At 39.6% G+C, this 137,103-nt stretch overlaps 4 protein-coding genes across 22 annotated transcripts in view; 1 reads left to right on the top strand and 3 right to left on the bottom strand.

Annotated features, from left to right (window-relative positions):
• The window catches only part of LOC113946917 (ADP-ribosyl cyclase/cyclic ADP-ribose hydrolase 1-like), a 26,514-nt gene extending 21,201 nt beyond the window's left edge, over positions 1 to 5,313 (top strand). Inside the window, exons 7-8 of the mRNA XM_027642950.1 lie at positions 250 to 336; positions 3,568 to 5,313. Coding sequence (XP_027498751.1) covers positions 250 to 336; positions 3,568 to 3,649 — 169 coding nt within the window. The 3' untranslated portion in view covers positions 3,650 to 5,313. The remainder of the gene's footprint in view (positions 1 to 249; positions 337 to 3,567) is intronic.
• A 15,392-nt stretch (positions 5,314 to 20,705) lies between these two features.
• Positions 20,706 to 23,181, bottom strand: FGFBP1 (fibroblast growth factor binding protein 1). 2 transcript variants are annotated; one of them, XM_027642914.1, is made up of 2 exons: positions 23,058 to 23,181; positions 20,706 to 21,789 (listed from the first exon to the last, which is right to left on the bottom strand). In XM_027642914.1, the coding sequence occupies exon 2, from the start codon at positions 21,763 to 21,765 to the stop codon at positions 21,049 to 21,051; it is 717 nt and encodes a 238-aa protein (XP_027498715.1). In that variant the 5' UTR covers positions 21,766 to 21,789; positions 23,058 to 23,181; the 3' UTR covers positions 20,706 to 21,048. The 2 variants fall into 2 exon arrangements, with proteins under 2 accessions (XP_027498715.1, XP_027498716.1); XM_027642915.1 differs by having other exon boundaries at positions 20,706 to 21,785; positions 23,058 to 23,100.
• A 16,266-nt stretch (positions 23,182 to 39,447) lies between these two features.
• Positions 39,448 to 44,784, bottom strand: FGFBP2 (fibroblast growth factor binding protein 2). Of its 2 annotated transcripts, XM_027642767.1 has the most exons (3): positions 44,109 to 44,784; positions 40,642 to 42,255; positions 39,448 to 39,784 (listed from the first exon to the last, which is right to left on the bottom strand). In XM_027642767.1, the coding sequence occupies exon 2, from the start codon at positions 41,216 to 41,218 to the stop codon at positions 40,655 to 40,657; it is 564 nt and encodes a 187-aa protein (XP_027498568.1). In that variant the 5' UTR covers positions 41,219 to 42,255; positions 44,109 to 44,784; the 3' UTR covers positions 39,448 to 39,784; positions 40,642 to 40,654. The 2 variants fall into 2 exon arrangements, with proteins under 2 accessions (XP_027498568.1, XP_027498567.1); XM_027642766.1 differs by having other exon boundaries at positions 39,448 to 42,255.
• A 98-nt stretch (positions 44,785 to 44,882) lies between these two features.
• Positions 44,883 to 106,401, bottom strand: PROM1 (prominin 1). 17 transcript variants are annotated; one of them, XM_027642747.1, is made up of 31 exons: positions 106,276 to 106,401; positions 100,641 to 101,054; positions 84,815 to 84,873; positions 81,726 to 81,752; positions 80,010 to 80,215; positions 73,509 to 73,629; positions 70,699 to 70,762; positions 68,327 to 68,416; positions 67,639 to 67,662; positions 66,787 to 67,004; positions 66,294 to 66,368; positions 65,078 to 65,141; positions 64,516 to 64,524; positions 63,209 to 63,368; positions 61,070 to 61,222; positions 60,106 to 60,229; positions 59,587 to 59,690; positions 59,062 to 59,146; positions 57,919 to 58,065; positions 57,576 to 57,647; positions 54,804 to 54,896; positions 54,060 to 54,077; positions 53,679 to 53,732; positions 52,160 to 52,240; positions 52,005 to 52,073; positions 51,385 to 51,477; positions 49,842 to 49,957; positions 49,138 to 49,161; positions 48,689 to 48,757; positions 46,580 to 46,620; positions 44,883 to 46,339 (listed from the first exon to the last, which is right to left on the bottom strand). In XM_027642747.1, exons 2-30 carry the CDS (start codon positions 100,858 to 100,860, stop codon positions 46,602 to 46,604), a joined length of 2,658 nt encoding a protein of 885 aa, XP_027498548.1. In that variant the 5' UTR covers positions 100,861 to 101,054; positions 106,276 to 106,401; the 3' UTR covers positions 44,883 to 46,339; positions 46,580 to 46,601. The 17 variants fall into 17 exon arrangements, with proteins under 17 accessions (XP_027498548.1, XP_027498549.1, XP_027498555.1 ...); XM_027642748.1 differs by lacking the exon at positions 106,276 to 106,401 and adding an exon at positions 106,077 to 106,194; XM_027642754.1 differs by lacking the exon at positions 81,726 to 81,752.
• Positions 106,402 to 137,103: the final 30,702 nt, after the last annotated feature.

Genomic DNA, 137,103 nt, shown 5'->3' on the forward strand with positions numbered 1-137,103 from the left:
GAGTTATTTCCCACAGATGTCTTCCTGCCCAAAGTTCTCATGTAAGATTCACAGCTGAACATCACATAGTTCCTACTAGCAAAGGCCCAATGGTAGCCAAAGCTCCATGAACCCAACGGACTTTACAGCACATTAACAAAGAAGCCTTTAAAGAACCTTACCTGTAATAAAGCAGTGACATAGTGTGGAATTTAGCTGATTTTTTTGTACAGACAAGGAACACAAGTAATGAAAGTCTTCTTTTTGCAGTGAATCCTGCTCAGGTCATTCCATTCAGAGGTTGAAAAACATCTTGGAAGAGCGAAACTTTAAGATCATCTGTGAAGATAATTACAGGTAATTACCTGCTCTTATCTGTGACAACTTTCTGATATAAAATTAATATTGCATCTACCTCTTGACTTAATATAGGTTTACAAGAAATGAAAGCAGACTTCCCCCTTACTGTCATGACATCTCTCCAATGTAGCTGTCTCCTTCTCAGGGGCTTTCAGCTGGGCTCAGCCCTGGTGTTGGCTGGGTCTGGGTCTTGCTCTTTGTCCTACACTTCCCAATAAGCATGTTGCTTTCAGGAAAGGACCAGTCCAGCCTCCAGATTTTCATCTGACCAGGTTTCTACCTAAAACAATCCAAACCAAACGGGCAGCTTTCCTCCCTGCTGCATACAGCTAGTGCAGGATGCCAAGGATGACCCTTACTTCCTTCTCTTTGGTTTGAGCTTGTTTCTGTCCATTTGCTTTGTCAGAGAATGAGGCATGAGACATGATAAGCATTAGTAATTACTATAATACTGTCAGGAGAAAAAAACCAGGAGTCTGGGAAACAGCAGCCCAAAACACCCTGAAATCTTCATCTGCCTGCTGAGGAAATACAAAAGTCTGAGATCCTTTATCCCTCAGTGTAGGTTCAGAGACCTTCACAGAGATTGAAATTGTTCTTTAGAAAAGCAGAAAAGATTCAATATTACTTATATCTTATCTGTCAGGAACAGCTTTTCAGTGTCAAGGACTCATACTTGGATAAGAACATTTCCAAAGTAAACACATTTCTATAAATGACTGAGTTTGTGGCAAAAGTTTTAAGGAAGGAAAAATTGGTCTGCAAAGGAGACAAATGATAGGACTTTAATTTTGAGGGCAGAGCAATATATTCCTGTTTGGGCATTACAGAATGACAGAATGACAGAATATGCTGAGTTGGAAGTGACCTACAAGGATTATTGAGTCCAACTCCTGGCCCTGCACAAGACCATCCCGAAGAGTCACACCATGTGCCTGAGACTATTGTCCAAACACTTCTTGAACTCTGTCAGGCTTGGTGCTGTGACCACTTCCCTGGGGATCCTGTTCCAGTGCCCAGCCACCCTCTGGGTGAAGAACACTTTTCTAATATCCAACCTAAACCTCCCCTGGCACAACTTCAGGTCATTCCCTCAGATCCTGTCACTGGCCACCACAGAGAAGAGATCAGTGCCTGGCCCTCCTCTTCCCTTCACAAGGAAGTTGTAACTGCAATGAGGTCTCTCCTCAGTCTCCTCTTCTCCAGGCTGAACAGACCAAGTGACCTCAGCCCCTCCTCATATGGTTTCCCCTCAAGGCCCTTCACCATCTTTGTTGCCCTCCTTTGGACACTCTCTGAGAGCTTAATACCTTTCTTATATTGTGGCACCCAAAACTGCACACAATATTGAAGGTGAGGCCACACCAGTGCTGAGCAGAGAGGGACAATCCCCTTCCTTGACCTGCTGGCAATGCTTTGCCTGATGCCCCCCAGGACATGGTTGGCCCTCCTGGCTGCCAGGGCACTGCTGACTCATATTCAGCTTGCCTTGACCAGGACCCCCAGGTCCCTTTCTGCAGCACTGCTTCCCAGCATCTCATTCCTCAATCTGTACATATGTTCAGGGTTGCCCATTCCAGGCACTGAATCCGGCACTTGCCCTTGTTGAACTTCCTATGGTTTGTGATTGCCCAGTCCTCTAATTTATTGAGGTCCCTCTGCAGGGCCTCCCTGCCTTCAAGGGAGTCAACAGCTCCTCCCAGTTTTATGTCATGTGCAAACTTTCTTAGTATCCCTTCCAGTCTTGTGTTCAAGTTATTTATGAAGATGTTGAAGAGCACACGGCCCAAGATGGAGCCCTGTGGAACCCCACTAGTGACAGGTGGCCGGTGTGATGTTACCCTATTCGCTATTACCCTCTGTGCTCAACCTATGAGCCAATTGCTCACCCACCACATGATGTGTTTATCCAGCTGTGTGCTGGACATTTTGTCCAGAACTATCCTGTGAGAGACTATCAAAAGCTTTACTGAAATCCAAAAAGATTCCATCAGCTGGCTTCCTTTGATCAACTAGGTGAGTTACCTTGTTATAACAAGTCCTAAGGTGACCGACTTAGAAAGTTGTCTTTGATCTGCAACAGAGTGGATCTCATGAGTGAAGTGGAGATTGGTGACCGTCTTGGCCACAGTGACCACGAAGCAATCGAGTTTAAAATTTCTGCTGACAGGAGGAAAAGTGCCAGCAAAACCTCAGCTCTGAATATTGCTGAACCTGATTAGTGGGTGCTCTGCACATAGTGAAGAAATTATCACTGGTGTGGTGCATAAATCTACCAAATCATGTGCTCGTTTTCTCTTCGGGTAAATGTAGCCTTTAACAAATACTCCCAGGACCTTTAAGTAGGTACAGATTATTTTAGCCTATTATGAAATAAGCTAAGGGGCCAGGGAGGAAGAGGAAATATATAGTAGCTTATATCCCTCATGGCTTAGCACAAGTTGAAGCCTGACACACTCGTTTCTGTGTCTCACAACTCGCTTCTTAAGGTACAGTAACAAGTAGGGCTTTTTGTCAGAACTCAAGTAACACATATATAAACAACTGTGTAAGAGTAACACAGATAATTAATTTTACTATTTTATATTCATGGCAATAATAAAATAAGAAATTTACAAGTACAGTAAAACTTCAGGATAGACAATGTAAGTTAGCTTCACTCCCCTGGAGTCATGGCAAACAGAACTCTGTGGGTCTGTATCAGCATCTGGCTTTCCATGCCACGTAGCAACTGATGCTGATCATTTTCTCTTGCCTTTGTCCATGTCTACAGTGCCTTCCAGAAGTAACCCCAAAAAATAGATTTAATGGATGTATTAGCAAAAAAATCTAATCATATCTGACATTGATAGCAAGAGTTTTATGTTGTAGCAGTAGGGGTTACCAGTGAGTAAGAGAGGTGGTGAACTTGCAGCATGGCAGCAGCTCTGCAGTCTGTGCAAGAGATCTTACTTCTTTTTCATAATTATTTTTGATATTGCAGCATAGCTGACATGCTGTGAGGTCAGATCCTACTTTGTTTTGTACCAATTTGCTCCTGTCCCTATACACACCAAAGTTACATTTTTGCAGCAAGATCAAAGAGAATTACCCTAAGAATGATATCTGCTTGATAAACACAGGTGTAACCTGCACTTTGACTTTCCTATTGCATTTAACTGTGAAGTTATTCTGTTGTACTTGCAAAGTGATTACTAAATATTTATTTGTTTTTGTGTTTTATCTCAGGCCAGTTCAGCTCCTTCAGTGTGTGCATAACCCTGACCACACAGACTGCAGACTTTGCACCAACAGCACGGCAGTTCCATGAAAGGGTGGCCTCCACGATACTGAAGATTTTCATCATTTGTGTGTAAAGCTGGAGAAGATGTGGCTACATAGCTTAGAGTGATAAATAGTAGCGTGGTGTGTACCCAGTCCATAACCAGAAATCCTTGCTGTGATACTAACAGGCAGTTATAGCAGGAGATGATACTTAAGGTGTGATACTGTACACACACGCATTCAAATATACTATTTCAGAAGGGCTAGGGCCATGTTCAGCAACTTAGCTGAACATATCTAGCTTTACCCTAGTTTGCTCGCTCCTGTACAACTCTCCAGAGGCAGAGAACAGGAATTCTCTAGGGCATCCATAGAGAAGAAAGAGGCTTTCCAGCAGAGGCAGAATTTGCCCAGATCACACTCAGCTTCCTCCCTGCTGGAAGACTGGGTGGGAAATGATCAGGGCATGCTATGCATGCCTTGGTGCAACATTCCCCAAAGGGGAACATTGCCCAGTGGCACAGGGTATTGATCATGTTTCTCCCAGGGACTGTGACACCCCTGAGCAGGTAAAGCAAGCAATGGAAGAGGCAAAGTGGTTCTTACCTTTTAATGGGTTTCACAGTAAGCAGCCAGTGGGGAGACAGCTGGGCTGAGCTGAACCAAGAAAAGACCAGAAGCCACTCAAAGGGTTGCCAGCATCTGTAAGAACTGCTGAGTGTGTAATTGGGAGAGAAACAGTGAGACTGACTCAGAGAGCCCCATTAAATCCTACTGGAAACACCATTGCAGTTCAGATTACATTTTGCTCTTAATATAGCAGTAAGTGCAAGCCTTCCAACTTTCATAAAAGGTCCCTCAGGCCACAGCTTGGGCATCCACTGGAATAGAAACAAATATCAAACAGTTGCCACAATAAGGAGTCTCTCTTGACCTCAGTTTCTGAGGTGAAAGGTGATGCCTTGTGGTGTATAATTCACAAGCACAGACTCACTGTAGTGCACTGAAACAGCAGGTTTCATTGATTTCCTTTGATTTCTATTTTACTGGTCTCATATACATAGTTAAATGCAGTGTTTATAACAAATGTCTGAGGCCAATTTCTGGCTGTGGTTGTAGTGCCTTTGTGCAGTGCCAATGATGCTCAGAGAACAGAGCAGGCTTTGCTACAGAGATGCTCCTAGTGCTGAGGTGCCAATGTCACCAGCAGTTGCCAATCTGTTAGGCAGACTGAGGTTTCCATGATCCCACAGGCAAAAGGTTATAACACCATATGTTTTAGTGACTACCCAGAGTGCAAAGCATGTTTACGGAGCTACACAAGCTGGTGTAATTTCTAACATCTCTACATAAACCTCTTCTCTGCAAGAGCAATAGAGGGCCTGCGCTGAGTATGGCTGGACACACCCAAGACCTCACCCATAATTTTTACATTAAGCAAAATGTATTTTTATTTGCACTCTGTTATGTAACTACTTAGAGGGATCAATGCAGACACATACCAATACTTCCAAATAGGTTACTTCTGACTATCAGTCAAGAGTTTGTCTTCATTCTCACTTTTGTACCTCTTCTCTTGTAATATAAAATGTCGACTGTAAAATCAAGATCTGTAATAAAATTGTTGATAGTAAATGTTAGTTCAGTTTCACATACTACTTAAACTCTGGAAGTCAAGAAAGAAGGAAATAAACCACTTTCTAAAAATAACTCAGAAATTCATTAACTGTATGAAACACTACATACACTTGCCCAGGAAAGCAGAGAAAGGTCACACAGCACATCCTTCCCAGATTATGCTCTCCATCTGTCATTGTCTTTGTAGGTGGCTGGAAAGGAAACATCCTGAGTCTTTATCTTGATTACAGACATCCATATATATATATATATATGTATATATATATGTTGTTCTTGGTCATAATAATTAAGAAAGATTATTGTTCTTGTCAGTGGTTAAGTAGTAAGATACTAGGAAGCATATTGTGTTTTTGGAAGCTGAGGTGCACACTTAATATGGGCAACTGTGCTGGGGTAAGTGATGGCTTTGTAACACAGGTGGCTGGCAAGTCTGTGCTGCTCAGATTATATACATGGCAGAACACAAGCGAGCTCTTTTCCAGCAAACATTTTTATTATGCATGATCATGCGTTGGAAATGCTGTGCAGACATGCCCTACCAGCCAAGTATACTTTCAAGTCCTATTGCTCTGCTTAAAATTTTTAAACCAAAAAACCTCCCAAACCAATACAAACTGTCCCAAGTTCACAGAGAACTAAATAAAAGGAAAAATAATCTATACATTTTTCCCCCTGCAGGGAAGAAATGTTTCCGAATATAGTTTGATAAAGGTTGGGTTTTGAAAATGTGCTTCCAGTCTGAGAAAGCTACCTCTGTCATAATTTGCTCAAGGTAAATGGACTGGCTTGTGCCCCAGGCCCACAGCAAACACTACCAAAGGGTACTGCCCAGAAACACGAGAGGAATCTGAGCTATTGTGTGATAAGGTGATATCAACATTATGCACTCCCAGAACCACGCACCACTGGGAAAGCTATGACCCTATTGCGACAGCATTGTTGCTCTCCCAGTCTTTGATGCACTTAACCTGACAAGAGCCTGCAGTTATTAAACTTACGAGGTAACAAATAACATACAGAAATATTTGTTCTCCCTGATAGCCATCTCTTGGCCTTATGTTTGATTTCATTTAATTATAGAATGGTTTGGGTTGAAAAGGGCCTTGAAGGTCACATAGTTCCAAACCCCTTGCCATGGGCAGGAACACCTTCCACTAAACTGGGATGCTCAAAGCCCCATCTAACCTGTCCTTGAACACTGTAATATAATCTATGAGGAAAAGTCTTTGGAAAAGGAGTTATATGGATAATAGCTCATTCCTTATCCTAAAAATATTACTAAAAATAGGAAGCAGGAAGACAATTGCAGTTTCCACAAATTTTTATGCATCAGACATGCATAACTTTTAAGAGTAATGGGACTGTTTCACACGAAGAAGTAAAATAATAACGTATGGCTTGGTAAGTTTAAGCAGGTCCTGGGATGCTTGAGTCTTTTTTTCATTGGTCAAGTACATGTTTTCTTTGAGTTGTAGCTGTGTTGAATGCACTATGTGGACAGGGATTAATTTCTAGGGCTACTAGGACTTGCTACGTGACATTGGGTGAATGCTGCCTGAATGGGTGGAGTAGTAAACTGATATTTTACAATTTTAAGATCATAACGGTTATCACGATATCTAATCTGATTTTATGAATGCTACAGATTTTTATTTTCATTCTATACCTTGCCTCTACTATGTCCTCAACTTGTGCTTTAGGCTGACACAACCTTTGCTGACAGGCAGTAGCCTCATGCTCTCTGATAACATGAGGCAATGAAGCACCCACTCTTTCCATCACAGTTGCTCCAGTAATTGCCTCACACCATTAATGGAAATTAATTTATAATTTGCCTATATTGGCCAAGTTGGATGGAGCTCTGAGCAACTTTGTCTAGTGAAAGGTGTCCCTGCCTATGGCATGGGAGTTGAAACAAGATGATCTTTAAGGTCTCTTCCATACCAGGCCATTCTGTGTGGCAATGGATTTGCCATATGCAGGATGGAAGAAGTCCTGTCAGAGATGGATTAGTGAAGAAAATGAGAGCAGTTCAAATATTACAGAAACTGAAGTTTTTAAGGTGGTTTAAACAGGTTTTAAAATGGCTTTTACCTTTTTGCAGAGTCACTGATCTTCTTCCCAACATCCCCTGTGCTCCCACACAAGGTGTCCTGGGAAGGTGTCCTGAGATGTTTCCCATTGGCCTTTGTTAACCCCTTTCTATTGGCTGTTGACCCTTCACCTGATGGTTTTTTCTATGTGACCCTGAACTTGTGATTGGTCCCCTTTTGACCCTCCTGAAAGCCTTATAAACCCCTACCCCACAATAAACTTCCTCTTTCGTCCGTCCCTCCCTGGTGGTCTGTGTGCTCCTTGCGGGGTCGCAGGGCCACGTGCTGGGGCGGGGGGAAGGGCATTCACCTCGCAGGTAATGGGCTAGCAGCCTAAAGCCTGGAGGTCTCCCCCATTCCCACTAATCCGTCGATTCTGTGATTCATTCTATGATTCTGCGGTTCTATGATTCTTCTTGTATCCTGTGTAAAATAGAACTTCTCTTGTGGGGAGGGGCAGCTTCTCCCAATGAAAGGAATTCTTAATCTCGACACTTCTCATTCTCTTTTTTTTGAGAATTAAAGAGATCAAGATTTGTAAACATTTCAGGATGATACATTTGCTAGAATCTGTGACTTTTTACTTCACCCTCTCCCATCCTTTATTATTCTTGTAGTGCAAAGAGACATCTTCTGTTCCCTGTGGCATGTTGACTGTTGGATTAGACTGACACAGTTAGACTGAAATCCAGTCCCTGCTTTTATTGTCTTTATAACTAATGAGTTATAATAAAATGATTGCAGAAAATATTAACAAGTTTGATGGGGCAAAGTTGAGAGATGGATTCTCTACTACTTAAAACCAACTCAGTTGTTACTCTAACCAGCATAAGTGGGTGGATATTGTGGTCAAAATACTCAGCTGCAGGGGAGTTTCAAGGAACCTCTCTTTCAAGTTTCACTTTCATTTAATCTATTTCACACATTACTTTTCATAATGCAACATCATGGCATCAATTAACACATTACAGTGGGCAGGATTTTTTTTCAAACTTACACCAGAATACTTTCTTATTATTTAGCCATGGTTAATTGATTACAAAATAATCTTTTCCTTTAATTATTAGCCCAAATATTCTGGCTTAGCAGAACTGTAACAAGTTGATCTTTTTTTTTCTCATCCAGACATTTTGTCACTCCAGCCATCTTGAGAAAAAGAATTTCTACACAGTAATATACCTATGAGTACAAATTATGTGTATTAAGCTTTACTTATTAGCTTTCCTGAAAGCCAAAAATCTCTCACTGGCATCAACATATCTCTATCTCAACTTACCAAGAGAAAAACAACAATCCTGGCAAGTTAAAGACCTCTTTACCAACATCTGAGTTATTTCCTAATCGGAATACTAAATTTAGGCACAGAAATCATGGAAACATAACTGTAGATTTGATAATGCTTTAGAGGTCACTTTAACTCCCCAACTGTGCTCAAGTGCCACATGTATTCCATCTGGCCATAATTCCACTAATTTTTACTATTTATGCCTAGTTTCTAATCATCAGAATCAGAAATGCCCATAAATAAACAAAATGAAAGGCACAAGCACATGGGCTGTGGGATATAACTGAACACTGAAGCCACAGAGAAATGTTCAATATTTCAAAGAAAAGGAGCAAAATCAGGAAATATTCCATGTTCTTTTGTCTTGGACTGCTTATGCTCACAGTCTCACAATATTATCTTGAAGTGGCAGAGATAATTTATTGGGAGATAACTGATTTTGATCTGGGGATGTACAGCATGACAAATTGTGTCAGTGCAAATGTAATTGCTTTTTAATTACAATGTCAAAAATTATGCAGTCCCACGAAGAAATACACCAGTCTGCCTTTCTAAAAATGCCACTCTTTTCACTGACATAACCTTCAATTAGCTCAGGAAAGGTTACTGTGGTCATGACTTGACACGACAAAGCTTGATGTAGTAAATTAAAAATGGATAGGAAATTATTTGTATATCTCCCCCTGTACTACTTTCAGCAGTGGGTGAGTTGTACCAAACATTAACGGCAGCAAAAGTAGAAAGTGCCTGGGCTGTCCTGTGAGCTGATAGGCACGTCCTGGTCAGTCAACCCACGGAAGAATCTGTTGAAAAACATTCCTAGCCAGAGATAAGGATGTTGTTATTACTTGAATTCAATTAAAACTCTGGTTAGTATCAATAGGGATGTTCTAGTTAATCATTACTGAGACAGAACCCAGCCTTTTGTTCTGCTTTGTCCCCAGTTCTGAGTCTAACCAGGAAACAGCCCAGCCTCCACACTCATGGATGGAGCAGCACCCTGAACGTGCTGACTGTGCTGCAGCAGCCTGGTCCATGGAATACCAGAATTCCTGATGGACACCATTGCAAAAAGCAGTGCTGGCAGTGGAAGGCTACCCAGAGAAGAAGAGTGTCAGCCATTGGGCCTGCTCAAGCATTTCAAACCTGAGGAAGGGGAAATGGGAACCACACTAGGAAAAAAAATCCCCCAGTGGCTGAATTGGAGCCCTGTCAGCAGAAACTCAGCATTTCCCAGAAATAAAAGCTGTAGGAGGAGGGAAGAAATATGATGCATCATTGGCAGTAACGATTTTTTTTTTCTGGTGTAATTGCCAGGATTTTTGCTTGCCTTAGAAAAGGTCAGTGCTTGGTATAAAATATGTAATTTCTAAAATCTCTGAAAGGTTTTCCCACACATGCTGCAGCCGAAACTGCAGTCCGAGAGTGGGATTAGCCAGCTTTTCTGACTGCTTTCCCATTTAGCAGCCAGCAAAGCCCTCCAAACACCCAAAATTTTTCCATGCTCAGCAGGTGAAGTGAATTCAAATAAAAATTCAGTGCTTGAATAAAATAATACACATGTAATACACATGTAATAATAATTATGATGATGAACTAACATAATAAAGAACTTTTAATTTTATAATTCTCAATTTCCCTGTCATGGATATAGTATTTTAACACAGGTCTCAACAAAACTACAGGTCTTGTTACCAACTGAAACAGAACAAACTATTCCCTATAGAAACATTGTTTCATGGGATGTTCCTGCTTGTAAAATTGACATGTTAGCCTCAGGTAAAATCTCTTTTCCTGGCAATAGTACTAAGCAAGTAGAGGCTGATTAATGCTGGATTTTGACCTGTCAGCTTCAGTTTTAATTTTTTAATTTTCTGCAATCAGCAGGTTCTGTGGACAATATGTTGCTTGTAAGCCATGGGGTTATTTTTGGTAAGTATTTCAGTGAAATAGCACAGCAATAACAGAAACTCGATCTGTGACCTATAGGACCTTGAACAATAGCACACATCAAAGGCACGTGTCTGCGCTGCAAGTAGCACAGATAAGGTTAGCACTGGTATCACACACTCCTAAAGCTGCTGCAAACTTGTCACCGCTCTCTCTGTTTCCTCTAAGAAAAATACCATCCTTTGCTGTGGTTGAGATGGTAGGTGAAATGTCACCAGCATATCCAAAATCTATTAACATGCTATGCATGTGCTGTTTTCCCTCAGCTATGTTTAAACTACTAGGTGTCCAGAATCCTAAGTGCATGCCTGTAGTCCTCAGAGAGATCCAGGACTACACTTCTTGATGGAAAAAGAGATGAAGTTCAGGCAAGGCCATGCACATTGGTCTTACAGTTTATTTCCCCAAAGCAAAATCCAGCTGCAACACACTTCTCTTTCCCGTTATCTCCATAGTTTTTATTGTAACAGGTTTGTGTTCTGTTACTAGCAAACAAGGTACTCATCATCCTCATATAGCCCTTGTGGTTGAGAATGCCTGTGCAGAGTTGCTGGTGAACTAAGCCCATGCAACATGCCCCATTGCTTTCTGCAACAGTGCTCAGCATGATCACTGCTGTTGCTCTGATGCTGCTCATTATTTCCCATCTCATTCCTGTCCGAAGTCTTGCCACTGCTGATCCAAAACACCAACAGCTTTCCCCATCAGGGTGTTCTGTACTGCTGCTGGTAACCAAGCACTGCAAATGTTTGGTTACATGCAGTTAAATGTCCCTTTTATATCCTAAGGCGCTTCATCTTTCTTCATTGCCAGGTAATATATAATGAATGAGTAGGCTTTTGATTAAACTAAAATCTTAGGCATGACTGTTTGAATATTCCATTCCACATTTTATTCACCTCTTCATATGGATGGCCATTAAATATATGTCTAGCAGCAGGTACCATTATTTGACTCTATTGTTATATTATTCTGCTCTTAGATTTTTCCAAAAATTTGTCCAAAGGCTGATTTTTTTTTTTTATATGTACAGCTTGGTGATAACTGCAGGGTATTCCAACAGCATTTGACCTGAATTCATGTCTTCCCTGCAGTGGAAGCACAACTAAAGTTCAGCTATAAGGCATATGAAAGGGACTCACCTTCATCTGTGGGATCTTTATTGGAGGGTTGTGTTTTGCCTCCAAGGCAGGATGAATGTTGCAGACCTGAGCAGCTCTCAGCGTAGTCTAGAAATCTAAAGAAACAGTGAGGCCAAGGAGGTTATTTCTTGCAACATACAGAGTTCAGTGATTTAAATGTGGATGTGGAAGATATGAAATTTTTTGAATTGTGCAGAAAATTGAAGTCGTTGCGTGAGCATTTTAAAAGGCTGCGCACAGCAGTGGCTGGGATTGCTGGCTTGTTTCATTTTCTGCATCCATTGCTCATGGATTTTGAGATGCTGACTACAAAAGAGTCACATGAATTTCCCTGTGGGTGACAATGGATGTTTTCAAACTCTTTTTTCAAGCTGAATCTTACCTGGCAGCTCATCAGGAATGATATCTTCATCAGACAGACTTCACTGCCTGTTAGCATCTGAGTGAGAAGTCTCCTCAAATCTCAGTGAAACAAGCTGGATTCTGGAAAGAGCAAAGAAAACATTGCTCATATGTCCTGCTTGTTGCCAGACATATGCATATCCAATGTGCAAAAAATCACCTTGACACAAAAGGAGCACTGGTAATTGTTTTTCTATAATGATTTTCATAGGAGATTTCTTTTATACGTCCAGTCTGGAGCCCCTGAGGCTTCTGAATGGTCTGCAATGCAATGCACTGCTCAGATTGTGCCCGTTATTTGTTGTTTTCTGTGCACCAGCAGTATGTCAGTTTTGTGATTTAGTACCATATGACTAAACAGTAGGAAAGGAACTACACATCTTCCATCAGAGCTGAGAAGAATAATTCAGTTTCCTCTAACTCATCAGCTGACAGCTCAAATCCAAAGACTGCCAGATTCCATGAAAATATGTTTTCTTATGACATTTGGAGTTCATGGGTCAAGTTTAAGAGCATGTTGATTGACTTCTGAGGACCAGAGGCATTTGGAAACATCACCCCAAATATAGGAGAGAAAATAGGACCATAAAACTTTCTAGTCTCAAAGACGTTTCTAACAAACATCAGATATGTTGTAGTCTCTTGCACATCTGCAATTGGTAGATGAAATCTGAGGTGAGTGTGATGAGCAGAAACTCATCATAGTCGGTTGCAGTAATGAGGACATTTAAACTAGTGAGAACATGCCTAGAGAAAACAAACATTTCAGGTGTTGCTACAAACAGTGAAGTCTGTTTCTTTCTGTACTTAAATTAGGAAGGATATTGTGGCATAATAGCAGCCACTGGATGAGACTATTACTACCAACAATCAGTGTGAACTCTGGGCTCAAAGGGAATGGCACCCTTAAGAACATCCCATCTTCAACAAAAGCCGGGAGCAACCAGCCCAAGAGTGCAAATAACACTCCATGATACCCCAGTCACGGTACCAACCAGAAAGAACATGCTTATATCTTCTTAGGCACACAATTTCATATCCATCAGGTCGGATACATTACCTCTAGGTATCAGTGGAGTCACATTGACTGCAGTGTTTGCTGAACTCGTGCAGCAGTTGTGTCTTAGAAGCCTAGAAGACGCAGCCTGAATGACATGACATAAAAGAGTGTGAAAAGAGAGAGCTGTTGAGGGACAGACATTGTTTTTGTCTTTGCTACTTTCTCCTTTTATCCTGTTTTCAGTTGTTCAATTAATGCTATTTGCAAGCATTTAATCATTTTACCACCTCTGACTTATTAGTCAATAGTAAATTACAGTTGCCATTTCAAGGGACAAAATTAATCCTAGTGATAGGCTATTAGCCAGATTTACTTATGAGTAGTACTTATGCAAGTCCAGAGGAGCTTCATTAGTATTGAATAGGCATATGCCTTTGAAAACAGTGTTCTTATAAAAATGGGTTGAGTTCATGAGGAGAACACAAGGCCACTCAAGGAATACAAATGCAAAAGACAAGCCAAATTCAACATTCAAGAGACAGGAAGGGTGATATGAAGACTGGTGCTCTGCGGGAAAATAAGTTAGTTTTAATCTCTAAATATCTTTCCCTACTTCCAAAGACTGAAGCCAATATACTAATTGAAATGATATCTGTGCTCTTGCCAGACCTGTCTACAGGAAAAGTATGGAGCAAATTCAGATGAGCCATGCAGGCATGATCTGGTATCATCAGCTCCTGACAAAAACCTAAATTCCAACCTTAAGGTGAACTTAGTGCTGCAACACTGGGTACAAAACAAGAAAAAAAAAAGAAGAAAAAGGAATACCCGCAGTTTTAAGTGGAAGGGTACAAAAAGTCAGGAGTTTGTAATGGCTTACCAAACCTACTCTGTAACAATTTGGGGGGTCGGGGGGGGAAGGGGAGCAGGAGGGGTTTGCTGTGGTTTTTTGGGGGTTTTTTGTTTGTCTGTTTTTTCATATATCCCCAACTCATACTTCATCTGTATGGAAAGGAAGGAGAAATAAATTTGTGTGATGTGCTTCTGGAGGGACCCTGATTTATGTACTTCTTCTCTTCTTTCATTTCCACAAAGGCCTGTGAAGCATGTTGGTACCTGAATATCTGCTTGAAGATAAGGGAGAGGCTCATAATGTCAAGAAAGGAGTATGTAAGATAGCAGAGGCATACAGCTAAACATTGCCAGCTTTTGAAAAGGGAAGCTCCACTGGAACTTTGCTGTACATTAAAACAGGTCTTTCGTCTTTTTTCTTCTGCATAATACAGTAACACACACTATTCTTCAGAGCCTTTTAATTATGAGGAGTCTGCTCTATACTCTGAATAAAATACGCTGAAATCAAAGTAGACATACATTACCAGTCTCTGAATTATATTTTTATCCATCACTAAGCATCGCTTCTACAGAATCTCACATGTTCAATTTTTAACATTTCTTTCGCAGGTACATTTTTGCTCCTTTTTGTTTGAAAAAGTCAACTTTACAAATGTAATTTCTATTAATATTGCTTGCATTTGATTGCCTGGAATCTCTCCCATCTCAATTTAAAGCACTCAAAAGTCGTGGACCACACTTATGAGATTAAGTTAGAATGCAATTTTTAAAGTAGTAATTAATAGGGGGCTCTTTGTGTTTGGCATTTGGCTTTTGAACAGCGGATGTGGACTTGTTTATGTTTTTAAGCCTTACTCATACTGGAAGGGCAAATATACATTTTCTTAGGATTGTGTGGATTGTAGTATAAAAGAAACATCAAGAACAAGGACATTCAAGATAAAACCATTGGATACAAAGACTATGTTTCTAATTGTTAATATTAACTCTGCCTCTGTGCAAACAATGATTTTCTGGGTTCTGTTTTTACACCATATAAATAACAGTCAGAAATTACCTTAACAACTGACCCTCCTTCAGACTGGGGGACTCCAGTAAATACTCTCCCAGGCCCTTGCCTACACAAAATCAGCCACACCAGGGTATTAGTAGTCAGAGCACAAAGCTGTTCAAGATGGTGAAAAAAAGTTGCATCTGATTGAAATTCTGAGAAGAGCTTGGGCTGTAGAGTGTAATTACCTCACTGGACATTGGCCAGGACATCGTCAGCTAACATCCTCACTCCTGCAATGACAGTGACCTGGGAGTTCTAATGATCCTGCACAACCAGCAACCTGATCACTAACCCAAATGGAGTGTTGTGCACCCAAGCACCCATCTGCAGCATCACCTGCAATCCCTAATACTTTGTGCTAGGGTTTTTTTGGAGATAATATTTCCTCTGGAGTCACACAAAAAACAGCACCCCTAGTGTTCTGACTTTTCTCCATCTTCAAACTTACCTCTTTAGCTCATTCCTGTGCCTTGCACATATAAGTGAGGAATACAGAGTCTCTGAGTTGAAAATCCCTGTGTCACTAAGAACTGTAGGCTACCATACAGAGAAAAGACCATGTTCATAGCTACAGGCACAAGGGACAATACAGAAAATTGCCTAGAACCTTGCACTGCAGGGAAGAACTGCAGCCATCCTTTGGAGACCCCTTTGGAACAAGGAATAGGAACTGAGCTGCCATGGCAAGTACATCTGTAGAGACTGAGCTGCTATGGAGTAGCCCAAAAGCAGTGCAAGATTTTTCAAGGGAATACACCATTTCTAGAGTGACTCTAGAAACCACATAACCTTCAGGCAACAGATGTGAAGGGAATTCTTATTATTTAAATAATATTCTATTATCTAAGCACATTCATTACATATAATTAGTGCACGTATTATGGATGTATAGAATACATTCCTGTTACAGATAATATTGCAATTTCTGCATTTTAAGATTCATTTTAACCTCAAATGTTCTGGCTGACTGGAACAGCTCTCCTCTTCCTTGGCATACACAAAGCACCACAGAGTACTTATACATGCACACTTGTGGACAGTTTTGAACATGCTGCAGGCTCTCATTATATAACAAAGTCCCTTTGATGTATCTGTTTATTGCCTGGAAAACAGTGTGAGACTTACAAGGTCCACAGGGAACTTTGGGTTAATTAAGTCTATCACTTTCCCATGGATCCTGGTATGATCAGTGACTGAGGCAACCAGGTAACATTGACTTGATGGGAACTCTTCACTGTTCTTCCAGCTACTCATTATTACTTCTTTAAAAAGCTCTTGTTTCTAGCAGGATCAATAAGCAAGTTTGGAAGAATTTCTAGCAGCTAAATAAAACACATACTTTACACGGGTGGCAGCATATTTCCAGATATATCTGTTATGTATCATTCCTTGTTAAAGAGATAAGCTGGGCCTTAATGAATCCTTTCCTGCTACAAAACTCTACAAACAGGTAAAAAGCTTTGTGACATGGCCAGTCCTGTCTCTTTATCTGTGGCTCTCGATTGTCTCACTGCGATAATGGCAAAGGAGCAAGCGAGACACACGCATATCCTTTAGAGCCCTCCAGGTGTTCAGCGCCTGATAACACTAACTTTACTAGGATTCTTGCACCCTGCCTTCTTGTCTCTGTCTCTTTGAAGAGAGGTGATGACTGCACCCAGGGTTCCAAGTTCCCCTGCTCATTCAAGGAGAGAACAGAAAGAGGTTCAAGGATCTTCCAACACAGAAATGCCCTAGGGTTTGCACCATTGATGGTGACAACAGGTAAAAGCCATGAATGCTCCTATTAGGAGCACCATCCGAGTGACAAGATATCAAGGAACCTCTGCAGGTTGGAACTTGCTGAATTTCCCATCTTTTAAGCTGGATTTTCCCATTTGATCGATTCGCAGTGTGGTATCACTCTTGGAATGGCCTGGAGGAACAAAAAATATAATATATTGGACTGGAATGCAAACCCAGCAAAGGCATGGGTGAGGTGCAGCAACAACCAACAAGTATTGAGCTGCATTGCTCAGGGCAGCATCAGAAAAAAATAAGGTAGAAGTGGAAAAGGGAGTGGAATTTATTGTCTGTGTTCAGCTATGTCTACACAGAGTGAGCATGGCAGTGTAAAATGTGTCTTGTCTGAACACAGCCTCCGCTATGGTTGGTCAAATTCAGGTGAGGTGATATCAGGTGGTAGGTACCCATTGGCCCCCTCGGGGGAAGAGGAGGGTGGGGAACTCCTGGAAGCAGGAAGGCTGAGTCACTCAGCTCTATTCTCCTTCAAGCAGTCAAGCAACATATGAGATTAGATATGTAATCTGTACTTTTGCCAAAGTGGTAAATGAATAAAGGAGGTTGCAAAAGGAACGGAAACCCATTCAAATGAAATTGTGTGAAAGTGAGCACAAAATACACCACAGAAAATAGTAAAGAATAAAAACTTGAAAGATAAAGGAGCTGAAATTTTACAGATTCTTAAGTTCTGCATTGCCAAAGCTATTATGTGGGAATTAACGTCTTCCCTTTTCTCAGTGAATACAAAGAAACATCTAACATTTTTTAGATAACATCATCATATGTTAAGAGATAACTTTTGCAACACTCTTAAATTCCAAATTTATCTCTTCCCTTTTTAAAACAAACTTTTGACTCTCCTAAGTTTGATGAGGGTTTAAGAATTTGTGAGAGTATGTAAGGGTTGGGTCCACCTAAGAAAGATCATCCATCATCTAAAACATTTTTCAAATGCAGAAGTATTCCATATTGCAAGAGAAGGAAAACTCCCTGAAGTTTCACCTCTGAAGACAGAATGAGTTTCCTATCTTCAAAAGCCCTTTCCTTCTTTCCAAGTAAGTATTCATTTTATAACACCCAGAGTTGTCTGCAGAAATAAACTATATTGCCAAGAAAATAAGATAATTTTCCCCAAAGATACTCTGTGTAATTTTAAAATACCTAGAAGTTAGCAGGGTGTTTTCAAGAACAAATGCATGCAGTTCTTATTCAGAATGGTCTGATCATGAAGCACAGGAGAAGGGAACCACTGGAACTCTGAAGACCTCTTTTTGGTTGCTAATTCAGCCACTGATTTTCTTCCCAAGACTATCAAGGTCATCCAGCCTTTCCATACCTTGTTTCCCCAGGTGCAAAACGGAGACAATTTTTCCATAACTCAGATTAAAACTAAGAAAGCTGAGATTTTTATGTTTTCAATATGGTAGGACAGAGGACTTGGGCTACACAGACAGAATTTAAACCCATTTGTTTTCCTTCACTGCCCTGCTATAGAAGGTGTTAGAAAAGTCACTACCACCAAGTTCTTCAAACATGAAGCTCTGATGCGATGACAACTGGTGCACCTGGAACAAAGAGTCAAAGAATAGAGCTCAACTGTGAACTTTTTCATAATGAGCACAAGTCCTAAGATGAACAATGCCAGGAAATATTTTATTGATGCTAAGCAGCTTGACTCCAGAAGCACCAATATTATACTGGCTTTAGTGACACTGTAAATGCTCCAAATAAAGTGACTTATATGTGACTGGTATCAAGGGGTTGCTTTGTGGATGTTGGCTGAAACACAAGGCTTGGTAAGTGCAATGAGACCTTAGATGCACTTAGGCATAGACTTGTGGTCAGTGCAATTATGGAAGAGGCTGTTAATGAAGTTAGACTCCAGACATATTTGCCTCAGACCCTGCTATCCTGAAATGCACTCTTCTGAAGAACAGTCAAAACTACATACTCCTGGAAGCTAAAAATCCCATGCTTTGGCTGAGACAGTTTTGAGATCTTCGCTCTCACATTAGCCCACCTTCCAAGAAAAAAGGCTGCAGAGATCTCTTTTTTCTCCTGATGCTCTACACTGTCCTTGCACAACTGCTTGCATCACAGGTGAAATGCACATGTGAACTGCTGAGAATGAGCATGTTTACCTCCTGTAAAGAGCCACACATGGAGATAAAAGTCTGCCCTGAAAGGAAACAGGAAGATGAGGCAGAAGAAATATAATGCATCCTTGGAGAGGAACGTGTGGCTCCAACATGTGGGTCCAGGTGCTGACAGTCCTGCACGCAGAGATGTAACTCTCAGCTCTGGAATACTGGGCTGGAATTTGCTCTGGGATGTGTGCCTGACTGGCTGCCAATCACAAGGGAGAGCAGTGCCTTCTGGCAACTCAGAGTAAGACATATCCAGAGTCCTCACCATAGTACTCCTGAGGGTAACAGCAGCTGAGTGTAGATAGGATTAGACATTTTCCAAAGCATCTGGAGCAAGTGAGCCTCTTAAGCCAGGCCTGCCCAGTGCTCTCATTGTGATCTGGAACTATTAGAGAGGTGTCTGTATACTGGAATAGATATTAATTGATAGATATGATTGCTTGGGCCAAACAAGGCTCCTAATCCTTTCTTTGCATTTTTGACTTTCTTATCTCAACCATCTCCTAATGTGAAGTAGTGTAGGCCGACACACAAGGTGTCCAGCAGCTGGAACTCACCCGCCCTTTCAGTATTCATGTATCTACCTTAATAATAAGGAGCCAGTAGTTGGTTTTCCACCCTGCTGGAATGACTGTCTTCCAGCCTCCACAGAAGTTAGCACTGATGCCCTTTTTACTGGAATTTTGCTTTGCTATGAGCACCAGCCCAACAGAATTTATCCTGCCCAGCCTGGTAATAACCAGTGTTTCCACAGGGCATGCAGGGGCTGGAACTTCAGTAAGAGGAACCTGCTTCTTTTTTGCCATTTGTACTTGGTAAAATATGTCTGAATCCCTCTCAGTTTGCCTGACTAATAGCAGCATCCCACATCCCATCTTAAAAATATTCTAGCAATGAGATAATTACAGAAGGAAATAGGCTATATTTTCTCAAGAAATCGAAATGCTAGTTTAATTTGCTAGAAGTACTCAAGGAAATTGTTTCTCATGAAAGTTCAAGTTTCTCCACATGGACCACTGCAGCAGAAGACCATCCTTCTGTGCTCAGATCCTCAGGAAAACTGTAAGTTGCATTTTACATTTCTTCCAGCTGGAGTTTCAAAAATTAGCAAAGATCAGTTGTCATCATTTAGCTTTACATTTTCTAAAATCTCTATTCTTGTGGAGTTTTGGGTGGCTTTTTTTGCTGTGTTTCTGTTTGTTTGTTTTAATACAGATGAAGTTTAATGAATAGTGTTGTCCATACATAAAGATAACAGAATATGGAATTTCGAGACAACACAGGCAATATTGAGCACAAGAGTTTTAGCTGTTTGGATAAAGGGTTCAGTCCTGGGCCTAGGTACAGACTTGTGTAAGTCATTATATCCCTATGTCTCTCTTTACCTGATAAAAATTTAGTACATTGTGCTTCAGACTATAGGAAAAAACAGAGAACTGATGTTTTCAAAATTTTCTGACGTCCTTTGATGAGATTGGAAAACTGAAGCTTTGCACACTTATGGAAAAATCTGAAAACCTTGTTGCCCTTCACTATTTTAATGATGAAAATGTAATGATAATGTAGCTCCCAATCAAAAGCTGAAGTCTGCAAAGCTGCAAAAGTATTTTTAAAACTGCTTTATAAGCAACACTTCACTAGATAGGTACTGTGAAAGATCATTCTTTAAGAAAAGCTTAGCACTTTCAACACTTTCAGCACTTAAACACAGAGAGATATCATATTTTTAATGTATTTTGAAGTTTATTTTTCTTAATAATTTTTAGGTCAAAAGCGTTGTATGTAACCAAGAAGTGCATAGCACTGAATGCATCACTTTGACTAGCACAGCTCAAAGAGAACCAAGGAGACAACTCACACACTTGTGTATAAAGTATGTAACATCCATTGGTGATACCTGTGTAGCAATCTATGGGCAAATGAAATTTGTAACATCTTCATTTATTTTAAGTGTAATCTGTTGTGTATATACAAAATCAGAAAAATATATTCCTTTTTTCTTATATACACTGTATGACATGAGAATAAAATCTGGAATAGTTTGCAGTAACTTAGATGAGACTGGACTTTCAGATACAGAGCTTTAGAAACACCTCCTCAGCATCGTTTGTCTTGGACCATTGTGATAAAAAAGTTGCAGAAAGAAAGCAAACTTTCTGGACAGTATTCCTCAGCCACCTTTCTCTGGTCAATGTAATCTACATCTTCAACACAGTCTTGAGGACTCTGTTCTAGTGTTTTTTCAGACACAGAGGCAGCTGCTGGAGTCAGAACAACATCTTGCACGTGATGCTTTGTGTTCCCTTTGTCAGCACCCACTGCTGTTAGTAGGCTTGAGTGGGTCAGCCTGAGGTGAGCACTTTGTGGGCCTTTCCTGCATACTTTAGATTTTAGTACACTTTTGGGGTCTTTACAGATATGCTTCTGCTTCTTTAGGGATCGGGAGACTTGTTTCCAGTAGGTTTTCTGGTTTGCTGCATACTGTGCACAGCTGGAAGGGTCTCCAGAGAATTCACACCAGAACTTGTTGTCACCCTGCTTGCACTCCACGTGCACAGTAGCAGCATTCATGTCTGCCACTGCCCAGGTGCACTCAGCATTCTCTTTGGTTTCAAACCTGCCTCTAGGAGATGATTTTCCTCCTTTTGACTTCTGCACTTTTTCGTTTCCTTGGGTAGATTCAGTTGGGGTTTTCCCACCATCTTTTATGCCTTGTCTTCCCTTTTTTCTTTCCCTCTGTCTTTCACAATTGGCTAGCAGCATCTGGGAGACCAGCATCAACACACAAAGGAGTCCAAAGCTCTTGATCCTCATGGTCTCTGTTTTGCTGTTATCTGCCTTCAGAAAAAACAAACAAAAACATAAAAACATTTTCAGTTAAGGCTGGACTCCATTTGACAGTTGAAGTTTTTCAGACATGGCATTGCACTACTCTTTGATACCTATTAAAGTGATGTTATTGGCAAAATGATCTCTCCTTTGTGTAAATAATATCTGGTTTCTAGAAGCACTATGAATTATCCTCGTAAATGGCTGCAGAGTAAATTCCAGTAATTTAACTATTTATACAATGGGGAACAGAAGATTCACTGTCAGGACACAATACTGCCCAGTAACTGAGGTACCTTAATTAAAATCTCTATTGTAGTCAGCAAAGGTATATGAACCTGGGATTTGTCAATCTCAGATATCTTAAGTTACAACAATAAATTTGTTTCCACAATCTCCCACTTTGTAAAATGTCCCGTAAGTGATTTTGACCTTTGACTATTCTTCAAAGATATGCCAGACAGAAAGGAAACCATGTGGTTCAAATTGAGAAAAACTATTTTGTAGGCATCCTGAAAATCATTGTAATTCACTGGTTATGACGGTATTTCAGTTTTCTGTTGAAATAAATTATGGTAGTCTTTCCAGACATCAAAAAGTAACTATTGATGCATTCTTTGCCCCTTTGACTGTTAAACTAACAGAACTACCTTTTTGCTTTTGAAGATACCTGCAGGGTACTGGACTGTGTCTAAAGCTACCAAATTCAAGGGATAAATATGCAGCTTCAGTTTTGAAATGTAGCTAGTGAGCAACTTATTATCAAGATGTTTTCTGCATCTGCACAGGACACATTTATTTCCATAGGTTTTTCTTTTTATGAAGCAGCTTTCAGGATCAGAGCAGGGTTTAAATCAGATATTTAGATGATTAAATCCCTAAATGTATTTTTCAGATGTTTCCATCATAGTAATTTCTTCAGCCAAGTTTTCATATTGGAAAGCAGAAATTCGTGTGCAGCCACATTAATAAGGAATCTGTTTCAACATTCAGTTATCTGCAAATATCTTTGGTAGCATAAATCTAGAATGTAGAACACACAGGTTTCAGCATATGTGAGCAGGTCCTACTTTCAAATATTTTTTACTTGACTTGCTTCAAGCCTTATGCTACACACAAATTTTCACTCCAGAAAGCTCTCTTTAGAGAATCTCATGTAACATTAACAGCTCTGTTGCAAATACAGCAACTAATAACATTAAAATGAATGAAGATTTGACAGTAATATTCTATTGCAAGTGGAACAGTGCAAAGAGTAAGATAACTGAAAGACATACCTTGCACGGGGCTTGAGGATTCCCAAACACAATCCTGAGGCAACTCACCCCTTTCAAAAGAGCTGGAGCTCCTTGTAAAAGCAGCGTGGTTTTTATAAAGGCAGAGACACACCTTCAAGTCTCCAGTCAGACCATTACAACACAATAGGATACTTCAGTACCATGTTCACTTACCTCTGACACACCTCCTTGGAAAAGGGCCAGTTCTCATTCTTAGCACAAGAAAAAAAAAGGCCTGGCTATGATGAGGGACAAGGTGTGCTTGCGTAATTTAGGTGTTACTTTAGCCAAGTCCTTCCTTCCTCATGAACAACAATAAGAACTCTATCAGGTCATGATCTTCTCTGAAAGAGCTGTTACCAGCTATTGAGGGATGTTTCCTTCACACCCTCAACAAGTTGCACTACCATTTCATTTAGCAGAATTTGATAATGATAGTGAGAACCACTCCACAAAGCACTTCAAAGTTATCTTTCAAAATGTAATGAAGTACTTAAAAAAACCAAAGTAACTATTCGAATAGTAAGTAATATGAGTCCAGAGCAGGCCACTAAGTCAAGGGCTGGAGTACTTCTCCAGGCTGGTGCAGGCCATTCAGCCTGGAGAAGAGAAGGCTCCAGTGAGATTTTACAGCAACATTTCAGTACCTAAATGGGGATTACAAGAGAGCCAGAGAGGGACTTTTTATGAGGACGTGTAATGGTATGACATGGGGTGATGGCTTTAAACTGAAAGAGTGTAAGGCTAGATGAGATGTAAGGAAGAAATTTCTTTTTATGATGAGGTTGGTGAGACACTGAGAGAGGCTGCCCTGAGAGGTCGTGGACTTCCCATCCACAGAAGTGTTCAAGAGTAGGCTAGACAGGGCTCTGAGCAACTTGGTATAGTGGAAGGCTCTCTGTCCATGGCAGGGGGATTGGAGCTAGATGATATTTAAGGTCCCTTCCAACCCAAACCATTTCAGGATTCTATCATTCTGCATTTAGGATGGTGAGATGGTCATTTATGGTGAAATGGTCAAAAGCATGAAACTCAGAAACAAATTCAAACTCCTGCAGAATTAGTGACTGAGAGGTCTAAGGGCTGAGTTCAGCTGCACAGCACTGATCTACACTCCTCTCTCTGCCAGCTTTTGTGTGTGTAAAGAAGTGTGTTACATCATGAGATTTCATTATGGGACCACATCTAATGCATATTAACCTGAAAAAGAAGATGAGAGTGAAACAACAAGCATTAGACAAATATAGAAACACATTCAGAGCTGGGAATAGGCATCCCTCAAAGAATGGATAGAGCAGCTGGTAGCTTTGTAGCTTGGTTGCTTCAGGTGGTTTTGCTAAAGAAATGTGAGGCATTTGTTATATAAGCTTTGGAAATACAAGAATTAAAAAGGGATGCAAGAACAGAGAAAAGTAGAAATTGGTGTAAGATATAGGCAGGTATTCCTCTTTGGGTCTTTCCTAACTGATATAAATGGAATTAGACGAAGGGGAAAACTATAGACACAGCATTGTCTGGACTGGTTTGGTGACAAGGAGACTGTTAACTTTCTGTTAAAAAAAACCAAAACAACAAAAACAACAGAAGCAAGAAAAGGAAGAACAGTACAATTCTTCGATGACTGTAGGACAGAAATGTGCATTTATTTGAAGTATGAATGGTCTGATCTGTGTATCAGGACTATATCTCCTAATCTATATCTTTGATGCTTTTTGATGGAGTTCAGGCACCAGATCTGCCTTGTGCATCTTTAGTTGGCAGTAGTTACTATGAAACTGTTTGCAAAAGTCTGCTAAATGTGACAGATTTGTGGTTAACACTGGCAAGGGCTGATGATGGGGGCAAGGACGACTTGATCAGAAAATGTTTAACAATATGTCAGGTTGGAAGGGAATCAGAGTACGAGAGCAACGTAAGAGAGAAGTAAGCAAGGTACTATCTTGCTCAGGAATACTAAACTGATGTTACATAGTATACACAGTACCATCTAGAGTATTCAGTATTTAGCAGGGATCCTCAAAACTGTGCAGCTGTATTAGTGTGGCTCTGTGCTGTAGTTAATGAGCCTCTCAGCAGGGCTAATTACTCTGAGGACACCATAAGGCCAAAGGGCAATGCTAACCTCACATTCTGGTACTAATTTAGATACGGTTTTATCGTGCCTGATTGCTTGTGTAAACATACTATAAATTGATTTTTGTGTGACAGATTAGGGTATTGGTTCAGCTATAGGAGCCTGAGCAATCTGGTTTCAGGGCCAAAGCCAAAAACCTAACCAAACCACAACACACACCTTCCTACTACAGCTGAACAATGTCTCCAAATAGGTAAGAGAGGAAGGTTAAAAGTAAATAAGGAATCATGGGAAATGGGACCAAGTACAGAATTTACAGGAAGGAAATATGTGTTCCCTCCCAGCTCTGTCATAGACTTTGTCAGAGATATTTACTAGGAGATGACACTGGTTCTTCACCTGGAAAAGGAATTCTCTTGTAGGTGATGCTGCAATGATTTATTGTTGGTGTTTACAAAATGCCATTTAGTGGTGAAACCAATCACAACGTATTGAAAATATTTAAGCCCTCCACCATTCATTGCTTCCAAAACTGCCTATTTTGACAGCTTTGATGAGCAAAATAAGTTTTAATGTTAATCTCAGTTCAGCTGCCCCGTTATTGACAGTATGTATCCTAGTCTTCTTACTTCATAAAAATGGGGGAGAACAGGGAGAGAAAAGGCTGCACAAGTGAAGATCTGCTTTCTGCTGCTTTGGTGCTTCCTCCCCCAGGTTGTGGCAAACTGGACACATGTTGGCTCTTCCTGTCTTTAGCATGCAGAAACTCCTGTAGAGAATTCTGCAGTCAAGAGTTTGTTGACATGGGCACTTACATCTTTGAGATGATCTTGAGCCAACTGGAAGTCTTGCCTAACCTGCTTAAATGATTTCAAAACCTCAGCAAACTAAGATGTACGTATTTAGGTGCATAAAATACAGTCTCAGTCTATGGAGGTTGGTCTGGACATCAGGAAGTTTTACTGCTATGCCCCTAAAATATATTTTTGGGGTTTTTTTTGTTTTCATTAGACATGAACTGATGTTTTGTGGATGCCTTTCACCTACCTGGGCATATAGTGCATTTTGTACCCCAAAAATCCTGCTGTGAGTTGTCCTATCAGTTGATCAGAACAGTCACCTTCTTCAAATGTCATCCTGGAAAGAAAGTACACAAAATTAAAGTAGGAGTTTAATTTCTTAGGTACTTAATTAGCACCTATTTGCCAACAAAAAATTGCTGCAAAAGCCTGTTTGCAATATGATTTCCAAGAACGTATTTTTTTCTTTCTGCCATGCACATTTTAAAATTCACCCTAGTTGTGTACTTTGCTGGGCTGAAATGCTGTTTGCCTGTAAACTGCAGACATGGTTTTGCCACAAAACAAACAGTGCAGATAATTCATCAAAAGACAATTTGATCTACACAGTGAATGGCAAATGTGGATGGCTAATTTGGCGAAGTCAAATCTATGGAGAGCTGTTTAGTTATTAAAGTAGAAAGGCACTACATTTCCATTCTTAAGTAAACAAGCTTCAGTCAAAGAACTCACAACTTGATTTCCTTTTTGATTCTATAAGTCTAGGATTTACAGAACAGTAAGCCAACAGCCCTAAGTGCTGAAACCCTTTTATATAGCAACGAAATAGTTACCACACAGGCAGTGGCTCCACTGCCAGCTCTTCAGTATCTCACTGCCTATGCTCAACACTTCAGAAGAATGTTCCATATCCTACTGTCACTTCTCTGAAAGTGTACAGTTAATTTAAAATGTGGTGATGGTTTCAGTGCACTGAGATCTGCTTATTAACTATTCTACATGGAGGCACGATTATTTGAAAGAAGCTGAAGAAAACTCATCAGTTAACAACTTTCAGTTACTTCGGGCCTGGGGTTAAATTCATATTAGTTAAATAAATATGAAAGAAAAATTAAAAGGCACCAGATTCTCTCCTCATTGAGTCTTTAACAGTATCCAATTATTTCACAACAGACACCATATGACTGCTGTATATTACTTTTAAACTAATAAAAAAGAGAATTTTTTTACTATTTACTAAATAGTAAGGAAATTACATTACAGCAATTAAATTCTAGTCTGTGCAGAGGTTTGCATTTACATTTAAGAACTAAATTCCTGAAACACTAATGGATTGAACACTGCTGCTTCATACAGTGGTTATCTATGAGTGAAGCCGACAGCTTAATAATTTTATCCATCACTTGCAGGTGTAGTATTACTGATTCCCTTCCTCATCTATGAAGTCAGTAGTTTTTGCTTGCAATGTTTCTTCATTTACTTGCTGCATTATGTTGGCAACATTTTGATTAAAATATCTTGAAATTCATTACTGCCAGGGTGTAGTTTCTGTTCAGCAGAGGTCTAACCCTCTTGACTCCGAGCTCATGTGTGGCAGTCAGCAGTTGTTAATCTATTCCCTTGCTGACTACTAAACACACTGTCACATGGAGTTGGAAAAGGGAGAGTTTGTTTTCAAACCTGCAGAGCTTTATCTCTGTAGGCAAGGACAGAGGTGTTTTCAGAAAAATATAAGTGGTTTTAATTAACCCAAGGAGATCCAAGCCATTGATGGAATATGACCATCAGAAAAAGGAAATCCCTCTTGTTTAATGAGGTAATACAGAGGAAAAAGAAACGCATATATACAGGAGACAGAAAATTTTGATGCCAAATGGAGTTTACAGAGTGTTTCACCTTGGCAGGAGGAGGCCTTCTGAATTCAGTAAGGGTAGGAAATTTGCAATGTGTTCTCTCCCTTAATTTTACTTTGAAAGTATATTAGGCCAACGCTAAAGAAAATTTGCCTTGACTCTGAAGCAATTCAAAGAAGTATAAATAATTGCCATTACTAATTAAACATGATTACCCTCTTCTATACAGGATGTTAAATGCTGATGTCATAATAAAAGTGATTGCTATGATACAAGAGTTGGTGGTAAACATATCAAAATCTAAACAGATCCTAAGATTTTGATCACTTTATATTTGCATCTGATAATGCTCCAGGATTACCAAATAAGATGAGATTTCATAGATTTAAAAAAAAAACCCACACCTGTTTTTTCTTCTTCTGTAGGATTTATCTTTCATAGAATAGAAAGGCTATATTTTATATATATAAAGAAAAAATTCTTACAAGAAAAATAACATGAAATTGAGGGACACTAGACTGAAATGTGTTTCATACTGATTTTTCCAATATCAGGAAGAACTTATCCTCAAAATCTGATTTTATATATTTTCATTTACTTTTAGCTCTAATGGAAGTTAATCACTTCTCTACCTCAAGCACAGCTAAAGATTTCCCAAGAACAGTCATTTAATTGTCCTGTGATTTTATTCGAGCAGGCTGGCTGCTGGATTTATTACCATAGATTCAGTATATTCAGGGCATGCTCAAGTTGATTTGGTAGCCAAGGGAAACAACCACTGACTAATTGCCATCTTAGTCTGCTAAGATTTTCATAGCTTAGAGCAATGCAAGAGCCTGTCTGTCTGACCAGAAAATCAGAAATACAATCAGACAAAGGATTGCCCTCTTATAGAGAAATAAAGTGAGTAAAATAACAAAAAGATGCCATTGTAAATTACTGGCTGCCATTAGTCTACACAGGGTAATGGCAAGTCATGCATAACTATGAGAAGGCAGAACTGGACACATTACACAAATCATCAGACAGCATTGCTGGAACACAAGGGACTGTCTTACAGCTCAGTGCAGTCTACCATAAGCACTGAGCCCAATGCTCCAATCAAAAACTTCTTTCATCTGCTGTGAATCCCTGATCTCTCATTGAAGTATTGCAGTGAAAAACTCCCGTATGCTTTTTCAGATGAATAGCAGAAAAATGTCTTTGTATTAAGGCATTACTTGTAGAGTCACTTCAGGAGGATGAAGGTAAGAAATGAGGTTCAGCCCTCTTCTAGTTCTAATCCACCTTCTCATAAAAGTAAGATGCTTCTTTTTTTCTTAGTGGGAATTTAAAATTACTTAGGTGCTTGTTTCAGGGGTTTTTTTCTGATGTGTACACTGTGGACTCTACTTAATTACTTCTTGTGAAGGCAGCAGAAATACTAATTGATCCTGCATAAATGAAGGGAACCAAGACCAGAGAATGGTTATGGTGCGGAATATTTCAAATATTCACTAGATCAGTGATGAAATTCTTTCACACCCTAATGTGGTTGCAGAGTGATACAGAATCATAGTGAATGGAGTTGAAGACAGAACATGTACAGGGCAAGATGTGGTAGATTAGGAAGACATTCTTTCTGAGCTGCCAACCACTTTGAAGTTGTGTCTGTGCTTCTGTGAACCACATGTGATCTGAACCTTTTACTTCCAGAAATCAAAGCAACTTAGATTTCCTTTCTAGATTTTCTCTAATGCAGTCCTGGTCAGGATACACGGGTTTTCAAAAGTCTGGTTTACATATCAGTGATAGCTCTGGTCTTTGTCTATTCTCAGGATCCTTTCCATAAAGCTTAGGGCTGTTCTGTAAATAAATTAAGCTGTAGCAATAAATATACATGTGCATACATATACAGATTATAATATAATAGAAGCATTGAATAGTTTTCTGCTTTCTATTATAGTCATTAATATTAGTGGGTTTACTTGTGTATTTGTTGAAATAAGTGGTGCATATGTGTGTGTGGAGAGAGAATAGGTGGATCCACCCTAACTAAGAAAATACATTGCATAAACTCTTGTGAGTTTATCAGTGCCTGGTAATTTTGTGGGGTTTAGCACTGGTTCTATCCACAGCAAGATGTTTCTAGCACTTGCTATGGAATAAATATTCATTTCATTTACACTTTTTAAATACAATGGGAAAATGGAAACAGAAACCAAGAAATTGTTCCAGGAAGAGGAAACCAGGAATGAGGAATGGAAAACCAGGAGCTTTATGATGTAGGAGACTGTGTTGAGTCTGGTTGGGATGGATTTAAGTTTTTATAGCAGTCGATATGGTGCTGTGTTTTAAATTTGTGACTAGAACAGTGCTAATAACATACCCATGTTTTAGCTGTCACTAAACAGCATGAAGGCTGCCTCTGTTTCTCACGGTGCCCCCTCTCCAAAAAGTAAGCTGGGGGTGGGCCAGAGGTTGGGAGGGAACACAGCCAGGACAGCTGACCCCAGCTGACCACAGGGACCACAGAGATATTCCATACTGTATGATGTTACACACAGCAATAAAACTGGGGGTTGTCTTTCTAGAATAATCACAGCTTGGAGACTGACTGGGCATCAGCCTGTTTGGTAGAGGTGTAGAGTGAATGCCTTTGCATCACTTGGTGTTGTTTTCCCCCTTTTCCTTTCACTTATTAAGATGTATTTATCTCTACCCACATTCTTTCCTCTCCATTTCTCTTCCAGTTCTCTCCTCCATTCCATTGGAGAGAGGGAGCGAGTGGCTGGAAGGGGGCTTCACTGATGTCTGGGGTCACCCACCACAGAGACTTCAATCCTGCAAATAACTAACAGGATTTTTTATTTCAGTGGATTTCAGATGAAAAGAAACCAACAGAGAGTTCAGTCCCTGTTCAGAACTATCCTGTCACTAAAAATACTTATTGCCAAGCTACACCGACATCGCCCTGGCTCCATCCTCTAAACCACGGCAGGTGCCTCAGCAAAGACAACAAGAAGGCGCAGTCACAGTTGGGACAACTATTTAGCCGAGATAGATTACTACTTTTGAAGAAACTGTTTCAGCTACTGGAAAAAGTGTTCTTGGACTAACAGAGGCTGTGCCTCCACAAGTCACATCAGCCACCATAGCCTGACCTATCCATTGACCAAACTAGCCACAAAGTTTGTCCTCCATGACCTTTGGGTTATCCTTGAAACATAGTATAGGCTGTAGGGCTCCAGAGCTCACATCTGGAAGGGGCCATGAAAACTCCTGTTGAAAGCTCAGCAGTTTAGAAGAATGACTGTAAAGGTCTGCATTTCACAGCTGCTGTGTGGGCTGGCAGCTCCCAGCTTTTCTACATCTGACACAAGTCTCTGAAAGGAAAGAGAAAGGACAAAAGGAATGGACAAATCTTATTTGCCATTTTCGTTTTACTGAACTCAGCAGGTTTACTTATATAGCGAATAGAAGTTATTAACAAAGTAAAAAAGTTTCCTGATCTATCTTTCCAGTGCAACTTGTTATGGTTAGCAAAAGCTGAAAGGATGCACATACCTCAGCATTTATGATAAATTTGGGGGTTGCTTAGTTAACAAAGAGAAGATACTATATCTCTGAAGTGTTTTTACTTGGATCATTTCTAACTCTACAGCTCCTCCATGTGGAGATAATTAACAAACAAGAAATTAATAATCCTAAACACTAGGTACTAATATTTTTTAATGGGTTTGCAGAGAACTAGCAATTTTAAGTATTTCAGACTATTTTAGAAGTATTCAAGCTTGTTGAAGCAGAACTCCATTTTCTGAAAACAGGTGCAAAGCAGTGCATCAGAATGTCACTGTTGATGGTGCAGATTTCCAACTCCAATTCTAGTTTAAATTACTGCTTTTCCCTTTGCTATCACATCAATCACACAAAGTAACCTTTTATCCATTTTTAATTCTATTTGTTACTCTGTGCCTGTAGAGGAGTCTCACATCTATGTCCTACTTCTTGCCATCAGGGAATGTAGGGATTTTTCTCCCATACATGGGTTAAGAGGACCTAAATCTTGGTTAACTAACCTGCTGTTTTGGAACAGGGATGAAGGCTGTATCTAGTAAAGAACAGCCTTCCCATAACGACTTCCTGCATTGTTTGTCCACAGCCTACAGAAACTGAGTCCTCGATTATCTAATGCAGTATTTCAAACAATTATTTACTAGATAGTGAATATTATCTGTGTGTCATTGATGACACAGTCCAAGTTACTTCAGGCTCTACAGAGGGATCTGTACAAGCTGGATTGATGATCCAAGGCCAATGGTATGAGGTTTAACAAGGCCAGGTGCTGGCTCCTGCACTCGGGCCACAGCATCTCCAGGCAGTGCCACAGGCTGGGAGCAGAGTAGCTGGAAAGTGGCCCAGTGGAAAAGTACCTGGGGGTGCTGGTCAGCAGTGCCTGAACATGAGCCAGCAGTGTGCCCAGGTGATCAAGAAGGCCAATGGCATCCTGGCCCATTTCAGAAATAATGTGGCCAGCAGGATCGTGGCAGTGATTGTTCCTCTATACTGGGCACTGGTGAGGCTGCACCTCGAATCCTGTGTCCAGTTCTGGGCCCCTCATTGTAAGAAAGACATTGAGGTGCTGGAGTGAGTCCAGAGAAGGGCAATGGAGCTGGTGAAGGGGCTGGAGTACAAATTTGATGAGTACTGGCTGAGGGAGCTGGAGGTGTTTAGCTTGGAGAAAAGAAGGCTCAGGGGGCACCTTCTCACACTCTACTACTCTTTGAAAAGAAGTTGTAGCCAGATGAGGTCTTATCCCAGGTAAAAAGTGACAGGACAAAAGAAAATGGCCTCAAGTTGTGCCAGAGGAGATGTAGATTGGATATTAGGTTGGTCAGGCATTGGAACAGACTGTCCAGGGAAGTGGTAGAATCACCATCCCTGTAAGTGTTCTAAAGGTATGTGGATGTGGCACTTGGGGATATGGTTTAGTGGTGAACACAGTGGTGCTAGGTCAGGATTTGACTTCAGATCTTAAAATAAATGGAGCTAGCCGATGCCTTTTGACACCAGTATTTTATAGTACAGTTGAGCTCAGCAAAGAAACCTTAGACCTGCCTCATTTCAGCACCACTAAAAGCCCAAAACTGCTCTAAACTAGGACAAGCTGCTAACCAAAGTGCTCTGAGTAATTACACTCTACACCAGAAAAGGGCTTGATGGATAACCCATTGCTGTGGTAGAGGGTGAGATAGGATGCACCAGTCAGGCCTCTTTCACTCCAGCATTAGGTTGAAATCAAGAATAAAAATGATAACACTTGGACAGCTTCTGAAAGAACAAAAAGAGATTTTTGAAGGTGAACAAAACTTATAAAATGATCTCACAAAATTATTTCAAACCATAATTTATCTAAAGACAGCATAAAATAGAGTAATTATGGAGGGCAAAAGCCACCTTTTTCATTGCTGTCTTCTTGCCATATTGTAAATTCTTGCCACATTGTAAATTCTTGCCACTTGTAAATTTTAGTTTTGGAATAATCAGTGAAATCTTGGTATTCTCAAGGGCCCTTTCCTGTTAACCCATCAATATGTTCTCTGTTACTCCAGCTACCCCAGACCAGCTGCTTACTATTTGCACAAAGCTTTTTTTAAATATAAAAACACAGACTAGGTTTTAAATATTATTTTTGTTCCTTTCCTTATCAGCTCTTTCTCCCTTCTCTGAATCATTTTATTTAAGGTAATGAACAGAAAGAAGCCAAGAGTAATGGTTTTAATTAAGTAAAAACATAACTAGACCAGAGAAACACCGCTACATTCAGTTGGGAGACTTACATTAAACTACATGCTGGCAGGTAGGTATTCACTGGGGACACCATATATATTAATGGTACACTATATATATTAATTTCCATTTTGCAGCACAACAGATTTATGGTTGGAAGAACTAATGAGATGTGGGCAGATAGGCAGGCAGATACAATTGTAAGCAGAGAGAACAGAGGAAGTGCTGGAGTTTGCAGGGCATTATTGTATCTGTGTGCATCACCCACAGTAAACCCATGTGATGGGCTGGCTCTGTTTGGGAGTCCTCACTACACGTTCAAGGGCCAAAGTTGAGGCAAGTGGGGCATGAGACTTTATTCCCATATGTTTACTAATCTAGTAGAATTACAAAACTGTGTGTTAAATTTTTATTTCTGCTTAAATAAAAATGTAGCACTGTTTAACATACTGGCTTCTGTTGACACATCTGCTGCCAGAGGCTCCCTTACATGTTTCTCTTTCCTGACCTTTTAAAGGTAGATAATGATACGTCTGTGTGGGACTGATGCAAGAAAGTTACCTTTACTATTCTTTTTTTCAAACATCCTGAAATGCACTAGTAGAGGGCAATGTGGAAATAAAATGTGTTACAATTTTAAATGATTGCTGCAACCAAGAAACTGACTTCTGGCTGAGACCAGTATTCTGTTGGTCAGTTTTCTTTTCCGGGTCTGTGGACTGACAAGTGATGCACTTACACAAAGCTCTTGTAAAAGCACATTAGCAATTAAATTGTTACATGTCTCTTTACATAGCAAGAATTATTTTTTTTTAATAACTTTTATATAATTCAGGAGAAGCATAAACATGAGGATGACATAAAAAATTAATTACCTGAGGATGTCCTTTTCAGGTGGATTTCTTCCTGTCTCTCAGATATTTACAATGTGCCTTTCCTCTCACAGATGCTGAAGGCAGTCAGTTTTCTGTAGTGCTTTCTAGTCCAAGACAACTGACTTTTCACTGCCCATGTAAATTATGCTGTAGCTGCAGGGTAGTCTTATACTAATCTTTGCTATTTGAGTTAAACTAATATGTAGATGTTTAAAAAGGGCCATGATATACCCAGAAGAATAATTTGGCTGCTGGTAAAGATTCAAAATAATCTTTAATTTCAGATCCTGTGTTCTTTCCAAGTCAGAAACCCTCATGACACAATCCACCACACACACACACACACACACACACAAAAAATTTAATAATAAGGAAATTGTTTGTTCCTTCAAATCATTATGATAGTTTCTATTTTGCTTTAAAGAGCTTCAAATGAATTATGTTTCTGCCAAAGAACACTGCTGCTACTGAGGTGAAATATGTAGAGTTCTAAAAAAAGTTTTATAGTTCTCTAAGGCAAAAGAAAATGGTATTTCTGATTTCGTTCAGTTGTTGCCCCACCTGAGTCAAGATTTCCAGTATGATCAAAGACTATTGAATTGATTCTATGGAAAAGATTTCAGGCCCAAGAAGGCAGGGGAGAGAGATGACTACAGGTGATGTTCTGTATTGCTGCCATTTAATGGTTCTTATGTCTTCTTGTCTGGTACATTGGGAAAAATATCTCCTGTCATGCTGGAGTAGCCCATCTTCCTGGCAGACACAGTGTGGACTTCTACAGAAGGGTTTTAAAAACAGGTCTTGGAAAATCTCTCAGATGAGAGAAAAGGGCATGGAATGGGTCATGAGAGACAACAGTATTTGAGGCAGGTCTTGGGGACAGAAAGACATCTTGTCCTAAAAAACCACATCTCCACAGCCTGCTCTGGCATCCACCTTTGGGGCAAACCCACCTGCCCATGGCCCAAGTTCACCAAGATGACTCAAAGACAACAGTGTCTCTTCTGCTGTGGCCCCACCCCCTGGCAGGGTCCTGCCAGTCATCCCTCCCCTGAGCACTGATGCTCCCAGTTGGTCCCTGCAGAAGAGCCAAGATGGCAACACCTGCCTTGAAGGGGGGATGAGGGAAGGACGGGGGGCAACACTCCTGTCCACCTGCTGGGCTGTTTGGCAGAGGAAATGGGGAGGGCCCTCTGCCAGACTTCAGAGCCTGAATTTGGCTACCCATTTCTTTTGCTGGGAAGCTTCTAGACCTCTTCAGTTCCTAAGCAAATTCTTCATTTTATTACAGCTGCATTTGTGGGGAGGGCCCCCATGTTACACCAGTAAGATAAATAAAGGGGCAACCAATGTCACCATTGGCACATTAATTTTTACAGGCCACAGCAGTAGTGACAAAGTAATGCAGGGGTTTTTTACATCTGCAGCCAGCAGACCTAAAAGAACACCACTGTTTCCCCTCCTAACTAGAATCACTGTGAGCCTGGAGGCAGCAGGAGTTACCATGGGAGGGATGCCTACGGCGAGCAGCAGGTTATGCAAACAGTTTTATAACCTGCTGAGGAGAGGGCGGCAGGGAGGGGAACTCGAACTTCCGCTCCAAATCAGACGTCAGCTTCATTTTTTTTTTGCTCTGTACATACAGTTCTGTGCTTCCAGGACACACAGCTACTCCGGAAATTCAGGACCTGGCCTCCTGCCTGACATCAAGCAGTTAACTTTGTATGCAAGATGAGAGAGTGAACATGTCCATGAGATAACACCAATGTCTTGTCGTTGTACCCACTGCATCTCCCCCGCTTTGTCTTCTTACTCCTGTTCTTGTGCATGTATCACATACTTTTTGTCACTGTAAAATGATCTCTGAAGTCTGATTAGAACAATTCTTCAGTTTGTAAGGGGAAAAGCAGAGAGAGGCAAAAAAAATCTCCTGTGCTGTGCCTGACTCCTCTTCAGAGAAGAAGAGAAACAGAAAAAAAGAAATTGACAACCACAAAGTTTCTACAGAAGAAGAAACGGCAACAGGCAGCTTTGGGAAATTTTAGTTTTTACTTTGTCCCTGTATTTTTGTGGAAGATCTCTGTCCCTAAAATCCATGCCATATTAACTATGAAATCTACTGAAAAATCAAGAATGCAAAATGTGAAGCTGCAAGAACAACCAAGCACACCTAAACAATTCTCTTGGAAAACACCAGAGTGCACTACTGCATAGTTGAGATGATTTACAAGCAGACTAAGCGATATTATGGGGATGTGAATTTGGCCTACTTCAAGAGAAAAAACCTCCATGCTGCAAACAGCGATTTTCTTAGGTTTAGGTATTTGATTTTAAGGCATTTCGTGCTCCCTAACACCTGACTTCTTTAATGATTTTCTCTGCTGTCAAAACCAGGCTTAATTAAAATATGTATCAAAGGTCAGAGGCATTGAACACAAAGTTACCCAAGATGATGCATTTGACTTAATGATGAGATCTGCCATCAGAAAGTACTTAACAAAATAATGTCTATGGTTCAATTTGGTAGAACGGCTGATCTAAGAGCATTTTTTCACTTTCAGGAGATAGAGATGCTAAGAGAGGTGTTCATTATTGAATAACCAGAACTTTTAAGCTTTATTCTGTGTTTCCATTGTAAATCATAGAATCATTCAGGCCAGAAGACACCTTAGGAGGTTTGTAGTACAACCTCCTCAAAGCAGTTCACAGTGAATTCTGACTATGTCGCTTAAACTTTGTCCAGTTGGTCTTGGAAAGCTCCACAGATGGAAATTCCAGAGCAGCTCTGGGGAACCCACTGCTGTGTCTATCCTCCTTAAAGAGAATGTTTTCCCTTACACCTAGTCAGAACCTCGCTTGTATCGATTTGTGACCACAACCTCTTTTTCTCCTATCACACAAGTCAGTGAAGAGCACGGCTCTGTATTCTCCACAGGCTCTTCACATGTATTGAGGGGCAGCTACACACCTCCCCAAGTCTTCTCCAGGCTGAACACGACCCATTCCCTTGCTCTTTCCTCACAGGAGCATGCTCCAGTTCTGACCATCTCAACGGCTTCCCATTACACTCACTCCAGTCTTTCTTAGATCATAACCATGCGTGTTAAATACACATCCTTTCATACACAGGCTCTCCAAATGCTTCATATTGCTTTTCTTGAAGGCTTCCCTTGTCAAAGTAACAAATACTTGTGTTGCTTCAACGGGAACCTAACCGTGAGGATCCCGAGGCAGGTGGACACCTCACATTGCACTGAATTAACAGCAGAAGTAGCAGGTCTGGGTATCAGTGGTCTCCCAGCCTGCAGGAATCCAGACAAACATTTTTGCCTGCTGTTCCTCTGTCAGAAAAATAAAGACAAATTCAAAGACCTCCACTTGAACGGATTTCCTGAGGTACTTACACATACAGGGATTAACTGGTTTACCTAAAATGAATGAAACAGTAGTTTTCATTCACAAGGTACCCAAAGACTGCATTAAACTCACCACAAACACTTCTCAATCCATCCTTTAATAAATAGCACTTTCATACCCAGAAGGTAACTGAAATGTCATAACTGGTTTCTGGTGCTAAACACAATTAAATGGTAATGTGGCTGATACAATCACAGTGCTGTTACACTGAGGTGGGGTACTTCAGTTAATATCCAATTTTTAAACATTTTGAAAGCAAGATCATTATAGTTGCTGACTTGCTGATGGCATAAAGGAGAAAATTTTCTTTTGGTGAACTGATGAAACCTCCTCTTTTCTCCTGCTACCAGTATGGGGGCAACAGATTCTCTCAGACTTCTCTCAATGCAAGTCATTATCTCATTTTTGAGGTCATTAGTGTTGTAGTGGAAAACATTCACTGTACTGCAAAACATTCCCTCTGCACAGTGGATTTCATATCAGATAAAAAAGTTTTAAAATATTTAAAAGCACACCTCAAGAAAACATGCAACCTTTCCTTAACAATGCAAAAAGTCCCCTAATACCACTCATGAATTTTGCATGTCTGCAAATCTAACAATTATATTCATGTCTATGACAAAAATAAGGCAACAGGTGTACTATTACATTTTTTTACTCACAACGCAGGAGCCTGGCAATGGTAACTGAAATTACCAATGAACATTATCCACACTGGATTCATGGCAGACAAAATTACAGCTTACATTTTATCAGCATTCAAGCTGCATTTCTGCCTTGTACATACAATCTTCTGCACTGATCCTGTGTCCATGGCTTGCTGTTCTTTCCACATATTTCAAGAGGTTTGGAGACAGAAAACTATTGCAAGTTTTTTAGTACAAGGCTCCAAGTTTAATGATTGGACAGTCACAATCTGGAACTGTGTAGTGAGAACTACAAATCTGTGAGTAAAGCTAGAGAAGTACTTCACCAAACACTACCTTGCACAAACTTTCTAATGGCAAACATAGAGAACTATTAATTTCTACAGTATGAAGTTTTTCCAGTTATAGCCCTGATGCAAAGCTTACTTGGGAACAAAAGGGGATCACTGTTAAATAATAATCTGAATATAAACACGTCATAGTCTGACAACAGGCCATTAGGTCTTGTTTTGTGTTTTGATGAAATTTATGCAACTGCCCAAGTTGCCAAGTGAGTTACTTTTCAGAAAATCTACTGAACCCAAACGTTAATATTACCACTAAGAGGTCCTGATAACACTGAACTCTGCAGATGCATCACTGATGATCATTTGTTTAGAAACGTAAATGTATTCTTACACTACTCTCTTATTTCTACAATCTTTTTTTCCCCCTCTGGCTGAAACTCATCACTGCAATATAAACCTCATAATATTGAAAATATTAATATTAATGGAAATGTGTTCACAGTGTGAAAGTAATGACTCAGACCTGTAACTTCTCTAACACATTCTACCAACAATCTCTTAGGAAACAAGTGTCAAATACTGTGACTTTATACAAGTAGCATTAGTTAAAATTTTATGAAAGCACACAAGTATGTTGTCAAAAATTTTATTTTTATTGTTTGCACTAACTGCATCATCATTAACAGCTTTCATCTCTAACAAACTAAAGCAAATCAGCACACACAAAAACCTATGCAAGGTCAGCATTCCTAAAGCAGAACCTCTGTTATTTAAATGCACACCTGGGTGTGTAACAAGTCTAGTGACAGTTCATCCTAACACTTTAAACACAATCATTCCAGTTTCATGCACTTTTCAGGGCTGTTAAAAAGTTTCATTTTAGGGGAAAAAAAAAAAAAAACAGCTACAAGATTTATGGAGATAACTCGTTTTTAAACCAAAATTCTTATGGTCTAAATTATTAAACTACAGCAAGCACTTTTCTTCAGCTGTAATAATTTTGCCCTGCAAAACAAAAAAGAAAAAAAATTAGTCACTTTGCTGTTTTAGGTATAAATTATCATTAGCAACCTAAACACTTGCCAGCTCATGCTGCATATACTCCCATTTCTGTCAAGTGTTTGCCAGTTTCATTCACCAGCTCCTGGCTTTCCTTCTGAGCCGAAATGGAAGTTCGTATAAAACTAATCAGTTCTGCAATGAAGGGCTTTGCCTTTTAAAATCCTGGCTGAAAATCTGAGACTTACCAGGCAAGCACCTGCATGTGATCTCTTGTCAACCCTACAGTAACAGACCCACAAACCAAGACAGTCCATTTGGTTTTAACTCATTTCTGCAAGTTGTTTCTGAACTAATTGTTGAAATTAAAATAGTTCATTATTAACTAGCAGTTTTGATGAATAAACTTTATCCTCTCAGTTTCTGAATGTAGTTTTAATTTGTTCTAGCTGGTGCATTTGTTTTTGGATCTGATGCATTTGTTATTTATCTTACTTCTCTGGCATAAATCCAGAAGGCAGCACAAGAGGGAATGAGTGACAGAAGGAGAAAAATTAGCCCAATTCAAACAGTTAGAATGGAAATACTGTAAGATTAACAACAATAGATAGGGTAAACATCTGAGTACGTACTAAAGACCTCATGTGAGGCTGTAAGGGAATCCTGAACTAATAGGCATCACTGGAAGTTTAGCCCAGCCTCTCAGAAGCCACAAAACAGGATTTGCAATGTCAGTTTTTAGCAAGTGAGACTAGAACCTCCCTGTCCACATCCCTGAGAGATCCCCAAAGTAAATTTAAAACAGAAGTACAATAGAATTACTGTCGGGTATATTCTACTGTGCTTCCAGATGCTAATTTTACCTGAAGTGAGTCCTTAACCCCTAAAGATGCCAATAATGTAGGAGCAGAAACCATGCAGGGATTCCCAGCAATGTTCCCGTGCCAGTTTCATTGCTTCTGTTTCATTTTCAGACCCTTGCCCTGCTCCTCTCATAGAAGTGGACATTTTCTGCACTGATTCTTCCTGGTTTGCTAGCTCTTCTGGCTCCACACCAGTAGCTATTTGCTTCATGAGAGCCTCTGGAGGAGCCTTTTGGCACATGGAGGTCTTCAACACTTCCGTGGATTCACAAGCATGAGGGATCTTTCTAAGTTCCGCGGCGATCTGATTCCAGTAAATCTTTGGATTATTTCTGAAAGCACGACAGACTGATGGCTTGCCAGTGAATTCACACCAGTAGGACATGTCTTGGCTTTTGCATTCAATTCTAAGTTTCATCTCCTCATCATCCCCACTAATGCTCATTGTGCAAATGTCTTTGGTTTTAGTTCGAAATTTGATTTCTTCACCATTGCTTCTTTTCTTTGGCTTCAGCTTCTGTCCCAGTCCTCCCATGCCACAGATAACAACTAGGAAAAGAAGAGTAAAACCCTTCATGGTGTGAGGAGTTGACCGAGATCCCTGAGCAACACGATCCAAAAAAGTGAAATCAGTAAGTAAATGCTTGCTCACAATTTAAAGGCTTGGTGCACAAAGAAGCCTCTTTCCAGCAAAACATTGGATGTAAGGGTTGGGCTTTTTTATAAAAATAATAAATCACACTTCAGTAGGCACATGCCCATAATTTATAGCCTGAGGGAGTGTCAAATAACCTTGGGAGTGTGAACTCCCAAGAAGGTAACAAGACATGTCTTGTAAATGCAGTTAAATACAGAACGATAGTTGTATAACTGAGAAGCACATTCCTATTCAGGATGAACATGTCATATTTGATTTTTAACAGATATTTGCCATTCTCCAGCTGCTTTATAGCTATCTTCATGCCAGAGCTTGTAAGACCATATCAAAGAAAAAAAAGATAAAAGTGCCAAAACAATCTCTGCAGCTACATCTGGATGATTATAAATGTGTCCTAGTAAAAAAGGCTGATTTGTACAACAGGTTTTCTTTGGATTTGCACAGTCAGGATGCACCTTTAGCACTTCATTTTGTCAGCACATGATATGCAGTGAGGATGCATGAAAGATAAACCATACATTCTTTGAGCCATGAAAGATTTTACACTTGCAATGCTTAAGCAAGATAAGGAATAAAGCTTGAGCAAAATAAGGTATTACTGGCCTAAACATACACCAAACATTTGGAAGTTTTATCATCACTGTCACACCATGAGTTACTTTCAGCCAACAGAGTAAGACACCAGAACTAATTTATCATGGGTCAAAGCAGCAGGAAACAGACCACAAAGCATATCAGACAGATATTTGTGCTTCATCACTTTTTAGTTGTTTTTTTTTTTAAAAAAAAAGGTATTTTCCTGTTCATAAAAAGTGAGTTGTAAAAATGACATAAAATAAAGGCAAGAGAATAGAAATATTTTAGTGCAGTTTCTGCTGCAGTAACTAAAAGCAGAGCTAAGGAAAAATCACTGTAACTCCCTTGGCATTCAGAAGGTCATGAGGAAAAGCCCTTCCCTTGCTGTGGTAAGACAGTACTTTTCTGGCTGATAAGACCCCCACCAGGCACTTCTTCCTAAGACATATATGCTACACTCAGCTTTACCTCACCAGCTGCTGGAAGGGGGTATTAGGTATGCAACTGTGAGGTGCTAGAAACCCTGGGGTTAAGACTGGCCATACATAACAGAACAGAACACCATTTTCTGTATCTAGTTGCTCACCAGGCAGCATTAAAGAAAACAGTACGGCAAAAACATTCATTTAACACATTGGGCAAAGCAGAACAACAACAACAAAAGTTTCTTGGGGCAGTTGACAAGAGTCCCAGCTGCTGTGGGGAGTCCCCAGCTAATCTGGAAGTTGCCCACTTGAAGGTGGAGCCATCTGGAACATCCATTCTGGGTATCACGAACCTTGTTCTTCCAATGTGTCATCAAGTTCCACAAGACTGAATACCATTTAACAGAGAGAACAACCTTGTTTTCTTTTCATCCCCTCTCTAAGGCTATTTTAGTAACATTTCTGGTAGAGGTCTCATCTCTATTCTTCCCATTAGTTTCTCCTGTCTGTCTCTTTCAAGGTAGGGTGTGACTCTCCAGCCAAATCCAGGGACAACAATGGTACAAACCTACTTAAGACTTACAATTCACTCTTAGTTATTTTCTAGGGAGTCTTCTTACCCTTCAGCCAGCTGGAGAGAAGAATCCCCTAGCCCACTGTCATGGTTTGAGATAGCCCCAAAATCCAATTCCCTAGCTCCATCCCCCCTCCCACATTTCAACCTAATGTGAGATGCTTTTTTTCCAGACAAAACACAACCAGACTCAGAATGGGGGAAAGGGAATATATTACAATGACTGTACAAATAAATACTATAACACATTATACACACGATCACAACTATCTCTACCATGACATATAGTATTTACAATAGATCAGATCTCCTCTCCCCTCCAAATAAAAGTCCAGGAGGGAAAGAAGGACAGATCCTTTCCAGTCTCTCAGGGCAGCAGCTTCTTCTAAGGCAGCAGGTTCTCCTCATCTCATGCATGCAGCAGTAACTGGATTGTTGTAGCTGGATCTCTGTTCAATACACACAAGGGGGTCTCCAAGCCCCTCGGCCCGTCGTCTCCAAAACGAGGGTCTTTCTCTTCCGTGGACTGCGTAGCAGGGACAAGCTCGCGTCACCACGTCATACCACGAAGCTCAGGGGTCTTCGTGGCAGTCCCTTTCCTCAGGGGATTCAAATTCCCCTTTGCAGAGCTCTGTGCTCTGTCTCAAGGCTGCTAGCTTAGCAGCAGCAGCGAGGGGGGCCAAGGTCAACCCCCCCGCATTCCTTCTCCGTCCCGGTCCAGCTTCCCAGGACGCCTTTGAGCTTCTCAGCTCCTCTCTGCAAGTGCTGTAGCACTCCAAGGCTCTTTCAAGCAAGAGTCCATCATCTTCCTCCTTCCAGGAGGTTTCAAGGAGTTTGGGGGTTTGGTACAGTTCCTACCCCCAGAACTCTGAAGTTCTGCTGCAGGCTCTCTCTTCTGCTGCTTCCTTCGGTTCAGTTCTTATCTGTCCTGGCTCTTATCCAGAGTCTCTGGACACTGCCGCTGCTTCTGCTCTGTCTCTGCAGCCCCCAGCTGGGGCTGGGGAGGGCCAGAGGCCCCGAGGGGCTCCGGGCCCCTTTCCTCGTGGTCTCACAACATGGCTACTTCTTCTACCAACCCAAACTACAACCCCTTCTCTTCCGGTGCTTGTGATATGTTTACATTTCTGCAGGAGCGCTAATTGGGCAGAACTTCAAAACTTCCAGGGGTCTCCACCCCTGGGGGTTACCACTTTTTTTCAGCCTCTGGGGGAAAACAAGGTTCAAACCACTACACCCACCTCAAACTTAATTTCAAGGATTTCAAATCCCTATTGCAAGCACTCAAATGCCTCATAATATTTGACAAGCAACTGTATTGTTTGCACTTTGTTATACACAACAGAACTGACAGTTTTTAGATAAGAAACTAAAGACATCTGTCTCATTCTAATAACTGCTAAAGAGTTTAAAACAACTTAAAAGTTACTTTATACCACTTTCAGATCTCTTGTTCTCAAAGTTTTCAAGTTTAATCATGAAAACAAATAAATTACAAGGATAAGGATAAATAAATACCAAAGCTTGGATTCCAGTATATTTACATATTACAGCTACTAGGTTACTGCCAAGTGTTTGTCTCACTCCCATCTGACTTTGTGTCCTCTGTCTGCTTGTGCTTCAGACGAAAGAGCTCATGGTCTCTTGTATCTGTAGAAAACAAATGCCCTTTTACAAGGTAAGCTAGAATGCCAGCAGTGAACTATGGGAGCTGAAGAACTAGCAAATGTTTAATTCTCCTGTCAGGGCTACAGAAACAGGTTATATGGATATACTCCACAACTCATTAGCTTGAATCCTACCATCTTTGCATAATTCAGATCCTTTGTGGAAGTTGGAAGCTCCCTCACCCAGAGTCAATGTTCTTTCAGTCCATCCTGCTCCAAAAATAAAAGTCAAATACAGAAGAAATTTTTATTCAAGGTAAAAAAATTAATTTTCCTAAGATTTCAACTCAGTGCAACTCTTCTGAGACAGGTCTACACAACAAAACAAGTGAGAATCAAACATCAGGTAGTTAAACAATTTCTTTTTTATTTAAATGAACTGGGAACATTTTCTCAAATTAAAAATAGAAACTTTTAAAAATCTGAAGTTCTGAACATTACATATACACATATGCTACATACTGTCAATTAGAAATGTTTCCATTTATGATGTAAAAATTAAAAATTTAAGGTTATTCTGGATTAAAGACTTGTATCACTTTTCAAGCATTTCTTTGAAATTATAATAATGACTTACAGAATTGTCCCTACTTCAACATAATGAACCTTGCTGGAAACAAAGTTGACAACACTGATATATGAAGAGATTATTTTAGATCAATAATTCTAACTACTTCACCTGCCAAAATGTTTTAGACTGGTAACATACATACTTTTGGCCTTTTGATGAATTCTGTTGTTAACTAACTCAGCAATGCAACTGTTTGCCTAAATTCAAGGCAGTAACTCTTAGTAACACAAATGTTAACTCCATTGCTAAACATATTTGAATTTTAACAGTGGAAATCACAGTTTAAAATTATTTAGCAAGAATATTATCACTGCCCCCAAAAGTCACAGTGTTACCATTAAGGACGTTACAGAAGTGGGTGTCAAAGAGGAAAAGAAAGACAGAGAATGTAAAGCATTCTAAAAATTGCCAACATAGGACATCCCTCATGCTCTTTTTGAGTACTACTGAACTCTAGAAAGCTTAGTTTTTTCACTATATTATGTAACCCGCACACTCCCCACCCCCCCCCCCCCCCAAAGTTTAAAAACAAACTTCTCCAAAAAGTTTTTTTTAGGTCTATACTGCAAAACCCACTAAATATTAAATAATTTTAAAAAAAAAAAAAGAGGAAGAAAACAAAACTACAACTGAACTTTTCAGATGCACAAAGAGACACAGTGGAACCCATTAAAATTCAAATTTAGTCCAATGTGGTCATTCAAGAGCACCAAATAGCAACACTGATCATGCTGGTAAATTCATTTGTGTAGAGTATTATACAATATTAAAATCTTAACTAAACACTTAGAAGTTTTAAGAAAAATGTATATACAAAAGTCTCTGTATACAAAATGTATTTTTATGTAAACGTGTATGTACTGTATTTAACACAAATCAACAATTTAAGATAAGAACTTGAACAACTGTCAGAGAATTCCTAGGCAAAGGCTGTTATCTAATTAATTTATATACTGTGATGTAAGGTACAAAGCCCAGTGTAAAAAAAGTAAAAAACAGAAAACATTTTTATTCAAGCCTTGAACAGTGGTATTTGAGAGGCAGTGCCCTGATCTCAAAATATTCTGTACAGTAGTTTATGGCATAACATTCAATAGTATATTTGGGATTTACAGTACAGCTGACATAAAACAAATGGCTCAGGATTTGTCAGATGAATGGAAATGCCAATACACTTGGAAGAATAGTGATATGCTCCCGTAGAAGAATCTTGAGCCTCATTTACATAGCCTGGAAATAATAACAAAAACAATTCAGGAAAATCTGATAAAAAATTGATAAAGATAGAATTTTAATGTCATTTAAACAGAATGAAGGCACAGATTTTCATATCAATCTGAATATGGTTGAAAAAGTTTTTTATTTTTAAACCTTAGAGCACCTTAGAGAGTTACAGAAATCAGAGCAGCTTTCTTAAAATTAGTAAAGTAGCAATAGACCTCGAATTGACTTAAAAAGCTTATTACTTACCCCTTAACGTTTCCAGTATGTGTTACCACTGTTCCACAGAGCTGTACAAGGAAAAAAAACCAGAAACCAAACCCATCATTTTCTTTTGGCCACAAATGGAACAGAAATACTCTGTCTAACTAAGGTGAGACCAGCTCAGTTGGCACAGACTCTTCTCAGTCTTTTACCCATTCAGTCAAGCATTCTTCAAACAAGAGGAAATAGATTCATGGTTCTCTCCATCAACCTTTCTGGTTATCTTTGTTTCATGATAGAAAGAAATGCCTGGATCGCCTGTTCAACACCATTCCTTTGCAAACTTAATCCTCCTTAAACTTAAGCCTCCTGTATTGCTCTCACAAAAATGGTGGCTGCATTTAAGGTTATTTGTATCTTTGATATGTATATGAAAACCCCTTGTGTGAGACACATACACCTCAAAGACCTCTCACTTGTACTTACATATCTTAGTGTTATAAAAATATTTGCCTCTCTTTCCTGATTTTGAAGGCCAAAAAAAAAATCCCAACCCTATGGGATTCTTTAAACCTGCAAAAGTACAGGTGTACAGAGATCTGTTCAAAGTTGTACCCCTCAAAGCATCTCCAAAAATAATTTGCAGGAAATCAAAAAAAATCAAGGATAAAAGTGAAGAGTATGCTGAAATGAAAATTAAAACCAAGACTTTATTCATATGGGAATTCCATACTGAGAAATTCAAAGCATGTATGCCATAATTAGCAGTTTTTCAAATTATCTCAGCAGATCAGAAGGCAGCACTGCTTCAAACTGAATGTTTAAATTTTATTATGGAAGCCCATTTTAAGTAACTCAGAATTTAGAAAAAGGTAGTCAGGACTGAACTAGCGGATCTTTGTGTAAAACATTATTTTATGCTAGTCATTTTTAGGTTATTCAGGAACACAATTACCTATTCATCGATGACTGAAATACCACAATAAAACATGATATGAACCTCAAGAGTATTAATATCCACACTAAAGATTCAAAGATCAGAAAGGGACTTCTAATGCCTGAGCAATTATTAGTTTCCTCATGTACAGTATTGAAAGTTCTTAAATATAGATATGACAGTGGACAGTACTTTAGAATTAAACACCTTGTCAGTTAATTTAGAGAGTAAGTACCCTTTAGTTGCAGAACAGACCAGAAAAATTGTGATCATAAATATCACTAAAAACTCCTTCAAAATAAGATGTGGAATCAAGATCTGGTCAGTAAATAATTATTGTAAAATACAGTTTTAAATACTGCTACTAATAATAATCATTATCATCATCATTGGATGCAGCCACAAAATCTGGCAAGACCCAAACTCTGAGCTCTCTTGGTATTTACCCATTATTTGAGTGGTTGTATCTTCTCTGCAAATACTCAACCTATACTTTCAGTCATGAAGTTGCAAGTTAAAGCACAGTGAGCTACAGATTTCAATCATAAATTTGATCCTTCCTTATGCAACTTGCAAAGTTTGCAAAGCCAGATACTGAAGTTGTGGGACATCCTATGTTATCCCTATGGAAACTGAAATTCTCACAGCTAGCTTAAGTTTTATGGCACAGTTGTTGGAGAGGCAGAAAAGAATCCAAATCTCCTCTTTTTACACATAACTTGAACTTCTTGTTTTGTGATGTTACATTCTAGTCCTACCCATACAGAAACACCCATTTTCTATGTTCATGCTTTCTGCATACCTGAATCACCTGCCTTCTACACAGGAAAAGCCCTTCTCACCATTTAAAAAATAAAATTACTCAAGAGTACAAATACATCCCAGCCTATCACATTCAAGTGCTATCAGAGTATTTTAATAGGTTTGTCAATTTAGGACTACCCACTGTGCTAGCTAAATACCTAATTACATGGATTTTAAGATCAAATATAGGCAATGCCTTTGTTAAGCTGCAGGAAATTACTACAGTGTCTGCTGTTATGTAAAGAATATTTGAGAAATATAAATCATACAGCATTTGTTATAGTGAATAATCATGCAAAAAACCAAACAAAATTAAATGATTCACTTTAAAGCATGCAGAAAATTGAACAGATGATTAAAAGAGTAGCTTAAGTAAGGACACATGAAGGCATGCAGTTTCAGACTTGGTTTACCTTGTAAAAACAGGATTGTGTATACCATATAAATGCTCTTTATGATAACCATTATTACCATTTTCTGTACTGTAATAAAATAAATACACCAAGAAAGACCATGTTAACTATAAGATGCATTATGTACAGTATGGCTTCTAAGACATGTACATGGGTGATGGTATGATATGCAAAGATAAACTGTGTCTGTACAATAGAATATAATTTTTCCTTTGTAACTTTCAGGAGTTATGGCATAATCATAATTTTACATTTTAAAATATTTTTATATTCTCAAAAAATCAATTAATTACTTTTCTATTCTTGTTGAGTTGGATACTCTAATATAATCTATAAAGTCTGGTGAAACAGAACACGTTACCTCTTTAGAAGTAACAAGTTACATTAAAAATATAAACCCTCCCACATTAATAAAATAATTTTAGCAAATATCAGCAAAAATGTCTTACGTTTTCATGGGTATAGTTTCGACACTAAAAAAACACAGAAAAGGAGGAGTAATTAACTAGACAGTAATAAGTGAGTAATTTTAGCTGTACACGACTGTTTCTGCTTTACTGACTTGTGAATGTGCCATGAAAAATGACCAGTGTGAAATGTGACAAATGCAGTGCACAGGCTACATGAACAATGAGCAAAACAAAGAGCAGAAAAGAAAACAATAAAAACAAAACTGATGGGAAAATAGGTAAGAATAGTTATCATAAAGTAAAATGCCAAGTCCCTGAGACAGAGGAACTGCAATTGAAAAAGGAAAGACTGGTTAGGAATAACTAAGATAGCAAGAAAGCAAATCACTAATTCAAGGAGATTACAAATCAGGCATAATTCACCTTAACAGGTTACTTAGCAGAACTAATAACTTGCGCATTTGGAACTTATTTATATAAACATTGATCATAAAGCCCTGAAGACCCCATCCTGAAATAAATTTCTCAAGGTCAGAGCCAGCACTATCTGCAGAGTCATGGCCCCCAAAGGCCAACTGCATGAAGCACTTTGCAGGCACCGACCCAAACCAGCAGCATTTCCCAGGAACATGAGGGTCTGCTCTGTCAGCACAGGTTTAAGGATTATAGAGCCTTCACATGAAACACTAGAAAAAACATTTTAATCCATTTGCCATTCAGTTTATTTAGGAGTATATACTTACTCATCATACACATCCTCTGTATCCATTCTACGATAGTATTTAGAGAGTTTTACAGCAAAAATTATGGCAGGAATTAAAAACATTGAAGAGCCTCCCAAACCAAACCAGAAGGTATTCTGAAACAAAACAAAATCAAGGAAAAAAAAGATCATGGAGAAAATTAACCAGAAAAGTAATGAACCCCTGCTTCATGTTTGAACCATTGTTCCCAGAACACAGCAGAAATTAGTGGCACCAGTCTGATGGTCTGTCTGAGCTCCTTTATACCAGTGTGGAACATGGCACATAGAGCATCCTCCACTGTCAGTGTGAGCCAACCTAAGAACATGACCAATCTTACAAATGTAACCAAACAGAAATATGGCCAAAGTTGCTCAAAGCTACAGGGCCATAGTGACCTAAGAAGTTATTTCAATGTACTCAGTTGTGGGCTAGAAAGCAACTTCCCATCTCACTCTTAATTTGCTAGCCATGTTGGGTTTTTTCCTTGATATTTTAAACCATCTTTCTTGCAATTCTTGTCAAAATATGAGTTCACAGAACTTTCTCAAGGTACTTTATAACTTGTTAATTGAAGCCCTGTTTGTGTAACTAATTTCATTATCATACAGTTGAACTGAGTTATAACCTGATGTTAAAATGATGATTTTTCACATTTGATTTGTATTGGCTGGAGGTATTTTGACTTCCAAGTGACTCAGCTAAGTTCTATCATGAGGGAAAATCATGGGTCATCTCTTACCACAAAGGAGAACAGAAGCTCTGTAATGTATGAACTAATCAAGGAGTACAACATGATTCCATCAGGTTAAGAGGTTTTCATAGTTAAGCATTACCAAGATTAAGCATTACTTAGTTAAGCATTATCAAGGTTAGAGTGCTTTGCCTTTGACAGCTTGCACGTATTTACTGCTGGTACGATTAGGACCCAGCTCAATGTGCCATAAAGCTAAGTAATAGCCAGGAGACATTTTAGGTACTTTCCAGGCACATGGTTGCTTGCTTTACTTTTAATACATGCTGTCCTCTTTCCAAGCTCTCTTGGCAAGATGAAAAAGCCAATATTGCCCTTATATACTGCTACAAGTCATGCTCCAAGTCCCCAGCATACAGAAACTAATCAAGATCTGTCTGCTACAAGTCAAGTGATAAAACCTTATTCAGGTTTTCTAGATTCCAGGAAAGATACTTGAGAAAGTTTTCCCTTGGTATTTTCCACTCACTTCCTGCTCCCACTCCAATCCTGTAAGTTAGAAATGGTTATAGCTGAAACTTCAGACCTTTCTGCTTTTCCACTTCAAGGTGGTACAGAATCAGTTGATTTTACAGAATTCTTGCTAATACAAGCTGAAGTTTAATGAAAACCTAAAACAAGTCCAGCACTGGTTTGTTTTCGGACTTGATCCAGATCAGAACATTTTCCTTACATAACTTGGTATGTGATACTTTATTATTTTACTTCAGAATAGTCTAGCTGGAATAATTAAATGCAGATGTACATTAAAAGATACCCCAATTTTGAGTAAAATAAAATGTTTCTTACCACAGAATCAGTTATATAGCTGCATAAAAAAATATCTACTGCTGTATCTATCACATTGGCAATAGGCTTGCATGTTGCTACTTCCATGGCAATCTGAAAAAAAGATTTAAAAAAAATACAGTATCTAACAGAATAAAATAAGAATCTCGAAACTTGCTTACAGTTAAATTTTACTAAATTGTTATGTCTCACCCTACCCAAATTCAAAATAAATACCAATGGGATATGCTACCATCTGAACATCTTTTAAACATCAGCTTACTTTCTCAAAGCCTGCAGCTGGAGAAATTTAAAACAAGATGCTAATGACATCAATTTGAACTATGCAGGTGAGACTCAGTGCAGTATTGCTACAAATGGTAGATTTCAGGCTAGCCCTGAAAACAATACTGTTAAATTTGCACTGCATTCCAACCAACACAGCTCCTCATTTCTATTCTGCAAACCCAACAAAACTCTACGAGACCAACTTTCTCACTGATACTAAATAAAAATGTATTAAAAACTGAAACTATAGAACATACCAAAAGTAACATTTTGGTGGTATTATTATTATTATATTTAGCTTTATTATTTTTTTTTTAAACATAGCTTTTCTCAATTAAGTAAATGCACCTTACCGACTCCTTGACCCACTCAGTGTATTGCTCAAAGTAGCCAACTATGGTATCCATGTACTTTTTTGTCTCCTAGGACCAGATAAAAGAGAACAAAAGCAAGTTAACCTCTACCTCCATGACATCAAATTAATGTACTTTGATCAAATAAAGCTTACCTGGACAATAACTTGAGAAGCGTTGTTATTTATGAGAAACTGGGCAGCATTAACAGCACTAATGACATTTTTCACCTTAACCTGGAGAGGAAGAGATGGTGTTTAATATAAATAAATCCCTTTCAGGCTGTTGCAATGGCTCTGGAGCCATTGTCAGGACCTGCTCTCTTAATGAACCAGTGTCACAATCTTGTCAAAATCTGACAAAACATGCAATTCTAGACAGAACATGAGCCTGCCTAAGGATTCATGATCATCTGACAAAATTCTCTCACTACTAAAAAAGGCTTGTATCAGTGGTTAAGACTAGTATCTTTTCCTGGAAACTACATAACTAATTTATATACTAGGATCTGTTTTATATTCCACTCTCTTTCTTTTCTTTAAGTGTAGAAATAGTTACATCAATGCCTGTATATGCACTACAGACACACATGGTGCACAGGAAGAAAACACTGGGCCATATACTATCACAACTCTTGATGACTAAAGTAGGATTCTATACAGCCAGAATATGCCGCTAATCAATAACCTAAAGGATCGAGATGCTTTTTCGATATATGTACAACCCCATAAAGTCTTTCAAAGAACACACACAAAGAACAGTGCACATAGAGCCTGAAAATGTAGAGATGTCAAACATGATCCCTTTCTTACCAACACTTTATTTTATGGTTTCTTACCTCCCCACCCAGACTCAAATCACAGACTCTAAAAGACATCTAACTGGTCTGCTGCTGTGGTTGGGTGAAAACTGCAATGGGAAGCACTGAGGTAGGTATGACCCACAAAGCTGTTGTAACTATGACCAAGGTAATGTGCCTAGATTCTTGCTACCAGAGCCAAGGCAGGCTGGTGGTAACAGAAAGCTCTGCTGCCAGAAAAGTAACTGTCCTGTTGGCCTCACTCTCTGGCAGAGCATGGAGCCAGGTGGTCTCACTGTGATGCAGGCAGCAGTTGCTACCTAGAGAGGAAACCTGGGCTGCCCTGGGGAAGCCTCTATACATATCCAGGTTCCCACAGTGAGGATGCTGCTGCAGGAGCAGAGAATTAACAAGTACCATCTAATGAAACAGAGCCCAGTGGGAGCTGAACGTGGAACAAGAGGTGGTTAAGGATGTGAATCACAAAGCTCTCTCTTGTCAGTTGTACTTTTGCATTTTGTTTCTTGGTCGTTCCCCCCAAGTTTTGCAGTCAAGGATTCTAGAAAAACAATAAACCTACATTTTGAGGAAAATGAATAAGCACACTATACAGAACTGTACTGAAGCCTATTTTATCATGTGACAACTCAGTTTACAATTCATTCTCCTAAAAACATCTCAACCATTCATTTTTTTCCCCTTTTTGTGCAGAAGAGATATTTAACTCCTTGTTACTACCTCAACACATTACAATCTCTCACAGTAACAGAACAGCTGTAAATAGAAGAAAACTGTACTGAAAATATATGCCCTGCACATGTGGCAAAAGGATTTAAAACACAAAAATATTCCTGCTGCCAGAAAGAGAAGCTTACCATAAGTTCAGATGATGTTTTCTTCAGTAACCTAATGCTCTGGTTTAAAGTGCTCTATTGGAAAAGAGGGGAGAAAAAAAGCTTCAAGTCATTACTACAGGTATGAGCACACCTGGTTTAATATTACATTAATGCTTTGATCTTCTATAGATTATTTTGTTGTTAATACTAAGTATCACACTATGTATAACAGTAACAACTGCATTAAAATGAATACATTGTGGGTTTAATCAGTATTTCGCCAACAGCACTGACTTAACTAGAGTTAGATCCAACAAACCCAGTAAGATTTAGCTGGAGGGAGGACAGAACAGTTAAAATCAGAATCAAGTGTTCAGAGAATTCTATATTGTGCAGTTTCTGAAGGGAAAAAGCACTTACCCTAGCTTTAACATATTTCTTGACAGTCAGTTTTTGTAAAAGAAAAAAGAGATGAAAATAATTAGGAGTTAATTAGGAAAGAACAGCATAGAATCAGAGTGGACCAGAAGACCTAATGTTTTTCTACAAGCCGGCTTTGATAGGGGCAGAAATACTGTATCAGATGCCAGGATAAATTAAAGGTCTTCATGTTATGTAGAGGAAGAAGTAACATCAAGCAGGTAGGAGATTCACAGCTTGATACTATACAAATCCATGTTTGGCAAAATCAGGCAGAAGCAGCCCTTTCAGATCTTTCAGAGCATCAGTAAAAAAACCACTTTGGCTCCAAATGCTCTCCAACTCTCAAGAGTTTCCAATTCTGTTAGGTGACTGCTAACTCCAAGAAATAAAGTGTGAAAGTGGTAACTGCCTTTATTACTGAAGACAAATGGCAAGCAAAAAAGAAAACGAGTGATTTTGGGTTAGAGCTTTGTAAAGTTCTCCCCTGCTTCCTCTTTCATTCATATATAACCACAAGTAGCTACAGAAAAAATAGTGAAGAAAAAGGTCGTGATTTTAAACAGTACTATAAAACAGTAGTATTACAAGTAGGAAAACTATTTATTAAACACATACTTTAGTCAGATTACTCTTCACTGACACAATCTATGCTAATGCAAGTCCAGCTTTCTAACCTTTATTTAAGAGATTTAGAGATTCATATTTTCTACAAATGTTTCAATATTAATTTCATGTTTTTACCATAGCTTGCTCTAGTGGAACGACTTGCTGGTTATGAATCATCCGAATGCTGTTTGCGTGTCCTTTTAAGGCATTTTCCAGTGCTCCTTTTGGCTGCAAAAAATGCAATTATGCAGTATTGTTCAGTAATCTCAAAGCTTCCCAACAAAGCAAAAACCAAAGAAAGTTGCACATTATACCCATCCACTCCAGAACAGCTGATGCTAAAAATGAGATATGGCAGACTGAATTCCTCAACACACGGAGGGGAAAATAATCACCGTATTAATAATTCAAGCCTCAGCAACCAAACCAGATATATCACCTTGCTTTGCTGGCTACAACATTATCAGCACAGATTTAACTGAAGGGAATTTTCACATGGTGCACTAAGTAATTTTAAATACAGAAGAGTGAGCATACCCCCCTGGCAGTTGCCACAAGCCAGACCCCACTGCAAGAACCCCGCAGCACTGTGCCCCAGCTGGGACGAGCATCTCTCGGTCATGGGTACTTGCTTTTGCTTTGGCAATGTGGACATCACCCTGAGGCATCCTCTGCTTTCTGAGAGGCACAGAATATAGATATTTTCAGCCAGCAACTTGGAAAGATGGCTGTGAAGGGTATTTTCCATTTCTGTGGCTCCTGCCTTTCAGTCAGAAGATTTGAGTTCGTGCTCTGATTTTCAAGTCCAAATGCCTGTCTGGAGCTCACGTTCGTTGCAAAACCCTAAAAATTTCCTTTTACTCCCAGAAACAAATTTATTTTCCATTTCCTTTTGGTGGTAAAATCACTTGGCTCCCTGCATATACACTGAATACACACTGTTAACTCCGTTTTGGAAGTGTAATAATGGCAGACCTCAATGCTCAGAGGTGTGTTTCCTTCCTGGGAGGTGTTCATGTAAGCAGTCAGCTGCGGTCACTGAGCAGTTAGTTTCAGGATATTTCATCTCCTGTACTGACAAGGTGAGTTAATTCACCTAATAACACTTGTTGGTGGCATTGCTCCCTCCTCCATATCCTGACCCCCTTGGTTTGATTAAAGTTTTTTTTCCATTGTAAAAACATATGTTCAATTTTTACAAATCATTGTAAAAAAAAGGTGTCAAAAAATGCAAACTATACACCTGAAGTTACTGAATTCCAAAAGCTTTTAGTTTATTTTTTAATTGATTGCTCTAAGATCTATCACTAATAACAAAGTGGGATTATAAAATATCCGTGGAAATCAGTATCATTTTTTAACAATCTAATGTCTGTAATACATTGTATTGCTGCTGTTTTGGCTTGGTATTGGGTTTTTTTGGACATTTCATAGATTACACTAAATAGCATCACAAGGAAGAAATAAAAACATACACTGTAATAGTGAACACATTTACTATTGCATTTGTCTTTTATATGAAGAAATTACTCTGTCTGATCTAGTCTCAATTCTATTGCTTCCTTAAGATTCTACTACTATAAAAAATAATGAAAACAGTCTACCAGGACAATATATTTTCCTTTATGAAACTACGCAGAACATATTTCAGGGGCAACTCTATGTTAACATGTTTGAAGAACTCCAGCTTTCACTTGTAAAACAGCCCCAAATCAACAACAAAACCACCTCACCTGTATAACCTTCCACATGGTACAGTAAAAACTGGAAATTGAAGTAAAGTGTGGCCAAAGATATTGGCATGTGCCCAAGTTAGCAGGCAACCCACATGGGTAAGCAGGCAATGTGCAGCTCACCGATGGTGCTTGGAGAAGTTGCTAACTACAATACAGGAAAACTCCAGGAGCAGCTGACCTTGACACAAGTGCACATGAAGCAGAAAAAAAGCCCCAACCAACAAAAAAAAACCAAACCCAAAACCAGCAACAGGTGTGTGCAAATTATGCAAAAAGCTGAAGTAAACAAAGCAGGGGCTTCCACTGGTGCCCTCCTCTCCCTGGAGGAAGGATGGATGGATATCTGATAAATTCCAAACAACGTGGTCTCCCTCTGCTGTGTCCCTTAGTGATCCAACCAATTGTAGTATGTGTGCAGTGTAACTCTTCCTTCTGCACTGCAACGCAGGAATCTGTCTGGGGCCAGTGTCCAAACCATGACTCTCATTTTGAAAAATGAGTACAAAGCGACCTTGACATGCATACAAACATATCAGCTGAATAGTCACTATCCATTAACGTGGATCTGTGCCACTTGCAGATTGATTCATTTGTGGGAAATGTTGTAGCAGTACCCTCTGACCATTCTCCATGTGTCTGCTTTCAAAAACCCCTTCAGAGAAGACAGGGTTTCTTTTGTGCATTCTCCCTCCACAATGGAGCTCCAGTTCTCACTAGAGCTCTTATGAGCTGCCACAGTATAAATATCATCACTAATTGCAAAGTCTTCCGCTCACTAACTGAAAGAAAATTAATTCAAATCATCTTTTCCATCATGATCTAATCCATTTTTCTTCTATCTCGGACCTGAAAATGTAGAGAGCATAACAGGAAATACTGAAATGGAGTATTCCCCTCAGTTCTTAAGCAAACAGTGCAATTCAAGAAAACAGACTTCCAGAGCAGAAACTGTACAACAGCATACAAAAATCAATAATTAGCAACATCTAAAATACAGGTCATAGGAAACATTGTTCTAGAAAGTTTTTCCTTACATGACAGTGCACAACGTATGTAAGTGTCTAAAGTACAACAATTCTCCCACAGAAAGTCTACTTTGCTATGTATTTATATTTATATGATATAAAAATGATACATTATATGTATTATTTTATTATTGAATTAAACTTACCAGCTGGTCTGCTCTTGCTTCTAAGTCATTAGCAAAGGAGAGAAGATCAACCTTGGTAACACTTTTATTGATCTGAAACAAGATGTGAACAGTGAGAACAGGAGTGTGCTGTTATTGCATTTACACAGTTTGTACTTAACTATTCTACCTACTCTGTTTACTCTTTATTTCTTTAAATATTTACTGACCTTAACTTCTGAAGTGCTTTTTTTCCCCAACTTCTATTATCCTTCAAAATATGGCCTTTCACACAAAAGCAGATTTTTCTGTTTTGCCCATAGTTAAAGAAATATTTAATTTTATACTTTGTCCCAGTCATGTCTCTGGTTGACTACAGTCTCACCTCTGTCAAATATGCTGAAAAGTCTATCCCATCTATTCCTGAAGAGCTGAAATTCAGAAGGTTCTCCTTCCCAATTTCATCCAGCAGAATGATTTTGCTGAGGTTTATCTGAATATGTTCAATTTTAAGTGCCACATCTTCTGTATACTGAGAGGGAAACAAAAGAAAGCATAAAAGTAGTTTGCAACCAGTTCATATTCTGCTATAGCCCCTGCCCAAAGCATCTTGCTTTTGGTGATGACTCATTTCCACGGAGAAGCATGCACTGACTTTTGCTTACATCAGTTTAATTTAATTAACTTCAGTAGAATCCACCAGGTAATGTTGGTGGTAATGTTCTTCCCTTCCCTGCAGTATCCACAGTATCCAGTCATGCCAGGTTCTAACCTACCTATGCCTCTTTCATACCAATGAATTACTTGCTTTCCATTCTGTTTTAAGCAGGCTTTCCTGAATAAATGCTAGTCCCTCCTAAGAGAGAGACTAACATCCCTCCAGGAAACATTATCCTTAAGAATATTATTTGGGAGAGGGACTCTGTCTATTAAGTGTGGGTTCAGTGCCTGGCAGTACAGAACATGTATCCCTGAGGGTTTGCTGTAATGAAGACAAGTACTGCAGGCAACCCCAAAATTACTACAGTCATGTAATGACAGTGCAGTCATGGATTATTAGATCTTAACTGAAAAGATTATTTAATCCCAACCCCTTCCAATCATTCTTAAGACCACAGTACATCATATCCTAGATCAACACAAATCTGACTGTAATCAGAAGAGAATGAACCAAGAAAGGCATTTATATAAAAAGAAGACTGTCATTTAACACCATAAGCAGCCTTTGGAAGACACTAGACTCCAACCTTCCTTCTATGCAAGCTTCAAAGTTAAAACCAACATTATTATCAGCATCCATAAAAAAAGTACATTAGAAAATCTTCCATGGACCCTAAGACTGGTAAAAAACATCTTCTTTGTAACTAGACTTCTTTTTTCAGATTAGTTTGGACAGTTCTTGACTCCTTGAAGGATGTTTTGTATATAAAAACAAAAATCTCATAAAATCAGGACACACTGTACAATGTTTTGAGAGCAAACGTCCTTCAGAAACAATCATGCACTCACTCATAGTTTCTTTACTTACCATACTAATATTTAGAAACTCATTGATATTGAACAGGTATTCCAGGTGAAGGGAAGTATAAATTCCTTTGTTTTCCTTGCAATCACTAAAAAAACCACAAATACACAGATCAGCCTAAAAACCACCTGGAGGACCAAGTATTAAAAGAATGATTAATGATTTTTTCTTATTCTAAGAAAATCAATCCTTCAGAAAAAAAATACTGGCTATATTTTTTGAAGCTCAGACTACAAGAAAAGTAACTAACAGTTGTCTCAAAGACGCAAAATATTTTATCAAAGAGTTTAACCAGTATCACCATACAATATTATGCTAAGACCACCTCTAATAACTCATATATGGGAGAAAATTGCTTTTGCTAGTGATTCACTAGAAAATCAGAATGTCTTCTGGAACATGTGTGATTTTTGGATGTGCCTGGAAAACAAAGCATGGAAGATACCACCAAATCAGTATGTGTAAAATGAATGAACTAAAAGTGAAGTAAATATTAAATGAATTAAATGTTAATCATAATTTTAATACCTGTACACTTTTTCAAAAGTCAAGTTAACATTTGGATTTTTAAAGAGGATGCCAGCAAGATAGTTTTTCCATTGCTTATTTAGTAAGTAAGGTGTATCCAAAACCTAGAAGACAAAATTCAGTAACGTTACTATAATTCCAAGTTTCTTTGTGTACTTGTTCATATGTGGTCTTTTGACACATAGCCACATCTAAGCTTATCATCCACTAATGAAAATATAAGCATAACAGCAAATTCAAACTCTGGTGCAGAAAGTGAATATTAAAGCTCCCCATCACTGAGGAAAGCTGAATCAGAAAAATCTGTCTCCAAAGGAAGACAGGCATGCAGTACTTACACTACACAAAGCAAATTAAACCAAGAAAGGATTAATGTCTCTATTTGGTGTGTAAGGAGAAAGTAAAACCAGATCCAAACTCACTTAAAGTGTCCTATAAAAAATAATATGCCATACAGAGCTGACAAGACCATTGGGACTCACTGGGATCCTAATAATTTAATAAGATGAATAACTTCACCTTGAATAAATTTTTATCTTCAAAGGGCTCACAGACCAGTTTTTCTACATTTCCACCTGTGACAAAAGTGAGCACCACTACAGTCATCAGCACCCAGGAGAAAAGAAAACTGAATCCAACTCCTCTGAAAAAGAAATAAGTTGAATAAGTTTTTGCTTTTTAAGAACATTTTATACACACACACACATACACACACACACACACACACACTTGGGGCAACAGTGAGGCAAACAGTTAGGAGTTATAACAGATAGGAAAACTCATAGACAGTTGAAATACTTCTGTTTTCCAAATACGTTCTTGTCCTCTGAAACAAATGTTTCAGCACTGTAAAGTCTTCAGCTAAAGTGCATCTAAAATGCTCACATTTGCATTGGGCATGCAAACTGTTTTAAGAATTAAGAGCCACAAACCCATACAATTTTCTTTTTTAAATTCAACTCTTTAGCCCTGTGCTCTCAAAAAACGTTTTAGGAAGGTTTCAGTTGCAATCTTCTCCTGCACCCAGCAGAAACAACATTAATCCACTACTAGGCACTTTTCAACCCCAAACCTTCTGAAATGCTCTGAGAAAATCAAGTGTCTCTGGTCTCTTCCCATGGCTTTTTAATTTTGAGCAAATGCTCAAGTGTACTAAAAAGCTATGACTTTCTCCTTTTATTTTCAATTATCTGTTCCCAGTTTTTCCAGTTCCCAAAGGGGCTTACACAGAAATTCATTACCTAAAACACTCACCTTAGAACAGTAGACTCAGGGGTTTTATCCTTCAGCTATGATCCTCAATGAAAGAGCAACCCAAAATCCCCAAGTCCCTCAAGTATGTGAGATCAATATTTATTTCTACTTTTTCTCAGCAGATATAGATAGGTAACAAACCAGATTGTTTTTTACGTCCTCCAAAATCAACCAAACCAACTTTCTACAGGTACACTTAGTTCATTTTTCCCATGTAAGTGAAACTTACGCCATAAGAAAGTTTCCTCCAGTGTTGGAGATACAGCCTCTGGTTGTTGGAGAAGCATGTTTATCATAACCACAGGTGCCACATAGCAATCCAAGATAGTAAAAGACCAGAATGAGGACCACCATGCAGCACAGAATGAGACACCCCAGCCACCTGAGGAATAAAAGACAAAGTTTGTTGTTATTTTCACGCAAAGAACACGCTGGAGACCTGCAGAGAACATCATGCAACACTATATTCCCAACTGGCCCACTCGTGGATCTGTCTGAGCAACAAATGCTAGCAACAAAAACAAGCATTCACTACACTAGTGTGTATTTTGGACCAGAATATGGTTATTGCTGGATTAAAGGCAGCTGCTGCTGAAGGACTGGGGAACAGGCACCACAGGAACAAGGTGTCCCCAACACCAGTTACTGCAGGTGGACTGTGCTGAAGCATCAAAGTGCTCCAAGTGGAGCAAACAATGACTCAGAAGAAGCAGATGTTCAAACAGTAATTTATTCAAGAAGCAATGGAGAAATTTATGAATGTGGACTGGCCATCAGTCATTAAGTACACAGCTGCTCTTACTGCAAGGCTTACTAACTTTTTGCATACTGTGTTAGGCTTGTAATTGTAAATAACTATATTTAAGGCTGTAAAAACCTAGGCATTGTGTGGAACGCTTTCAATGATTGGAACAGTTAATGGAACTTGATGAGGAGAAAGATCTTGGATAGGAAACGAACTTTAATTTTTATTAAATACATCACACAACACGTCTATCTGTCCATGTAGCTGGAGCACATCTATTTATTCATACATTATATATATATCACATTCTAGTCTTTAATCCTCTCCCAATTTCCTCTGCACTTCTTTTTCTCTTCTGTTGTCACTTATATTTTTAAGTTCCCTTTTTTCCTCCCTGTACCTCTGTAGAGAAAATTCTGTAAAAGAAATACTGTAATGAACATGCACAGTCAATAAAAAGAAAGCCATTAATGCTGACAGGTATATTTGTAAGAGAATATTTATTAAGAACTGCAAATAAGGTACCTGTAATTAAGAAAGAAATGGATAGAAAATAATTTAAACAACTACAGGCTTGTTGGTCTCATTTGTACTTGAAGTATTATTAGGTTAGACAAAAACATGCATTTAAGTGTCAATGTAGATGAGATATATTCTCCAGTAGCAGAATAAAACAACATATTTATTTGGTTAAATGTTATGTGAGCTTCAAAGAAAATACTGATAAATTTGTCAAATTAAGGGTCATCACAAAAACTGTCAGATAAGGAATGGGCTAAAGGTAAGGTTCTAAAAAAGGTTCTAGAAGTTCAGTCTTCTGCTCACTTTTATTTAACACTGCATTAAAGCCGTCAACACACAGTCTGTAGCAGTGAAACTGATTAGGACACAAAGATAAAAGCAATTATCAATTATAAAATCAACCGAAGGGTCAAAGAAAATGTAGGGAGAATCTGATGAGTTGCACGACAGAAATGACTAAATCTGGACAAAGGTAGATGGTAGGAAATAAAAAGCTTTATGCTTCAAAATACGAGATTACTCAACTGTAAGAGTCACAAAGTCTCAAACAGAAAGAGGATGTTCCTCTCAACGTACAGTTAACCCAGGCATTTGCAAGGACAAGTGCTACACCAGCAGTGACACACGCGGGTGAGCACAGATTTACAGGTGTGAGGCAGAATCCCTGCTACTCCCCTGTGGTAAAAAGGGTGCAATAACAAGGGATTGGCTGCAAGATCTCTGTGGTCCTATGCCCTCACAACTTACCTGCAACTCAGTGAAAACAAGCCCTAACTAAAAAGTCACCCTGGCATTATAGAACAATTGATTTCCTTTAGGTGTTACATCTTTGACATCTACCTACCTCTATCCTTCCTGAAACAGACACGAAGGCCTAAAGTAGAAACTACCTCCTGCTCTGTGGTGGAACAGCACACAGATGTTGATTAGCTGCATCTTTGCCCTTTACCAAAATGCCAGTAACAAACGTAGCATGCCTTAAAGTATCTTTGTTTCACTGTGTTCATCATTAATAGTTTACTTGCCTTTACAGACCACTAAACTATTAAAAAGTATTAACAACAGGTAACACTTCACTCCTGCCTTATTTCATGTACATACCTGTAGAAATCATACTGCTCCACTAATGGAAAATAATCTTGAACATATGCCTCACTCTGTGTAAGATATACCATCAAATCGTCTAAAATCTTCTGAACAGGGAGCGCTTTTGTGAAGGTAGTAATATTGGAACCAACGGATTCCAGCACGCTTTTGATATCTAAAAGAATATACATATTGCATGTTACAGATCCATAGAGGAAATTTACATTCCATGTATGCATTATAAAATGCTATTAAGCCATTTGCCACATGTAACAAGCAAGCCATGAAGACAAGTGTGAGGAAGAGACAAGCAGGCAACAAAAACATCAAGCTTTGAAGTAACACAATGGCATTTTAAAATGCACACTTTGTTTTTAGCATTCAGTTTAATGATGAAAGATGTGGAAGTTGAGCCAGAGTTCTTCCTCTTGCCTTTCATTATAATGAATGTGTCACCTTTTTATCTAGCCAGCTTAAATCTTCCTTTTCATGCAATATTGCAAATGGTAACACTGATCAAGACAATTAGCCAATAAGTTTATGAAGGAGAAGATCAAAATCTATTTATAAACTCCATGCCTTGGGAACACAACACTGTGAAAGAAATTATACTTCTTATATTGAGAATCTATACTAGTTCTTTTCAACCTTATCAAAAGAGATTACTTAAATAAATTCTTTCCAATTAATGAGCAACACTCTTGAGGTAACAATCAATTAATCCATTTTTCCCTCAGATAATGAACAAACATGCTACCCTATACTTACAATTTAGATATACGCTATTTAGATTTACAGACACATGATTAATTCACTTATTATACACCCTGTCTATGTGTAAAATGCAGTTTCTCTATACTCTCCCCCTTCTTTCAACTTGAAACATACTCGGAACAGCAGGATGTATAACTACAGGTTGCAATCTGGTAGCAGACACCACCTTCTATTCTCAAACAAGATCATCTGTTTTGATGTTTAATCTTCAAATCAACCAGGTAACAAATCATTCTTTTTAAAAAGTTTATAAATAAATGCATTTTTTTCTAGTAAGCCCATTTATATGCTTTGTAACTCAAACCCAGTTTAGTGCAAACAAACTCAAAAAATTTATAAATAGGTAAATTAAGATGGCTTGTCTGTGTTTACACATAGCAGCAGATACTGAAAATGAGTAAATCTGCTCTAGGTTTCCTAATGACAAGTATAACATTGATTTTCTAAAACTGGCTCATTTTAGGCAAGTTCACATAGTACACTATGCTCGTATCTATACTGTCCTTCATTTTGCCCAGGAGGGGAAGAAAAAGAACAGAAAAACTTACAAGGAACAGCTGCTTATATAATGCAGAACAGGTCCACAGTGCAAGAACAAAAATTAAAACAGATTAGTATACATACACTATACTACCATACAGGTATGGTCAAAGACTAAAAAATGTAAAGCCCAAGTAATAAAACAATTAAGACAGCCATTTAAATTATCCTTAAAAGCATATTTTTACCTTCCCTTTGCCATCCACTACATTTTAATACAACTGTAGGCAGGTTCAGGTTTTTTAACATCACACTCCTAAATATGTCATAAACACATCAGTCAAGGAAAATTAGCCTTTCATCCAAATAAAGTGCCAGTGTGAAGTTGGGATCCCAAGATTTCTCGTGACTAAAAAGCCTAACAGATAAAACACCTCCATAATATACCATACAGCCTATTTTTAGATTTAATTTTGGGTCCTCATTAAGACACAGTTGCCTTCTGTGTTTTTTTTCTAGTACCAGATTTAAAAAAAAAGAAGCCAATCTTTTAATGATCTTTAGCCAAGAAAATATATTATCAATAAATGAAAACAAAAACATTAATCAAAGTGAAAAGACAGTCCTCACCTGATAAAATGTTCCTGGTTTGATTCACCACTAAGTCTGGAGTATCATTAAAAGCTGCATAGCCCTAAGAATAGAAGTTGGAAAGATTAGAGCACGTTTCTCATTGTTAAATTGCTTGCAATTTTCTTCCTTTTATTCAAGGATCAAAAGTATACATATACGAAAATGTATGTGATAAAACTATGAAAAATACATTTTTATCACTACACATTAGAAAAGATGAAAGTAAAATAGGAACTCTAAGTATATTTCAGATTCAGTTTGCTCTTCAGAATATTCCTTCAAAAAAAGAAAAGCTAAATTTAAATATACATGAATCAGTCACAATGTCCTCAAACTTTGTTGCCTGTCAGACCAAGAATGCACATATGAAAATTCAGTAGGTGAAAGGAGTTACTGTGTACCAGCCAAACACCTCCCCTTTCCAAGTTTGTGCCTTCCAAATATGAAATGCATGTTACAAACAATGAAATCCAACTGCCTCTAAAGATGGGGTGATGCTTTCTTCAGTGAAAAGGCAAAAGAAAGGGTCTAAGCTATGGGAACAAAGCTGAGCAGCTTATCTGGACAGAAAGGAGATACTTGAATCCTTACTCCCTGCAAGCCTGATCACTTCAAAAGCATGCAGGGGTCTAAGGGCCTGCAGACATTTTGGTTCCAGAAAGTGTCCTCTATTCCTAGAAAATGTTTTCAGATTTCTAGATTTTTCAACTGCCCAAATTTAGTAATTTTTTTTTCTAGGTGAAAATTATTGTGTTTTGTGGAAAGTCTTGCAAAAATACTAATAGAAATTACACTTTGTCCATTGCACCAGATTTAATGTCAAATATGTACATTACGAATTTAGAAGAAGTATTTCAAGACAATAAAACTAATCAGGAGAGCATAGGGGTTTTTTATTTCTTTAGCTTGAACCAAAAAACAAAACATGCTATTGGATCCATGTTTCTGCCTTTTTGGTTTTTTTAGGAATGTTCTTTCAACCTGACAATTCACAGACATTTTTGACCTGTAGTATCCTGGAAATACAAAGCACTACATTCATATTTTCAAGTATTATATCTTGACCAAACAATGGAATAACGAGAGACATCCACCACAAAGCAGGACGAGGTGGGAACAAAAGAATTCTGCTTGAGAAACCAAGGGAAAACAAGTGATTCACAAGTATCCCAGCTTATTAATTAAGAGTTTACAAGTCTGTCAAGAAACATACCTTTTGAACGAGACTAGAAAGGTCTATTTTAAGGACATCATTGACCTTTGCAAGCTGTGAGCTCACTCCTGGCAACTAGGAAGGAAAAAACATGCCTGAGTCACATGAAGTAGCAGTCTTGCTAATTTAGTAAATATTTCACAGTTAAGAGAGAAGGTAAAGAAACTAGAATGATTTGTAGCAGAATCTTTCTAACACACTCCTGAAAACTCCGCTGAACAAAAGCAAAGCTTAACCTCAGCATTTTTGGGAGGGCAGGTTATTTCACTGCCCAGAGCAGCACTTTAACATAGTTGCTTGACACACATTTTATCCTCTTCTACAGAGAAGATGAAAACAGTGACTGGAATTACCCAGAAACACAGAATAAGGGAAGGTCACTTATCTGACAAGTGACAGCACACACCAAGCCACTAAGCTGCAGAAACGCTACTGGGCTTGCTCAAGGCAATCACGCTCTAAGAGTCTGAAAAACATTACTATAAAATCTTACCCCACTAAAATTGGCATTGATATTCAGTTGACTTAATGAATTCCTGATGATATTGCATGTTGAGGCGGCCTGAGCCGCATTGCACGCGGAGTCATTGAGGGTGTTGCTGAGATGTGTTTTAACATTCGTCAAGTTTGCATGAAGCCTCTCTGTTCCCTCCTGCAGAACCTCTACAGAGACACTCACATTTTCCAGTGCTTCCTTCGTTTCTCTGATGGCTGCAAGGATGGGAAATTTTTTAAAAAACACTTTAGTTAGAAAGCAGACTACAGATACAGATATGAAGAGAAAGTGCCCATGCATAAATGCTACAATATTCTTAACAATACTGATCTAAACAATCCTGCCTCCCTCCCAAAAAAACCCTCTAGCACAGAATATGTACTTTTTGCACATAAAAATACATCACTCATGCTTTCTTACAAAGAAATGAATGTGCTCAGGCTATTTTCATTAAGATTCCATCCACTTCCCAGATTACTCTTTTATACCTTTTCCCTACCTCTCCTTACTCACTGATTTCAGTAAAGAACTTTAACACTTGGTCATTAGAAATTGGAAGAAAGCCCATATCCACAAAACAGTATTTTGCTTATAATCTAAATCACAAATTATGCAGCTGCAAGATGAAAGGTAAGGAGATCATGTTGCATCAGCCAAGCATTAATAAGCATTCAGCACTGGCTTTAGATTTTATCCCAATCACACCAAATAAACAGAACAAAATGGAAAAAAAACCCCAAACACTGAATAGGTGTTTAGTATACAAAGAACCACACAGACACAACTAAAAAACAAGTTACAAAAGTAAAGTGCACTTCACACAACACAAGGTTTTACCGTATTTTTTACCTTTGATAGCCCTTTCCACTTTGACTTCAAGACAAATAAGAGAAATAAAGCAAAAAAGGAGAACGATGACAAGTGAATGAGAAAGAATTAATGGTTAAAAAAAAAAATAAAACAAAACCAAAGTGACTCAAGTTCTTGGGTGTCTTTCCCTTTTTTCTGTAAGCTCTACCTGATTCCTGAAAAAAACAAGCCTTAAATGGAAAAAATAATAAAGGAATATTTCCTCCAGAGGGAGAAAGAACTAAGTGTGAGCAAGGCTAAACTCAAAGATACAATGAAGAAATGCTGGATAGCACTTTCATAATAAGTTTGGCAGTGTACAGGACAAGGACATTGTAGTTCATTCCCTGACCTGTTGAAGACTAACCTGCAAATACCTATGGACAACTCTAAGAGGACAGTTTTCCTAGTCTCCCTTATATTCAACAGAAAGGGACAACAACCTGGAGCAGAGAAATTGGATTTCATCTCTCTTCAATGACTGCTGAAATTAAATATCAACAACAGCACATAAATCTTGATTTAGCCTTTAAATATATTTACAAACCCTAAAATATCTGAAATCCTCAGTTTAAAAGAAACATCAAGGATGAGCTGACTCATGGTACTGCATAAAGTTATCCCATGCTGTGCACTAGAAAGATAATGCCTGTTTTACCATGGCAACAAAAAAAAAGGACATCTTTACCTCCTGCCATTGTCAGAGCTGCATCAAGTGCAGGACGTACTTCTTTTCCCAGCTGTTCTTGAACTCTGGTTCCAAGCACAGGTCCAACATCTGTGGCATGGAGAAATAAAAAAACAAACATTACCGACTAGTTCAGCTTGAACTACCTCTTAGCATAGGTGCTGTCACACTCTTACATAACAAAGTATACTTATATTATTGAAATTTTTCTAAGGTCTGACAGTCAGAACTTAGTGACAGAAGGTAACACAGGGACACAGCTCTGTTTTAGCTAGCTATAGGCCTACAAATGAAAGCAGTAAATCAAAATACAGCGGAAAATATTCACCAGCACTTGACCATACAGGTAAAGACACATAACCTTTCAACAGACTCCACAGTATGTATTTCACTGCATTTTCTACTCTTTTCGAAACTGGATTTTTTCCACAATCTATGTTAGAGAAGCCCAACATCTGGACAGGAGTTTTGTGGCATATTCTTTCACTCAAGCTATGTTTTAATAGTGCAAGAGGAACTAAAAAATGTGTTCTTTTCCTTTCCCCTGTTCCTCATGTATTGAGCAATGTCAAGGTCAACCACAACCCAGACCTGCCACCCAGCTCTGCTGAAATCCCTTAAGCGTGTTAAGCACATGTCTCCAGTCCCTGCCCCCTCACAGAGAGCATCCAGCATGGATGCTCCCAGCACTGGCATCATCCTTCCCCATAGCCACCCCCACCTCCAAACACTCCAGTCTCACTGTCTACAAACAGAAAGGAAGCTTAGTTCAGCAAAATGACACAGAAACGCCAAGCAGAGTTTGGTGAAGCATTTTAATGTAACATATTCTTTAGGTAGTCACTGTGTCCTCTGCATTTTCAGATCACAGTAAACACATTTTTGAGTTTTTTTGCTTTTGATGAAATGGGAATAGTGCATGGTACACAAGTATCCATTTCTGTTAGTACCATCATGTCTGGCCTGAGATAAGAATTTCTGTCAAGCAGAAACACTTCTCAGCTTTTCCTTAGGGTGGGCAAATGAACTCATGTACAATTCTCTACTTCTGATTCCCTTAGAGTGACATCCTTCTGTACCCCGGTGTCACACACTTAATTCTGATATTTCTAGAAAATAAAAGCTATCTTAATTTACTGCTGATCACTCTCACCACAGATCCAGCTAGGGTCCCGTTAACTAACATCACAAATTGGCATTGAGAACTAATAAACATTTAATTTGAAATTTCAGTTTGGAGTGGCTGACAAGCTTCAAGGTAGTACTTGAAATGCAGATGTCAATCTTTTTTTATTATTATAATTCTTACAGATTTAAAGATTACATACATCTTTTTAGACCAGTGTTCCTGCAGGAATTAAGCAGGAAGACTACTTTACTGCTACTTTCACAAGCACACTTGATGTGCAGTACACCCTCATACAGCCAAGACATATTAACTTCAGTGCATGCCAAGTTGGCTGCATTGAAAACTACCTTTAAAATACATTTTAAACTAGACAGAAGCATAGATTATAGGCATGAGAAGTCAATTTATGGTAACTGGCATGATGCCACAGTTGCACAGTTTGATCCCAGCAACAATCCTTCAGCCTGAAATGCAGACCTGTATGCATTTACTAACATCTGCTAAAAATGCAACTTGAATTATCATCTGCACTGAATATGGTTGGCCCTTTCTATTGTGAGTTTTGTAAAGCAAAGCTTAAATTACAAAAATAGAAAATAAAAATCATCTTTCTGATTGTTTCTGTTGACTGAGAGCTTTAAAAGGTGATGCCTCATATTGTAACTGTGCTGAAGGGGAAAGCGCAGCAGTTCTACTTCAAGTTTTATCTCCTGCTCTTCAACTGCTTGTTCTGAAATGGCAAATACATTAAGCAGCTTTAGAAAGAAGATAAGCTGATACCTCAACTTCTAGCTGAGTAGAAAACAAAAGTGCAACAAGAAAAATAAACAGAGATCTCTCACTCATTGGAACCATCGTAACTGCCTGCAGATTTGTTCATTGATATTTGGCTTCAATTTAAAAACTGAGGAAAAATATTCCAAAAAAAGCTTTAAGTATGGTTACTGAACTATAAAACATATACTATAAAACTATAGCTTTATAGTATATTTATATAACTATAAAACTATAAACAATTTAATAAAAGACCTTTATTTTGGAAATACTACACATTACCAGCTCTGAGACTTTTTACGTGAAAACAATTTTAGATTTTGGTCTCATATACTACTGAGAACAGCACTTCTGTTTGAAAACCATGTTCTCATAAATAAAGTTTCACTTTGCATTATGAGCCAATTACATTATCTTACAGAAGCTTTTAAATACACGCTGCTAACCCCCCTTAAATCAAAGTACTTACTATTTAGGTCAGAGAGTGCTTTATCCTTAGCTGTGTTGTACTGGCTCACCAAATAGTCAATTTGCTGTAAAGAAAGATGATTAAAAAAAACATTAAAAGAATTGGAAAAAAGTGATGCTTTTGAATGTGTCAAACTGCTAGCTTGAAACAATCAAAATATTTGTGCCAGCTCCCTGGCTCTCTACTGTTTTCAGTTAACTAAGTATTTTATTTCCTTAGCAGAACTGCACATAATAAAAGACCAGTTTAATTGAGATATCTACTTAACTGGAACTTCTCTGTGGTAAATGATTCAGCTCAAAAGCAGAAGGAACTGTGACCTCATGAAGCCTTTGAGTCAGTTAGGCAAATAAGTTTTTTTGCATGTCTCCAATTTCGTGACTTGATTTTCTCGTGGCATTAGTTTCTCCTTCACGGAGAAACGTGAGGCACTGATGCAGTGGTAATTTTGAAGCAATTCACCAACCACACTGGCTTGTGTCTGGGCAGCCTCTCAGAGCTTCTTTTGCAGAAAGGAGACAGCTGCTCTGTCTTAATGTAAATAGTTTTCCTTACCTTCAAGAGGATTTGGTCTCAACTTGAGCTCTACCCAAAGACACCATAACATTATAAACCAGCAACTTAGTTATCCCCAGACACTGGGTTTGGACAAAAGGCTATCAAAGAACCATCCCAAGTGGAAAGCTTACACTAATTTTGAAAAGACATTAAACAGCCTTCATTCATTTCTGCATGTTTAAAATAATGCATTATGAATTCTACCCCAAGCGAGTTAGAGTGGTGTAAAGGTTAACATACTTGACAAATGGGTTTTCAGTTTTAAGCATGACTCAAATATGTACCAAAGCATACATGGCTTGTAGTCTCTGTGAAATAAAGAAAAAAAAAGACCAAAAAACCACCCTCAAAACAACCTATTGATGATACAGCAGTGGACATCATTAAATGACAAACTGTGAAGCAGACCCTCTTTTTGTAAAACAGGAAAAAATATTTGTTTCTTACTAAGAAGGCTGTAGGTATATTTTTGTTTATTTGTTTGCTTTGTTGACCTAGGCTAACCTAAGGGCTAAAATTTTGCAGGGCTACAGGTTTTGCATTGTCTCCAGCAATGTCACAGACAAAAGGGGATTCTCTATCACTAATAGTGTTATCACTCAATACTCACAGTCTGCAAATCTTCTGTGACATGAACTCTTAACACAGGACTCTTTCAAATCCTCTTACATGCTGTACATACCTCATACTGATGAGTCAAAGGCATCAATTTGGATTTCAGAGCTTTATAGTCAATTGGTAGGATTCTAGAACTTTTTCAAAAAGCTGAAGCACTTCTCATTTCCCCAAGAAATTCTTACAAATATGTGTGTCTACATGATACTCATGCACCTTGTCTGACAAAATGACTTAGAAGATACAGTTGATGACTGCATCAGCTCCAAGTCTAAAAAAATAGAAAGTAATAATCCTGTTTTGAAAACTAAAAAAAATGCTAAGTGAGACTTTGAGTAACCTCTGGCATAAGTGTTCCAAGTCCTGACACTTTTAAATTTAATAATTCAGCATTTCTATTAACTTTTTAGCCAGTGTTTATTTTTTTCTCTATTAAGGTAAGTTACTTCTTCATAACAGATTTTCTCCTCTGACATTTCCCACTGCCAGCACTCAGTGTGCTGTCAAAGGGACTCTGGTGGTTTCTGATATGATTGGATGAATCCTTCTGGGCCCAGTATGAGCTCCAGACTGACAAAAGGCACCCTGTTTCAAGAAGGGTTATTGGCATGACCTTCAATTCCTGCCATGTACCTCCACCACTGGTTTGTCAGAGCACCACATGCAAACAAATAGTTGTATAGGGAACATCTTCAGATAGGAAAACACTTTATGGTACCCCCCAGATGTCTCCTGTTCACATACAGCTCTGGCCAGCAAAAAAACCAACCAACCAAACAAACAAAAACCAAAACAGCCCAGAGTTACTGTGACTGGAATGCTACCACACTTGTGGATTCCATATAATTGTGTGAATTCCACCTATTTCTAATTTCATGGAAGTAAAACAGATTAATAAAACTAAATTCACATAATTAAAATTAATGAAAGCCAAGGCAATAGGGCTGTCAGACTTTTTTGTCCCCTACAAATTCACAAAGAATTGAAACCGTACATTCTTTACAAGCCTTTCTCACTAGCATTTCTTTTTTTCTTTCAATACAAAACAAGATATGCAGAGGACTGCTTATGGGATTCTAAGGCAAGTCTGAAAGGAAGGAATCCTTCCTGTTCAGTATGGTACAGTATGACTCTGGTCTAAAGAAAAAACAGTCAAAAATATTCCTGGGAAAAAAGCTACTGTGACTCAGTCCCAGAGCACATACAACTAAGTCCAAAATACAAGGAAACAGGAAAGAGCAACAGGGAATTGAAGTTTACATGTAATATATGTTTTTGTATGTATTCCTTTTAAAACCTTATTTTTCCAAATTATTTAACTTCTGCTAGTGATTTACACTAGTTCAATAGGAGGATAAGGGCCTACAATCATCATAGCAGCATACTCCCAGAGCACAGCTCAGAAGTTGTTCAAAGAATGCTGATTCATCAGGATAACTCCCAAATACTTACTACCATGTGAAAATATCTTCCCTTGCATCATTTATTCTATTTAGTGAGACTGACACACAAAGAATAAACAAAATACTGCAAGCGTGATTTAAACCAAATAGAAAGAAAAAATTACTTTCTGCAGAATTTCTTATTTACACATATTCCCTCCCACCCTCATTCCCCATAAAGAAAAAATTCTTTACCGCTGGAGTGTCGTTAAGGAATATTTTCAGATCTTTAAAATTACTGTTAACCAGCTTCTTTGCTCCTCGGACTTGGTTAGTTAAATGCTGGTTGGCAGCATATGCACAGAGCACTCCAACACTACAAAAAATATAGATAACAGATATTTCTTTGTTACTGTAAATGCATATTCTAACATTAAAGAGAACGAAAAAATTATAGCAAAAAAAGTCAACATTATCAAAAGAAAGATCTCCATAAATTTACACATTCTTTTTCTTGCTAGAGGTTCTCACATGCACCACCAGACAGAGTTGAGGAATGAGCTATAAGGGCCAATATTGTACTACTAATTCAAAAAAATAAATGAAAAGTGATGTTAACCCAAAGACTTCGGAAGTTATTTATGTACAAACTAATCCATTTGCATGGGTACTGTCAGAAAATGTGTATAGCCTAGGCAAATTGTATGAGACTCAGAAATGCTAGGCTCTTTTACAAGTATCATTAACCTTGACACAGCTATAAACAAATGCTCATAAGTTAACTGTGAAAAAGAATACATTTGATTTGATAACTTCAGCAGCAAGATTTATGCAAAATGGTACAATTTATTTACATAATTACATGGATTTTCCAAAAGCATATGGATAGTCCCTAATAATGCTAAAATATTATATAAGCATTTCCTGATACTGAAACGAAAGGTGGAAAGTGAGTTAGACTTCCAGTCAGCACTGCTGCTATTTTCTATTTGATCACTCCCTACTGTAAAATTCTAATTACAGCATGGCAGATCTGCACAAACAGTAAGTAAAAAGGCAATTAAAGGTCCCGTGAGAATCTTCAAAGCTCTATTAGCACACATGATCCTTAGTTTTTTGTTTAGCTTAGGTGTAAAATAGACTTAGACAGAAAGATGACTTTTGTTTTTTAACATCTCACATTCAGAACAGTTAACCTTTCAGACAAGTACCAGAAAGGTCAAGAGTAACCACTAGTGGTAACAGCCTCAGAATCAAGATGACTACAAACCCACTTGATGGGTTAACCATTAACTTTCCAGTAGACAGCAGAGATCCACTCACTCAGCACAGGCAGGATACATCCCCAAAGGGCAGACACTGTCTTGAGGCTGCACTCAGGTGCGTTACAGGCAATCCCTGTTTGGCATATTTGTTCAATCTCTCACTTTGTGGTGTAATAAAACGGCTCAATACTAGAAAGGCAGTACCCCGAAAAGCTGTTATGGACATCCAAACACAGGAGAAGGGAATCACTGACACAAATGGTACCATACTCTTTCCAGACTGTCAAACTTAATAAATTGGAGTGTCAAGGGGACCCAGATACTAGTATTTGTAAATAAGACTTCAAGAAAACCCTATACCAGGCTCCCTATGGGGAAAAAGATAGATGGAAAGTACAACTTTTGCTCCAAAGAATGTACATTCAAAAGAAGCCATAATACAGCCACATAAATGAAATGGTGGAGAGCAAATAGGTACCTAAAATGACTTGTGTATCCTGGCAAGATAGGAGCAAACACCCTCATTCATGATGCTCATCTCCTTCTTCAGTGAATCAAAACTAAGCCTTCATCTTTATTTTGCTTTTCTTATTTTAGCTTTCCCAAACAAATGTAAAGACTTGTTCTCCTGGTAAAACTGATCTCAACTATAAGAATTTCTGCTGCTCTGACAATACTCTCAAAAGAAAAATTCTAATTTCAGAGCATGCTACAGGTGCAGGTCTGTTAGGATCCCTTCATTAATATTTTTCTCAATATCCAAAAACATTCAGAACAGGATGACAGAGTTTTACATGAAGAGGTTGCTTCTCTACCCAAAATCTTATAGCCATGTCTTCAAAACTGGCTATTCATGAACCTCACTAAGGAACAAAGGGACATACACACTTATCTTCGTATTTACTTAACCTACAGCAAATGGCATAATTTTTCTACGATGACCAACACTCAATCAGCCATGATATCAGCTACCACCCAAGGAATGAGAATCCAAAATGCATAAACACCAAGGAACTCAGTAACTTAAAACTTACACCATCCTGTGATTCTATGACAAGCAGAAGTAAGCGGTTTAATTTTGGACATATACACTATTTTATTTAACTCTATCAAAAGCTTTTTTTTTTTCCTTGTTAATAAGAAAAAGTATCTCAAGCTATCAGGAAAAGCAAACATTTGTGCACCGCTCTGAGGCTCAGGGTTTATAACCACATCCTCATTCTTTAGACAACCAGCGTTTATGTGTCCTTTCAGTGCTATGCTCACAGAGCAGAAAGGTCAATTGGGAGCTCACAAAACAGTGCTTTGTAAGACTCGAGCATGATCATCTTTCTCTTTAGCTTCCTAAATGGGAGGAAACAAGATAGAGGAGATACTCCAAGGTGCTCAGAACAATTGCGAATGTAAACAAACACACAACAGGAGAGACGAAAAATCTATTTACTATGTAACTGAGCCGTGAGTCAACATTCAATAAGCAGCTGCAAAGAGAAGGTCATAAAGCAGGAATAAAAACGACATGCTTCTGTCATAAAGCAAGAATAAAAATGACATTGTTTTTCTGTAACAGATTAGAGAATTGTTTAAACAATTCTTCAGGAGTCCAATATTCCACATTCAAGTTTCCTGTCAGGTTTCACAGGCCAATTTAAATGTTATTAATCCAGTTGCAGAGGGAAACCCAAGCTTTTCCTTTAGTTGAACTTGCAAAAAATGTCAAGTCACAGAACAGAAAACCTAAGCAGATTTACATATTGGAAGAATGTCCCCTTTCTCACTACTAGCTAATGAACCTAAGAAAATAATGGGATAGAGATTTCTGTACCAACTTTTCAACCACTTCTTTCAGATAATATTAATTTCCAGGTTCTGAACAACACATCCTACCAATCTCACAAAGCCAAGGATGCTTGTGAAGCCTGCATGAGATACTTGCCAAGATGCCAAATACCATTCCGTTCCTCCAGACTTGGCCTTCCCTAGCCTCATACATAACATCCACAACTTCAAGAAAGAGGTTATAACACAAGCTCTCTTGGAACAACAGAAAACTGACAACATGTTTTTCTATTCAATAGCCAAGACAATTACCAGCAAGTCTGGTATTGCAAAACACGCATTCTTAAAAATCCAGTGTTCCTCCCTTTATAATATAGAGGAATTAAGGAAATTACATTTCTTTCCTAGAAAAAACACATTTGCCTAAGCTTGCAGATGCCTAGGAAATAAGAGGTAATAGCAGGTCTCTGTCCCTAAACTCTCAGTTCACCTTTGAAGAAAAGCACATAATTGTACTCATTATAAATTTGGAATATCAAATCTACTTAGTTGTGTATTTGATAGATTATTTCTACATCCTCTGCTCTTTAGCAATAGAATCCTACTATGTAGTGCAACATCCTGTATAAAAGCTGTGAATTACCAAAAACACTGCATGTATTTTTGACTCAATCTATAAAAAGAAGTATTTAAAACACAAAGTGCACGAACCAGAAAAAGACACACTAAAGGCCAATTTAGTTTAAGATAAACCACAGTGTATGTAACTTCTTTCTTATATCCCTCCTTGAGGAAAGCATACTTCTCACATTATGCTCCACCTGAAGAAAGCAGATCTACATAGAGCTGTTTTTAAAATTAAATCTGTCATACTTTTATTGCCTTTACACATCACTCCAATAAGCTTATTATTAAAACCTCATCCTAATTACCAGAGCGCTACATCAGTGGAAAAGTGAGAAGAAATGTTCGGCATGATTAAAATTTACTAGCTGAACTATTCTAAAATCTGCATTAACAGCATACATATGTCAGTGTGAACTTGCACCCTGACACACAGAAAAAACATCCCCATGTTGCTAGAATTTTCTAGAGTTGTTACCTACATACAGAATCTATTGCAGGCTCTGAATTCAGAGTCTTTCCCCTAATACTCTTTACCGTGCATTTAATCTGTCTCTTCCATCCAAGGAAAGACAGCTTGGAACCATTTTTTCATACTAAGGACTGAAAAAAATTAAAAAAATAAAAAAATAAGGAAAAAGAAAGAGGGAAGAAAGAAAAACAGGAAAAAACAGCTCAATGCTCCCTGCTCTCTTCAATGATCTTCTGAACTTTTGAGAGAATCTCAGAATGGCTGGCACTGCAAGAAAGATGCAGAAAGATGCAGAATATACACTCAGATGGTAATCCTGAAGAAGTCCCTCCAGCAGCTGTCTGTATGTACGTTCCATGGGAATGCCTTTAGGGCAAAGCTCCCCTGGCAGAGGTGTGGGTTCAGGGTACTCTGATGAATGCCAGCCCTGCTAAATGCATCTTCTGAAGCAGCACAGCTCTTAGTGAAGGAGTCCATGGCATTCCAGTCACCTGGTAGGGGTTTAGGAGACACCCCCCCCCAGTGCTGCATGAACTCAAAACTATACCCAAACAATGACAGGACCCACCCTAGTGATTTCAGAGCATACTTGATGTAAACCCTGTATTGGAGATCATTCAAGTTTTCATTCTTTTGGTTCTATCTCAAGTAGCTACAAGCATTTTACTCGCAAGGGACTACACTCTTTTGGTTAATGTCACAGCTTACATATTTAGCTTGGCACAGTACTCCAGAAGTGTGATTTTGGGAAGCCCTACAGGTAAATCTTCCACCTAAGCTGAAACTGCATAGAAACTTTGGGGAAAAGTAGATAACAAATCCAAAAGAACACTTAATTTGAGTACAGTACAAGACGTGTAGAAACAGTTTTAAGTAAATCTCAGGCCTTCTCCATTTTTTTCTGTTGGTGTAATGGCTACCAGTAAGACTGTCCTTTTGTGTTACAGCATTGTAGTAAGCAGCCTGACGTGGGTTCAAATAGATCCAGACATGGCATCTTCTCTTCTCTTATGAAAGAAGAACCAGGAAGGGCAGGAGAATCTCTCTTTGTACAGAGGTGTACCAGAGACCTGAGACCTCAGTCAGGCTGGGATCAGTAATATTAGCCTTGTAAAGTTCTATCTTGCCTTGCACAGCATTCACAGCATTAGAGACTTAGCCAGGCAGTCATATGAGATCATCTCTACTTGTGGAAACCTGTAGACAGATCTCAGGTCAACTCCTCCCTAGGGTAAGCATCTGATACTCCTGATGTCTCATACAAAAGGATAAAAAACCCGAGGAATTAAAGAGGCAATTTCACTAGTTCTGTAAAGCATATTACTAGGGATCGCTGATCTGCCAGTCATGACCTGGGAAGAAGCATTTACCAATGCTGGGGATGTTTAATCCCACAAGGATAGCTGGCAGCAAATGCACAAATTTAACAGACCACCAAGGGGGACGATCTCTTAATCTCTCTGCTGACAGGCAACATCCCTCAGCCATTATAACCAGAAAGTAGCATCCTGCAAGGAGGTGTAAAGACAGCTGGTGAGCTCTGTGAGCTACCTTCAGTTTTGGCATGCTGAGGTAATTTAATAATTTACTGTCTTCAAGGCACCTTGTACTTTTGTCCTGTCATCGTGGCAGGGATGCACCTATCACCCAAAACTTGATTTAGGTTTCTCATTTTAAGAATACTAAGGGTCATGTTTGTTAGTGATGTCTGGGAGAAAAGAGCATGTTCCCATATCTGATATCAGTATGACCTCTATTTGAGCATAGACAAGGTCTCAATTTGTCCCGACACACAGCAGCAGAAAAAAATAAACTCTAGATTACAATGAAGTGACAAAGTACATCCCACCTGACTGAACAGTCACATGGTACAGATCAAAAGACTTTTTTATTCTTTTAATATAATCACAAAATAAGCATAGTAGGTAGGTGAAAATATGAAGAGTTAGAGGAAAACAGAAAGCCTGAAAGCAAACAATTTATTTTGAAGGCAGGGAAAAGAAGAATCTTGACTGTAGTTCCTCATCACCCATTACACACCTAGCACAGGAGTGTGCTCCTAACACCAATTGTGCAAAAATGTCTCCAAACTCCAGGATTTACACTGAGTTCATGTATGGTTTAAACAACTCCGGACCCAAAAGAAAAAACATTATTTTGAACTAATAAGAATATCTGGAGGACAGCAAATACTGGAGGAAGCAATACACAATTGCTTTTCACACCAGTACAACACTATCAAGAAGAAAAAAGCAGTACATTGTACCTCAGGTTCTCTATGGGATGGTAACTGAACACAGGACACAGTCTCTCATAAGTTGAGTGCAACATTCTGCAATTGCCATTTTGAGATTGGCCAAAAATTTCACCTGCCAAATTAAAACAATTTTTTTTGGTTTCACACCTACATTCTGCTCAAGTAAGTATATAACGACCTGTAGATAGTAATGGTAGCAGCATTTTTATAATGCAGTTACAGTTTCTTTAATAAGCAATAATATTGTAGTCTAATAAAATAATTTCTGCACCTGTAGGCTAATACAGTATTATTTGTCGTACGACACTGCAAAATAAGTGCTATACCAAGCTTCATATTGTTCTGTTTATCACACTTGCCTTATTATTAAAGAAGCAACAAAAAGAAATGTTGCAAAACAGCTCCTCTGACAGTCAGCATTTTTCTTCTGTCTTTGATGCATTTCCCCACCACAGTTGTCACAGCAACGACACATACAGAAGCAAAGTCCCACAAGAGGCAGTAACAAAATAAATAGCAATCCCAAGGCTGCGGAGACTATAAAACCGATTTCATAGTAGATGGCCTGTAAGTCAGACAAAAATAGTGGTAATAGCATATATCACACAGCAACTGCAATCAATATAGAGCAAATAATTAGAAATCAAACTACGGACTAAACCATCTACTAAGTTACCAAGGTTACAGACTTGGTATATTTTGTCAATAATTGGCAACTTTTCTAACAGAAAGACAATAACATTGTAGATACTGATAGCCAATAATTATTTAGCTAGACTACTAGCTAGGCAAACTACAAGAGTGAGTACTAAGAGAGAGTAGGCTCACAAGAAATAAATGTGAATCAATGCAATTGAAACAGGTTAAAAATGAAAACATCTGATTTCCTGGACCACAAATCTACTGTTTCTCACATCTGTTTCCAAAAGGCTCCACAAATGTCAGGAAGGTTAACTAAAGCAACACTTCATGGAGGGGGAAGGGAGGCTTAGCTTTTTCTCCTTTTTATTCACTTATGAGTAGAAAGATTCTTATGAACTGCAAAGGGAAGTACTTCACTGGATGATCGATTACAATGGCAGAGGTTCCTCCAAACTGCTGAATTTAAAACTGCTTAGGGACAGGAAAACATGAAGGAGCAAATAGATTTTAAGATCTCTCAGGTAAAAACATTTATTCTGCTGCCAAACAGCAAAGCAGCAGCAACTAAAAGGATGCTTTGAAAAGCTGGAAGGAGTGAAAGGGAACAATGTAATTCCATGCACTAACCATCTTTTTACACTGCAAGAGACCCCAGACCAAGAAGCTGGGCCAGGCAGCCCTGGCACAGCCCTACACACAGCGCTTACAGGGGACAAGCTGTGAGCTCTCTGTGCTGTTTCCCTCTGCTCAAAACACAAGCCAGCCCATCCCAGAGAGGATCAGGCAGGTATCTGCACAAAGAGATCAACAGCACAGTGAGGCATGTCCCAGTGCTTTTTCCTCCCTGATAAATCTCTCTTCTCCTTTCCTTTCCCAATTTTAGGAGAACTAATTCTCACCCGAGTACTTTGAGTACTCTCCTGTTTTATACCAATACAAGGGCAACTTAGCAGAAAAGGAATGATATTGAGGGTGTGTAACTGTCCTACAAAGTAAGTTAAAATTTCTCACAATCTATCAATCATGCTCCAGTTCCAGCTTTGCTGATGCCTGTCTTCACAGTCCTTAATTATGAACTGAGTCAAATACAGCAACCATCACCATTACCAGAGTTGCAAATTTCTGACCTAATTACCAATTCTAGGATGAAAATTATTATTATTATTAACTCCTGGTTAAAACTTTTGCTTCCTTCTGAAGAATATGAACAAGATGTTTGGAAGAAGAATTTGGCTTAATTTTTCAAAAGAATTACTGTTTTCTATCTAGCTGAATACTTCAAAAATTGACAACAGAAGTTATTGTAAGATAGGTTAGATGGGAAAACAGTATTTAAAGTAACATTAAAAACGATTATGGATGTTCTAACAGAAGTAATGTATACAGACATGATTAGTTTCTTTTCAAAGTGTACATCTACCATAAGACATTACCTGAAGAGTCAGGACAACATTTTCTGGCTGTGGAAGTCAAAACAAATGGAGAATGTGTATAAAACACAGGCAGCATGCACAAAAAACAAATCCGGTGAATAATGAATAATTAGCCATGACCACAACAATTAACAACACAGAAACAATAATGAAAGTCACTAAAGTAAAATAATGCACAGAAGCACCATTAAATAATTATGGAAAAATATTCACAATAAAATACATAGCAGGTATTTTCTGGTTTCCCTGGTAAGTAAAAGGAATCTAGGATTTGTCCAACAAATACTTCCATTTTAAAACAATGACAGACCAGTTATTTCCACATTGAGCATCCAGTTCATACAGTTCCCAACACATCTCACAGAAGGCCAGAAACTGCATTACTTTGTTGTTTAGTGATTGCTTCATGAACTCCACCTGTCATAACTGATATGATATTCCTGATTTTTTCTTTTCAATTTTATTTTGGTAGCTCCACTAGCAGTTTTGGGATCTTAATCTTTGGGACTACATAAAAATTCATCCTCACTTTTAAGTAATCATGTAGAGGTTTAATTTAAAAAAAAAAAAAGGAAGGTTTTCAAGAAAATCTGAAGAAATCTCTTTTAACAGTTCTTAAATATCTTCTTATCTGTAATACCAGAAAAACACTGAAGACTAAATATTCACTGACAGGAATTCCAGAAGAACCCAACTTCCCCTTTGTTTCCATAGCGGAAATAGAAATTCTTGTATTTTCCCCTTCATGTCTGCATGACAAGTTCACAGCTCATAATGTTTTCCCTCTTTTTCAGAACTGGAACAGAAGTGGACAAGCTAAAGATGGCAAGACCCCTCAGCCCAAAGTCTGATGTGTGAAAATCATAGATGTTCGGGTTTTAGGATGTTTTTTCAGCATCATACACATCTTCATGAAATCTCTACTGTACAATATTACTTAAAATGTTCAAAATCATATTTTGATCATATCAACATATTTTCTCCCATACTAATGGGAGGAAAACAAATGCTTACCCTCCCTTATAGATCTGGTACCAAATATGATTTTGAACATTTCAAGCAAGGACTCTCCCAGCAGAAGTAAAGCAATGGCAGCAGCAGTGAGCTGGCTCCCCAGAGCAGGCACGGATCAGCTGCTGGGCTGTCCTGGCAGACTGCTGCCCCTGGCAGGGGATGGGGAGGTGCTGATGGTAAGAGTCCAACTGGGAACACTGGGACACACTGCACAGAAATGGGAAGGGCCTCCTGGGTCACTAACACTTTCTATAAATAGTTTAAAAAAAATTATACGGAGGAATGGCAGCAGAAATTTAATAGGATAAATATGAGCAGCAGATTTCCTGTTCTTGCTACTGAAGGGTTGTTCCCAATGCTTGGTGAGCATGGTTTCTTCTCACATGGAATTGCACATGATACATATTTCAGCCCCTTTGTTTCTGTGCTAGCACTATCTTCTGCCCAAGGAGCAGTGCTTTCTTCCAGGTGCTTCCTCTTCATATATATATTTTAAAAGGTAATCACGCCCCTTATCAACTCTTCTCCTAAGCAAAGCAAACTCTTCTAGTTTCCTCTGAAGACCCATAGGTTTTCCAGATTCCCCTAATGGACATTTTCTGAACTCATCCTATTCTAAGTTCATTGTCCCTGAATTTGAGTGATCAGAACCACAGGCAAACATTTTTAACTACTTATCCACACCCTTCAGCAATATTCACACTTCCCCATCTCCACTGGAAATTCTTCCAGGGGTACACCTACTGCCATGCGAGACACTTCACAGCTGACTCTCACTAATGCTTCTGTCTTCAGAATGCCATCCTACTTGTCCTGATATATTTTCTTTTTCCAACTTTATTTCAAAGTTTTGCACTTTATTCAGGTCAGAATTTGGATTGATAAATGGCCTGTATTTCAACAAGCACATCCCCTGTGCAGGACTAGAGCCATCATCAGTCTCAGGTTTCTCAAGACTTATGTACTAGTTCCTAAATACTAAACTTGTGCTCATGTACACCACTTATGGTCTAATGGTTTTGTCCCAACTCTCCCAGCCAAGCTCAAGCCCAAGCCTGCTTTCCTCCCTGGGTATACAGCCACAGTCTATGACACACCACTCTTTACAGCCCACCAAACAAGTATATGGGATCAGCAAGAGTCACCTGATGCATCATAACAACAATACCCACACACCAGGATGCCAGGCAGAGCTTATCAAGCTACTGGACAAATAGGCCTGTTGTCAGGAAGACATGGAAGCACAAGGCTTTCCCCTTTCAAATACCAAGGTCATTCAGGTCATCCTGGTTCACGGCAGTAGCTCAGTGCCTGTATGCCAAGGGCCATTCTCATCCTTCTGACAGGTACACCACACTGCAGGGACTATAAGCAAGCATCTCAGTGAAGTAACTTGTTATTGCCTGGCCATAGTTAAGATTCCTACTGCAGACAGCCCCTGATACTGTTTCAAAAGCAGAACACCATCCTTGAGAACAGCCTCAAAATCAGATGCACATTATATTCCATCTTCTTGCTACCAGACACCCTAAGAATTTCAACTGTTCCAGGATATTCACAAACCTAAAGAGATAATGAAAAATATCCTCCACACGATTAACACACTACATAAACTAAAATATACTTTGTAAATAGGCTATGGGAGCTTCATTTTACAAAGGCACCAGAACCAGCACATAAATTCAGCTTTTCGAGAAAAACAGCTGAAGCTTACATGAGAGCTGAGCAGTAATGGTTCTCTCTAAGCTTTTTTAAAATAAAAGCAGTATTTTTCAATACAAAGAGCCTTCAATCTTTGTGCAACAGACACTGCAATCATATTACAGATGCAATTTATAAGTCAGCCTTAACTGTGATTAGTTTCTTTACACTGGTTTATGGACTTTTCCTTGTAATTGCTTTTGAGAGATTTTGGTCCCAAATTTTTCATGAAACTATCACACCTGTTATTCAAAAAATTAGTATTTCTATCCTGTTCATATAGTTTTAAAATACTAATTCCTGTTTTAGAAACAAAACTGAATTTCAAAGTCATAATTTTCATTATTTTATGCAAATACACATAGACAATTTACCTTTTGATAATCGCCCTGTGTCTTTCCCAACTGCTGCTGTGCTACTTTTCTGATGAGATCTGAAAATAAGCAAGAATATTCCAAAATTTTAAACAACGCAGTTTATTAAAATCAAGGGAAAAGAATGGTTTGAATTCTACTGTTAGGTAGGCAAGATGAAATTAAGAACAGAAATCAACAGCATAGGCAAGCATATAAGTGTCCCCATAAATCTGTCTAGTAACAACATTTTTAATTAACAGTGTGTTTTATGAGCTCACAGGAAGAGACAGGTTATCTATCAGTTAATCAGTTACCACTGAAATACAGTAAAGGTTTTTCTGAGGTCATCCTCTGTACCATAAAATCATTATTAAAAGTTCATCACACATATACCAACTACTTGGACAATGTTCCAGGTGTCAGCTTTGCTTCATGTTTATGCCCAGTACATATGTGCATACATATACATATATACATATATACACACAGCATTAAATACATAATGTGCAAAATAAACATGCTAATGATGACTTCTTGATTGAAGGGTACAAGGAAGAAGACTCTTATCTTTCCAACATTATCCCAATCTTTTTTCCCTCTCCTCCCGCCCTGCCCCAATCTCTGGACCAGCAGTTAGTATAGAAAAGCACCAAAACAAATCAGAAAGCCTAACATGTTACTATTTACTGTGTGTGCAGCTCCATCTAAAACTCATTCTAACTTACAATATAAAAAACATACAGCAACCACCAAAAAACCAAAGTAGGAATGTAACTCAAATAGTGCCACTTTCAGTAAACCCTGTCAGGATCCCCTTTTTGGGACATCACCAGCCTACCCTTATCAAGGTTTTGACAACTCTATGGGAACTATGCTGGAACTGTGGCTCCCAGTCATTTCTGAGACACCCTGCACTTGAAGAGGGGCTCCACCAGCCCCCCATGTTCATACAGAGCTGGACTTCATGCTCCTATTGCTCTATTTTTAGTCTCCCCATATGCTAATGAACATACTTGATAAAAACTTCCAGTAAGTTACCTAACCTGAGGCTCAATTAAAGGACCTGAAGTTTCAAACCCAACTGCAGACCTCCCAAAAATCCAAGCCCTCTCAGAATTGATTGTAGCACTTGGGAAATATGTTCAGGGAGTTCACAGAGGCTTTGATCTCACTCCTCTCTCACCCTCCATGTGGCTCAGAAAAACAAATTCCTAAACAAACAGCATCCATAGTCCTCCCTCCCCAACACCCTGAAGAGGGAACAAGGGCTAAACTGATCTGCAGATTGAAGAGATCCTGAAGAGCTCCTCACAGAAAACTCTGTCCAAGGAAGGAAAACACATGACAGCAAGGCACAAACTGCTGTTTTAAGGCAGGTAGTCCCTGCAAGGGAGCTGCAGACAGCAAGACTGGCAATTAAAAAGTAAAAATCTGTTAAAACATCACTGAAGTGTCAAACTGGGACAGGAAGTACATTCTCTAACACAGAGTGCTTGCAGTAGGTAAGCAAGGACTCTCTATGGTGAGGCAACCTCGTTTTGGAAAGACCATCCATAGAGTACAAGACAAGGCTGAATCCCACAGTAAGAGAAATAAAACCAAAACATATGTAGAATAAGCACCTGGGAAGCACAAAAGAATTATGATCCCTGCAATTCCTTCCAAGTTCTGCATCTTGTGAGTCATGAGACTGCTGAAGGAAAGGGCACACACCACTGTAAGGGCAACACACAACTGATCCACCACTGCAGCTCTGACACATCTCAAGCAGTGGGATCAGCAAAGTCCTCCCTGCATCAAGCCCATCCCAGGCAGCATCTGTGCTTCTCCAAAAGTTTCAGCAACAAGGAGATACACAGCTGAGTGAGGAAAAACTGCACAAACTCCAAAGGTGTAAATCCCACTGGTTGTTATGCAATTTTTTCTTCTTCAGCAGAGGTAACATTTCTTTATTCCTGTTGATATCTATACCATGTAAATAAAATACTGGTGCATAAAATATAAATGCAATGAATTTTCTTTATAGCTAAATGGCTTTTAGCATACAGGAAAAGAGCTAAAACAGCTCTCTTGTTTATGTATTGATTCAACTACGTAGCATTGCGTGACAACACACCATAGAAAAACCACTAATGAGAAACTTCTACCAGCTTAAATGAGAATGTGATAGGAAGGAATAAAAAGAAAAAGCTTTTGTGATCCTCAGTGGCATGAAGCAGGCACAGGATCCGATGGTCCAGGATGCTGTGGCATCACCCTCTTTGCTGCTACTCCAACACCAACCAGAAGAGTTCCCAGCAACCTGCTCTCACCTCCAGGCTGCTCCTAACTCAAACATTCATCTTGCTTTGGACAAGGGTTGGACTCGCTGACATCTGGATGACCCTTCAAATCTGAATTATTCCAAAGTTATCCTGCAATCATAATGACTTTCTATTATAAATTATTTAGGGGAGCAGTGAAAACACTGCCAGGAAGCACGTAAGAAAGCAAAATTTTATTATTGACAAAAACCTCCTTTGATACATTTCCTAATGTTGGGAATTGGTACAAGAAAATTTTAAAAGCATTAGCTTTTCACGTTAAATAGAAGTTGAAAGATTTTACCCATTTTCCTAGTTGAATGTCTGTTCCTTTAATAAATTTAAAGTAAAAAAAAAAAACAAACCAACAAACACGTTGCATAAAGTTTTACATACATCTCTACACACATATACATTTATGCACCTCTGTATGCATGTGTGCATGTGTATGGAAGTAAGAGCTCAAGAGAAACAGAAGGGTTGAGGCTGGAAGGGACCCCCTGGGATCATCCAGTCCAGGTTACCCAAGGCCATGGCCAGTCAGGCTTTGAGTATCTCCACGCAGAACAAACAATATTTAAAAAAAAACCAAACCAAAACAACCCAAAACGTGCCCTGGTTTCTTGTGATATGCTTAAATTGCTCTGAATGTTCCTGATGCACAGTTTTATTTATACTGTTTCCATATTTTATAGCCTGCCAGTCAAAAAAATTACAGAAATCAATCTGAATACTCTGTGACAAATTTATGCAGCAAATTGCACTCTGTTTGTGTTTCTGAAATTTAGAGTCTCTAAAGCTTGTTCATCAGAAAGTAAAACATCTTTAAGTTTAATAATAAACAAGAAAGTCTGAAAATAGGTATAAAATGTTCCCACATGGATTGAATAAGTTTAATAGTAAGAACAATACCGGCTTCACACACAACACAATGGCTGCTACTGCATAGCCCACTTTTTCCCCTCAATTTTACAGAATGTGAGATTTTCCTGCTGAATAAAGATTCACTACTTACATTACTTTGCAATGATTTTTCAGAAGTAACATGATACTTCAGGGTGTTTTTCTCACCAGACAGCACACACTGATTGTCCGGTCTTTACTATGAATTTACTATTTTAACAGCCTTCAGTATAAATGGGATTAGGCACATCCCTGGTTAATTAATTCCAAATGAACTGTGGAAGTCGTATATATTCCCATAAAAAATATTTTTGGCTATAATTGAATGTGAGATTATCTGCAGTTACTCGTCCACACATCTGTACACACAAACACATCTTAGTGGTTTTGTGGTACCAAAAATCTCCCTGCTCATTCCAGGGGGGTTGGACTAGATGATCTTTAAAGGTCCCTTCCAGCCCAAACCATTCTGTGATTCTACCGGGTTTTAAACACATTGATAGTAATCCTGGGGAAATAGTAATCCTGCCAGATACTGTGTAAACACAAGCAACTCATGGCTACACTGCTCACTGCAGGACAATGAAGTGACACCTCAGATCACATTTTATTCAGCCTGTGACTCTGGTGTGCTTTTATGAAGCACCTTTCCTCCCTAGCTATAACACTTCCTCTCTAGCATTCAAATAAGTTTTTATTTTTCAACCAAACTAAGGTAACTCCACAGGACACTCTCTCGAGTTACTGGCAGAGTACCACCTGAAGGCTGATTTCTGTCTCCAATATACAAGTGTGATAAAAAGTGGTGTCCTTTATTTTCAAATTAACTCGATTACTTCTGAAATCTTGGCTTGACCAGCTGCACACATTGTTTCACAGGACCAGTAATCCAAGGCTTTAGCACAGAACACATTTTATCATTGGGGTTAAAGAGATTTACCTTGTGAGGCTCATTTACACAGCTAATTACATTACTGCTTTGCTGTCTCCCTCCTGCTCTCATCACACATGCAAAATGCCATCTGCCCTGGTAAATCCAACCAGCCAGCTGAACCGTTAATTTACCAATGCAATTTGTGAAGAAATATTAAGCACCTCTGAGGATCTCCAATTAACAAAACATAATCACCAACTCTTGCGTTGCATGAGTATTGTGTATATACACTCAATATCTCATTACTCTGTCTGGTTATCACTAGGTATGCTTTTTAAAACTGCTCTAGAGAAAGGGATAGCAAAAATAATAGAGACTTAAAAATAAGCTGTCTGGCTATTAAGCATCAACATAAATTAGTTACAAATTCTTCTGCCAAGAAAGCTTTTCAAATCTAGGTGACAGGAAAACAGCTGGAATAAAACCTTTGGGAATGCTAGGCTTCCTCTTCAGTCAAGCAATTCCATTGAGCCAGTTCAGCAATAGTGCAACTCCAACATTAATCAAATTATGCCAGAAATTAATTTGTCTTTTTATGCATAATATAATATACTAGGCTTCTATTCTGAAAGGTCTTCAAACAAACCAATAAGAACCATGACTGAAGCATGCATATCACACTGAATAGAGATTTTTTTCAGAACGGGGGAGAATTACAGAGATAATACACATGATCAATTAATAACTACTTTATTGCTATCTCATTCTAATGTATAAAACCGTATTTCAGCCCATTCCTGTTCATCTATAATAGAGAGAGTCAATGGACTACATACACACTGAACAGTTCAGCATCTCTCTGAGTATGAGTCAATTAGCCTGAAATTAATGAACTAAAATGACTTCAAGCTTGTTTTTTTCCTCTCTAATTATTACTCAGACTAATGAATATCTCTTGAAAGCCCAAGAAAACCAGGAAAGCTGTATTAACTTTTCAGACTTATCAGAGACAAAAACCTTCCATGTATGTTATAGAAAGTTTTACAGCAAGTTCAGTTTATTGACATTTTAAAATACTTTCTTTAACTTGGGTGGATCTTTGGTTGCTTCCCCAAAGCCTCAAGCCTTTACTGCGCTCAGATTCAGCTCCCACTGATGAGCCTCCTTCAGAAGGTAAGCCAAGGTCACCTTTGGTCCCCTTTACTGCCACCAGCTACACCACGGTTCTGCTCACTCCTACCATCCCTAATCCCACAGCACCACTTGTCTCTGGCTCCACTGCAGAGCAAGATGAGAGCTTGCTGAGGAATCCACCATGCACACTGGTGCAGAGACAGCAGAGAGAGAGGGTCCTGCCACACTGTGTGCAGGAAGGAAACTCACTCTGTAGGCCATGTGGGAAGGCTCCCAGACAAGGAGGTCTTCCCATACAATAAGAGATCACTTTAGTCCACAGATAAGAAGCCTAACCCATGCAGTCACTCATATAGTCTAGACCATTCCTTTCCAACTCTAGACTGAAAAGCTTCACTCTCCTCTTCAAAATGTCCTCCTCAGACAGACCTGGAACATAACCCTTTTCTCGAAACTAAGAAGAAAACCCCAACCTTCTCAGATAATTTCTCCCCCAACTTTTAGGCCAAGTCTCTCTCCATACAATTCACTGGGGTTTTTTTCCCCTTGAGTTACTGAGAACATCAGGTTGATTCAGCTTCCATCCTCCTGTTCCACGCCAGAGGTCATTCTGGCCCTCTTCCCTTCAAGTACAACTCTTGAGTGACACATGGACCTTCCCTGTGTGTGTTGTAGCCCACACACAAGATCTACTTATATTACAGACATGGTGAAAGGAAATTCTCTGTTCAATCACCTGTCTATTCACCTGCATTAAAGAAATTATGTTCAAAAACTAACTTTAAATTATCAGCCATGCCTTTGGACAAGAAAAAAAGGCAAGTAAGAAAGGAGCCTCGCTGCTGCACCTCATCCCTGATGTGCAAAACAAAGCCCTAGAACTTGTTATTCCACAATGTCTGGATGTTTGAATGGAGGTAAAAAAACCCAACAAATACATATTCAATTGCTTAGGTATTTCAACTTCTCTGGTAATCTGTCTTTTCACCCTTTTCTGCCTTCAGTCTGCTGTTTCCTCTCATCCACACCATCATTGTCCATTCCCATTCCTTGACTCCACATTCTTTAATTATATGTTGTTATGCTACAGTACTCTGGCTGTCACAAAATTCAACAACACACAATATGACACAAACAAAAAAACAGTTAATACATCTTTAAGGTCTTGTCACAGTTATAAAGCATATGCTGTTTTATTCATAATTGAAAGGACAAGCTACCAGACTATCTAGAAATGTGCATTAGCTTATACTGCACACAGTGCAGGGCAACGTGAGAGCAAGTGGGGAGCAGAGCTGCAACATGAACTAGGTAATGAAGAGATGAACAGCTATGAGCAGGACTGAAAATGTAGGAGTGGTCTAAGCAGGGAGAGCTTTAGCCAGAGCACAGGTAGGACTAAGCATGGTGGAACTGCTGAAGACAAGTAATTGCCTGGCAGCAACAACTGCTGAAGGAACCAGAATGTGAAATTACAGAGACCCCCTCAGCACCCTTCCCGACAGAAAATAACATTGCTCCAGTGAAGAAATTATACAGCAGTGGATCAGATAACAGTAACAGTCAATGAACTTCGTTCATGGACAAAAAAAGTTCCCCAATTTCCAAAAAAATTGAACTTGGTCAGGAAGACCAAATAAGTAATTTAAGTCTTCCACAGGAAATCCCCACACCTTAGAACTGCCCCAAACTTGAGGTTATTCCTTTAGTGCAGTCACTTTTTCTCTTCAGGCATATTCTGCTTTCCATTGACATGCACAGACAACCTTAAAGAGCCTGGCCAAGGAAAAGGCTTGAAGAAAAAGGAAATAGCAACGATATTGACAGTTACAGGACACATAGAATGAAAGATTTCTCCTTTGAAAATAACCTTTGCAGGGGCTTTCTAGTTGTTCTTTGCTACAGAGAAAGTTCTGTTCTTGCTGAAGCTTTGGAAAAAGAACAAAAAGAGAGAAGCCTTTAGAAAAATCCTTCCTTGGGACGCTGCAATAAATTTGCATGCATCACACAGACACCAAGGGAAGTAGAAAGCTTTGAAGAAGTATTTCACACAGAAACAGCATTCTCTCATTTTCTGAAGGCAACAAAACTTCTGTAGCACATTGTTTGCGCCACGACAGCTATTTTTTGCCACTTGCTTTGTTTGCAGTAGCTACCTAAAGTTCTCCCTAGGCCACCATCTGGTAAGGATTTACAACAGATTATGGGCAAAGATTTAACTTGGTGCACTGTACATGCTTGTCTGTTTTAGCACACTGCACAGGCTGAGCAACTTCTTGATAGAGTGGGTTGTGTAGACACACTGGACTTGTAACTTTGATCAAAGTAGTAAATATTTAGTCTGTATGAACAACAGCATTTTTCCTCTTCCCTTCTCTCCTCAAGGGCTGCTGTAAACTGAGGAAAGCACAGAAAATCCTCACCTGCATAACTTGGATTATTGGAAATATGAACACAGATAATTAACTGGGAATGACACACCAGAGCCCTGCTGACCAGATTACCTCAGCGACTGGCATTCCGGCAGCTTCCCTGAGATTCCTCGGAATTCCCTTTCCCTGTTTTCCCATTTTTACAAGGGTCACAATTTTCCACGTTTGATAACTGGGTCATGCATATTGGGTTCAAAGTACTACAGAGATCATTACTTCACTCAGAAAATCAAAGCAAAAATAAAGTTGCTAAAAGGCTCAAAGTTTTGATTTGTTCTTTGCAGGTACAGCCAGGCATTTTTCAGCTGAGTTAAACAGCCAGAGCAATACTTAATATACAAGAATATTCACATTCACAACTTTAATCACTGTTTAAAGTTCACAAAAATAAAATAATCTGGTGTATTTTCAGATACAAGAAAGATCTTGACTATGTTGTGATTCAATACAGGTCATAATTTAATCACAGAAGTGTTTTTAGATAAGAAATCTATCTGCATGTTGAAAAAAGTGTCAAAGCAGGTTTGGGTTTTTTTTTTTGTAATTGGCAGGCTTACACTAAGATGCATATTCTGATACAGATTAGTCAGTGTAAACTACACTGGCTGGCCTTTGTGGCAGCTGATTTTCCTTCTAACACAGTGGAAAAAGAAATAAGTATACTCAAAAGTTTTCATACCTGCCCGGAAAAATTTAATACTGTTAAAAGGATGACAAAGCCCACTAAAATTATTACTTACACATTTATTTTGGTCCAGCAACTTTTTAATAGTGCATATTCACTTAGAAAAAATCATCACTTTGGTTAAGATCTAAAAGTTACATAGTGTATCTGGAGAAGTAAAAATAACAGTGAGAAAAAGGGAGAGGAAAAAATTGTAATTGTCATCATTTTCAATGTAATTAAACATTGAATATGACTGTGGAAAGATTTGTTGTAAAGATCTATCAAATCCCTCTTACTTCAGTTGAAATCATTCAAGAAAAAGCTGTCATTGAACAAGATTTAGGAGTTTGTTACTTTGTGAACAACTACCAATGCAAATTACCAGACAAAATTAAGAGGGCTAGGCTAATGCCATCTTATTATGGTGGTGTATTTTAAAGAAAAGAGAGAGTCAAATGACTGCTTTTCCAAAAACAGGCAGGACAGTATCTCCCATGATTAACTCAAAATGCTTCATAATAGTCAAGATGATGAAGGAACTGAGAGGTCCCTCAGAGGCTCGTGAAACCATTATTCCAGTAAATTCAGTGACATCCCCCCTCCACTCTCTCTCCATCAGTTTCACGAACTACAAGTTAAAAATTATAATGAGATTCAGCACTATGTGAATAGATAAGCCTGTAAAAATTAAATGAAGAGGGAGAAGGGACAGCAAAGTACCAGCCACTGTTAAGCTGGGAAAATTATGAAACCTCAGCCCAGTGGCCTGAAAACCCTACGTATTCTGCAGTTACAGAAACCTCTTTTCAAAGAGGTTCATGCATGGTACACATTACCAAAAATGTGGTTCACCCAAAACCTGTTCTGTCCCATTTCTCACCATATAAGATACTCTGGAAGTCTCAAACAAACTACCACGCATTAGTGGTTTAGATTTCCTGTTCACAGAGGGAGGGACATAAAGACTGCCTTCTTCACATGGTGTACTCTGACTGCCATTGTGCCCTGGCATCTGAAAGGCAAAACCTGGGCTTTGACCAAGTTTGATGCCCAAGGTGCTTATCTCTTTGAGATACTAAATGGGATTGGTAAACCTTTAGATTAAGAACAATGAATGCACACAGAGCTTAATTCAGTGTTTTACTGTAATTGCTAGTTCAAAGACACCATGCTACATTCAACACAGCTAACATTACCAACCTCAGTCCCAATATACACACCATACAATAGTACTAATTAGCTAAATATAGGCATTTCTAGCACATGGTACCTTTGCTTATTTCTTTAAAAATATTCAAACCGTACCAATGAAGCCCCTTTACCTCAAATGATGAACAAACAACAAGGCCACATTCAGCCACAATACCATCCTGTACCTCAGACCCTTCCCTTCCTTGTAGTTAGCAGCCCTGGATTTAACTGTGTCTAGAACTTATCTCCTGTGCACTGAAGCAGGGAATGCTGCTGATCAGCTCTCTGGTTACACCTGTGTCCCCCACTAACACCGTGGGAGAAAGCACTTTAGATTTGGGAAATACAAGTTGAGTCTGTATTGACTACACAACTATAAGCCCACTTAATTGATGATTATTATCTAAACTCCAAGAGGCACTGCTGTTTGAGGTACCCTCCAGCTATTACCACAGCCATCTGTGGAAATGCCACCTCTGAGTACACTCCCCACAGAAAGTAACCCAAATTCCCTCAAACTCTACCTGAGGTTCATTTTCATTAGTTTCTCCCTTCTGTTCTAATAGTGTTGTAATTGTAAAGTTGAATTGCCATTTTCCAATTTCTGCCAAGGCATGTTTTTTCCTCCTAGGCACAGCTGGCAGGCAGTATTAAACCAGATCAGGGCAAGCACCGAGGATACTGAGAAAAAGGATTCCAGATGTGCATACAGAGCAAGATTTTCAGATGATCAGCTATAGTACCCTGATTAAAAAATTACTTCCATATTTTCCACATATAATACCTGTCTGCAAAAGAGATTCCTTGTTTACATAATCCAAAAGAAGCGGGCAAGAAGACATCAGAGAAGTATTAACGTCTGCAACTGTAGTTTTCTGTGGTAGCCTCTAGTAGATAATCTATATAAGTCTCCCCTCCCTAAAATCTGTGTCTCCTCCCTGAACACAAAAAATCCTCTTGACAAGCAATCTGTTAGAGAGTCTGCAGTCTGAAATAGTTGAGGGAAAAAGTAATTGTTCTTCTGATGCCTCAGAAAATTAAAAGTCAGCCTTAAATCCGATTCAGAAGTGTTCTCAGACTGTTCCTTGTTTACATGGGTATGTCATCAAATAGAGCATCTCTTAACTTCCCAGCATGAAATGAGCAATGATTTTTTTAAACACTACTTCCTTAAATGTATCTGAGTGGGCAGAGAAAAGAAGAGGTTAATTTATCTTGTATATTCCTGCTGCTCCTTCTTCCCAAATATTTCCAACATTACACACAAGAAATTTCTTCCAATGCATACACCATATTACCAAAATAAGGAGCACTCTAAGTTCTTACCCCAATTCCACACAAATGACATTACTACTGCTGTATGTAACACCTGTCACTGGGGACCTGCATTTTTTACATACACAATTCAGTTACTATTCTAAATTCACATCACAGCTCTTGTCACAGCAGTGGAACAAAAACAGTTACAGGGATGTGGTGAAGGCACCAACTCTACAGCTTACTGAAAGTGTCATTTCACAGCAGAACTTTGCCAGTCGAACAGCTAGCTCACTAAAGGGCAGATCTTGCTCTTCCCCTCTTCTCAGCTCCTGCACCAGCAGCTCCATCTGTGCTCCCAGCTCCAGGATGCAAGCTTTTAAGAAAACCAGCCCACATGAACAGGGGAGTAGCTATCAAACACTAGCTCAAAAAAAACAGTCAATCATGTCAGTACAGTTTCACACCCAAACTAAAACTGAGACTTCACACAACTGGAAAAAAGGATATTCTAACTTAAGTTTTTATACAGCATCATAATGGCTGTGGGTACCTGAGCAAAATCTTATGGTGCTGGAGTGCAGCACCTGCAGAGCCAGAGCACAGTCCTTTCACCACATGCTCGTGTGGACATGCCCAAAGCTCCTGGGTAAGTCTCAAGTTTAAAAACAAAAGGGTACTACCAGCTACGCATAACTGAGCTTAGCTCCAACATCCAGACACAGGAATTTGTTTTTTGTAGGGGAGTTGTGGAAGATCTATTACTAACAGGAAGCAAAACTAAAGTAAAAACAGGCAGCCAAGAATTAAATAGTTACAAAAGACAAAGAAGCTAGTTTTATCCACACACAAAAACATAATTCTGACTTACTCAAGTTTAAGTGAGGGGGTGATAAAGTGTTTTGATTACTTGCTTTAGGACCTCACAGCCAATAGATTTAAAAAGTCACTATCCTAGGAACTCATCAAACCCATCCACGACAACAGTGTTTTGAATATGCATTTTCTATTACAGCTATACTAGCTGCAGATAGAGTTTATTTTCACATCAAGTCACATGTTTCTTCTTGAAAATACATTAAAATGCTTTAATTGCTGAATACAGTCATGTGAGATATTCATAGAATCATAGAATCAACCAAGTTGGAAAAGACCTCCAAGATCATCAAGTCCAACCCTTGATCCAACATCATCATGGTTACCAGACCATGGCACTAAGACATCCAGTCTCATCTTAAAAACCTCCAGGGACAGTGAATCCACCACCTCCCTGGGCAGCCCATTCCAATGCCTGATTACTTTCTCTGTAAAAGATTGCTTCATAATATCCAACCAAAACCTCCCCTGGCACAGCTTAAGACCATAAATCATTACAAAGACAACAAAGACTAACTTGCTGAACTTCACAATCTGCAGTGGCTTTAAGGCTGACCAGATGAGGAGAAAGAAAGACCAAACAAGATTGGAGATAGGACTTTCCATTAAAATAGTCAAGTTATGATCCTCACTCCTATTCTCAAACTGTTCAACAACAAAGATTCCACAATCAGAAAGAATTGAAAGGTGTAATCCAGGTCTAAAAAACAGCTTGTTCATTTTCTAAACAGGAAAATCATATATTTAACTCTTCACACTATCTTTTGCCCAGGAAGTACTTCCATTCAACAGCTGATTCTTATGTTTAAGTTTTACTCCTGCTTCAGCACAAACAGGGTTATTTCAAATAAAATACAGATGCTGGAACCAAGCAACTCTAACTTAGCTGGCAGAGTTGGCCTGCAAGACGTTCAGGTACAGCAGAGTAAGGTAAACAAGTCTATCAGTTTTGGTCTTATTTCACCTAAAAACAGGAGCAAGAGCTTTATTCCCAGCTTGTTTCTTTTGTGAACTCTTGACATTTTTGTTATAAAACACAAGCTGTGAAGCCAAAAATTTGTTGTGCACATCCTGCTGGGAAGTGGAATCTCACATTAACATTGTCTTACTGCAACTAACAACTGTTTCCATGGGAACAAAGACAAAACTAAGGTACTTCACAGCAGCCACAGTATCAAACTGACCATGCCCTCTCTGAACCAAGTTCACACCTGAAGGTTTCCAACACAACAGGTGACATGCACCATCTCACAACCATGAACTAACAACTTCATTAATAAATTAATGCTGCAGTTTATGACAATTTCTCGGTAAAAGAAAAACTAACAATTTGTTTTGTTAGATGTCCTCTTTCTTAGCTGAGTGATAGAAGCAACCTGCAATTCTCCTATTGAGATTAGCTCAGTTGGTTAGAGCATGGTGCTAATAACATGAAGGTCATGGGTTGAATCCTCATATGAGTCACTCACTTAAGAGCTGGACATGACGATCCTTGCAGGTCCCTTCCAATTCACAACATACTGTGAGTCTATTTATTCTAAGTGGTGCTATTAACAAGAAAGAATAATAATGCTCTATCCTACACAGTCCTCAACAAAAGGAGTAGTAGCACCACAATTTCCATTTCATAAATGGAGAAACAAAGGCACACCAAGATTAAAGCGATTTACTGACCTCAGGTAGCAAACCAGTGACCAAACAGTCTTTTCCAAACAGTGTATCATTAACTCGAAGTGGAAACTGCTTCCAGGCATATCAGTTTATTTACACTTGAGTAGACGCACTCCCATTTACACCAGTACGTCATCTAGTAACTAGCCTTCTTCCTAAAAGGCATACTTGGGAATGAAGGAGTTTGAATGTAATACTGTAACATATTCAGATCCATCAGAGCACTGTTCCAAGCATCAGGATGACTTGCAAAGGCAGGAATATCTACATGCAGTTAAGACAATGCTATCACTTCTTTTCCGCTCAGCTAAGAGTACTAATAGTAGATTGGAAAACTGAACATCAAGTACTTCCAAGTATTAGGAAGAAAGATAAGGCTACTAAAATCAAAGGACTAAAGTGATTGATGCCAAGTCCTGCACACAAATCATACTTCTGTATGATTATATGCAATACACTGGGGCATGAACCTGGAGCAAGCTATTCTGAACCACCAGTCCAAGCAGAATAATGAAGTTTTGAGTTAGAAACACCAAAAGACTTGCTTCCAGTGCCCATTTGTCATTATGTTTATTTTCATCACTGAATCAGAATTAACTCTATTTCAAGTCGGAATTAAAAAAAAAAAGGCATTTCAAATATGTAACTACACCACTAATACACTGAATGTGAAAATAGAACAGCATATGGCAAAAGAGATTATGTGGATTAGCCAATTAAATGGTATGACTCAAACTGACATGATCCGTCAAATCTGTGTTTTGCAGCGAAGGATGTGGGGGCATTGGAACAGGACTTCACCTAATTCAAGTAATGAAAGCCAAACTTCTGAAAATAACTGATTTGGCAAAAAGTATCTTCAAGGAAGGAAAGAGAGGTATGACATGTTCAAACCTTAAAAGCTAAGAAGAAATGATCTACTTCTGGATGTCTCCTTTCTCTTTAACACCGGAGTTCACCACACCAATGTGATGCAGAACTCACTACAGGCAGTCCCACAGGACAATAATTGATCATAAATTCTATATTCACTAATTATTCACATGCTTAGGACACATGATATTAATTTTGACATACGAGATTACAGACCAAATTGCTGATAATATAAAACCACAGTAAACATCTCACTGAAATCAAGTTTCCACTTGATTCAATTCAAGCGGGCTTTAGGCAGAATGAAGGCCTGTTTCTAAGAGCTGAATGCAGATGGCAATCCTCACCTACCAGTCTCACAGAGAGGTAAATAGTTCACCTGCATAATTAACGGAAGGAATGAAGGAAAAGAAGCAGAGGTATCTGGAAACGGTTCCTCCAAAAGGTGACATTACTGTCACCCTCATACAACTGCCCTCATTACACCTCCTGCAAGACCTGCTCAAAGGACAGATCCTGCAGGTAACAGGCCAGGATGCTACTCTGCAGTTAACTCCTGGGACTCTGAGCACTTGTCTAAATAGAACTCATTCCATTTCACTTGAGCTCATTCTGCTACAGCTCTATCAGAGCTGCATGAAGAAACCTCAAAAATACAAGCATGCAGTACTTCAAAGATATCATAAATGTATGTGAACAATTTGACCAAAGAACTTATTTTAGGCTTTAAATTACTAAAAGTTTTAATGTATAAATTGAAAGCTGTACTACAAAATAACATAAACACCTCATACAGTCACAGCTAAACAACCAAAAGGAGTTACAAACCAAAGCCGTTCTCAGATTTTATGAAAGATTCACCTCAATATAATTTCAAATGCCAGTATTATACAAACACATTAGCACTTTAAGAGCTAAATGACACAAAAAGTTGGTCAAAAAGTTCAGTTCATACAATTACCAGATCCACAAGCACACAAGGTTTCCAAAAGCACCTTTTAATCAATGCAACCTCAATAAACACATGCTTCTCTGATATCTTAACTTCTCCTTTAGAAGGGACAATTTAGTACGAAAGGAATGAAAAAACATCTCAATAAAACAAATGTAGTTTCAAGTCTTAACCTGATAGCTTTCAAAGGCACAAGAAGCTACACAAGGCTGCATAACAGAACTGTACTTATATATAAAATTTGACCATGGATGCACAGACTTGAAAACAAATAAAATTTATTTCAAATTTTCCATTTCCTAGGCTAAATCTTTTAATATTATAACACCGGACTGTTTATTGTAATATGCAAATCTCAGAGAGTTGTCTCTTATGGATTTAACACTAAATACAAAACAGTTTATCCTCTACTCCTGTCTCATGCTGTTTCAGTTATGCAAAAAAGCCTCAAATGCATCAGTGACAGCTTTGAGATAGGTAAGATTTGAAACTTCACCAATATTTCATTTTCATTAACAACCTCCTCCCCACCATGCTTAGCAGAAAAATGTTCTTTTATAGAGAACTGTACACATTTCCAGGCCATAACACATGCTACTTACAAAGCCCTTCACGTAATCTACTTCCTGACTATGGCCTTGGTATCTACAATAGGGTGATAGCATCAATAACAAGTCTGTATTTAAAAAAAAAAGTAGTTTATCTGCTTACCTTGAGGAAAAGAATTTGGCTGCACTAAGTACAGGAATGCGTGTACTATTTTAAACAAAATTCCTATTGACCCAGGTTCATGGTATGCACCTGTATCATACGTTTTGGATGGTACAAATCCAAAATCCAAAGTCCCAGGAGGTGGTTTGTATATAGGCTGTACCTCTGAAATAGTACTTCCACAGAACAGCAGCAGCAGCAAACAGAGTTCCACAGCCATAGCTAGCAGTATTCATAAAATTGGAGGTAGAGATATTTGTCCAACCAACTCTAGAAATCTTCAATACATTCAGTTGGGGGGCAGCTTTTTAGCCAGGAGAACAGTGGTACACTCTCACACCTTCAATTCTTTAATGTACTCCAACTTCAGAGTGGTACAGCAGCCTCTTGTGGAAATGACTCAGCGCACCATCTCTGGCAAAAAAAAAAAGGAAAGAAAGAGCTCATTAAGGTATGTGCAAGCAAATAGGAAAGTGCAAGATAACCTGCAACCTTCTGTGGAAACTGAACAGTTTGAAAAGTGTGCCAGATAGGATAGGAAAGAAAAAAAAACGTTGAAGTTTGTGAATAATATGGTATACTACATACACTGTACTTGAAAGAGGTGGAAAAAACAATTATGCACAGTTCCAGGTCAGTGAGTTTTCAAAAACAAAGCAGAGCATTGGTACAGCTCCGAGGGAAACAAAACTAAAAGAACAGTGTATGAACTGTGCTTCTGACTAAGTACAATATGTCGTGTCACAACAGTTACACAATGCATTTAATGCCCAATTCTACACCAACACCTTTACTTCCAAGGTATTTCCAGGTCAAAGAGATGCTGAAGACAGAAGACTTTCAACATGTAGTAAAGTGAGACCTAAGTCTCTCCCATGCTTTACAGTCTCCAGTAAAACACAGGCTACCTTTCTGAAAACCAGTATTGACTTGCAAGAAATCACACTGTTTAGTAGTCTGTGCTGCACTCAAACGAGAGATCAAGATCAAGAAAAATATGGAACAAAGGAATACAAGATGAGATCAAAGAACTAGAGACAGTTTTGTTTCCCCACAGTCCAACTGAGTTAAGAGGGAAAATTCCAGCCTATCTTTCCCCCTCATGGCTTGTGAAAATCAAGAAGAATGAACAGTAATAATGCTACAAACAGCACAATTATCCAAGCCTTATTCAAAAAGATGATGTTAGCAACTACTCTGCAATATGATGTTCAACAGAGGAACACAGTAATTTAGAACACATTAAACCATGAGTATTTTCTTATCTGGAAAAGAATATTTTGCTAAAGATTAATGAAAGAAAAAAAAGTCTAGATCCAAAATATTAATTTTCCTCCTTTATTTTTTTCTTAAGACCAGTTTTTTTCAGCCTAAAAGATATTTTAGTGGAATTTTATTTTATACATCTCTTGCTCTAGGGCTGAACACAGAAAGGTCAGAAAGTTAGAACTGCTTAGGCTGCAGTTCATTATAAAATCTACAGAAACTCTACAGGACAAAATATCACAAAACCAGACCTAAGTGGGAAAAAAAATTATTTTACCTTAATGACAGAACAGTGAAGACTGTAGAAGTCTGATATACTACTGTTCAACTTGGTTTTCTTAAAAAGAGGTTTGAACAATTTTTCTAAGTCAGGTTTATGTTTTCTAAGTCAGGGAATTGGTAGGTGTGTTTGTGTAAGCTGAAATGGAGAAGATGACTTCTCTAACTGGTGTCTTAAGGCAAAGCATGTTCTCTGTGGTGCATTCTGCTATTCTGGAAAGAGAGCAGAAGAGAAAGAACACACGAGCTTTGGGTTTTTTGATAGATTTTAGACTAAAGACAATTTAGACTCTATCTGATTGCACAAACAGGCAAATAAAGCACCATCAAAATGTCCCCCCGACGTGGGAAAACAATCGCTACACCTGCTAGAAATGCAAAGTCGTGTATTAACCAAGACAAAGTGGGCACTTTCAAGACAAGGACACTCCTTGTACCGCAAATACCAACAATATCCTGCTAAGTGGACACACATAAATTTTCAATTCCGAAGACACCACTAAAGTCTCCAACTCCTCACAATTTTCAGTCAAGTTTTTATAAAGTTCAGGTGAGTTTCATGCAAATCAAAGAATCTTCAGAATTCTGACCATACTCCATTATTCTCCCTTTGTTGGCAAATGTATCACAGTAAACACGGTATATATAATCTTACTGGGCAATTCCTGCAGGCTGACACCAGTTCTCCTCTATACTACAGAAAACACTAATATATTTTCAAGGTTATATTAATAATGATCAGAAACTTGCGGAAACACCATTAAACCTATAGCTCAGGATACCTCTGAGTATCCAATATGTATTCAACCTACTTAAAAATAACTCAGATGTAAAAAGTTCTCAGCAATTATCCTTTTCTTGATATCTAAAAGAAACTTAGCTGGGAGCATATTAGTAGTTAAATATGCTGGATAAACAGCATTAAAGAGGAAAAATCTATCCATGAAACTTGTAATTGTGAGAACTGCAAGAACAGCATACACAGTGGTGACACATATGAAGAGAACTGAAGTTCTCTTAGCAGTTTATGCTAATCTTCATTGCAGCATGTGGCCATCTCATTTCCTCAGACACAGCGTGGCATCACTGCAGTCAGTGAGCTACAGGCACTGCCATTACAACTCTCCCCAAGTTCAAGTAAACAGTGAATGTAAAGAAGCTGTGTGAAACTTTGAAATGCTTACATTAATTATCAAATAAGCTACTCATTTCATTACTATGTTTCAATAAAAAGAGAAACCAGAACCATACACCCTGTGAAGATGCATAACAAGATATATAATAATGAAAATCTTTAAATTATTTTCTGTTTGCAAGTGCCCATCTTTAAAAGATTCAAGCTTTTGTATTTTATTCTGTAGTTAACACTAATATTCTACACATGCAAGTCACTAAACGTAATTCCTGGGGTTTTAAATGCTATCTGTTGAGAACACCATCGCTCACACATGCAGCAGGACTATCATATCTCAGATATATCCTATCTGTTATTAAAAATATTGTAATCTTTTCCAAAACCAGTAAAGCTTCAGCACCTCCACTGTAATTTTAACAAGGGGAGAGGAGACAGAGCAGGATGCATTAGTTCAGCAACTGCTTCCATGATACATCAACTCTAGATAACAGAGCTCAAAGGCAGCAGGATGTCCAGTTCTTTGTTTCCATGGGACTGGCCTCCTTCTCTTCAACACTGCAACTCAGGCAAATACAACACTGCAGTGCACTGATGCAACAGTGATTAACCCCGTGAACTGAAATTCAATCAACCAGGGGCTACATCGCTAAAGCTCAATGGTGGATCCTGCTGGCAATGAACCAGGATGGGGCAGGATGATGAAGATGCAGTTGTCCATAGGAAGCCCACACAAAGGTGCTGGGTATGTTTGTTACATTTTTTAATTATACATTTGAAGATCCAAGTCCATAATCCCCTTGAGTGAGATTGCATCCGAGCCAAAACCACCCAAAGAGTGAAACGAATGAGAACAGCCACAAAACAGATAGTTACAGGTAGACTAAAACTCCTAAATATACATCAAAAAAGACCAAACCCACACCACCACCTTTCCGTTCAAGAGACCCAAAAGAGCAAGCCTAGTTAGATGCTGGTAAGCTAAACAGGTATAGTTTTCTGTAACTAAATCTGCCCTAAGCCTACCAACATTTACAACCTGTTGCCATAGGAGGAGCAGGAAGCAAATAAACCTAACAAGCACTAGGGACTGACTGCAGAATAGGAGCCTGGTAGCTCTGAGAAACACTACACAAATAGCATCTTCCACACAAGGCAGCCTCAGTACGCACCTGAGTTCCTTGCTGTATGTTCAAAATGAGTAAGTGCTCAAGTGATGAAAAACTGGGTATTCAGAATCCAGTTTGGTTTGAGCAGCTTCTCAATAATTTCAAAACACATAAATTTAAAAAGCAGCATCAAAAAATCCTGCTGTTTTACAAGTCACAGCCATTTGCAAACAGACACAGACCTGTAAAAATTCCAGGGGAGATACCTTCCTTCGAATATCAGCATGTCTGATTTTCAGCTGACTGTATTAATATTTAAAGTACATTTTCACTAACTGAACAAATATATTTAACTTGATTTTAAATGATGCATTTACCCCAGTATTCATAGAGCATTTCTGGTGAGATTACTTTTCAGCATCACACAGAATGTTTTAGAACACCATAAGTCCAGCCCATAAACAGGCAGTTTTTGGCAAAGGTGAACTGATGAGTGCTGCGTACGTGTCCCAACACCAAGGTCCCAAGATACGACAGACCCCACATACTCCCACTAGCAGCCGAGACCAAGCCTTTCCTTCATCCCCTTTCCAATTACGAAAACTGTAGACCTCTTCCTCCAACATGCTGCTTAGTCCTTGATCTGCAAACTGCAGAGTAGCGCGGGTACCGCAGCTCTGCCTCTGCTGGAATACCGGCCGATGTGGTAGTTTCTTCAGCTGCTCGCTCTGCATGTGTGTGCACAAGATACAACCCCACGTTTACCACCACATCTGCCCCTTTTTTTTCCCCAGCTCTCGGATGAGGATCCCGGCTCACTGCAGAGCTCACCCTGACGAAAAAAACGCGTGGCCACCCGGGGTGTGCCGGCGCGATGTGCCCAGGTGCTCAGCGAGCAGCCACCGCCAGCACCGCCCCAGGGAGCTCCTGCGGGGCGGGCGGCAGCCGCCGCAGCGCTGCCGTACCGAGCGGGACCGGCGGCAGCAGACGGGCCCTGTCCCCGCTCACAGCCCCGCCGGGGGGTCGCCTCCTTGCACCCCTGCCCCTGAAGAGCACATTTCGAGAACGGCACCCTGTCCCCGTCCGCCTCCCTGGGACCGCTCAGGCCCCACCGCCCGCCCCCCGCCCCGGGCAGGTGCCCTCAGCGGCCGCCCTCGTTCTCCTCCTCCCCGCGGAGCGGGTCCCCCTCGCCCCACAGATCTGTGGGGCTCTCCCCGCCCAGCTCCCGCTGGTCCTCTCTGTTCAGCGCCCGGCACCTCTGAGCAGCCCCCCGACCCCTCTGCAGCCACCGCAGCCACACGCAGCCCCCCGGGGAGGGACCGCGCTGCCCTCGCCGCGCCGCGCCCACCACCCCACTCCGCCGGCTCGGCGGGCGGGCCCGCCCCGGCTGCCCGCGGACCGGCCGCAGCCCCCCGCCGTGCCGCAGCCCCCTCCCCGCGGCCGAACCCGTCCCTCCCGCCATCCCGCTCCCCGGCCCCGCTCAGCACCGACCTGCCCCCCCCTCACCGCGCGCTCTTGGGGCGCCTCCATCCTGCTGCTTCCCGCTCCCACAGGTCGCTCTCCCAGCCCCGGCTAAGCCCTCCGGGATCCCTACCGACCCCCTTTCCGAAGGCAGCCCCACTCCCTCGACAGCCACCCCCTCCCCGTCACCTGGCTTCTCACGGCAGCTCCCCGCCCGCCGACCCTTTCCTCCCGCAGGGGAAGGGGCCGTGCTCTCCCGGCCAGGATCTTCTGCCGCCCGCAGCGGGAGAAGGCGGAGGAGCCTCACCGCCGCCTGCTGCCCGCGCCCCCGGCCCGGCGGAGCCGCCCCGGGACCCCTTCACGTCCCCCCCCCGCCGGCAGCACTCACCGGCCGAGCGGGCACAGCGATCCAGAGGCGGCGGGCACGGCCAGCACGGCACAGCCCGCCCCGCTCCGCCTCAGAGCGCCGCGCCAGCCGCGCTGCCGGTGCCGCCCGCTCATGGATTATGGGGGGCGGGCTCTGCTCCGGCCGGGGCTGCAGGACCACCCCGGCAGCCCGGGATGGAGGGGGGAGGAAGAGGAGGAGCGTGAGGGCTTTAACCACGGAGGGACGGGCCGGGCGACTGGGAGCTGGGCAGGGGGAGAGGTTTCGTGGAGCGGCTTTTCTGAGGCGGCCGAGCGGGTCGGGCTGAACCTGCACCCGTGCGGGTGGGAGCGCGCAAGGCTTGGCGACCTGTTGCGTCCTGAGCCGGCTCCTGCCGTCTCCCCGACCGGGAAGGGGCTCCCTCCGCGACCGAGGGCCGGGCTCCGCCGAGGCACATCCCGCCTCGCCGTCCCAGGGGTGGCCGTGCCACCTCCCCTGGGCGATTTCCTCTGGGGGTTGGTTCGAGGTCGAGCGGGTTTGCTTTTCCCGTCAAGATGACTTACTCCATTAGCTTTCGAAAAAAAATCTTGTTTTACCTTTCTCGAGGGGTGTCCTTATTGCCTGATGGGTTTAGCGTTTCCTTTAGGGCTGTTATCCATGTTCCAAAGTGGTTTTTGTTCCTGAAGACCAGTGATTTATTGGTAAAATGAGAAGTGTTTTTCCTACAGTAGCATACACTGTCAAAGGCTCCTGTGCTTTCCTCCTTCACCCTTTTGTCATTTTTATTTGCAGCTTTTGTATTTTAATACAATTCCTCTCTTGCAATATTAAAATATAACAGTGATTCTTGCCTCTCTTACTAGACCCTTCATTAATCAGCATGACAAATACTTTGCAGGGCAAAGCAAGAATTTTCACTGGACATCCAAGGTTGTACTGGGTCCTTGGAAATCCGTAAAACACTGATGGAGAAGGCAATTAGTCTCCCTTTTGACAGGCAGAAAGAAATCAAGGCTCCAGCTGTGGCAGCAGTCTGCACTGCTAATGCAAGTTTGGCATTAGCCAAGGGTTTCTCCAGAGGTGGCATTTAGTGTTGCTGAAGTCTACCTGTATTTCAGCTCAGGGCATTTGCCAGCAGTGCACATCGAAGAACAAGTTGCCACATGGGCTGCACCTAGAAAGAACAGTTATTCTGACCACAGTTAACCTTAACCCTGGACTTGTTCAGTAGGAGGACACATAAAGGTACAACCCAAAATGGAGTGGCACTGAGCTGCAAGACAGGCTCTTGTCCTAGTTCTTGTAGTTGTCGTAATGTACTCTGAGCAATGCGTCAAAGAGAGACAGCACTGTAGTCTTGGGGAAAACACAGAAGACGCTGACAAAAGGACAAATGTGTTAAATTAACCAGGTAGTCCTCAAAAACAGAAGTACAGTTCCTGTCTTGAGCTTTGGATGAAACTTACTGTAAATACAAGAGAATGTTCCTTCCAAATAATGGGCTGTGAGTGCCCAACACTATTAATGAGACAATCTGGTGAAGCTGATTCCCTTGCTTCCATTCAGGGTTAAATCAAAAAGGCCAGATCTTACTGACCTCAGTGACTTGTTGACTGATTTTAAGCTGCAGGATGAAGGCATATGACTACAGTGATAAATAACTGCAAGGGTGGAATAGGCTGTAGGAGCTTAAGAGAATGTGGAAATACAGAGGAGAACAACATGGGATGAAGTTACATAAAATCTTGACTTACTGGAGCCAAAGACACTTAGATTTTCTTTGGGGTCATTAATTTATACAAGTTACAGGTTTTCTTCCATTTATGGTAGGCTACCACAGTACTTCTGGATGAGAAATATCTGCAGTTTACATAAACAAGGACACGCAACTAGAGTTACAGGAAAAAGATGTTAGCTTTCAGAGAAAAAATAACCTAAATCAAGACCAACATTATTAATGGAGACATTTCTTCAGTAGACTAAGCCAACACTTATTTTCTAATTAGTATTACCCATGTATAACAGATTTCCTGTTTATTTTTAGGGATGATGCTGTCAATATAAGAAAGCTTTTCAGTCATATCTGAGTCTTTTTGTACTATTAGTATCTAGCCTGAAATAAGGAACTTGCCTAAGGTGTCTGGAAGTGATGGAGTTAAGATAATTTATATCATATAAGGTACTGAAAATATGTTCTCTGAGTAGCACCTAGTTAAAATGTCAGAGCTTGTCACTGTGAGATGCTAAATGGAAGCCTGACCTCTTCAGCTGCCTCCCATTACATTGCTGGCAACCCCAAGTATATGTCTGACCTGAAACCGCTCTGAGCAGCTGTTGACCTTTCCTTGATGTTTCTTCTCTGCTAACTGCGTGTCAGGTAGAGACAGGCAGTGGGAAATACTGCACCAGTTTGCAGCCCTTTCCTTTGCTCCTTGCCTCACTGCCACCCAAATCACAGCTGTGCCCAGGCTTGCTTAGCTGCACGCTCCTGGGGGCACCATGAAGGATGTGCTGGTATGTGGTTTGCCTGCACGTGTAACACAGTCATGTTAGAGAAGCAAAATATATAAAAACAGCATGGAGTCTTAGCAAGCTCAGAGAGCATCAAGAAAACTTGTCCTCCAGGCACTACACCATCTTCTATTTGTGGTCCTTTGTGCTTTATTAGGGTGACTGGGCTAAAATTAATCAGAATGCCTTCCAGATCTGCTCTTTGGGGGCCAAAACTTTTAAATGACATCAGCACTTGGGGCTGTGGTCAGGTTCCCAAGGCAGCTGAACCCCTAATTACTCACATAAATGGGGAAGTGGTCTTTCAAACCACAGTGCCTGCCGTAGGTGATAAGGCCTCTGAAAACCTGCTATATAAGCATTCAAAACAGGAACAGCTGGATGAAAAAACCTGGCCCATACTCTGTGGTGAGCGTTTGAAAATCTGGCTGTGTATCAATCTCTGTTATCTCAGACAAAAATCCTCAGATAACAGAAAGATACATGAGATTTAGAGCTTAACTATAATGGTTGTATCATGTAATTGATTTTTAAGTAGAGCTTGTGATTAAAGGTCTATTAGATAAATAGCTTTTTTCATTAGCGGGGAGCCAAGCTAGGCATAGTATTGCCTGAAGAGATTTAAAATCATAACTCCAAACTTTCCACCTCCCAAAAATAAAAGGATCAAGGTAGAAAACCTCTTGTATTGTATTTAGTCTTCCTCTGACTGTTTTCTGAGTGTGTATTTAGGGAGAGAAGGGTGCATGGAAGTGGGGGAGGGGAACAATTGCCTTCCTTGCACGGAGGCTGTGGAGAAAAGTGATTTACACCCTTTGCCAAGAACATGTCAAAGAGTGAATTCTTCCAACACCCCAAAATCGAAGTAAGTCAACCAATCCCTGTCAGCTTTACCCTTCAGCCCAATGCCTGCCCACTTGGCTCATCTTTCTGTGGATTATAACCTCTGAATCCTTCCTTGCCCTCTTCCACCATGCACTCTGACTAGCTCTGCCCTTCTTCCTGCTGCTCAGAGTCACCCTTCCCTTTGGTTCTGGCTTAGCCCTTTGGATTTTGCCAGCCCTCCCAATTAGCTAATGGGGCCCAGCAGCACCCACCACCTACGCACATACCCCATGCCTTCCTTCTGCTCAGCTCCCCATCAGCACTGTTTCTCCCCTCTCCAACATCCACAGATGCAGCCCTCTTCATCCTTAATTCTCCTGTGGGATGCAAGGCTTAAGGGATTACAGGCTGTATGAGTTCACAACCCGAACTCCAAGCTGTGAACTCTTCCAGGCTGGAGCCAGGCTAGCCCAGGCTCTGCAGGCTTTGGGAGAGGAGGGAACTGAGGTTATAGCAAGCAGGAGAAACATGTTGCTGTATTAGACACAAAACGTGTAAAATTTGAAAGAGATAGAAGGGTCCATAAAAATGGTGAGAAACAGCATGATTGCTGTGTGCTATACTCTGACATATATTTGCCTAATTTGCTCACTCCCGAAGAAAATAAAAAAAGGAAATGGACAACCTTACTCACATTAATTTTCAAGCTTAGAAAACAACACAACCTTTCATTGTAGCCCTCTGATTCATGCCAATTTAGGATATAATTTCAATGAGGATTACCTTCATTTGAATGGAAGATTTATCCTGCTGTATATCTCTTTAGGATGCCTTCAGAGAGTTGATGTTTTGTCAGCTACACATCTTGCCATTACGCTCTGCTGTGCCCTTTTCTTATGACTGTGATAGGTCTGCATGACAACTTGTCAAGGAACTTAAAAATTATATTCATTGCTTTTCATTTGAGGAAACAAACCACTAGTAGTTGCTATAACAGGTTTCGCAGTTAAACAAAGATACAAACTGACAGGGATTGCATGATGCGTGTACTTGGAGCTTGTATCTTCTTTTATGAGCTCCCCCCCTATCTGTTTTTCCATCATTTCTGTTTTATTTCTGCTTGCAAACTTTGATGTTTGACATTCTGATAAATTACCATCTCAGGAATGCTTGAAACTAAAATGGGAAAGGCACACGTCTTTTTTACAGTGGAACAAAAGAAGCATGACTTGGTTCTAATGCTGTGTGATAACAGATTGGGGAGCAATGGCCAACCACCACCCCAGATTTTGGTTCCAGCTCTAGCAACTTACACTTCTCTGGTGACGAAAAGGTCAGCATCTCCCAGGTTCATTCTGTGGGAACTGTATGTAATGAGTCATCTGATAGAGGATGTGGCCATATGAGCAAGGGCATTTCAGTTTGTTAGAAAGCAACTTATGGGTTTAAATAAATGCTTTCAAATGAAGTCCTGAAAACCTCTTGCACAAGTGTAATTTCACCTCATAGAAAAAAAGATGTTAAATAAGGATGCTCCTGTTTACTAAACTTGAACATGCAGTTTGGTGCCTTTCCCCTCAGAAATGAGGGTACAACCATGGGGCACATCTGTTCTCAACACTGGTAATTCCTTGCTTGTGACCAGTTAATCACTGACCACCAGTACAGCTGTTTCTTGTGGTACAATGGTAACTTATGGGGGTACATACAGGCTTCAGCCAGGCTGAGTCCCACAGGCACAGTGACAAAGTTGAGTCCTGACTAACGAAATCACTGTGCAGATGATGCAAGTGGGCAGCAGGTGTGTGTGGTACAGCACCAAGCATAACCTATGGCCTCACCTCAGGTTACAGTCATGGACACTCGAAGATTAGGACTGATGGGTTCTTTGTTCTCTCTTATGGCTTATTTTTTTCATTTGTTTTTGTTTTAATGAATGCATTTATACATTTCTTCTGAAAACTAGGATCTGAGATGGACTGCTTGGACAGAGGCAAGAGAGGCTGTAATATATGGTTTACACAAACTGTGCATCCAATGCATGTCAGTTAGAACAGAACACTACAGAAATAATCAGCCAAACCAAGTACACACATGAAAGCTAGCACAGAAGCAAAGTGAATGATCTTGATAGTCACTTGTCAGAAAAAAAAAAGATATTTTCCTCTCTGTTTCATCCCTATGATAAGCAGAAGTCCCCTCAGCACAGGGTGACTATCCCATGCTTCCCACAAAATGTAATCCTACCTCAGGAGCTTAGCTGCTGCAGTGACCTTCTTTTGTCTGCTTGTTCATAGTAAAATCTGTCTGACGTGAGTAAAGAAGATTGGAAGAAGGTTATTTTTAGTATCAGTATAAAATAATCTGTAGCACAACAAAATGCAAGAAAGAAAGGTGGTGTCATTCTCCCTGTTTCCAGGGAGAATGACACCACCACCTACAACATCTTGTAGGAAGCACATAAACAACACACGTTGCAGGATTAACCTGACAGGGCCCCTCCGCTCTGGTTTCTATTATTAACTTTACACCTAGTGCAAGTCTCCTCAAATGAACTATATGAGGTATAACGATTTATCTTACACAGACTATACCTCAGCTGAAAATTTATTAGCAGAATAGTAAGGGCCTGGGTTTTATAAGGTGATGAACTTTTCCCTCCCTCTCCTCATGTTCAACTGCATGCTTAAAAAAAATACCATTTCTATCCTTCCCCACCCCAAGCTCCCCCTTTCAGCTGAATGGTTGGGATAGCAGCCTACTATCCACAAGCTGTGATCACACAAACCAGAAGTGCAACTTCTCCCCTTTGCCACCTCAAAGCTTCAGCTCCCTCCTTGGTCTTCTCAAGTTTGGTACAAAAATGTTCATTATGACTGAGCAAAAGACTGCAGCACCAACAAGAACACACTCCAAGCAAAATGACAGTTTCTTTTCTATAATATAGTGGATTTTTTTTCAAGGGAAATGTTTTCAGAATTTTATGGAGGAGATTGGCTTTTTCTTTCCCTAATGTTCTTATTAATTTATAATTTCCTATGTTTAACCTGCCTGCTAGTAAGCTATAAGAGTGAAGTATTTGCACTGTTGAACCATACAAGATATAAAAAAGAGAAACTGACCTTTAACTCTGCTTCTTTGCCTTTTTGCATGGTTTGGTTTTCATATTATAAGTATTTCATGGAAATATTAAGCCTTTGAGAACAGAGAACATTTATAGCACTAGAGAACACCTGAGATTTGTTACTTTACAGTCTGTGGCCTTAAAATCTAACCTGAGTTAAGAGGTAGCACATATCTGTATTTGTGCAGGCAGCAGAGCAAGAATCAGCCTCATGCTCCAAGATCCACAGTGTGCTTCTTGGTTCTGCCCTGCTTCAGGCTACAGCTTCCCTCCCTCTCTGCTTGAGTTCACAGTTGAGCTGATGAGTACAGCAGGGGTGCATCCATGTTGTCATGCTGGTTTGCTCTTTGCTCAAGTTTCCAGTCTCTGGCTGCATAAATATTAGTTCACATGTAATCTTCAGACTGGCACAGGTCGAGCAATGGTGAAGTCTGGGTACAAGTCATTCACCTGAGAGTGTCCCACAGTCTGCAACCTTTGACCTGGGAATGGAGGCCCACATAGGCACAGAAAACAGACACATTGCACACATAATGAGCAAAACAAAGACTAACTTTCATCCTCAAATTTACTCACACCTGCTTTTACAAAAGGGTTTGCAGCAAGTCCTGAAATCTTTGGTCTATACTGCATCCAGTGAAAAAATGAATGATCAAGTGTTGTTTCAAAGGCTTCTTGATTCATAGGTTTTTTATTTCTAAGCCAGAGAGAACTGTTGTGATTACTTTACATATGATTCACATGCATTACACACATGAAGCCATGAAGACTCACATGCTAGTTTCAATATTAAGCTCATCAGGTATGGCAGACTCCTGGAAAGAGGCACCAAGGTTTCAGGGGACAGTAGAACTTGGTTGTACTGTGAACACGCTGAAAGGCCATCTTCTCTCATTATTTAAGACTAAAATTTTAGCCTTCACCTGAGTTGTCCAGTTTCATTTCCCAATTTATTTTCCACTCTTTTGAACAGCCTCATAATAGGGATGACCAGTGCAGTGGCTCCACAGTACCAAGGAATACCAAAGAATTAGTTGTGATACCACTCGGTGATGAGACTAGTCTTCAAGTCTAACCTCTGCATCTTGGCCCAACACTGTTTGGCACCATTTGACCTTTGTGAGATTATTTTAGTCTTTTCCTTTGACAAACTGAAGATGTTATGGTAGTGTAGCACTGTTCTTGAAGAGAATCTTGCTAGGTAGGACTTCAATGCTTTTTTTCTTTTTTTCTTTTTTTTTTTCTGAACTAAGTATTAGAAAGAAACATATTAAATAATAAGGCAAGTTTTAACACCTACCAGCACTGGTATTGCCTGGACGCTTGCTTGAAATAGTGCCTGTGATTGTGTATTGCTGGTTTTTCCTGACATCAAGACTGGTACAAGCTACACAGTGTAGAAAAAGAGGATCTGCACTTGGAAGAGGCAGTGATCCAAAGTGGACATGACAGATAGCAGACTGGAATTTTGGTGCCGATTCCAACTAGAAAGCAGCAGTATTCTCTTCAGCATATAAAGCCTGCAAATCGTACACAGCTGCTAAGGTAGAAAAGGCCTTTTGACAAACCTGTAAGCCACTGTTTATTATTCTGATGCTTTATCTATAAATCTGAGCCTTACTCATATTGTGGCAGTCTTTCTGCTCTTTAATTCCCTGAACATTGAATTACAGAAATTTGAAGAGCTGAGGTCTAATAGCTTAGAGCTTAGATTGTAAACTCCTATTCCCACTCCTCTCACTAAATGGACATTCATTAGACTGCTCTGCATTTCATCCTTCCCATTTGATGAGGTGCTCACAGAAAGGCCTTACAAAACAACCAGGAGCACCTACCTACCTGCCAGACAGACTATTCCCAGAAACTGAAGGACTCTATGTTGTTTTGTTGTGTTAACTTTATAAGTCCAAATGATAGTAACTTTCAGCATATTTTGGTAAAACTTTCTCCAGGTTACTGTTCTCTGTTTCTGCTGTACCTTACTCATCCTAGCATTTGCCTCTGTACAGGCTTGAATATTTGCCTTCGCAGATTTCCTGTTGTTACCCTCTGCTACTTGCAGTAAGGAAAATAAATAAATTCCCAGTTTGTGCTGTAGTTGTAGAAGCAATCATTCTATAAAAAGTAATCCACAACTCACTGCAGTAAAATGTGTTAGTTTATATATTCTGTATGAGCTGAGAGTTGGTACAGTGAAGGCATGCAATTAAAAAGTGCACTTTGGATGTATTTTGAGCTTTCCTTAGGAGCTGTTACATATTATGAAACATGCACATTGTGGTGGTTTTGTAATTGGATTTAAGTAGCTTGCAGAATATCTCAATGCACAGAGCAAAACCCAGCAAAACATTATAAAAAAAATGTGCATAGTAATTGCACCCAAGAGTTGCAAAGAAAGAGCAGAGAGATCACATGAAAAATATTTCCTGCTTCTGTGAAATCTGTGAAAATTCCCAGGAAAACTAGGAAACATCCCTGGGATGGGAATGCAGTTTACATTGAACTCAGCAAGTGAAGATATATGTGTGTGTAGGTGGCAGCCAAATCTGAATTCTGGTGCACATCAAATGTTATTAGTTTGTACTTAATTACACAGCATACCACATACACTTGAAAAGTCCTTTGAGTTGAATTTTCAGTCTAAGTTAGTTTATATTATAACCATTCTGATATTTATTTTCTGTAGTCGCTTTGCAACATCTGAAAGACAGCAAATTAAATATCTTTTCTTTTGATTTTGGCTGAGAAGCCAAATTTCTTTTTAGACATTGAAGTTCTTATGCAATAGGTGGGGGGAGATAGTATTTTATAATTGTATGCTTAAATCACAGAATCATAGAATATCAGGTTGGAAGGAACCTCAAACATCATCTGGTCCAAACTTCTTGGCAGAAGCACTTAAAGACTTTAAGTATACATTTTCTCACTGATTTTAGAGAGGGAAAAAAATCTAAGATATTTTTGCTGCTGAAGGAGGATTTGCAATACTACCAGGGACTGCTGTTCTATTTGTGACCTAAGATTACTCTCAGTGAAATGGCTCAGCTCCCTGATGTTCTCAAAATTCCCATTATGCCTTTGCCAGATTCACAATAGTCTCCCATTTGTTATTTCACTAAAAAAAAAAAAAAATAAATAAAAAGGAGAAATGTGCACAGCTGAAAAGCTTCAAAAGCACCTCTATAGAGCACCTGTGTGCTGAAGAGCATCGAGGATCATTTAGTGCTTAATCAGGAGCTGTGCATTGCAAGGCTTGGAAGAAGAGATGTGAAGACGGTCATGGGAAAGCTAAAACCCCTCACTATGAATCTATCTGTCCTCCTCTTTCTCACCTTGAGAAAAACACTTTCTTGCTCAAGTTCGCTTTACTGACTGTTAAAATGAGTATAATAAAACTTGCCTTTTTTTCACAGCTTTCTGTTTTGGCAGTGCCTCTGGAGCCCTGTTTGAAGAGCACTGTTATGGTACAGTACAGTGTCTTGGGAAACCAGACAGATGTATGCCATGTTTAGAAATTATTTTTCTGTTAAATGAGATCATAATTGATTAAATTGCTGGGTAATTAAGGGATTTTTACTCTTCTTATTAGATAAACAGACTTTTTATTGCAAACAGTTCTCATCTTTCTAAATCAGTTCCAGGAAACCCTATAATGTCAGTCACTATTAGCATTTGGAATAGCATTAAGAGCTTTATACAAGCTCATATTAATCTGTCTAGGTTAACCTTTGTATCCAGGCTGCCTCAGTTGCTGTGTTTCAAATCTGCAGAATGTCAGTTCTTCCTGGTGGGCAGGAAGAGGTTTAGCACAGATTTAGCAGTGCTTTGATCATAGTATGAAGTAATTTTGAACTTATTTGTGACCAAAAAAAGTTTATGTGGAGCACTTTTATTCTGTCTTATCAATTGAGTTTTTTAATCCATTGGAGCAAACTTTTGACCTCTCGCTTTTGCTCTAGAAGCTGCTTCAAAGACCAGATGAATATTAAGACAATAGTAGTGTCAAGAATATTACATTTCATTTGGGCACTGGATCTCACAACTGCAGAAATACTACACAGGTATAGAAACAAAGTAGGAAGGGTCTCCAGTGCTCCTTCCCACTGCAAAGTCTTCCCAGGACATCCTAAGGCACTTGCCCAACCTGCACTCCAGCACCTCCCATGAAGGCAGTGCCTCAGACTGTTCCTCAGGCAGTCTGGTCCAACTACTTAATGATGCTCATAATGAGAAAGTTTTCCTAATATTTAACCTAGATATTCTTTGCTGAAAATTAGGTTTCTTTCTGCTCATCCTTCCCAAGTGGACATGGGGATTAATTGATTGTCGTTTTTTTAACAGTGTTTGAAATACTGGGACATGCAGTGGAACATGTTACCATGTTCTCTCTCCGGTCTTCTGTTTTCTGGATTAAAGCCCAGTTCTTCAAAGCTATCCTTACAGCCGTGTTGTCATTTCTGTCTTGTGACCTCTCTCAAATTTGCATATGTCCTTTAAAACATATAATTCCCTTGTGTAAACATGCTACTCCAGCTGAGAGCTCCTTTCCAGAGGAAAGCAACCCAACAACATCCCACACCACAAAGAGCCACTTCTTCATGCGCTGATGAATCTGCCTTCTTGGTAGGCGCATACTCAGTGTGTGTGTTGGTCCTTGCTATATCCAGAATCTTTTATGCACTGCTTCTGCTCAGGCAAGTGTTTCTGGGGTTGGGTTTTTGTGTGTGTGTGTTTGATTTTTTCCCTCCTTTTCGCTTTGCTTTCTTTGATTTCATATATTTGATTTAGAGCCTTCCCAGTTTATAAAGACTATTTTGAATAATTCTGCCTCCAAAATGCTTGCCGTGTCTCTCAAATTGGCATCAGTTGCATATTTTATGAGGACACCTTTCCACTCCTTTATCTGTATCATTGAGGAAAGTATTGGAAGGCACAGAACTGGGTCCCCAGAACCCCCACTTGAAATTACTTTAGGTATTGCCACTGAACCATTGATACTGACTGTCCTGTTGTGTACAATGAAAAGAGTGACACACCATCAGTGTTCTCGGTTGCACACGGAGCAGGGTTAAGCATGGTTTTGTGAGAATAGCACAAAACCAGGAATCAAAGAGGTTTGATTTTTTTAGTTCATTTTGTCCCTAACTTTTAATACATATGGTAGAACGTTACTGTAACCTTCTTTTCACTGATTTCCTTGTCTGTAAAAGGGAAACAAAGATGCTTGGCTCCTCAGGGGAAGATGCTATTGCAGTGCAGAATTTCAGTGGTCATGCATGTGGCCTTGTCATCACTTGTACTGGTTGAAGCTAACACTGCTGAGCCCAGTGAACCTGTAGGACTTCCAGTGTTGGTATCAGAACCCCAGGTCTGTTCTGTGCTTTGGTCTTTGCTTCCATTTCTTCTTTTAGCGCCTGGCAGCACGATGCACGTTTGTGCTTGGCTGGCACTGGCACTGTGTGAAACGTGGCTGGAAGCAAATTCTAATTGCAATTCCTTGTGTGCACCTGGCACAAACTTCAGCACTGTCAAAATGTACCAGCCACCAGTGAAAAAGGGAGATGGGACGAGATTGTCTTCATGGTTGTTGCTGTGATTTTGTAATTCATATTAAAATAGTTAACTTCTTTCCTTTCTGCTTTTAAGCTTCCTGGTAATGATGCAAACCAGGTTTTTAAAGCTTATTTGCAGCAGAAGGTTGCGATAAAACTGCAGCTTGAAGCCACAGTGAGATTTGGAATCATAGGGGTAAACAAAACTTGTTCCGAATAAAAATGTGCGGAAATGCTTGCTCGGTGCCACGAAAAGCACCGGGTAACCACTGAGGAAGCCGAGCAGAGCACCAGCCCAGGGGTGCATTGCCATGCCAGGGGCTTGGGGCTCAGCCCCATGGGGGGTTCCGGGCTCTGTCGGCACTGCTCCCACCCCTTTTTCACACAGCCTGTCAGACCCTGCCCGGCTTCTCCCCACTCTGTGGCACTGGGTTGACCATGATGCTGAGCCTTTGAGGGGGAAAGAGGAAATACAGATCCTGGAGGAATGATTAAAAAAAAAGTTGATGCTTATGACTGGCTGCCTGCTTACTTTTTAAACATGAAGGGAGACATTTGATAAATATTTAAGTAGCACCAATTTATTTAATGCTGTACATGTTTAACAAGATGAATACTAAAGAGGCTAAATAAATTAAGATTTCCAAAATGATTGTGCCCATGTGTCTATTTCCTTCAGGCCTCTGTGTAGCATAGCAAGGATATTTCCACCACTGTAACTATCTCTTAATATAAACTGGGTGTTTTGAAACTTCAGCAAGCATATCCTGCAGTAAGGTAGCTACGCTGAACTAAGCAGTATTTTTTGCCACTGCGAAGCATCCATGGTGTATCTATGTCAACAAAACATCTTCAGGTCAGACCAGGCTGGGGATTCTGTGCCTCTGCTCTGGCTGTCACCGTGAGCATCTTTACTCTCACCTTGAAAGGCTTTGCTTTTGCATGTAGATGGTTTTAATGTTTAATAATGCCCTTGCACACAAATACACTAGTCTCACCAAACTCACATGTAAATATGTGTGTATATACATGAAATGTGCAACCCCTCTGTATTTCTTACTCGGTCATACGTGGTGAGGAGTAAATTTGAGTGTGGAAGATTAGCCTGAGTACTTTGTATGACACATAAAGCCTCAGTGAATCTCTCTTGATTAGTTCTCCTGTCCTGACCCTAATACAGAGGTAAAAATATTTAATGGCCTGTGCTAAATTAAGTAACACAAGACTGTGACTCAAGTATGCATGACTAAATCTAGTTTAGTGATTCTTATGCTTAAAGTGTGTCACCAAGATAACCCCAGAAGAGAATGGCTTAGGTAAATACACCATGGGATCAGCTTGCAAAGGAAGAATCACATATGAATATTTGTTTATATTAGTCCAAACCACACAAGAGCCCTCTGGCAGTGCTGAGGTTTTGCTTTGGGTAGTAGAATCCCATTAGAAATGAAATTACAGCATCAACATTGAGAGTTGTTCCCTTTTGTTGTATTTTGATTGAGAAAAAGCCTGCCTTCAGCATAGCATTGTGCAGATATCATAGCCACTGATGTCAGGGCAGAAGACTCCAAATATAATATTAGCCACTATTTCATGCTTTTATTCATCTCCCCACCACATTCAGAGAATCTCAGCTGAGATCAGAGTGCCATGTTAGAAACACAGGCTCTCATCCTCCACAAAGGTTCAACTTCACACGGGTCAGGATGGGACAAGACTGGGGAAAATCTTCCTGATGGAGCAGACAGAGTTGAACTTCTGTTTCTTTGCAGTGAACACTTCCCTGATACAACTCCCACTGAAGAATGGGGTAGAGCTGCCTCTGCCCTGCCACTGGAGCAGCCCTGCCCCACACAGACAAAGCCCTCACCACCAGCAGCGATTCCCCTTCTTGTAGGCAAAGGAGGCAGTGGCTGCCTCTTGTGGGGGTTTTGCTGTCCCTGTCAGGTTTCTGCCTTCAGCAGCTGCCTGTTTTGCCCATGAATTAAGCCACTTTAAGGAGGGGGAGAGTTTCCACATGATCTGGTGAATTCTCTTTTGAGCAGAACTGGAGCTATGAAAACCTGAAAAATACTTTGGAAATTACACCATCGCATATGAGAAATACAGCCTACATATCCATATATAAACCAGGATTTCACATTAAATGCATTTATCCTCATTCTGTCACCCATGGAAAGTTATTTTCACCATTAAAATTATGCATGACAACTTGTTTATCCATTCTGAATACACTGGACAGGAGCTAGTTTTCCATATTCAGAGCAGAACATACATCACCTTCAAACACAAATATCACATATATTAAAGATGTTTCCTGGAAGATTTAATTCCCTTATCAATTTTGTTAGACAGTATGGCAGACAGGGATAAAGCTCTGGGTTCTGTACTGTAGAAAGGTCTTCCTTTGGTCTTATTAACACACTAAGAGAGAGGCTGTTGAAGCTCCCTTCACAAATAGCGAGGAAGGGACACTTCAGCAGTGAGGCAATAAAAAGCCTAGTGGGAGGCTACCAAAATCACAGCATTATTTTACTTGGGGGCAGCTTGCCAGGACAACAGGAGTCCTGCTGCCTCAGAGGCTGGAGGCTGAAATAAAGACCAAAACACTGCTCTCAACTGGAGGAAGACCCAGGTCTTCAAATAAGTCCCCCCAGTTAATCTGTGGAGATCAAAAAGAAGGTAAATGGGGTTTTCTTGTTCTCTGTAATTGGACAAATATGCAGAGGAGTTGTTTTCTCCAGATTTCCTAAGATCTGGTTACTTTTACTTACCAAAACATTATGTGACATTCTGAAGAACTCCCTAGCATGTTGCCCCTCTTGGAGACAGCACAGTTCTTAATGCTCCTGCTGAGCAGAGTTACTTGTGGGTCCCTCCACCGCCAACACCACAGTAATTACTAAAGAAGAGAGAGAGAATAGATAAGATATCAGGATATATAAAAAAATAGCTGCCTACTGACTCCTGTATTTACAATTGTTTTGCCCCAAATACAAACACTGTGATCTGTTTCAAAGAGCCATTTAGAGATGTGGAAGCAGAGGAAGAGTTCAGGGTAAATTTGTGCTGCTTTTGAGTGAAGTTTCAGTAGCATACAAACACTGGCAATGCTCAGCCTCTTGCTGTGAATATCTTTTTTTCCTTGGTCCTGGGGTGAATTGCAGTATGAGATACAGCCTTTAGAAAAACATTAATTAGTATTTCAATCCACAGCATCTAGCTTGAGCCAGCTGTTCTTTTAGATTCATCTACAGTAGCACATGCCCATTTCTGAGATTTTATAAATAAATTAAATTGTGCATGTACTTGGTTTCAGTAGTACGTAAAGAGCACACACATTTTATGTGAATTTTCCTTCTAGCAGCTGAAAAGTTCAGTATTTGATCATCCTGCAATGGAAGCCCTCATCCATGGAGTTGCAAAAACCCCCTTGTGATGAGTGGGGGCAGGAGAGGTGAAGGAACCATCAAAATACAATTCCCAAATTGTCATACTGCCTTTGTAATGGCTGCTGGGAGCTGCATGTGTTCATGTGGCTTAGAGACTTATTTTGAGCATTATTCTCACGCTCTTCCTGGTACATTCTCCTCTCTTTCTTAAGTAGCAGGTCAGAGATACTAAGTGATTGTGCATTATTTACCCATCAGTGCTGTGCAATTTCCATCATCCACCTACAGAAACTATCCAAATTCAACAGCACACTTAACTATTCATTATGCATGATTTCCCAAGTCTCAGAGAAACACTTCAGGCCATGCTTTCCTACATAATTTTTTTTTTCTATTTACTAATTTACGCCTCCTTTGCCCTACAAATGTATATAATTCATTCTGAATATTTTATGCAAAATGTAATACTAATGGGATTTGAGTCTTGCTGATAAGGATTCAGGTTCTGTAACTGGTATTCATACAAAACTTAGTCTCTAGGTTTCAAAATAGATGTGATCCACAGTGCAAAGCTGCTTAAAGGCACAGAAATAACAATGCTTAAAATAATAATAAAAAAAAGAGAATAAGTGTCACTCATGCAATTCCTCAAGATTTCTTCCTGAACAGGAAGAACTACTTCTTCCCTAAGACAATGCTGAAACCTCTCACATTACCTGTTTGGAAGAAGATGAATTAAAAAAAAGTGTACCGTCAAGCTGGCAGCTGGATCATGCTGCAAAAGTCTTGTTTTTCAGTGTTCGTGCTGTCCCCTGTCCAGGCAGTCAGCCAGCTTAAAGACAGAAGATGACACCCTCCTCTGGTTTGGAGTAGCATGCACTCTGACGTCATAAAAAACCCCAACCCAGTTATTTTAATTTCCCATTGCAAAGAAATAGAGATATTTTTGTTCCACCTGGTGCATTCTCTCAGTATTTTCTGAGTGCACCCCGTTATAGTTATGCCACGACAAAAGAAAAAGATTTGAACTATTTGGCATCTTATCCTCTATGGCCATTTCTTTCTCACTACCTGCAATTTGGCTGACTGGAGAAATCTGAGTTTCATTTACACTCGTGATATTTTCACTCAACATGTTAGTCCATATCATACCGTGCCCTCATCACTCAACACCAGTCCATTACTCATAAATAGTGAATATAGCCTCTCTTATGGCACTCATTGATCAGAGGGAGCCCCTCCATGCTCTCAAAAATCAAACAAACCATTTCATTTTACACAATTGTGTTCTACACAATGTTTTTTCATACAATGGGACCAGAAGTCCAAGCCTATTCATGCAAACAGCCAAAGTAAAAGTACAGACACCTCTAAGCAAGAATGAAGCAGCGTCAACACCACAGTTAGACTGCCACATTGGGCTACCCTTTATCCTCCAGCCCTTGTCATAAAGAAGAGCCACTGGAAGGCATGTCTGATGTCCAAAAATTGCCAGCACAGTGCTCCATCTGTACCTTTATCAAGCATCCAAGAGACAGTCAGAGCTTGTGCAGCCTTTGCTTGTGCAGGGCTGCAGTCCCTGTTACATGAAGTAATCCAAGATTCTCATTCATACAGTTGTGGCTGTGCAGAGTTACACTGAAATCACCTGTATGGCAACTGTACCTTGAAAACAGACAAGTCACCTGGCAGAAAAATATATATTCCAGATGCAAAGAGTCAATTTTTTTCGAGGATATAATGTTTATGTAAACACTGGGAATTCACTGGGCTTCTTGTCAAAATAACATGCAAGAAGTTTCCTTTGTTTTCTGAGTGAGTCGTCTTTTTTATTTTTTTTATTATTTTTTTTTTAATTTTTTTTTATGCAGAGGCCTCAGTGGAAATAGGGAGTCTACTAAAAATATCTTTCAGTTATTCATCAAAAGAATTTCTGATGACAATGGTGTTTTGTATTTCTGAGTTGGACATCAAACAACTACTGGATAGAGCAGCACATAAACCTGGAAAATTTCTCACTGGAGTCCTTCACAGATATCAAATCCCAGCTCAGTCTCTCAATTGTTGAAAATCTGTGTGAGGGATTATATGAACTACCTCTTGCTTGTGTGTGCAAGTGTCTTCCCTGATCATTAGAGCTATCAGGAATATTATATGGTCTGGGGAACAGACAGAGGCAAGCCCACCACAATGGGTCCAGAGCAACCTTCTCTGGCAGAACTCCAGCAGCCCCATTCAAACACTGCAACAGCTTGTGCAGCACTGACGGAGTCTCCCTGCAAAGCTCAGGTTTCCAACATATGATGGCCATAAAAGAGCACAAACAACTTGAATTAAATGTGTGAAAGATAAATAAGCTGTAAAAAAATTGGAAGATCAAAGATGGAGAGATTATTAGTATCAATGCCAGATGTTCTAGAAAAAGTGGTCCTAAGTGACTTGAAATGAGAAATTCTTGACAACCCTGTTTGTACATTAATTCATAGTTGCATTTATCTCCGTCTCTTCACTATTGCCAGTGAAACAGGGTCTTCTTTGGAAAGGCAGATGCTGTTTGTTATGCTCATGCAGTCCTTTTCTCTGATGACCATTGGACTCTGCCATGGTTGTTTTTTCTGTAAACCCACAGTGGGAACCACTGGGTTAAACAGGGCCCTGTTAGGTTATTTAGGTGTTAGAAGCACCTTGTAACAGGAAGTAAACACACTGAGAATGAGTGGCTGGATGTTAAAAGAAAGGTCACAGTTTAGGAGGGAAAGTGTATGTGAAGATCACAGTAAGCCTTGGCACTGTAATTCAAATTCATCTCTTTCCATCAGTTACCAGGATTTACCCCATTGAAACCGCACCCAACAAGGGAAAAGAACCACTGTAGTAAAGTGGATGTGTTTTCAGAAATGGTATCTATGAATCTTACTAAGGGCAAGGCTAAGCCACAAAGCTCACTTGAGTATTGCTCAAGTGGTTCCAGGTATGAGCACAAGAGAAGGAGAAAGAACTCAGAGGAGGCCAGTGGGGACTGCCTTGGGTACAGCTGCAAAAGCACATGTAGCAGGACCCTAAAAGAAAGTCTATGAAGACATGGCTCTGGGTACTGGCCGTAAGGCTGATGAGATGTCAGAAAGGAAACACTATCCTGTCTGGTCTTCCTCAGGCTCAGCTAAACAGCGCCAGAGTCTTTGCCAAGAAGCAGCACCGCATTAAAGATGCATCCGCATTCAGTTTCCTCCTGCAGCTAAAGCAGTCTGAAAGACCATTCTGATCTTCCACTGTCTTGGTTCAGTTGTACAGCAATCCAGAGTGAAATCTATGAGCATATTAAGAAATTCCCTGAATTACAAATGAAATTTGCACAATGATCTGTGTTGCTTTGTAGCTTGTCCTTGCATTATCGTGAACAAGACAATGAAGATGAGCGTTACTCTGCTTTCAGACTCTCTTAAGAAAGCCTCCTAATAAGACATTGATAATGTATCCCTCTGAAATTAATGGAATATTTAGCATGTCTGCATTGAGGAATATTTGAGAAACAGCATTTGTTTCAAGCAGTGTTACTAAATTTTTTTATCAGTTCTATAATCTAGAACCACAGAGATGCATTATGTTTGGCTTTTGAAACAGAAGTGTTTGATTTACATTTTGTGATTTTTCTTCAAAACAAATAAATTTAGACAACAACTTACTCAAAGAATTTGTTGAAGAGAATTGGTCTATAAAAATGCCATCCTAAAGTTGTGTTAGGTAGTTTCAATGTATTTTTCATCAGAGTAATGAACAGATGAAAACTGCCTTGTTTGGCAAAGGAGATATTGCTGTGCTGTTTCATTTTCATGCTCCCATTCAACTTCTGCTGGTGAATATGGTACTCACTCAAGTCAAGTTTGCAGATCATCAGTTACTATCCTCAAGTGTCCACACAGCAGTGGTCATTCTCTACATACTTTTGCAGTTCCCCTAAAAACTGTAGCACAGTGGTTGGCCTTGACTCAGTACAGTTGTAGCTACTGGGTAACAAATGGTCCTGTTAGTGAGGGAGATGCTGATCAGAGCACAACCCCAAGCGTGTGACCAGAGTTAAATTTCATTCCATTGCAAAGAACAATTTCTAGGTCGGGACTATGCACTCACATACAGATTGATGTGTTTTGGAGAATGTTGCTCAAATGCTCAAAAGGAAGAGATGCTTTTTCAGTAGTTACCCAACCTGATTTCCACTGTTAGCTTTCTACTACAGCCAATGACACTTTTGCCAGGTGAATTCAGGAGCTGCAGTAGAGCATGGCTGCCAACAGCAGAACTTAACTGGTAGATATGATTAATGTACACTTTATCACACCAAAGCAGTACAATCATTTTAATATTGCCATACTAAATTTGGTCCAATGGTACATCAGATCTGGAGCAGACCTGCCTTCTCACCACTAATTGTACCATTCAAAGACGCTGAGAAATCATAAGGTCAGGACAGAGGAAGACATATTCTTTAAACTTAGCTTTCAGAATTCTCAGATATGCATCAAAGAAGGAAAGAGAAAAAGTGTTCATGGTGTTATCATATTATTATTAGCTTTAGAGAGCTGTATGTGACTGTAAACTCAACAACTTTTGACAACTGTTCAGTCAAAGTAAATTGTTCTGCAAGCCATATCTCAGCTAAGCCTGTTCATAAATGGGTCTGCTCTAATTGCTGCCTTGAAATGAAGCTGCACACAGAGCCAAGGCAACTCACTAGTGTGCTCATGACAGAGATGGGAATTAGGAGTTGTTCAGTTCTTACTGTGATTGCTCTTAATAAGCCCCTATAATTATATGGTAATTTGATGCAAAATTTCTTCTGTGGGTTCTCTGCAGTAGAGTAGCATTTCACCCTGGGAGAAAATGTTTAGTTAAGGTGGCAAGCCTCATTTTTGCACTGCAGTCCTGCCAGTCTCACAACACTTGCGCTTGCCATATTTCTTAAAGCTGAAACTTCTGGGGTCTTCTTACTGTACAACAATCTGCAATTTCTGTATTTATTTTAGAGAAAAAGCCTCCAGTTCTTCAGGTTACAAACAAAAGCTTCCAAAAAATTACTACTTATAGAAAAGGTGTCCTGGAGGTCCAAGAAAAGAAAGTGCTATCCGAACCTATTTCTTTTTTTCAAATCTCATGGTGTGTATTAATCACGGTGCTTCAGACAGGAGTGAACCTGCTCAGAATTTTATCCTCGGAGAATGGATAATCCTGAAGCCCGGGCTTGAAATCCCCTTGCACATTCCCTTGATGAAGCCCAACGCAATGACAGTAAATCATAGAGTTTCCTTTGCTTCAGAAAAGTGCAGTTCTTTAGGATGGACCAGCACTATAGGTCCTTCTGGCCTTGTTTCTTACTCTGAGACAGATTTTGGGTCAGCGAGCTAGATTCCCGGTTCTTCATTTCATGAATTTCTTAAGCAGAAATAGTATTTTATGTCCCAGTGTGAGAGAATGTGCTGCTGTGAAGCTTAATTGAGGTTTGTTGTTTTTGAGATTATTGGCTGAAATATGAAAACCTGATATGATATTTGCACAGGGATTTAATGCACTTTTCAGAAAGCAGAAAGGATTGTGGCTCAGGTAAAAGCTACTATAGAATTTGGGGTATACTTTTTCATAAGTATATCACTTTCAAGCAGACACAAGCTTTTAAGTAGTGCCAGTTGTTTGCTAGGGGACTTGCCTAGGGGGATCTATAGTGTATTTCCTAATTAATTACTTCAGATTAAAGGTATCTTTAAATGTTACTGCATTGAAGGGCAAACTATAGTGGTGCTTTCAACTTACAACCTAGGAATTACTAATTAAATTTGTTTGAATTAGAAAAAGTCAGCTAGAACTAAGAAGCTGCCCCACATCATTTCAAAGATTTTTGTAAATTGCAATGCCCAGGAAATTGCTATCATTTGCCTGATAGCAGTATTGTGGGGTGGGTTTTGTGAGGTTTTGGGTTGTTTTGCATTTGTGTTGTTTGTTTTTGTTTGCTTACTTGTTTGTTTTTGGGGGGTTGGTTTGTTTGTTGTGGTGGGGTTTTTTTAACAAGTATTTGACTTTAGGTTTTTTTCATTAGATGTTATAGACAAGATTGTGGTCTTTACACCAAATTAGCACCATATAAAAATACATTCATTGTACAGAAAACCTGTCAGAGTGAAGTATGTCTCAGATTCTTTGTGGTCTGCTGGAATTGCATTGAGAATACAGGCTCAAGGACTTAACTTCATGCCTGAAGTGTTTTATTTCAATTCTCATCCAAAAATATAACATCCAAATCTTTGACACCTCACTGGAAGTGTAAATGTAAAGATTATTGAAGTGCAAAGGAAATTGGACAAAGCTTGCACCTTTCATCTCCCCTTCACAGCACTACATCAAGGAGTTCATGTCAAGATAGTGACATTGTAAGTGGAGCTGATATTGCATCTTAATTTGCCTGCTTTGGGTCTTGAAAGAAAATGACTTTTGATTATCTGTAATCAAGGTGTCGGGGTCTCAGAGCAAACCCATTAATCTGTATTTATGGCTATTACACCTTAATAATGAGAAATGCCAATCTCAACAGAATATGCAAAAAAAAAATCAGTTTCATAGAATCATTCAGGTGCTTAAATAAAATTAATTAGCATCTAAATCTTTGTAAATTCTAGCCCAAACTTGGTGCAGTTTGGCCCTGCTGCTACATGAGAAATGTTCAAACTTTATGCTGACAGAGACAACTTCATAATAGATTTGCTTTATCAATTATAAGATATTTAAATAAGAGTATAACATGGAAAGGAAATAATTATTCTGTTGGTTTTGTTTCAACAGAAGCTATTTCTGAACCCTTACCAGGAGGGTGGCCTCCAGTCTTGGGACAAGTACTTCAAAGATGCAGACAAATTATGGAAAGTCTAGAGGAAAGAATGTTAAGGTACTTTAGTCTAGGAAAAGAGATGATCAAGAAGAGGTAAGATAACAGTCTTCCACTAAAAATATAGTTAGGAAGAAAGTGATTCATTCCTTGCGCTCTCTGCTAGGGTAAGGAGAAAGGAAATGAATGTATTGCAGGCTTCCTCTGCTTCCGCTCTTAGCAGGTAGCACCAGATTAAAGATGGTTTATTATGCTGCCCAATATCCTGCCAGCAAGTAAGGATTCCTCTTTGATGCAGAAAAGAAGAAATATCTCAGCAAAAAAACCCCAAAACAATTTACAGTCATCACTGCAAGGGAAAATCAGCAGGGGCTGGTGAACTTTCATCTGGGCTTAATAGAAGGGCCCCTGCCCAGGAGATGGAATATCTGTCACCACCTAAGCCTCAAAGGCACTGGAGAGGCACAAAGACAGCCAGGAGTCACACACCGAGGGCCCCTGGCTGCTCAGCTAAGGTACTTAGATAGGCTTGACCAGGAGAACATCACAACAGGTAGTCTTGCTCCAGACTTGTAAATCCTAATCCTTCTGCTCAAGGATCAGGTGGAGCCAAATTCTTCCTGGAGAGAAGGACACAGATGATGTTTCCAAGATGGCTTTTTCACCCTCAGCATTGGGATGACATTGCATGAGATGGTGAGGAGGATGGGAATCCTTTTGACAAGGGAAGCCCTGTTGCCTGCCAAATTTCCAGGATGGAGAGGCCTTAAGTAATATTTGGTAGAAAAGAGTAACAGGAGCCCACTGGTAAGCAAAACCAATTCAGTCTCAACCAATTCAGCCCAAAGACCAAAAGTTATTATAAATCCAAGGGAAGGACAGGAAGGAATATCCCTCCACCGAATATTTCAGATGCATGAACGCTGCCTGAGCTGCTTTCCACTGTGTCTCCCTGAGCTGGCAAAAGACAGGGACAGGGGAAGAGCTGCAGCTTTCACCCTGTTTTTGAAGGTCATGGTGGCTGACTTGGACAAGGCTTTGCTTTCTTGTTTCTCATCACTGGACACTTAGAACATCACAACACATTTAGGTGATTTATCTCCTTTTGTTCTCTATTCCTCCTTAAGGGCCCTTGATAAACATCAGTTCTGGTGATAGCTTAGTACTTTTCTCTTTTATCCCCATAAATACTCGAAGGCACATTAGTAGGGCTTTGCACTACGTATTAGGAGAGCTTCTTGCTAGATTCATATCACTCTTCTTTGTAGGAACACGGCACTAAGACAAAACACAGCAGTACAATCCCTCCATTCTCCCTACAAAATATACCACCAGCAGTTTCATGGGGACTCATATGGATCTTGCCACGTCAGTATGGAGGTTTGTGAGATTTTTCACTCAGCTTAGGTCTTATTCTTGGCACCAAAACAAAAAACTCCAAAAAGTGGCTAACAAAGTTGTTAGCAGATTTCTTGTGATGTAAAAGAGCAATCTGTAGAAAAGGGAAATAGGAAACGATAGATCAAACCAACTGCAGACTTCCAGAATTTTTCTGGGCACGTAATCAGATTTGGGTTTTGTTCTTTTTAGCACTTGAAGAGTAACACGATGATGGATGACAGCCAGCATAAATTTGTCAGATCATTTCAAACCAGTGCATTGCCCTTCAAGAACATAATACACCAAAAGGTGAGAAGCAGCAGATAATCACATATGTTGACTTTCATGAGGCTTTTGAAACTTTCACATGATATTCTCAAACTAAGGAAAGAGTACAGATTAAAATTACTTGGAGCAGCTGACAAAGCTTCTTGGGAAATCCTGCTTGGGAATATTTATCACTAGTTCATCATCATACAACAGTAAGTTTCTGCAGGGGTCTCTTCATGCTCCATTGCTATTCAGTGTTTTTAATCAGCAGTATTGGGCTGGTGCCAAAGGTAAAGGTAAAGGGCAGGGTGCGGATACACTATACACAGGAGTTCAAAACAAACTTGACTAATCACAGAAACAGATGATAAAAAAATTGGACCAAAGCAGCTCTAATACAGGATTTTACATTTTTGGCAGCACTACACTTGAGCACAAGTGCAGGCTTGGGAACAATCAGGCAGTTCCATTGGAAGCATATAGATCCTGCAGCACATTCAAACTCTCCTGGGTCAGAAGTGGCATCCTGTTTTTAAGAAGTAAATTCCATATCAGGATATGGTAGCTAAAAGCTGGCTGATGTCATCCTCAGGCTCAGCTCAGCTGGGTTGGAAAGCATCAGCTGGAGTTCTGTGCTCAGGACGAGCATGGGACGTGCTCTCCGCACAAAGAAAAGCTGAACTCATTGGGGTGGTTGAGCAAAGGAGCCTGAAGGGAAAGATGAAGCAGTCTCAGCTGCCAACAATGTAAGAGGAAAAGAGAGGGAGAGGCAAATGTTCAGGAGGGACAAAAAGTAGGGAGGGTTGAATTTCAGTAAGAAAAAACCAGATAGTAGGAAGGTAACAACAGCATTTGCAGTGGTCATATTTACTGTTCAAGGAGGTTGTGGGGTCTCTGTCATTTGAGATTGAGAAAGATGTTAAGCAAACGCCTATCAGGAGGTACATGAATTGGATGCTGCATTAGACAGGACCTGACCTAAAATAGAGAGCTCTATCCAGCTTCTGATACCAAAGATTAGGCTTGATTAGTAAGATTTAAAAATAAGTAAACTAGAAGTGAGTGCAGCAGTGAGTGCTGGAACAAAACAGGCAGATACCAGCTGAACAGGGCAGAGGACAAACCTCATCCCTGGCACCAAGCTGCTCTCCACTGCTCTTGTGGCAGGGAACTTGGCCACCTGTGCTGGACAAGCACCAATGCCGAGGAACAAGGAGGGAACTGCAGCAGAATGGAACCAGAAAGATCCAAATTTTGACACTGGCATCCCAGAACACTCTAGCTGCTCTAGCCTAGTGTACTGGACTGTCTTTCTCTGCTTCTTTACAAGCTGTGACTGCTGTGTGTAGGCATGGCCTAATAAGGCAAGTAGCTTTGAAAGGTCCAGTGTGGAAGGGCTTGAGCTGCTGTACTTGTAGGATAACTCTGATGCCTCCTTTGCCTTCTACAGGGCACTGGCTGAAGCCTGGTGTTCTCACTCCCATCTCCCACACTGTATGCCCGGTTGTTATATGCTCACACACAGACTCATCCCATTTTACATGGGGCAAGTGGAACAAGGCCCATCTGTCTTCTTCCTGTGCCACTCAAATAACGCCATCATCATCACCACCACAGCACCATCCCTCCCCTGAGCACTCAGCTGTCAGCTTTGAGGTGCAATGATTCTCTTATTATGTAAGTGCACCATTTACTTACTACAACAGCAGGTCAAGTAGGAAAGTTCTGTGCCATGACAAAAAGGTACCTTATTACGGTTACAAAGGTGACCTTGACAAAGGCCTCAATTTTCTGCTCTGTTCTCTATGTTCAGTCTAAATTCAGGAGAGCCTGTCAGCATTCACATCAGGCCACAGCATCACCTTGGCACCCATGAGCAGAGGGAAACCATATCTGGCCAAATTCCTGAGCAGTGTAACAAAGGAGAGAAATTATCTGCTTTTATCAAGTGCCCAAGGCCAGCCCCTTTCCCCCTCCCCCCATCTCAGTGAGTCAAGAGGTTTGTTTCCATCTACATATTCACATCTTGCTCTACAAGCGCTTCTTGTCTGGTATCAGAAAAAATGCTGCTCAAATGAAGACTTTTTCCAAGTCCTGAGCACTTTCCTTTGCAGAGGCAACTACATCCTTTGAAGATCTGGTGTCCAGTCAGGGGAACCAAAGCACCAAATAACCAGTGGTACAGCTGAATTCCATCCAGAGGCCCTTCAGCTGATTTGAAGGGGTTAGGCTGACAGGCAAAGTGACCAAATGGCAGAGCTTAGGAGCATGGAATAATGAAAAAAAGACTTTACCTTAATTTGTCCCTTTCACATAAATGTACAAAAATGCATCTCTGGAAATGTGCGCTCAAATGCATATTCCTCCTACTGTTACACTTCATGGATGAAGTTGTAAATTTGCAGAGGCTATTTGCAAAAATTCCATTTTTTCCCCCACTGTTATTTATCAGCCCCATTCTTCCTTCCTTTTCTCTTTTTTTTTTTTTTTTTAATAAAAAAAATTGCATGTATATTCTTTGTGGATCACTAGCAAGCATATAAATGACACAGGCTTTAGAACCCCAGTCTGCTGAGCATTACCCACAGTGGGCAGAAGAAAATGCCTGATTAATTCTTCTGTGAAAAGCATTACCCTGAACAATTTCTCTTTGAGACACTAGGAAAGACTTTCAAATGCTCAACAATATGCTAAACAGAATCAACAGGTTTCATGAGGCTTTTAGGCCACAGCTTTTTGTTCCTTAGGGGGCTCTGGTTTATAGCTGTTGCAGGATTGTGTTTGAGGGTTACTAGTTGTCCTCATCCTTGTATTACCCAGCAGTGAAATCATAATGCTGATAATTTGATACCCATCTCACTATTCATCACAGGGTGCTGACAGCTACATGGAGTATTAAACCAAAGCCAGCAACTGTCTATGAAAAGGTAATTACTATAAAATATAAGACAACCAACATTTTAAAAAATTCCACTGAGAATATTTTCTTCTACAGACAAGATTTATTCAGTCTTTTGTCTTAACCCTCCTCCCCTCCCAAAGCTTCAGATTATGGCCTGGATGAACAGTAGAATAATCAATGAAAATCTGACATATCCAAAATGACAGCAAGGAGACCAGATTGAAGATCTAGCTAATTTCTTTGGTGTTTCAGCTGTAAGAATTTTTAGGTAAACTAAGACCTGCAAACTGAGTATGTGGTGTATTAGTCTCTTACTCAGTGTGCTCTTTGTGTTCTCATGGACTGCTCACAGCAGACCTAAACCAGAGATTTTTTTTTTCTCCTTACTGTGATTTTGTGAAACTATGGAGCTTGTATTTTTGTTACTTAGGTTTGCAGTTTGGTTAGCGTATCAAGAGCTTAGCACACCTACTGCCCTCAGGCCCTCTGGGGCAAAAATACACATTACTGAAAACTGAGACTACAGGAATTTTAATGTTTTAGAACTAGACTTGTCAAATCAACTAAATAAATAGCAATAAAAGAAATGGCATATGTATTCAGATGAAAAGCTGTAACTTATGTCGTGCGATTTGCTATTTTGTACATAAGATGTGTAAAGCAGGTAAAGCAATTCTACAAAATGACTCTTGATGCCATTAGCAGAACATCTACTGTAAAGAATCACTTATTAAATATACTGGGGCTTTAGTCCTTGCTTTTAAGAAATAGGGTCTAGCAGAAAAACTGGCTGGAGAGTTTATCACTGCCCATGTAGGTTGTGGTAAGTACTGAATGGCTGGACAAGCACCATAAATCATTACCTCAGATGGAGCAGAATTTGCTCTCCTCTGGTGTCAAAGTAATTTTAAGTGACTAAAGACAACTCAGATATTTAGATCAGTCTAACAGGTGAGTTCTTGCTACTGCATGAAGGACATTGCCCCATATCAGTGGTTAGTGCTAAGTTTCAACACGGGGTTCATTTTCATTGCAGCTCTGCCTTGTGAGAGTCCACAGGGAACAAAGCATCAACTGACCTTAAAACAAGGTCCCCCAGCTTCCAGCTTAAATACACATGATACTTCAAGAATTCTTACAAGAAGAGACTCATTTACCACAGCTCCTGCTGCCTTGGCTGTAGACAGAAAGTGGCTGATAGCTCTATTGCTGCCTTCAATAAGTGTCAAGTTCAAATCAAATCTGCAGGAGAATTTTGGTCTGACAGTCAGTCTGTCATCAGGATTGTACTTGCTAGCATCAACTCACACACACCCTCCTGTGTTAATTTGGCATGTCACTCCTGAGAATGTGCTGTCCAATGCTGGATTTTAAGTTTCATTTCCACACTTCTCAGTCATCAGAGGCATCACTTCCCAAGACTCCGCAATTCCACTTACTTTGAACTGTCAGCATCAAACAAGTGATTCCTGAGCTACCTTGATACTTAATCTATTTTCTGGAACAGCAGATCAGGAGCCTACAAGATGGAGAGAAACATTTTACAAGGGCATATAGTGACAGAACAAGGGGAAATGGCTTCAAACTGAAAAGAGGGCAGGTTTAGACTAGATATTAGGAAGAAATTCTTTACTGTGATGGTGGTGAGGCACTAGAACAGGCTATCCAGAGAAACTGTGGTTTGAGCCACCACACTACCCCATCCCTGGAAGTGTCCAAGGCCAGGTTGGATGTGGTTCTGAGTAACCTGGTCTAGTGGAAGGTGTCTCTGCCCATGGCAGAGGGACTGGAACTAGATGATATTTCAGGTCCCTTCCAACCCAAATCATTCAATGATTCTATGACATAAATGTATAAACATAGTCCCTATCTGTCAGGACTGGGCATCACAGGAACAGACTACTTCTGATATTGAAAGTAGTCAACAAACTGCACAGAGACAGGAAGAACAACCAACATAAAACTTATTTTTAAAATAATAAACCAAAAATTGCTTTATTAAAATTATACTTACCTTGCAACATAGCTCTCATACCACCAATCTAAGATTAAAAAGTCATTTCTGATAAAAAGAGTGAAAGCAATAAACAAAATATAATACATGCAATGTGTTTCCCTGTGCAATACAGGATTTATTTAGCAAAGTTTAAAATAGAACTGCACGAGTCAACCTAAAAAAAATAGAACTCAAAGTAGTGCTGCTGCAAACCCACATCTTTGTACTCACAAAGAATCGACCTGTCTCCCTCCCTCTCCCCCCAGTACTCATTTCCTGCAGTCCAGCTGTCAGACAGAACTGTCTCCAATTTAGAGTGAAGCCTCAGCTCTGCCTGATAGCATTGCTCTCCTAGACATGAGTGATGAATGGGAGAAATGACAGTCTACACAGCCCAAAGCAGCAGCTGTGAGGTACAGGTGGGCAGCGTAGTTACAACAAAGGCACATTCTGAAATCTGAGTTTACTTCATCACAAAAATCATAAAAGTGTTTTGGTCAAAATTGAGAATTATTTTTAAAACCCATTGTGATTTTGGGTTTTTCTGTTATTAAGAGCTCTGAGATTACTAAAGAGTGTTCTTTGGTGTTATATATTTATGATCCCTTTTACAACTCCTCCATTGGCAACATGTTTTTCTAAACCAGAGTATACTGAAGTCCTAAAAAAAGTGTAACTAGGCTCAGGATTGGTAGGTATGGTCAATGAACATTACCATGCTCCTAGAGAAACACATATACAGAAATGATGCACCAGATGTTTTTTGACAGCCTTCAGAGTCTAAGCCTCTCGCACCACTAGATGCAGAAAAATTTCCTTGTGATAAAGTTGGTCCCATTGCAGCCTCCTCTGCCAGCTGTTCAATACTTACACAAAGCTATTTGCTTCCTTGCAGTCAGAAAAATTAAGACAGTCCAAATTTCTAAGAAAGAGTACTTAAACTCTGAAGAAACTTTAAGAGCAAACTTGTTTAGCACTTGTGAAGAGCTTTCTGAAGCTACGACTACCCAAGGTGGACAGAGTTGATACAACTCCTAGTTTACTCATGACAGAGTAGCCCAGTTTGTTGCAGTGTTTCAGGAGTTTCACAGAGTTTGATTACATTTGTGCTATAATTAAGTTGCATTCATCCTTGCTTACCACCACCAAATAGATTTACAACTGTAGCCCAACAACTGAGCTGGCACAGCAGCCACAACTGGGTAAATACTGGCTTTAACAAGTAACCTCATCAACTATGCTGACTCACAGAAACAAAATTCTAAATGAATGCTTAGAGTACAGAAAATTTTGCACCACAAAAATCAAGACAAAGTTGAAAAGTTTCAACACACTCATTCTAAATTAAGAGGCAAGTAAATTAACAGTGTGCTTGTCATTGTAAAACTACTTTGCTTGAGGGAAAATTCTGCTTGGCTGTTGAACATCTGAAAGGCTTCAAAAGACTAATTAAATAATCCTGTCAAAACAGTTGTTCCTTAATGCTCCCATAAAGAATAATACTAATTATGAATATATACTGTACTCAATGTGTGCATTTGGAATTAATTTGGCAACTGTGACTTTAGCTCAAATATTACTGCTTGACTAGATTTTATTTTTGGAGGGATTTATCAATTGAAGAACTGCATTTATTCACTACTTAACTTCTGATGCTTTTACATATATCAGTGTCAAGAGAGGAGCTTTTCAAGAAAACCTGAATAAACAGCTGTATCTATAGATGAGAAATTTGGTGTTGCTGGGGTTTTTTTGTTTGGTGGTTTGTTCCTCCTCAGCCACCTCTAGAGTTGTGAGAGGACCACCCAGGGCCAGAGAAGCAACTGTGACACTTCACTGCTAGATATCCAAGGAATGAATCCCTATAAATCACAAACAAAAACATGAGAACAATCAGAGAGCTTGCAGCAAGAGGAAACGATGTTTCATACCTAGCTGATCCCCTATGAGGCTTCCAGAGTTTAAGGGGAAGTGTTGTGTTTGCAGTGCCCTCTACAACCAGTGCCTCGAGCACACCTTTGCACCATCGTGA

Source organism: Corapipo altera, unplaced genomic scaffold (assembly GCF_003945725.1).
Source record: "Corapipo altera isolate COAL_440 unplaced genomic scaffold, ASM394572v1 22, whole genome shotgun sequence".
NCBI lineage: Eukaryota > Metazoa > Chordata > Aves > Passeriformes > Pipridae > Corapipo > Corapipo altera.

What these genes read in the sequence shown, in the direction of transcription:
- FGFBP1 (XM_027642914.1), bottom strand. Translation starts at nt 21,765, where the DNA reads ATGAGGATCAAGAGCTTTGGACTCCTTTGTGTGTTGATGCTGGTCTCC.
- FGFBP2 (XM_027642767.1), bottom strand. Translation starts at nt 41,218, where the DNA reads ATGAAGGGTTTTACTCTTCTTTTCCTAGTTGTTATCTGTGGCATGGGA.
- PROM1 (XM_027642747.1), bottom strand. Translation starts at nt 100,860, where the DNA reads ATGGCTGTGGAACTCTGTTTGCTGCTGCTGCTGTTCTGTGGAAGTACT. An exon ending in GAGCAGTATGATTTCTACAG is followed by an intron (nt 61,223 to 63,208) that starts GTATGTACATGA and finishes TTTATTCCTCAG; the next exon opens with GTGGCTGGGGTGTCTCATTC. An exon ending in GAAACTATACCCATGAAAAC is followed by an intron (nt 48,758 to 49,137) that starts GTAAGACATTTT and finishes ATTTTATTACAG; the next exon opens with TACAGAAAATGGTAATAATG.